The sequence below is a fragment of the Aphis gossypii genome, chromosome 2 (assembly GCF_020184175.1).
Source record: "Aphis gossypii isolate Hap1 chromosome 2, ASM2018417v2, whole genome shotgun sequence".
Lineage (NCBI taxonomy): Eukaryota > Metazoa > Arthropoda > Insecta > Hemiptera > Aphididae > Aphis > Aphis gossypii.
Genome location: NC_065531.1, coordinates 1,778,327 through 1,922,505, shown reverse-complemented (window position 1 = coordinate 1,922,505; position 144,179 = coordinate 1,778,327). Strand labels below are relative to the sequence as shown.

At 27.0% G+C, this 144,179-nt stretch overlaps 2 protein-coding genes and 2 long non-coding RNA genes across 6 annotated transcripts; 3 read left to right on the top strand and 1 right to left on the bottom strand.

The window, feature by feature from the left end:
* The first annotated feature begins 2,328 nt into the window (after positions 1–2,328).
* On the top strand, positions 2,329–7,934 carry LOC114123692 (uncharacterized). Its single transcript, XM_027986750.2, has 3 exons — positions 2,329–2,653; positions 3,475–3,668; positions 6,693–7,934. Exons 1-3 carry the CDS (start codon positions 2,417–2,419, stop codon positions 7,342–7,344), a joined length of 1,083 nt encoding a protein of 360 aa, XP_027842551.2. The 5' UTR covers positions 2,329–2,416; the 3' UTR covers positions 7,345–7,934.
* LOC126549941 (uncharacterized) lies at positions 7,237–16,080 on the bottom strand. Its single transcript, XR_007603914.1, has 3 exons — positions 15,998–16,080; positions 7,943–8,173; positions 7,237–7,312 (listed from the first exon to the last, which is right to left on the bottom strand). It is a non-coding gene; the product is annotated as an uncharacterized LOC126549941 (long non-coding RNA).
* A 10,469-nt stretch (positions 16,081–26,549) lies between these two features.
* On the top strand, positions 26,550–36,189 carry LOC114123721 (uncharacterized). Of its 2 annotated transcripts, XM_027986785.2 has the most exons (3): positions 26,550–26,847; positions 29,483–29,541; positions 34,011–36,187. In XM_027986785.2, exons 1-3 carry the CDS (start codon positions 26,749–26,751, stop codon positions 34,525–34,527), a joined length of 675 nt encoding a protein of 224 aa, XP_027842586.1. In that variant the 5' UTR covers positions 26,550–26,748; the 3' UTR covers positions 34,528–36,187. The 2 variants fall into 2 exon arrangements, with proteins under 2 accessions (XP_027842586.1, XP_027842587.1); XM_027986786.2 differs by lacking the exon at positions 29,483–29,541 and having other exon boundaries at positions 34,011–36,189.
* A 38,714-nt stretch (positions 36,190–74,903) lies between these two features.
* Positions 74,904–137,557, top strand: LOC114123710 (uncharacterized). Of its 2 annotated transcripts, none has more exons than XR_007604059.1 (5): positions 74,904–74,954; positions 94,050–94,090; positions 110,957–111,015; positions 132,352–132,422; positions 135,007–137,557. It is a non-coding gene; the product is annotated as an uncharacterized LOC114123710 (long non-coding RNA). The 2 variants fall into 2 exon arrangements; XR_007604060.1 differs by having other exon boundaries at positions 110,957–112,458.
* Positions 137,558–144,179: the final 6,622 nt, after the last annotated feature.

The window sequence follows — 144,179 nt, the reverse complement described above, 5'->3', positions numbered from 1 at the left end:
CAGTTAAAGTGAATGAAACGTTCAGAATATTGTTAAAACCAAAATTACTTATATTTGAGTAAAAATTATTTATTTTAATATGCAGCACATAGAATATTCCACATCGATTTTTCAACGAATGGCGCCAATTTTCGTCCGGTTTGTAATTAAAGAAACGCGCGTGGCTTTGACGTTTGGATTTCGGACAACAATATAATTTAATTATTAATATTTTCATTGATTTAAAATGTGCCGTATACTATACATCATTACTAATGATGAATTTATTAATTATTATTGTAGTTGCGTCGATTAACATTTGAAAAGAAAGTAATTAAATTTATTTTCGTGTATTTTGCAATTAATATAATAAGAATATGTAGTAACGGTGGCAGACAATTTGATCGTTGTAGTGTAATGACAGTACTGTAGTATTACCTATATTTAAACGCACATTTTACACAATTGCAAAGTATAATATAATTATTAATAAAATGTAATGTCATCGAGCTCGTAAATAAATATTACAGTCATATTTTAAATTTTATACATATTATGATACAACTATAGTATAATAATAATATAATATGACATTATGCCTAGTAGAATAATTTAAATTCTTTAAAATAAATATACATACGAGTATACGATATTAAGTTATAATAAAATACAGAATAGAATACACAAACAATTTAAATACGAAATTATAACGATTTTATATTAATTACGTTAGTCTTGGTGTGTACGATTGATAAATGTTTTTTTTTTATATTTGAAAAAATTAAAATAAAGTCTTCTACAATAATTGATAATAGATATAGTACTGATTTAGTTTAAATCAGTCTTAATGGAGTTGATAATTAAATTTTTTAGAAATCTTTTGAATTTCTCATACAAATGCTTTAAGTTCTTAATCATGAAGTGGCTTGGAACCCTATTGCAATTATTTATTAGTTTATTAAATATTATTATGGTCCCCCAGAGACTACTAGCCACTTTTTGTCACTATCGTGCAGATTAAATTACACACGTACGGTTCTGAATACATTTGGTTTTTAGAATATAGTTAAAATAATTGTATACTTTTACATGATTTTTCACGATCACATTATTAAATTATTATATAATATATCTATTATCTACATATGAACAGTATTATGTAATATTGATAAATATTTGTAAAATGTGCACTAAAGGGTAGTAGGTATGTTGGATCGGAGAAAGTTTGGAAACGTATTTTAGTATTTACATGCATAGTTTTCAATTTTAATGCGTAGTTTTCCAAACTTTTTTTGTGTATCTATGTGTAGGTTATATTTATACACTAATGATGAACAGAGCGCATTTAACATCAGTCTTTATAAAATATAATATAAAACCCTCTTGTATTTATTCTAAGAATTTATCGAATAAGATGTTATTATTATAAACACGTAGGTAGACAATAATTCAAACACTTTCGTATTAAAAGAAATTTGAAATTATAGTTCTTAAAAAATTCATAACATTTTTAAATCAGATTACGAAATAAAAATATATTACATAGTTAAACACCTATAATTATTCTAATTTGCATAATATATAATATTATACTTTAAAAATTATTTTAAATATTTTTCAGCAGTCTTGAATAACATTATAGCAGAAAATTGTTAGACATAATAAGAATACAATATCATAAATATAATTAATAGTTTATAGTTTTATGTTATTAAGATTCTCAACAAATAAATCAACCGTTATAAGATATCGAGCTTTTATAAAATGATTTGATTTTGTTTATACAAATAATATTATGGTGTGAACTATGCACATAAATTTATTTCAAATGGAAAAGATATTTTTACCTCAATTTGATTTTATAATATAATGTTAGACGAAAAAATTACCGACAAGTTGACAAACATTCTGTCAATTTATTAATAACTAAACTTGAAATTTTTTTTGAGAAAAACAATAAATAGGTAATTACAAGTAAAATTTAAGTTAAGTACTGTATAATTTTATTCGTATCTATGATAAAATCCACGTCGTAGTATAATATAGCCAACAGGTACCTACTTACATAATATAGTTTCAAAAGTGAGTTGTTGAAATGGAACGTACCGTTATATTATGGTTAATATCGATTTTAAAAGCGTATTTATTGCAACGAAATATGATATTACGTGATTTACTTTACGAGTGTTATCATATAGAAGAAATAGACATCTAATAATCACTTAGATAATGTAGGTATACTATATTGGAGACAATTAAGGAATTTTAAGACTACAAATTGTTTTCTATTAAAATGCACTTATTATTATATCATATAGGTTTTATACCTTGCTAATTATCGTCCTAACCTATACTCACTATTATCGGACATATCTATAGTATACTTCAGTCGAACTACGATTTAAATACTGTCAGGATACTGCTCTAAGTCAAATAAATGATAGTGAACATGTCACCGGCAATATTGCAATTCGTACTATCCTTGTTTGCAGCGCATGAGGTCATCTGCACAGCTATTGCCAGTCGGAGACATAACCGGGACGTGAGTTCCTTAGAATCGTTTCACTTGTACCCACGACCGGCGTACTTACCGATTATGCCTTACTACGAGGTCGATATTCCACAACAGGAAGGAAAATTTTTCGGTGTCATGGCAGCCACACGATACGAAACTGTGAGTATAATATTTTTAAAGACTACAAATGGTCCGGTTGATCAAAATTTGATTTATATATTATATCAAAGTACTCAAAAAATAACCTGTTACATAAAAATTATATTTTTTTAGAGATTTTAGATTTTTAGATTTTTTATGATGTGTATTATTTTTAATTTAGTTTTAAATAATAGATTTTTTTTTTAAATACTAATCGAGATAAAAATCGAATTTTGGACAGCTAGTTTGTGATTTATAAGTTTTTAAAGTTTAGATGAGCGGAATGAAATGAAAAGGTATACCGCCTAAAATATAAAACTTTATATAATCATAAGTCCATAACTAATAAACTACTTTATTTATTTATTATCGAAAAACCGATGGTAGTTCAGTGTACAAAAAGGTATAATACAATTTTCTTTAAAAATGTTATTTTTAACGATTTAAAATTATAAAAAAAAAGTTTTTTTCAAAAACGTTAGTGTTTTTAGAAAAAATGAGTATTACGTTAAAAAGATCACTCGATGTAGGTATGTACTATATAGTTTCAGTCGCGCTTTGATCACAAATTTGAAAACAACATGTCTTTACATTATTATGATTATAACCTGCAGTACTATATTATAATAACACTATACGGTTCCTGTCCGATTAGTCGCGGCAAGGGGCGCGGGATGATTTCACTTTCGTGTCCAAGGATCAAGGTCGATCCGGTGGTGACCCACAGAAAATCAATAATCAAAAACGTGATCCGATCCGGTCACGGATCTTTAAAGTGGCCGTTACATAACTACTTAATTCGTTTGTTGACACAATGATAATAATGATGGGCATTTCAGATTACCGTCAGAGAAACCGTGCGTCCGGTGTGTTTGTACGTGGACGGGAACGTGCCGTCTTGCGATCACGTGATTCACAGCAATCACAACAACCGCCCGCAGAAAGTTCCTGGACCAGCCAATTCTCGGCGTCCACCGGCCATCGATTACGAGGCATATTTCATTGAACCCAGCAAACCGGACACGAAGATTGAGTGAGTCCCAGGCAGAATTAATTTAATGCATGGTGTTCCTTAAAGAATATAATATGGTTTCAAAATTAATATTATTTTAATACTAAATATTGTATGTATTATAACACTTAAAAAATTGAAGTAGGTATACCAATCAAAACTGTAGATTATCAGTTATCGAAAAATACTAAATAATGTCATAATATAAAATGAAACAAGTCCTTGTTTATGAAATGATTATAACATGATTATACCATAGTTAGTGTAGGTATATTATTGATTTGAGTAACGAAGTAGTATAGTTATAAGAATGAACCGACAAAAAAGCGAAGACTATTTATGGAATTGCGGCTAGATGTATATGTGATTTCTAAGTAGAATTCAGGACATCCGATCTCGTAATTTACCGAAATAGTTACTCGTATGATACCAATAATGATGCTATAATCTAACTATATAATTTGTCATATAGGTACGCTTTCACTTATTATTTTACATTAAGAATACCGTACAAGGACATGTTTAAACGTGATTTCATCAGAATTATGAGGAAGTAAATTATCCTAAACTTATGAATAAAATAGGTGCACTTCATTCTTTGCAATGTGTCAGTTTTTTATTTATTTACCAAGACATAAGATTTCGATTAGGTTTTCATAAAATATTATAGTTTTACAAATTCTAAAATGACTATAGTGAAAAACTGAAAACTCATTATAATGAGCAATTAATAACTAGGAAGTGTTTTGTGTCTTGGAACTGGCCAAAGTAAATTAATAACGAGTATAGCCAATTAAATCGTTTTTGAAAAAAGTAGCTTATGACTTATTGTTTATTTTTTAAAATAATCAACCAACTTTAAATGTATATTGGACAAAAATGAAAAAAGTGTTAGATATTATACTAATATTATTATACGTTAGTAATAATTGCATTAGCAAAGATAATGGAATAAACAGTAATTACTAGTTCTCCACTGAAGGTCAACCCCCTAATCATATTTACTCTTTATCTGATATTGGTGAAAGTATGATATAACAATAATTATTACAATACTATATTATAATATGTATCCCGCATAATGCTATAATTTTTTCGGCAATAATAGACTTTCAAGCTTGAAATTCAATGCCTATACTGTGCTCACAACTGTATTAAAATCATTCAGTATGTAACATCTTCTATCCGACATCCAGTAACAAAATATGCACACAAAAATCCATACTAATTCATTATTGCGATCATTGAATTTGGTGAGTTCGCATGTTTATATTATATGGTATCATAATATGTATTATTTACCAAAACGTATCGTCCTGTACTACCAGTGTAGATCGTATACGTGACGTTAACTTTTAATCAAAAAGTTAAAAACGAATTAATGCGCGTAACGATAAAACTACATTATTACTACACACACGCACATATTATATAATATATGGACCGGGGGCACAGCTTGTGGGCGGACGTGATGTGCGCGAGTAAATTATTATCATTCGCCATTTGTAGAGTATATGCGGCAGACGAAGGGATGCCACCCTTATTTCCAATATTATACGAGCGCGAAAACCCGATAACGTCCAAAGCTATAACAGCGTTATCGTTATTTTAAAATAATATAACGTTCAGTGTAATCCAATACATCTGGCCGCCTTCGTCGATACGTCATTACTATTATTATAGATTATACTGTTATTCATCAATCGTGTGAATTACAGTCGACATTTTTCTTACTACCAGAGCTCAACAATTGTAAGAAAAAAAATAAATAGTACACACCAATGGAGTGTAAAAAATATACGTAATATAGTATTATAATTATTTATTTACGTTTTTGAATAACCGTTATACATTTTTGCGATTTACATTTACAAGGGTGAAACGAGGTCACCGTCGGGTTACCCACTCTTTGATATACCTACATCGTTTATGTTGTTTGATGTACATATCATTTTAATTTTAAGAATATGAAAAGCAAATAAAACAAGTTATAATGCGTATATGATTAGTGGATATACTAACATTTAATGTCTGTAGAAACAGTTTTGAATATCTTTCATTAATTGTATTTGGTTAGGTAACCTAACCTAACTTGAGAATTCAATTTATCGCATATTTACGAGTACAGTAGAGATTGATTGATGTAGATTATTTAAAACCAATAAAAAGGTTAATTAGGTAATTATGTGATCAGCCATTTTTAATTTGAAGCGAATGAAGAGAATCTAATATTAAAATTTATGATAGGTACTATATATTATAACTAAATGTTTGCATACATTTTTTTTGCTCCGTGTTTACTACTCTTCGCAAAGATATATGTCGTTTGAATTTTTTTTTTAAACTTTGAACAACAAAATTATACTCATCTGTATCTAATAATGGATCGAAGATATAATTTGGCAAATTATGTATACGACTCATTTACTTGTATGTGAGTTCTTTTGATTTCGAATTGATGGTGTATGGATACACATCATAATATATTATAGATAATGCGAGGTTTCATTAAATTTTATCGAGAAGTTATGCTATCTGATCAATGATTCGTTTTTTTAGCTTAAGTTTTTATTATTTCCATTCTTTTTTTTCTTTTTTTATCAGCACGCATAATATTTCATTACTTCGTCAACAATATTTAACATTAATCGTATACGTTTAATAGCATAAAAAATGTATGGGATATTATCTTCAAAAAAATCTGTTTCTGAATCGATACAATTTTAAAAATAAATATAATTCTCTGTAAGTATAGTTACAAAACCACTCATTTCACTATACTCAAGTGCTCAAGTATGGTTTTGTTGTAGTTTGTATATCATCATATTATGTACATAAACTACATGGTATATCGTACATATATATTATATTATATAAGACGTATATATATATATAATGCCGCTTTATAGTATAATGAAACCTACCATAACGGTAACCTCTAAATTGCGAACATAATTTCAGCGACCGAATAAGTGATCGGAAATATTTAGAGGTTTTCGCACAGTAATATAAATTTTATAAAACTGACGAACACAACGTTTACAGGATAACCGAAATACCGTACAGAGGCGCATTCCTGTTGACGGACGCGACAGTCGAGGCGGACGACCAACTTCAAGCGACCGAAGTAGACGCGTCTGCGGCGGTGGGCCACGAGACGCCGTCGTTGCAGCAAGCCGTCCGGCCAGTCGTAGAGGACGTGCAGGAACGGCGGGCCGCTACTTCAGGCGTGGGCCTGCAACGACAGCTTCTGCAGAACGCGATCGGGGCGGCCAGTGCGGCGGTCGCGGCGGGAGTGGCCAATGTCGGCGGTGTGGTCGGCATGGCCGGCGCGATGGCCAACTCGGCCGTTGGCCGGCAGCAGGTCACCGTGTACGTGACGCGAGTTGACCGCGTGGTCGACGATCGGTTGACGGCCACGCTAGTGCCCAAGAACTGCATGCCCAACCGAGTGGACGGGCTGAGGCGGTGCAACGGTGGAATCGATCCGTACTCGGCCGAGTTTCCGCAGCCTCCGTACGTTCTGCCTCAGCCGACGTACATGCAGAAGCAGCCCGCCGTGGCCGTGGACATCGTATCCAAGGTTGGCGGCCTTGTCCGGGACTTTGTCGACGCTCAATCAGCTGCCTCGGGCAACGGTCGTCTGCGACGTTACCGGCGTACTCCTGAAACAGACGTCGTAGCTGAACCCCTATGATAGTGGTACCTGCGACTACCGATTTATGTTAGTATTATTTGTAAATGAATAGTATTTTAAACGAGTCATCACGCGACTTAAAAACTTATTGTTCGTGTCAATTCATCCCGTAGATCGTAAGCTATTAAATGACACTGAATTCATATCTTTAGTGTCATTCAAGTATTGTAATGTTTATTATAATGTTAGTAAAAAATAACAAAAATACGATTACTACAAAACATTATGATTATTGTTGTTTTAGATAGTGCATATACTAGGTAAGTTTATTATCAAGTGTGCTCACAGACCATTTTTTCTTGAATAATTCATGTATGCTAAATCTGATTTTTGAATTTTTAAAATATAAGTAATTAAAATCATACTTTCTAATAACAGTAATTTATTTGGTTCAGTTAAAGAGTGTCCTGTGCGGATAAAAACTTCTATTTTTCAAATGGCCCTTTTTAACTTGAAATTACTTATTAGAAGATTTTAAAAAAATATTAATTATTTGTAAACATAATTTTTAGTATTAGTTTTAAGTATTGGTATATTTGAGAATTTCAATAATAATAATTGTATTAAAAAAAAAGGACGTGTATGTTTGATAAGTCACCTTGTTATTATATATCATATTAATAAATAAAATAGTATCCATAAGCGAATCATTTTGTACATCTGTATGGCCTCTTGCATCTCACGGCCCAACAATAATTTCACCTTCATCACAATTCGGTATCGGTATACACTGCACACCTTGCAGACAGACTCATGGTGTATGAAAGTATTGTATTATTATCCGTTTTAGTGTGGACGTCACTGCAACCGTCACCGTAGTGTTTCTCTGCTAGAAAAAAAAAAAATGAAAAAACGAAAATAAAATTCTAAACATAAACCAAAACCAAATTCTTGGAAAGGGTTAGTGGAAGTCCGTATTATGTACAACGATGATATAGGACAGGCTGCAGTATGTACAGCTCTATAGCAATAATATACGGTAGGTATTACATCTGTCGTATCCGATCGTTATATTATATATTATATAACTGTATACACACAGCCACTGCAGCTCATTACATATTCACTCGGGCAAATACGACCCCGGTAGCGAAAACTTTGTGAAATATACCCTCCGATGTATATGGTTTGGGTTGTCGGGGTGATAGGAGTGGTCGTGGTTGGGAACAAAAAACAAATAATAATAATACCCAAAATTTCGATATACCCGTATATGGATAACTGAATGTCGAATTCGAAAACTCTCACGCGGTTTCCGGGTACACCTATATATAATATAATATTCTTTCCTATACTCATGTTGAGCGTACGGACTTCTAAATTCTAATAAAAATATTTCGTTGTAATGAATTGGTATTGCAGGGGCTTCCAAATCAAACGATCAATTGCGATCTCCAGCGTTCGATATAACGGTATAATATTATGTTGAAAATTGAATTTTTTGAAAACCCAATGCAGATATTTGTATAAGCATTTTTTTTACATCAGTACCTAATTTTCTGACGAGGAATGTAATAAATACAGAGAGTAAATATTGTTCAACGAAGAAGATATATATTTTTTCCTGAAATGTTATTTATACTCTTCAAACAAAATATTTTTTTATTATAATAAAGATAATATGACTCTGATCTTGGCTCGTTTTTGACGGAAAATAAACAGAGGTTGAACAAAAAAATATGAAGGAGTCACTTATAAACAGAAAATAATGTTATTAATTTCTAAGAAAACAGATTGAAATTTTAATATTTGTTTAATATTTTCCGGATTTATTAGTCATACATAAAATAAATTTCCGCTGGCTGGGTTTACTATGGTTGCTGATCTCTAGTTATTATATTTTTTGTACACAATAATTGAAGGCTTCAAAAGTATTTACTGGTTATTTTGAAAGTCTGTGTTAATTTTTTACAATTAATATTAATTTTCTATATATTAATATCAACTTTTTTATTTATTTTAAACACTAACTTTTATGGGTAGAATACTATCATTATAATTTATTGCGAATAAAGCCTCAATATTGTTTATTGGTATACAAACTGTAGTCTTCACTACGATGTTAGAGAAATATTTTCAAAACGAATCTAACGTACATTATTTTTTTGTCTATTTTCACATCGTTTTATACTGTACTAGAGTATAGTGCAGTACTATTAGTACCTAATAAACATTGCCTCACTGTGACAATGGCATCTTCATCATCACACTTTTAAGAGTTACAGAGTACAATCGTATATGAATAAATGATATACGAGACGGATTTTCACTAGTTACTATATAATATATATAATAAACAATATTACTTACGAATACAATATAAATATACAGAAGCAATACCCTGTATAGTGTTGAAATAATAGACGACCGTGAAACAAATTTTACAGAGAATAGATTAGTTTTAACTTTTAACTGCGATCATTTTTCTGTGATAGTATTATCACAGCATAGGCTCAACTAGGGAGTGGGCTAAAGATTCTTTACCACTTCCAGATTCAAAATTATTACTCTAAATATTTTGTATTGATATTAAATGGTAAGTATTATGTTTTCTGATTTCCAATTTATTATTTTAGTATTTATATTTTGAAATATTTATTGTTTTAGAATAAATTTAGAATGGTTTGAACTACAACAGTTAGTATTATCAATGGTTAGAAAGAAATATACAAAAAGACGTTGTTTTGAATTTTACTTTTATAAATCATTAAAAACAAGGTCGTAAATGAAAATAAATTTCAGTCATCTAATTGACATGTATTATTAATTATATATTATATCGTAGATTTTATTTATCGCATTATACCTAGGTAATATTATTTGATTTTAAATAAGTATTTATTTTAGTTATTGATTTAGCTATATTATGGCGAATCATAAAAATTTAATAACCAATATCGATAGAAATGAAAACTATTTAAGTTGTAACTTTTATTTGAAATGATAAGAAAGAATTAAATAAATAAAATAAAACTTTTCTTAATGTTTTTAGAAAATTATTTCATTATAATAATTATTATATATTTATAAAAGCCATAAAATATATTTATAAACATGATGAACAGTTTTAGTGTACATTCATTATTATATTGACAAGCTACCAATACAGTTAAACTGTGTTTTTAAATGTGCTTTCAAATAAATAATAATGAAAGTAATTTATGACTTTATAAGAAAATAATAAACGTTATTTTATAATATTTGTTTTGAACATTTTACCGTATTATATTATATTTATGAATACTCGTTTTTCAAACGATCGTTTTTATCATATTGATGTTGGATGCTGTATTGCTGTCGCCTGTCACTACGCAATTAATAAACATTTTTTCAAAACAAATTCAATGTTTGCAATATTGTTATATTACTCATGCTGCTACAGTGACTTGATTAAAAAGAAAGTAAGAAAAAATATTTCGCAAATTAAAAATACAAAGGTAGAGTGAGAGAACCATCAATTATTAATTATTAATCATTATTATTTTTTATCTATATTTATATAGTTTGTATAAAATTTCCAGTCAAGTTATTATTACAATTCTCTTTCCATAGTTTTGTCCGAAAAAGGATTAATACGTCAAAGTTGATTCGTGGTCACATGCATTCTAAACAATTAAGTGACCCTTGCTATGATCTGGAAAAAAATTTCTTTGACTCAATTTTACTTTACTACTATATGCTTATAAAATTCATTTGACTTTAAATATAGCAGTTTTAAAGTTATTAATTTTTAAATCTTCTAGAATATATTATAGGTTTGAAAAAAATAAAATAAACTGTTATACAATTTAATAGGTATAAAATCTTGTAGGGTCTTGCCGTAAAGACACTATCGTTGTTACTCTAGTTACTATTTATATAATAGGCAGTGAATTACTAAATTCTAAGTAGATAATATATGAATAACACCTACATTCTACAAAGTACTAACTAAGATTTTTTTAAAAAAATTATGACACTCATAATATATGAATTTTTAACTTTCTATAACTCTAAAGAAGTATTTTTTCTATAAATCATTTTATAAATTTAAATTCAAATTAAGTTACACATAATTAATAATAATTATGCAAATAAAAATATTATTAATATTGTATAATATGATTTAACAATTATTCTATTGTATCATATTATGGAATATTAAATTGATGGTTAATTAATATTTTCTCCCGGAATTCGTCTAAGCCTTCCGAAGCAGGACCTACTTATGGTTAAGTAACTAACATTTCTCGGTGACCAGTATTTAATTATAATAGGTATGTAGGAATAAACAATATCACATTTGTATGTACGCACAAATGTTAACCTTAATCGAATGACGAACGATAGAAATAATTATCGTAATCAATCAAATTGACAGATATATTAGTGTACCACATTACACATATATAATATAAAATATATATCGTATATGGTATAGGAAGTGGTCACATTTGCGCAAATGTACTCACTATAAATTATTCTCGTACATAATGCACTGCAGTTGTGGTGGTAAACGGAACGATAGGGTTAGGAAATGATTAACAAGTTTCATACATCGTGATACTAACTTACAGGTCTGTCGTTACATAATAGTACATGTAATACCTAGAGCAGCGAATTTGTTGTATAATATGCAACTTGTTTTCTGTTTACTCAGATTTAATATGGCCCAAATTAATGATATGAAATAATATTTGTTTCAGTCCACTGGTAATTACAATAATATAAGTATTTTTTTTATCGTTAAAATTTTGTTGAACTCATAAATTAAATAAATAGAAAATAATTAAGCCATAAATGAATAAAATAGGTTTAGAATTTAAATACCACTATGCAGTAGCTAGTGCACGTTCGCTGTATTATCATCTGTATTCATATATTATACGTAAGCAAATAATATTTTAGTACGTGTGCACGGTACCAGTAAAATGGATTTTCACTAAATTACAGCGCATTATTATTATTATTATTATGAAATCGATATTGGAATAAAATTGTAATATTTGTTCTGTTTTTACTTCAGTTTAAAAAATTACCAACAAATATTGCACAGGATAGCGGTAAGTACACAGTATTCCAATTTCGTGTTAATTCGGCGCCTATAACAAAAATTATCTACAGTGATCGAAAAATAATATTTAGAATTTTTATATTATATTAAAAGTATTAATTTTTTATTGTTTTTTATTTTATTTTAGAAAATTTAAAATATATTTAAAAATGTCTTCTTATATAAACTATTATATATGAAATCATTTCAAACGTATATATTTATATTTTATAGTATATGTAATGAATAATAATTATTTTTATAAATTTCAATCTATCTCAGGGCATTTGTAATAACGATGAGTTATTATTATTCTACAAATAAATATCATAATATTATTAAAAACTTGGTGTTCAAGTATGTAAAATACACCAAAAGCGACCCTAGGGCATTATAATAATATTAATATAATCTACAATAATATTATAAAAAACTGTCAATTTCTGATAACGGACGTCGATCATTTTAATAAAATATTCCGTTCAGGCAGAAAAAAAATTACGGACATTCTTTATAGTCGACGATTTTGCGTGTTCAGAACGTTTGCGCAAGAATAACCGCGAGTCAAAGGTTTAGCCGGAAATCATTGTTCTCGCGCGATTGTATACACCACAGTATAGTAATCGTACAACACAGTAGTAACAGTACCTCTGACGATTATTTCCTTCCGGTCCATGTCTCTCTTCTTTAAAGGGAGGATAGAAGGTTGGAATAAAAAAAAAAAAAAACCACAAAAAAAAATTCTAAAAACTTTAGACCCGCTTCTCTGACAACAACGTTTTATGATCACGGAATACGTGTTTTTTGCGTTCGTGTATGAGTAGGCAGATGCGATGAGTAAGCGGAATGGAGGTGTGTGGAAGCGGCCAAAAGAAGCCTAAGCGCATTAATATTCCGTCGGTGGAAGCAGCGGTGGGTGGCAAAAACTTTCCACACACACACACACACACACACATCGAAGAACGCGCTCTCGAATGCTGTGAGGCAGTGTGGTGGTCCAGATGGCGATGATAATGCGAACCGATTTGCTCGACAAAATTGTTGTATGCAGTGCAGTTATATCGAGTAATGTATAGGGCAGATGAAGAGAAGTAGAGAAGTGAGAACGGGTCTACAAAAAAATATATATATATATGTATAATAACACTAATAAAACTAACCAAATTCTATAAATATAATATATATTAATAATGATAGTATCATAGTATTGTATTTTATTATTTTTTTTATGTTTGACGTTGGTGGATGTCAAGCAACCTAAATAAAATATTGTACTATTATTATTAATATCCGTTACCCGTTTTGCATTCATCAACGACAGAATAAAAAGCCTCGTCATTATTCCGATATAACATATTCGTGTTTTTGATATAAATATCAACGGGATCAATAATAATGTAATATTATCAGAATATCCAATATAATATTATATCACGTGTGTCGATTCCTGCCAAACTATGTCATATTCACGAACGGAAATTGTCCACATCCATCGATCTATATCGTATCACATTACCAGAAGTCCAAATAGACCAGTACAACACAAAATTGGTCATTTTCGAATTACACATGTTTTCCGATACCTAAAAATAATATATTTTAACATGTGTGTAACGCATATTATAATCAACATAATTATATAGTTTTTTAGTTTATGTTTAAGTATCCATGTAATAGTAATTTTTAAAGAAATACAGCCTTTAATTTGTCAAATATATAATATATAAATTGTCAATATAACTGGAGCCTCAATAGGAAATTGCCACATAACAGTAGTTAATGGCATTCTTCCAAAAATACATTTTTATATTGAACTTTTAACAGCAATTATATATTATGGTAAGGTTATAATATATTATTTATGAAGTTGTGGCATTTTTACATTCAATGTTTATATAAAAATGACATATTATAAGGAAATAATATGGCAGCATTATTGCATTTACATTTCATATAAAATATGATCGTTACCCGTTCAAACTAAAATATTTAGAAATTTAAGGATATAATACAATACATAATATGTATGAGTATACAACAAAATGAAGAGTCAAATCGGCGTTTAAATTGTTGAAGTAAACTTTTAAAGCTGTTAGTGTAAAACTGAATATAACACAAATGTAGTTACTACGATTAAATTTCATTTTTATCTAAACTATGAGTTATGGTCGTTAAAACCACTTTATTCTAAACGTGTCAAATCATATGTAGTAATAATTACCTATGTACCTACATAATATAATAGCTTTATTGTATTTACAAAATATAATATTAATAAAATATTGATGAAAATTTCGGTCAGTGTTTTCTTCGCACAAGCTCATTTTATTCTATGCACGAGCCAATGTTTTAAAAGGGTTATGCGAGAAATATGTGCAGTGGTAATGTGATTTCTCAATTGATAATTATGCGAGGACCTATGGCCTTTTCTGACCTTCCCAATCACTCTACTGTATAATATAAAGGCAGCTCGTGTTAATTTTCTGTGCAGAATGAAAACCACACATCATCTCCGTCGATTCTTGTTCTGAATAACTATAAATATAAACAGGATAGAAGTGTTCTTCTCGCCGGGTTGTTTTTTTTCACTTCGTTTTACCCTCATGATTTTTTACGATCGTATCGACGATTATCGCCTCCTCGTTTTACTATCGTTCCACTGTGGGTTTTCGCCGCAATAGACGGATATTCACCCAGAGAAAACGAAAAAGTTTTATTCTTGCGGACGACCTATATAATATAGATATATACATAGGACCTTATATACATATAAAGTACATAAAGCTGACCAAGTCTTCCGTCGTTATGTATATAGGTGTAATCGTACCCGGAGGAGCGAGATGTTATAATATAATATGCGCACGGCAGTGGCTCAAAACGTGTTTTATGAGAGGACGAGATTCGATCGTTTGGCTTACGATCGGAATGGCTACGTACCTATATAAAGTTGTAGTAAGACACGAGAAAGGTCGTCATAATATTAAACTGCTGCAACGACTTTGAATTATACCACATTCGGTCTATGGTCGACGCGTGAAGTGCATAGTTTGAAGCGAAATTTCTCGGGATGGAACACGAAAAATATGTCCATTGAAGTGTGAAATGTATCGTATTGAAAACATTTTTATAACAAATAAAAATTATTTCATCACCTTTTATCTAACTTCAGTACTGTACTATTTTGGAACGATCTTTGGTATAGTACCACAGATTATTGTTATAATATCTAAACGTTTACATGTCTCACATGATCTATTTTATGTGGTATTAAAATTTAAAAGTAATATTATATACAATTGCTGATATAAATAAAATTATTACTATAAATCTGAAAATATCTATTGCTTATCCACGACTGTTTTATTATAAAATCTCGATGATGAAAATACGACCGCTTCGAACTCCGATGCGCTAACTTAGATAAAATTTTTGAGTTATTGGTCTACTATTATGTAGTATTTTCTCACCATACCAAATACGAAAGTATATTATTTTCACATTTTAGGTTTGTATATTATTAATAATATAATATTTTAACACATTTTCTGTAATTATATTTTGCGGATTTTTTAAAAATACTGGTCCTGGTATTAAAAAAAAAAAAAATACAAATATACATACGTTTATTGTACTGCATATGTTGATATATCAACTCATTCGTTTGAGACTGCATTTTTGATTTTATTTCTTTTTTGCTGTCTGAAACATCGATAAACATTATTTAAATATTATAATATTTAGTTATAAGTTATAAGTGTTATAACTTATAACTGAGATAATATGTGCAGTATACGAACGCCGTTTAGTCGTCCGCGTCGGGGCGTTTAATATAATAATAATATATTATACAAGGAATGAAGTTATTGGTTTTAAGATTTCATACTTATCGTTACAAAAACGTGAAAAGAGTACTAGACTTCTATTCGAATTCATATAATATCATACATATAAAATATTTTGATTTATTATTATCGCTCATTAGTTGATCATCGCGATAGTTAAACACGATATTGATACCGTGAGTACTGAGTATAGTAGTAGTGTATATTTCATTTTTTGGGGTGGGGGTGGTTTTTTAACGTGGCCTGAGAAAAATGAAAATCCGTTTGCTTCGGGGGGTTAACGATAAAACAACGGTGCTTTGCGTTTACAGTATATAATAATAATATATACACACACATATAAACCGTCGTGGAAAAGAGGCAAAATAATAAATATTTCCGAGCACGTAAAACCGGATTTTCGGTTCCCGCGGCGACAATTCACCCCTTCCCCATACCTCCATCACAACAAAACCACCGTCACATCCGGGGCATTTTATTTTATTTTTTTAAATATCCCGCCGCACTCGTCCCGCATAAACGACCATACATAAACCGAATGGCCCTCTATATCCCGGGCAGGCGAGCCGCTGCGATCACGCGCCCCCCTCCCCACCAACTGCTGCAGGTTGTTTTTCTTCTTCAGCCCCTCGGACAAGAATATGCGGGGTATTTGAGACGAGCAAACATTTACGGGACTTGTACGCGCGTGTGTGCAGCGTGTATTTCTTTTTCGCGTTTTGCGCCCGGCGGCAATCGCGAGCGCGCTCGTGCCGGAAGCGACTATATATCCCAGAACACAGTGTGTACAAATAAAACGTTACATTTCCACCAGGAACCGTTTTATTATTGTTATTAGTTTTAGTGGCGGCGAAGGGGCGAGACATCATCCCCACTCCTCATTCATTCCTATCCACCCGCCATCGACGAGGACCTAATGTCTCGGAACGCGCGTCTCGCAAGGAGGTGACGCGTACGTGTATATACATTATATATAAATTATATATATATATATAATATAAAATATATACTTGCATACAAGCATACATACCTACTACCTATATATCTATGTACACGTCTGTGAAAAGTGAATCTTATGTGGTAAAAAAACTGCACCGGAGTAAAGTATGTTCATATGAAGAAATAAAAAAAATACTTTTCCGTTGATAAATTGAACGGGTAACATTTTGTTTATGTTTTTTCTCTTCTAACACACCTATATATAATAGATATACGTATGGGGTGCTTTCGCGTCAAAGGCTTACCCCGGAAGTATTTAGCGAATAAAGTCGGCGAATCCGGAAACGGGCCGGAGGTGGAAGCTAAATTGTGTTAGTGGCGTAAGAAGCGTATACGCTATGTAATGCGCACGATTCCGCGTTGACGTGAAAACTTTGTAAGCGCCCCAGGGTAACGCATTAAATGTGCGTACGGTACATACACACACACATATATATACACTTTGTTTTACATGGCTCGGATTCCTGCATGTCGCCACTGCTATTACGCACACGAATTATACATATAAAGATATTATTTTCTTTATTTATAAACTGTAAAGACTTTTGAAAGCGAATAAACAACGACGTGCGTGTGGATGTAAGCGATTTTCTGTATACGTTACATATTATATTATGTGTTGTGGACTTACTGTTATTAAATATTAAACTTTTATTATAAAAGAGGTGTACGTAGAAATGTATATATATATATGAATGAATTGATTTTGTCTACTTAAGACACCCATTTCAACTATGTTTTGAACTACATTATAATATTATACAATGTTATAACTAATAAAAATTAATAAATCATATTTTATGTTTTTAATTGTTTGAATAGCTGTGCAGTTTTTGTAAACTATTTTTACCTTTTATTTTCTCATACAGATAATTGATTAAGTTCTACGATTTAATTCTTTAATGCTTTACGTTGTATATAAAAAAAACAACTTAGCTTTGCTTTTAAATATCTCTATTATTACACATATGAGTTAATGAACTATAGAGTATCAATAAGTTTCTAAATAATATAAAATTATAAACACCACCGTCACATGCTCGTATTTATAGTAGCCTAAAACATTCGATGATATTATGACATTTAGATATTATGTATTCCAGAATATTTCTATTTTACGTAGACGAATAATGCTTCAGTATTACAATTTTTTACAATTTTCAATAGTATAATTTAAATACAACAAGCATTAGGTATTCAAGTATTCATTGTTTGACGATCTCATTCAAAATATTTATCTTGGTGTCGAAAATGTGTTGAGAGAAAATTACGAATGGCTATGTGAAAAGGCTATTATAACTTCTACGAATACTACTGCTGACAAAATTAATGAAATAGTTTTGCTAAAAATGTCAAGCAGATGATTGAGTTTTCAATTCTATTGACAGTGTCGTAAGTCCAGGCAAGGTTGTCAATTATCTTCAAGAAATTTTAAATAGTTTGAATTTATCAGAAACTCTCCCTCATCATTTTAATAATAAAAAGGAATTCCTTAATTATTTTTTTGAGAAATATGGATCCACTATGACTGTAATGGTACCTGGTTATAAGTGAAAGATTTTAAATATAGAATCATAGAAACGAAAATTTATGTATTTAAGTATTTAGTTCTATGGATGTTGAGGTTGCGTTAATACCACAAATTCAGCGGTGGAAGACATAAGCGCCAAAATGAGATAACAAAAAAAAGTCGCATTGTACAAAATCAACAAAATATTAGATACCTATGTACCACGGTTAATATATATATATATATAATATAATATATTAATCTTAAAAATCCTAGGATGGTAAGTCATTTGAATATGTGAAAAATTTGAATTAAAAATAAACCAATTTATTAAAATTATATTTATTTTTATGTTTATTGTACTTTATCAATTATTGACAATTTCAAGAGTTTTGATATTTATGTTCTACAGATGTTAGCACAAATGATTAATCACTACTTCTGATTTATTTGAATTTTTTTTTAATATGAAATTTTGTATAATATTGTAACATACAAATTTAACGAATTATTGTTATACCTACATATTGGTTAATAATATTATAACTTGACGTGTATTATTACTAGGGTTGGATATCACTATATAAAAATATTTTACCATCCATCTACTATAATTTTGAATACAATTTTTTTTTAATAACCTAACCTAACCTAGAATAATCATGCAAATAAAGTAAATTAAGCAATATTGAATATTAATTGAATTTATACTGAATATTTTTTTATACTATAAAGTGAAGCTAAATTTTAGCTTGATATTTTAAGAAATTTGAATATAATTCTTGTATAAAATATTATGAGAAAATTCAGATTATTTTTATTATATTTTCTAGAAAAATGTTTGGCGTACATCAGTTTTGACAACTATATACGATTTACATATATACGAAGATTTTCGTAAAGCATCTAATCAACATTATTCTGATTTGTCGATTTATATTAAAATATAATTTATTTGTCCACTTGTTTTTAGTAACATTAAGCCAATAAAACACTTTATTATTAAAAATAATTGAATCGAAAAATCAACAAAAATATTTATATTTAATTGAGATATCATATACAGTTGTTGCAAGTAAATTTAATTATTTTATAGGTTAAGCAAGTAGGATTCTTACAAACTCATATACATATAATAAGTCAAAAAGATATTTTAATATATGTTTAATGTTTTTATACCCTTTCAGACACTTTATATACTAATTTATTTTTATTTATCTTTTCATATTAATCTAACTTAATTTTGTATAACTGGATTTTATTGTTGAAATAATCTTGTTTAGATTAAAATATAACATAATAATGAATAAAGAATTAGCAAAAATATATTACTTTTAGATTACAGTTAAGTATTTATGTTATTTGATGCAAAAATATTTTGGAGAAAAATTTTTCTTCAAATTATTTAATATATACCTATATATATATAATATATATATACCTATATATGTATATAATAAATATAAATATATATATATGTTATATAAATATTTATATCAATATCACCAATCGAACATGAAAAACCATGATAAAATATTAAGCGAATGAAATAACTTAGTTGTATACTATATGATGAAAAATATGTAAAATACAATTATTTCATTGTACAGATTTGTATTGTTTAAAAATAGAACACATTTCTCTACACATTAAAAATAATTATTGTGACTAAAATACAATAGTTTTATAGAAACTATGGTTATGGTAGATAAGGTTAGATTAGGTTAACAGAAAATAGAATTTTTATTATTAAAAATGATTTTGTAAAAGTAAATAAAGTAAATCATTATTTTGGTTTACATAAAATATAATATATATTAAGTGTATTTAGTTGTCATAAAAATAAAATAATAAACTTCATATTGCCTTGAGTAAAATTCGATTGAATATTTTCTTTCACAATATTTCAATTTTTAAATTCCTAAAGGGGATAGAAAATATTTATTAAACAAAATAGTTGGGAAATTGTTCGTATAGGCACTCGTTAGCGATTCTGGTTTAGATACTTTTTACTGCAAATAAAAATACTGTACAGTTCAAGAATTTAATAAAAGTTTTAAATGAACTAAGATACTACCAAAATCGGGGTTTAAACTGAATAATTATTTTTCTTCTATTTGAAATTTCTATATATTAAATATTATTATTGAACTCCATTCTGTTAAATTCAAATTATTTTTAAGACATTATTACCGTGGCATGTAATAATTATGTGGCTATAATAGTTATTAATATTTTCTAAGGAAAAACAATTTTCTTGGGAACTGCTGCAATGTTATAAATATCCCCATAATACTCTATCGTATGTCCAGGACTCGAGTGTAACTATTGTTTAAACTATTCGAGGTGATTGTCGTACCGCCATTCTCAGTGCAAATGTCCAGTCATCTAAATTAATAACAGTACCTAGGTATCCATCGCCACCGCGCTAATTGGACAACGACGTCGTCCTGGGAGACCCAAAGGATCATTACTCACACTCATGTTTTATGCCCACCGGTAAGTCATGGTCAGAACAGTGTATTGTCAGAATTATATTATTATTAATAATGAGGATAAGAAACTTGGTGTGCAAGTATACGATGACGACGACGGTCGACTTAATACTTAGCCTGCGTGACGATTGTTGTGCGATGTCGGAAAAAGAATACTGGCCCTCTGGGAATTGTTTTTCGTTTCTTTTCTTACCCAATGGACAAAACAAAATGTTTTTCGGATTTTTTTTATTCTTGTAAATTGTGTAACCATTTTATACACTTGCGTGCTTTGTATAAATCGAAAAAAACCGAACAAAGTTCTTGTTATATAGTTCTCGATCGGTTATAGTGTGTAGCAGTTAGAAGTTGTGATCTATACAATAATATATACGTTATGCAGTTATTTATTGTTTAGCGCTTTAACAGGGTGATCGCAGTTATAATCCAATTAAAATTTAAAATCTTATTTGATTTTATTTTTTTTAAAGTTATGGACAAGATTTAAATTCAGAAAGTCAAATAAAGTTTCATCAAATACCATATTGGTGGCTGATAAACGTCAAATCTGTCGAGAAATTCAAAAATCTATAACACAAATAATTTCCAAATTGTATTAACAAAAGGATAAAAAAGATAAAACAAAATATTTGCATACAATATATTATAATCATGTGTCACTATTGGATAGCTCACACAAATGTGTTACGTTTTATCGTATCGATATAATCGGACATTACAATTGGAGCTGTGGTGATCTATACGTTTTTGAAGATTTGAAACTTTTATCTGATGTATACGTGTATACGATACATATTATATGTACATATAAATATGTAGATATTTATATTCTTTATATATAAATGATGGGTGGAATCAACGTACAGCCAAAACTACTGAACCGATTTATTTCAAATTTTCAGTAAATGTACTTATTACTATGTATCGGCGCACTAAGAAAATTTTTTTCGAAAATCGCATTTTAAAGGGTAAAAGATCGTACGATTGACAGACATTTTTAGATTTACGATGGATATTTTTATTTATAGATATGGTATTAGTTTCAATAATAATAATCTGTCTGTCTGTTCTTTGTTTGTTGCCATGGAAACAATCAACCATCTATAAACAAAAATTTCCATCGTAAGTTTCAAAATGTCTGTTTGAGCACCTCCTTAGATTGGGCCTATTACTTTTTAACTTGGCCTATCTTCTGCCAATAGGTCTAATATATCTATGTACCAAATTTCGTCGCAATTGGTCCAGCCGTTTAGAAATGCATAATAGGCAAACTAACAGACAGATACAAATCCATCGAATTCAACACTCAATTTGAGACATATAAGAGGTAGGATTTTTAACGGGCTATGATATGCACGGGTTCAGCTAGTATTATATATAAATACATAAGATCTTATACAGACTTATAAAACTATACGTTTACGAAGGGAAATACAAAAACATGGCACCTACCTACTACTATTATAGTATGAGTGATGTTAACTTGACACAAATTACGAGCCAAATACACAGTAGATATGTACTTACTGACTGCGTGGCATGTTATATGTATTTATGTGACTATAATATAATGTTTGATATTGTTGGCTGATGACAATAGAAGGAAACGAGAGAGTGAGAGCTGAAGGAATAATAGATGAAGACTACGTGAGTGAGTCTGTAAAACTTGTTAATCCCGAGATACGGCTAAGGAATAGAAGGCTTATACTTGTTCGTCAAGTACATCGAAGTCTGTTCTTTCCACTGTAGCAATATCCAGCCCTTTCTTCATGTCGGCGTGCATCTCGCAAATTGTATCGCGGGAATTCGTTATTGTCGGCATTATCTTCTGCTACTGTAAAACTAATGTCAATTCATTCTGACGTTTCCATCATGTATAGTTTTACACGGCGATGACACTTCCAAGAGATTCGTGTGCGATTTATTCCCCGTGGTTATCATTGTAAAAAAACCTACAAACAAATCGACTTCGAGATGTATAATAATGTCGATTTATTGTGGGGTGTTATACGTATTATATGTACCTATATATTATACAAAGGTAGGTACTTATAAATATAGCAATCGGATATAACATATTTTATAGTTGGCATACTGACGATAAGAATGGATTTGAAGTTTATATGTCTACAAGTTAAAACCATTGACTCGTTTACGTTGTATCTATACTTATCAATACCAACCTAATAAATAATAATACATTGTTATTCGATATTTTTTGTAAATGTTTAGTTAGAGCGTGACAATTATGATGCCGTGTGACAAATGACTACAGTGTTTTGAAAAATACTTGATTGGATTTTTTTCCTATTTGAAATTCTACAAATATATTATTTTTAATTCTGAGCGGAGCAATAAGTACAATAATTTTGTAATGATGCGGTTTTTTTTTTGGTCTGTCATCAATTTTTGGAGCAGTAGAAATGATTCAATTTTTACCTTATTCAGCATACTTTATGGTAAGTAAGTGAATTTAGCTTGTACTTTGAGGGGTTTAAAGTAAAAAATTCTCAGTAGTTTCAAAAGTTCCGAGAAAAACGAAAAAAAACGGGAATTTTCATAGAAAATTAGAATAAGAATATGTTATTATTTTCTTTATAAACGTTATTACAGTTTATGAAGAAAAGTGTGGTGTGTTACATAAAAATGTTATTATATTACGAGAAGCATATTTATGAAAATTGTTGGATTTTGTGTTTTATTATAGTACGTACATTTGTTTGTTTGCAATATTTTATTAATTATTAGTTTGAATATTTATAGAGTGATGAATTTTTTCTAAAGATAATTAAAATAAAAATTGTTGTGATGTACGAATTTTGAGCTAATTGAAAATGTTTATATTAAAACTATATAATAAACTGTGTATACTGTATATATTAAGGCGTAATTAGATTGTTCAAACAAATTATATGATACATAAAATACACTTTTAATAAATATTTTACAGTGTAATACAATGTACATATTTAATATTAGGGGCTTATAATAAATTACTATTGAAGTATACTTGAAAATTAGTAATGCAATGTATAATTGAATCTTTCCCCGTTTTGGAATTTAATATCAAATTTAATGTAGTGCCTTACTCATTCAAACAAAAAATTATTTTTACACATAGTTTTGAATTTTGTGTAGTTACAGCAAACAAAATTCATATTTTGCAATGATTTTATTAACATAAATAAATATAAATTATGAATATTACCATAATATTTTTAAAATAAAATAAATATGTAACTACTTGTCACTTTTAAATTTAAATAAAAAACTTTTTTTATGTTAAAATAATTAAATTTGTAATAAACTATATCTTTAGGATTCTTTAAAACTTAATTTTATATTGACTTTATATAAAAGCTGAAGTATTAAAATGTAATCATCTATCATCATATTTTATTATTTTTTCAAGAAAGTTTTTATAAACATGGTTGGTAGATATTAATTTTAGTAGTTTAGAATTTGGAAGTAAAATTACAAAAAATATCATATTTATAAAGGATATGCATATGTGTATTAGTATTTATACTATAAACAGTAGACATACCTCAAAATTTAGCTGTAAAAAATATTTTTAGCCCCAAGTACTCACAGGTTAATCAATGTTTTCTTAATGTAATTTTCGTATCCACGAATTCTTCCTTTTGAGTTCAAGCAGCTGTCGGATCGAAAAGGGCGCTTATATGATTTAATATGACAGTGAATCCCCTTTTTACCCGCTCTTTTATACCATGCTAGAGGCCAAAAAAAAGGTGTTCGTCAGAATGAGATGGTAGGAAGGGACGAGGAATAAAAAAAAAAAAGAAAAAGAAAAAGCTGGCATTTTGGCGTTTCCAATTTTGTTTGCTGCTTTGAATAATTTATAAGAAGTTTTATTTTTTATTTTTTTTTATCGTAATTAATTATTACTGATATGCATGTTAATTATATCCAAGTTATTCCTGCTTATTATTATTTTTTTTGTATATTTTTGGGGTTATTTTACAGAAATGTTTCAATGATTTCGAGTTGAGATTCTATGAAACCAAGATCAAAACAATCCAGAAGTCTGATTTTTTGTATAAGTTATTGCTCTGTCAAGAATTTAAGCTCCAAACTACTGGAATTTTAATTTTAGCGTACATAAAATTTTCATAATATTTGTACGGAAAATTAAAAATCATTATGTATGTGTTTTGGAATTATTTTATATGTATTTTATATTTCCAAGAATTGATTAAAGCTTAAAACTTAAAATTAACCATAAAATGTTTAGAAGTTAAAAAGTTTAGAACTAAAATAAATATATCATAACTCACATTCATAACCATAAGTGATTATCATTATTATTATTCATTGCAAAGAATCTATAACTATCGATTACTGTATTATGTTTTTAAAACAACCTGTTCATTTCAAAAACTACTAAAAGTTGATGTGTTCAAATTAAAAACTTAATCTCTCTGACAATCAATGGTATAATAATTTTTATCTTTACACATATATTATATAAGCTATATTATTTATGAATAATGATTAATGATGTTAAGTTACAGATATTTATCCTTTTGAGGAACATTAATATTATTAGCAACAAAAATATATGTATTGCTATTAATATATTATATAATAATATATACATATGTTGATCTATACATTTGTACATTTATTGAACGGAAAAATGCACAGTAATTTAATCTGTGATCGGAAAAAAGGATCACGGAGCGTAGAATTTTTCCTTTCAATTGACTCCTTTAAATTGATTTATTCGTGCTCAATTGTTGACGGAAACTCTTGAATTTAATAAAAAATATATATAAACATATATAGTCACAAATACATCGATTTTATACCCTAGCAAACATGTATACACACATTCCAATTTATAACGCGCAACGTGTACAGCCTGTGCTAGACTGCTTGGTTGGAGGTGTAGGGACATCGTAATTCGTTTAAATTCGGATGGACATTTGAGGAGAATACCACATTCAGCACCCACACAAACATATAATATATATATAATTAAGGGTAGTCCAAGAGGAGAGTAGGTGTTACCGAAATCACGTTCGCGTTAGTCGGTCATGTTTATTCATTACGACTGCAGCCTCAAATAAAGACATAATAATATGGTCAGTTTATACGCATTGGGTATATGTACGTATTACATAGGACTACGTGAGCGTAAAAAAAAGATATATATATACATATATTAATAAATAAATAAAACAGAATCCCATAGTCTGCTTGAGAGGCAGTTGTGGTGACGGTGGAGAACAAAAGGTGGGAGAACGGCGTAATATAATAATATGATATCAAATCAACGAACCACGGCATTATCCGTCCATTCGGTTGTCAGTAAATGTTGTGGTTGTTGTTTTTTTATATACACGTCGTCGGAAGTCCTCAATTTTTATTGATAAATATGTTTAGAAAAATATTATATTTATATTAAAGATTCCCAAGAAAACAATTACTATATTTTATCATTTGACGATCAGCGTGCGGTTATCGGTAGTAGTTAACTTATTAATTTTCCGTTTGTTTGAAATGGGCAGCGGTCTGTGCAGAAATACAGGCAAAAGACCGAGGGCTGTACAGGAGTTTGATGGATTATATCGAAAGATTGTTTTCAATTATGCCAAACAGGTACAAACTGATTTTTTTGTATAATTATCAATACCTTGAGTTTGCATGGATTTAAAATACATTTAATTGAAAAAACAGTAAATTCATTACCTATGTTATAAATAAGTTAAAACTGCATTTAATAAAATTACAAACAGGTCAATGTTAGGAATATGATTTAAAATTGATTTAATTATAACAAATTAATACTTTATACTGTGTAGTTGTTGATTTTAAAACATAACTACAAATTTCCATTATTCATTATATTATAATAACACAATATATGAATAATATAAATAATTATTTGGATTTTCAATAATCTAAATACAATAGTTTCTATTATGTATAGAATCTACTAATATTTTATGATGTATTTATTCTATGTGTACTTAATTTTAAAACTACCTAATTTAGACTTTACCCGATGATATATTATTTTATATAATAAATTTAAAATTATTTATTAGGTAATGTAGAAAATAAGTGGTAATTTAATTTTTAATTTATTTCAGTGACTTATATATTTTATGAAATAAAAATACGAATAATAATATCTACTTTGATTAACCTTAGATTTAAATTAATAAAGTTTAACCAATGTATAGATAACGAATGTTATTATTATTTATACTTTTATAAAAGCATAATGATAAATTTGTTGAATAACAGTTTTTATAATGATATTTTTAATCATTTTAAAGTTATTATCATAAATTCATAACAAATATGTTACTGCCATGATAATGGGTTTGAAATAGTACCAATTTGATAAATAAATATATTTATTTTAATAAGCTATTAATATCTGTATTTTTTCTAAAATAAATTAATAGAGTCAAGTGTAGCTACACATCATTCAGACTTTAATTTCAATTTTTTGCTAAAGCTGACAAATGTAGATTTGTATTAAGTAAATTGTATCTAAAGGTTTTTTAAACTAAACAATTAAATATAAAATTATTATATTACAAATGTTATTAGTAAGCTATGAACAATTTAAGCTATATCTAAGTTCTAAATTTTATACAGATTGTAAACTTTTTCTTTATTTTGAATAAAAAAAAAGTTCCGAATAGTGAAACTATTCAGCTTTAATATCTAGTATAGTATAATAAATTCTAATTAAAAATTCTAATAACAAAATATAAAAAATTGCATTTAATGAGATAGGGGTTCTTTAAAAATGTAGATAATTGCATTTCGAAAATGCAAAAAAGACCTATATGATAAATTATAATAAAAATTAGAATAAGTTAATTATATCATGTTTATAAATTTATTAGTTAACAAGTAGTATTTGTACATTAAAATAATACACCAATAGGGAATATAGTACATTTCACGCGTTCATTAGAATATATTTGTACATTTCCATTACTTATTATTTATTTTAATCTTATAATTTTATAAATATTATTTCATTTAAAAAAGTAGTATTAGAAGAATATTATACTTGAAAATGAATGTGTCCCTATATTAATGTTTTTATTATTATCTGTTCATAAATTCTTTACATCATGTTAAATTATTTAAATTGGTTACGCTTGTATGAAATTTTACAAGAATACAAAAATTAGTTTTACCGATTTTTGGTGATGAATAGTTACGAAAAAACCTTGAATCTTTACAGACGGTTTCTTACGTGTGAATTTCCATTAAAAGAAACTCTTTCGATTTTACTTATATAAAATATGCTTTATTCATAATATATTTTAATAAAATGTACGATTTTTTTGTAACCCCTCGGTGCGATTATTTAATATGGAACATCTGCCAAAAATAATTAATCTCCCGCTTAGATTCTTAATGACGCATAATCCAAGGTCAAGTGATATTAATGCATTCATGTAATAATACAATATATTATTATGATATTATAAATATTAGAATATAATAATAATAATAATAATATTTTGTACTAAACTACCTTTTATATTTTAATCCTACATAATTTTAAATATTATTTATGACTTATGATATTCGATGTGACGTATTCAAATATTTTTTTACATAACTTATTTATAAAATATCTGTTATTGTAATTAATATACAGTATACGAGTGTGAGCTAAATATAAAAGTCCGTGTAAATTATCTTTATTAAATAATAATAATAATAATAAGCATCAAACTTACTCACATTCATCTAATTAAACACGATGCAAATGCCCATATGTATCCAATGCAATGAACAACTAACAATTAAACATATTGTATTACAATATCTGAAATTCTCATATTCAATATCTAATCTAAACCATCCAACCACAATGGAAATAGCACTCGGTGAACAAAACACACATCAGATTTATCACTTCTTCAAAGCCATCGGATATATTACTAAAATTAAAATTTAAAATTATTATTATTATTTTTCATCAATTAGTTATTAATCTATTTAAGATAATGTAATACTGTAAACACAGGCTAATGACCAAGTAGTTGAAGCCTCTATTTCTGAATAAAAATAAAATAATAATAATAATAATAATATTTTAATTAATTAAAGAATATAATTTATAAACTATTATGTTCCAAATAAATGTTAGATAAATTATTATGTAATGAAAAATGGAACTCTGTATTTAACTCTTACAGTTTTAGTAATGTGTTTTAAATGTTATAATAGAATTAATTATTAAACATACTTTTAGTGGACGCAATATTCAGACAAACGTAAGAAGAATGAAAAAACTAATACAAAAAAAAATAAGTAAGTCAAATATTATTATATGCGTATTAACAATAATAAAGAGAATAATATAAGATTATTTATATTGGAAATTTGTACAGTTTTATAGAATTACTGACGGGATCTGTGCAGTGCAGGATAGGCAATGTATTGACCCACCGAGTTTCAGAATTTTAACCGGCCCTAAAAATGTCATCGGCCCATTTTTCAATAATATAAAGTCATTAATTCATATTTATATACATTTTTGTGCTGTTAAGAGTAACAGAGTTTGGGGTATTCAAATATTTTCAACCATAAGTCGGCCTACCGAGTTCAACTCGGTAACTCGTTGGGCTTATCCACGCCTGGATCTGTGTATGGAATTTTATATTGTTTTGAAGTTTACTGATGAATAGGTTTGGTTAGTAATATTTGTTATAGTTATGTTAACAAATATCATAGATTTATCTACATACATCATCAAGATACCTTATTTTGTTTACAAGGTGATCCATTAGAATTGAGACAAGTGTCTATCCTAATTATATAAAATAGTTAGTTTTTGTTTTTAAAATATTCTTGTTAAATAATTTTTTATAATTTAAAACTAACATTTTGAATGTTCAAAACTTAGGGTAAAAATTAATATTTTCATATTATAATTTTTAAGTTTTTCACTCTTTTGAATGACAACATAGGTAATTATCGTCGTGTACGAGTACATTTTTAATTTCATATCTCTATGCAGAGTATTTTCAAAGTATTTCAATACATATATGGCTGTATACAAATTAAATTTAAAATGAATGATTTAAGAAGTTGTAATATAATAAGTATTAAGTAGACGATAAGTTGAGTAGTATTATTGGCATAGGGTCTCTTAAAAAATGTTTATCCAATACTTTGCTCTTAAAACTCTAAATAGTACATACTTATAACTACTTGTCTAAATTCTATTAAATCATGAATCAATAATATTTTAAATAAATTTAAAGTTGAAATAATAAGCGAGACATTTATTTATATTACCTTTTATAATTGTGTAAGGTAGATATTCTGATATTAGCACTACTTTTGTCCTGATTATAGTTCATAGTATACGTAATGTTGAATTTTGTAATTTTCTTGCAACTATATGAACCCTAAAATATTTGGAAAACAAAGTATTATCAATAAAAAATAGTATAATAATAATATTAATTGAACAGTTATAAGTGTTTATATATATAAATGTTAGCATTAAGTTATTTTCCACTCATGCAGAATTTAAAACTGTTATAATGAATTATATGAATATTTTTTTTAGAAACATACTATTATGTAACTCAACACAACAGTTAAATTTGCATTGATTTTACTTTTTTTATAGCAAAATAATTATTGTTTTGTTATAACTTATAAGAACGAGTCAAAATTTGTACAGGAAATACAGGGTGTCAAGAAAGTTTTGGAACGTTCTAAAAAACTATTTTTAAGAGTAATTTAGTTCAGTAAAGTTTTAAGAGTACCTACTTCTTATATCCTAAAACGTGATAGTAAATATACTAAAAAAAAAACCGTACACATCATTGTAATCACCAAATAGATTCAAAGTGCTGCTCAGAATCTAAAATTGAACACGTACAAAGTAAAATGTAATAATAAAATCTATATTTCTAAAGAAACAAACTTCAACAAGAAATCACTATATATACAATTATATAAAACGTCAAAACTAAACATTTAAAAAGTACTTGTATATAAAATGTAAATAGAATTAATTATTTTCGTTAATATAGAAAAATAATATACGAACATAATATTATTTTGTTATTCTAAAAAATATGTTTAAAATAGTAAACTTTAAATAGATAAATATTAAATAGCTAATGATAACTGATGATAGTAATTTAGTTTAGATTAACTGACCATGTTTATGGTGTTATAACTCTTAATACTGAGGAAAAATAAAATAAAATAAAAATAAAATTTAAAATCAATATAGAAAACAGATAAAAAAAATTAGAACACTAAAGCTTTGTAAGTAAGTACCTAATGAATAAGTAAGGCATTATTTTGTGGAATAAGGCTAATTAGATAGCAAACAGTGTAATACAAGAGTAATATTTCGTTATTTTCAACATAGATTACTGTTGAGTGTATAGATCACTTCGAACAGACGAGACGGTAGTAAATATGTCCATAGAATACAATGGTATAGGTGTCGTGCAAAAACAACAAAATGAAATTCATAAAACAACCGTGACACCATTATATATATAACGTTACATATATATATATATATGAAAAGACACGCTGTAGTCAATAAACTCCAAATCTTTCCGTGAAACTTTCGTCTACGCGTTTTATTAGACGATCGTTTCGAAAACTTTACGCAGGTATCTTAGGCTGTTTATTGGGAAATTAAAAAAAAAAAAAACAGAATAAACGTAAAACCATGTACGGACCATGTATATATATATATATATATATATATATATATATATATATATATATATATTCAAAGCTGTTAAAATGTATTAAAATGTTACAAAGGTATAACCCCGGTACAGTATCACTGACGCGATAATAAACTTCATCACTATTATATGCTTTATGTTCTGTTGGTCATTCGCATTATGAAATAGAATACTCAGTGGGACACGGGTATATGTAGCTTAATGCAGACAGTTAAAATTGGAAAATATCATATTGTACTTTGTACTTGAATATTAAATTTCATGATAAAGCACAGGAATAATATATTAGAGATGAACTCATAATTTCAAATTAATACAAATAGGAATATTTTCAAACCCTATAATATTGTCTATGTTATTATAATATAAACCCATGTTTTGTTGGTTTAGTATAATACATTTTAATACTTAGGTACTACGATGTAGTGATGTACAATTATAATTGAATTTTAACTTAAAATTTCGTGTTTTAATAACGTGTAACAACATAACTTTTATATAATATTATTTTTCTATTAAGATAAATTCATATCATTATTTGTTAACAATAATATTATACTCTATAATATTAAAAAATAATTCAAGTAATCATACTTTCATAATATTAATATATTGTTTATTTATGTATGGTTTTACAACCATGTGTGTTTTATTTTAATTTATTTATATTTTTTTTGAATCCAAATATAATTTTTATAATAGAAATAGAAAACAATGTTTCAACTTTCAACTTTGAACGTTGTTTATGTTAGTAATATGAATATAATTAGTATATTGATGATTTCATTCGTTCATCATTTAGGTAATTTAATTTAAAAAAATTAAATTTCTTAAAACTAAAAAACAACAACGAAAAGCGAGAATATTAATATTATGCTATACATATTAATTTTTAACTAAAATCTATTTTGTTATTTTGTTGTAATTCAAAAATGTATTGCAATAAATACTTAAAATTGTCATCAAATATATTAAAATTTTCTAGATGTATTTTTAAAAATATTTCGGTACTCTTAGAGCTATAGATATTCAATATTTTCGTCATATATATTTTTAGTGTTTTTTTTTTTTAAATACTAGATTTCAATAATACTTTGCAAAAAAAACTTTTTTTACGATATTCATCATAAACTGTTCTTACTAAAAAAAAAAAAATGTAGTGTTAATAAGCATTATGAACATTTATTGTTTAAATTATAACATTAAATAATCAAACGAAAAATAATAATTTTATTAATTTTTTGTAATTAAAAAATATTTCTTTAAATGACTTAAAACTTAAATTGCAATTTTAATTTGATAATTATATGAATATTATTAATTATTCATATTATTAATATGAATTTTTAATTTGATTTTTAAAAAATAAAATACAATTTTTGAATTTAATGCAATTGATGAGGAACACTCGATACTTTAAACAAAAGTCTAACTATACAGCAGAAAAACTTCTCCGACGTTATATTTTAGTTTCTAAGCATTATTTCGTGTAATTTGAAAATAATATATCCATATACTTTGCAAAAATAAAATAGAACACTAGTAGATTTTTAATGACAACTTTAATAGTTGTATAATTCTATTTTCTGCATATTGAGCAGAATATTTTAAAGAAATAATATTTTTTATATATATATAATATAATATATAAACAATAGAAGCGCAGTGGCGGACGGCTGCTACAGTAAAAATACTATAATATGGGGATTCAGCATAACAAATGATTTGTTCCGGAATGTAAAAAAAAAATGATGTTCTTGATGGGAACTTTACTATAATAAACAGTTTAAATTATTTGTTCCTTTCTGGATCTTTACACTATAATAACTTATTTTAGTTAAAAATCCAGAATATACCGCGTTTAAATAATTTATATAATATAACAATTATTTAACATCATACTGATAGTTCTGTTCCAAATCCCTATGCTTTATAATGTAAAAATTGTAAACATTTAGCACAGACGGACATACTATTATTATATAATTAATATTGTATACATTTTTCATGTTTACTCAAACCACGTATGTTTGATTTCATCACACTTAGGAAAAGGAGGAAGAAACCGATTATCAGCGGACCGTTTCCAGCAGATCCGGACCGGCTGCAAGGCGACAAGTGGCAGTATGTGATACTGACGCGATTGGACACAGAACCACCGCCCAAACGACCACCGCGGACCAAACGGCGTCACCGGCAAGATAATATGGCGAGCAGTGGCGTCTGCAGTAGTATCGTCCGTTGGGGATCTGAGAGGCGGCAGTCATTCGGTCGCAAACGACAACAAAAGCAGCAGTTGTTCGCCGACGAGTCAACGGAATCGATGTCATCCCGACGAGAAGTTGTCGATGGCGGCGGAACGGGTGAAAGTACGGCGGCGCCGGTGACGGCTGCTGTGAACAAAAAACCATTGCCGGCTTTCGACGTGTCCCTCAGTAAGTCATCACTATGGGTCGTTTTGTGGTCGGGCGCCCTCATCGCCGGCCGAACGTACGTAGCCCGACGAAACGGTTTACTAAAGTCCGTCGCACGAGCTAGTGCGATGGCCGACAATTTGTCGTCGTAACGTTAATAGGTAATATCGTCGGAAATTATAGTACAACCAAGTGTTTTAAAATAATATTTTTAAACTAATAATAATAATAATAATACTATTAATGTTTCTTCACCAATTACATACGTCATGTATAATTACAATTATAATTACAATAATGTAATCTGCGGAGTATTTATTTAATTGATTTTTCAAAATTTCAATGCGGAAAATCTTATTTTATTTTATTTATTATCACAATATTGTCTTTATTGACAAATCGTGAAACCTAGTACCAAAATCAATAGTGATTGTCCAAAAGTCGTTAGTTATTCTATTCAGATTGCTAACTATAACATTTATGTTGCATATTAAATCAGCATTTGAAAATACGTCCTATGTTAATTTGATTGTTGGTAGATAATCAGATCTAACCACTGGAGATGCTGAGAGCGCTACATTACTGATAGTAGCTAGGTATACATGGTAAAAATAAATAAATGCATTGCGCCTATATACCTACTTATCTCATTATATTTTGTTTTCAAAACTCAAACTAGCTCTGACATTCGAAAAAAATATCTAATATAATATATTATGAATTACAACGATAATAAAAGGAAAACCGTATAACTCTCCTGTCACATTATAAAATCTCATCTTGCCTAACGTGCCGATTTTATATCATCCAAATATACGTCGAAGGAGACATCTTACTATCGAGTTCAATTTAAGTGCACACTCGACGCATTTGAACGCCATAAAAACTGAACGCAAAACAGTTCAACGATTTATCCGGTAATAACATAGCGAAAGAAAAATATATATAAATAAAGTGGTAATGTAATGCCGAAAATCCTTCTAGCGCAGTGTTTATGACTTCCGCGGCTCGACGAATGATACTTCCGGTGTGTTAAAGCCAAGTTGCCTTGTCATCATTTTAGAAACAGGTCGTTCGATTTGAGTGGAAAAGCAAGGGAAGAGGGTGAAAATAAATATATTTAAAGGTTTGACGCTATGTAATGGCTCTATTCGATATGCGTATATAGTATATACTATATATTATAAAGAAATAACTTATAATATATTATATAGATCGTATATTTTTGTTTCTCAATTTTATTCACCATTCTACATACCCCGTTATTATAACGACATCGATAAAAAATGGGTCCGCACAATAATAATTAATAAGTATACGTATATATAGTTTTGGAGAATTTCTATGAATATTTCTCACAAATAATTTTTTTAATAGGTACATTAAAAATGTTTTTTTATGGACAATTTCATAGAACCCTCTATAAGTCTTCATAATAATGTCCATATTATATAGTTAAAACTTTAGAATATTTATTTTATGGACATTTTAATTTCTTGTTTTTATTGTATTGAATAAAAATAAATTATTTTATTCACTCAATATATTTGCAATGAAATTGCATTTTTTATACGTGTTTTGTTTGTAATTTGTAAACTATACCTTTGGAAATTTTTATTAGGTATAAGATTTAATGGTTTTAACTGGCGAGTGTCTTATAAAGCACAAAGATATTTTAACAGAAATGATAAAAATCAAAAATTATTTTAAAATTCAATTTTGATTTAATTTTGTTTAATAAATAACTAACGATTTGTATTATATGTCTAAGTCTATGATAAAAAGTAATTTTTAAACTCAAATAGTATACTTTAATATATTATATTAAATTTTAAATGTATTTTTTTTTGAATATTGTATTGTACATAAATTTAGTCTTATTCTATTATTAATGTATATTTTAGTATATATTTGTGTTTAAATTTGTTTGTGCATAAGTGTACTAGTGTGTTAGCTAAATGTATATATATAATTATTAATAATTATGAAATATAATTTTATTTTATTAAAATTTAATAAATTGTATTAACTACTGAATTAATAACTATGGTGTTAAAATTACTAGTAGTTACATGAATATTTGTAGGGAATAAAATACTTGACTATTTCATAACAACGTGTCCAATGAGATTTATATAAGTATTCATTAGTGTATATAAATTAAAAAAATTAACTTTAAGAAAATAAAAAACGCTAAATAATTTACATCTCAAATTAAGGAGATAAAAAATTTCGTACAGACGTATGAAGTACTATTGTATAGCTCTTATGGTAATATAAATAAATATAAATAAATATAATATACAGTACCAACGTTATTTTATATACAGAAATTAACGACTTTAACTAATTGAGCAAGGTTGAGGTGGAGTGAATAACAGTTTTACAAAATGTGGAACTTACGTTTTTGAATTATATAGGTTTGTAAACAATAATCAATTACACCACAAACGATTTGCATAATATATTATTTAGTACCATTTGTTTCAATTTTAGATTCTGAGAGGAGTTATAAATATATTGATTTTATAATGATGTGTTTTTTTGTATATATGAGTAGAAAACAACAAAATAAGTTGTTCATAAAATGCTTTGATTTTCAAAAACTGTTGTAGTTTTAGATGTAAAATTGGATTTAATTTGTATTCTATAAACTCTAAACTTAAAATTTTCAATGCTTATTTTTATAATTTGGAAAAATAAACAGAAAATAAAGAAAACCGGGAATTTTAATACAAGTATAATTTTTGACAAAATCAATTTTGTTTTTTTTTCGTGAAACTTAAAAATGAAAATCTGTAGATAATTGAAATTTTTATCAAATGTGAAAAATTTATTATCGTTTTCTAATTATAATAAAATTTCAAAATATTTAGAATATTTTAAAATTATTTATAGGCATATAACATTTTTAAATTTTTTTTTAGTTGTATCGACATGTATAATGAATATTACTGTGGTCATTCTGATTTTTGTGCGATACAGAGAGCGTTATTATTTGTGCGCAACTCCGATAATATTACCATGATGTTATTTATGAAACCGTTGCTTATGTGGTAAGATTAGAAGATAAGAGATAAAATAAACTTAGATATTATGTGGTAGTACTCACAAGACATATTCATGTACATCGTATCTGTACGCAGAGTGGATACTCTTTCTTGCCTATTAGATTCTGAACGGAGTGATGAATGTATTGATTTTACAATGATGTATGTTTTTTTTTTTTGTTGTTTTTGTTTTTGTTTTTTTTTTTTGGTGTCTGTGTACACTGTACAGCATAACTAGTCGAAATAATGCTTCAATTTTAAACTTCGGGGGTGGTTTCCGATGGAAAAGTGAATATCCTTGATGCATTATAGAGGTAAAAAGTAAACATTTTCCAACAGTTTTCAAAAAAATCGAGAAAAACAAAAAAACGGGAATTTTTACGCAAAACCAGTTTTCGACCGAATCGATTTTTTATATGGTTGTAATTCAAAAACTAATCACTGTAAATACTTGACATTTTCACCAGATGTTTATGTTAGTGTTATCTATATACAGTTAAATTTTCAAAAAATTTTGACTTTTTTGAGGTTATTTATAGACCACTGAAATTTTCGATTTTTATGCGAATTTTTTTTTGAAGTGTCAGTAAAAACTTAATACAAGGTTCCTTATGAGTTGTTCTTATTGTAGCTAAAAAAAATTAAAAATCGTTAGTTACAATTTTTTTTTATAAGCGTTTATAGTTCAAATTTTTACGAAATCTGTCGAAAACGCGAAAATTTGCAAGTAATTTTGAAGTTGAAAAATCATAAAAATGTTTGTGTTAATAACTAAGAATTGAAAATACAACACTAAGTATTCCATAAGTTTTCCTTCAAGTATCTATAGAGAAAACTCGAAGCATCATTATAAGCAAAATTTTAAGTGCGTTTGAATTTTAAATTTTTACGAAATCGCGTAACGATAACGATTTATCCTCAAACGATATTAAATATTTGTTATTATTCAAAAAGTATAAGTCGTAGATACTTGAACATTTTACCAGTTATTTAGATTGAAATTTTCTTTACGTGATTTAATTTTCAAAATATTTTGAGTTTTTTTGAGCTATTTATAGACAACTGAAATTTTCAATTTTTTTGAAGTGTCGATAAATTTTTTTTGGCCCTATCAAAATACTTGAAAGTGTTATACAAAGTTTCTCATATGTTATAATTATAGTGATTAAAAAGTTATAAGAATACATAGGCACAATTTTTTTTTTATTAGCATTTGAAGTTCAAATTTTGACGAAAATTCGTCAAAATTATGAATATTTGCAAATTATTTTGTAGGTATAATTCATAAAGTGTTTGTAGAGGTAGCTAAGAGTTGAAAATTTAATACAAGATTTTTCATAAGTTTAGCTTACAATAATTATAAAAGAACTTAAATTTTGGTGTATTCAGGCCATTAAAACATAAACCACCTTTTTCACCAACCTCTGGAAATTATATCCTAGGCTGACAAATCATCTTCGTTCAGAATCGTTTTTCGTATACAATGATACCTATCATTGCATTGAAATTTAACCTACCCTAGTCCGAGGTCAACCCCATCCCCTAATGTACAGCAGAACGGTAGCCATTTGCCCGATTTTTTTTATTTTATATAAATATCGATTAAAAATTATTTTTTGGGAAGAAATGTTTGAAAATTGAATTCAAGATGTCATGAAATATACTCTTTATCTGTATGAAAATATTAAAAATATATAGGCATAATTTTTTTAAATGTATTATGAAGTTCACATTTTTTCAAAATCACAAAACATTGTTACCTATTTCATAGCTAGAAATGCATAAACATTTTCCTTTATACATCTAAGTTCTGAAAATGTAATACAAGATAACTCATAAGTAATTTATATTGGTACCATAAAATCTAAAAAGTTTATAAAGATGATTATTTTTTATAGCCATTTTAAGTTCCAATTTGGAAAAATAATTTATGTATACGATAAATAACAATAAATTAGTTATTTTTTTATAATTTAAAAGCATTATTTTGGGAACTTAAACTTTTATGTATTTTATATAATTACAAATTTTAGTATGCGCAATAAAATTTTTGATTTATTTAAAATAGTATCTATATTCTATAAAGAAATTCTACGAATCTATTTTTACAGTTTTATAGTATTTGCAGGTTTTTTTTTTTGTGAATACGAACAATATAATTAATATTATATTATTTGTTATAACATAATACAACAAAATCAACTTTTATAACAACTAATAAATAGATATTAATCTACAAAAATACTTCAACCTTATTGAGATAGGATAGATGAACAAAAAATGAGAGAAAAGAGCCTATGACGTTCGTGAGAATTAAATTATTATAGCTATACTGGTCATCTGTATTCACTTTACCATAGCTGGTACTGCCCAATCGAGTGCAGTGTTAGATAAGGGTTGTAGGCACACAATAACAGCGACTGACAGATAGTGACGACACGACCTAAACGGACTGCGAGAGAGATCCGTGTGATGTCATGCACCTGGGTGGTAGAGGCTGCGACGGGTGATGGTGCAAATTCAGGCACTTGAAATAAAGTGCAACGGCTGGAACGGATGGCGGCCGATCGCTCGTACTCAACCGACAGGATGCTATGGTGAAAATTCGATAAACCAGTACAGTGGGTTCTTATTCGATACGTCGTTTTCACCTTGGTGCTTCAACGATCGAGTTCAAATGATCGGTCACCAATGCCGTACACAGAAGCGCCCGGAAACGCTGAGACCGGTTGCAAGTATGTCTTGTAATAACCAACCGTAACGTCAACGGCGCTACATAGTGTCACGAGCATCCGTTCCGCTACCACTTACCAAAATCTGCCCCCATGATGTCGTGTTGTTTCTACCATCCACAGGTACCGATGAGCCGCGTCGATTTTCAACATTCGGTATCTGTGGCGTCCGTCCTCGCATCCATCGTGCTAGCAACAGAAGCCAACTAGTCAGCCTCGTGGTCCCAATATACATGTTATCCTGCATTAAAATCGATATATCCGTCACAAAATGTACGTCTGAAAAACACGACCACAGAAAACGTGATATAGATAGCCTAGCACACCGCCTTACAGAATTGTGCGCTTTCGGTCTTTCCCTTTTTTATGTCCACCAATCCGAACATCTGTCAAGCTCGACTTCTCTTCTGCTTTTTCTCAAACCCAGATCTTAGTAACACAGTGTCCCACAACATATGATCTTAAAGACCCTACGTACTAACTTATCTACTTTTTTGAGTTTCTGTTTATACTTTATAAATAAACTCCATGTAAAATAAATATCATTTTTTCATCATTCCAAAATGTATTAGTAAAATAAAATAAAAGAAAAGAAAACTTGCATCACTTAAAATGTTGAACTAATATATAGTCGTATTTATAATTACTATTATAATTACAAATATCATCATTAGTCATTACCTATTTATTAACTGGAAAAAAATAGCCATAATGTTATAATAATTTTCAGTTAAAAATTGTGTCTTAATGTATAAAGTTTAAAAAAAAATTAACTATGATTACAATTCTATCTTAAACGTTAAATACAGATTTTGAAGAGTTAAAGTAAAATACTTTTAAAATTAAAAATTATTATTACTATGATAGTTACAAAATCTTGCAATCGCTATTTGAAAAATAATATATTGAACACATTTGTTATGCTAATCTCCATAACGTATAAGTGCAAGTCCCTAAACGCTGATTCAGTTAAAAATTATATTTATTTTTAAAACAAGAAAAAGAGTATAAAATTTAATAATTGTAAATTAAAATATATTATAATTTATAATTTTTATATCCAAAAATATTAGTTATATTTTAATTTTTGGATCTTGATATTTTCCTATAATGATGTATAATATTAAAAAAAAACATAGGGAAACTATTTAATGTATACAGGAGAAAATTTACAAAAGCTACGTTAATTTTCCAACCAAATTCAGTTAGTGATAAATTATGAAAAAGTTCCAAATTTATACGACTGTGTAGTGTGTGATGGATTTAGTTTTACTAATTTGGGTACATATATTTTAGTGAAAATAAAAGGTTTTTTTTATACTGGTTGCAAAAAATTGCAAATTAGTTGTAAAATATTGATATATAAGTTGGATATAGACATATAGAGGATCCAAATATACCTACTTATAAATTGTATAATAATACGATTTAAATTAAAGTTTAAGCAGGATTTATTTTACAAATTTTACACACTATTTGTAACGTCATATTTCTACAAATTCTTGTAATCGATAAAACGATTGACTAATAATTAGGGAAATAATTCATTTGTTTCGTATTTAATCGTATTGTTGTTGTTTTAGGAACCCAAAAAAAAATTGGAGAGTCATATTACAAAATAGACATTAGTACTATTTATAATTTATATACATACAATAATTCTTATTACATCAGAAAAACTCTATTTGTGTAGAATGTAGATGTATGCAAATAATATAATATAGCAATTATTGGTGTGGTGAGAACGTGCTCGTTAGTATATAATTATATGCTGAAAAGTGTCGAGGATAGGGAGCGTTATAATAATAATGAAATAAAAAAAGAGATCAACCGACAAATAAGTTTGCAAACATAAACAAAAATAAGCGAATTCTACGTATTGGATAGCGATTAGCATGTGCCACCACTGCCGTTTTTAGATATGTGACGCGCAAGTGGAATTGTAAACATACGTGCCACGAATGTATTCGTGAATGTATAATACATGCATGTAAACTGTAAAGATAATAAAAACTAAAGAGAATGAAGGCATCTCGCCTTGTCTCGAAAGGGTTAGTGGTCTTTGAGCACAATGCCATGGCAAGGTGGGTGGTGACGAACGAGACGAGTTTTGTCGTCATATATAAAAACCAATATCATTTTTTTCGTATCTGTACAAAACCATGTATGACACAAAAGCGTTTTATGGTGGCCTTTGCAGCACCATTTTTATAGTCTGAAAACTTTGTCACCCGCGGGAATCATTGCGTGCCGTTTTTACACATCCAAAGAGCCGTTAAAATGTGTTTAACGTTTGCCGTACCAACAAAGTAATGTTTTCAGTTTTTCAGTGAGAAACTTGACGATGCATTTTTAAGTCTATTATCGGTCTTTAAAAAAAATGCTTTATATTTTACCTACATGATTGCGAAGTAAATATAACCCTAAATGTTCACAAAATCAGATGCCTTTGTTTCTTTCTTAGTAATTTTCAGTTAACAATAGAATGGTGTCATGGGAAAAAGATTTTGAACAAAAATTCATATTTTCTATTTCATGCGAATTACAAAAAGAGTTACTAAAATAAATAATTAATTAATAGTAAAAAATTCTAGTATAGTTATTTTAATAAAGTTTTGTAAATATTTCATATTATATTGCTTAAAATTAATTGATCAGCAGAAAGTTAAATATATATATATTATAAAATTAAGTAATTTGGTAAAAAAAAAATCACCCATTTATGTGATACTGAAGTCTTAAATGGTTACGAAGCGAGTCTGATGGCATTTTCTTTAGCCTACTCGACAATATAATAATATAGTGCCAGTTGCAGCAACACTATAGAGAAACGACAGAAACCGATATCCTAATAATAATAATATATATGAGGTAGAAAGACAATCAGCGGATCTCGCAGAACTATCGCCTGTCGCCGAGGGTAATTAGTACTGATGGCGGAATCCATTTGGTGACTTTATAATAATTGGCAGTGTAATGGCAAGGCTATGAGAGACGCAAATTTCAGGGGTTAAACGAGCCGGTAAATTGAATTTATATCCCTATCGTTCATCCATAATACTAGAAGATATAATTTAACGTGTATACCTAATATTATAGTGTATGCATTGTGGTTGTATACTTATAATATTACATCATATTTATATATATTATAATAAACATATTCTATGTATATTGTATACTGCATAGACATTAACTCGACTCAAATCTTCATACTAAATTATAGCATCTTAATAATATAAGATAACTAACTATTCTTACCAATAGTGATGGCCCCCTTCACGTGTGTACCGAAATGGTTTTCAGTGTTAACACTTAGGTACCAAAAATCAAATTCTCTAATAATAATCTATATTATTTTTTTTATAATATTATGACTAGGATTTAAACGTAACAGTATGTTTTTTTGTAACTTCTGATTATAGATTTTCTCAGTAATATTATCCACAAATCACCTCATGATGATTTAAATGACAGTGTTTTTATTTTGCATAATATGTTGGACAAAATGCATATTATTTTGAATATAAAAATGCGAAAAATGCATGTTTTATGGTATATTTTGTTACTAGACGATTTACGTCATGTGATGTCGAATGGAGTTTTATTAAGAACATAATATTAAGGTATAATTAAAGATCTTACAGTTTTGATAACATGAAATTATTTCGTGTAATACGTTTGAATAACGTTAATATGGTTAAGAAAAAAAAAATATATTTTTAATGTATATTTCATAGTTTTGGTGTATATTATATTATTAATTGCATATTTTTGCATATCTTTAATGAGTCCAATACACATTTTACAATTTTTTATTAAATATAAATCCTAGCCCAACTTATAATAAATGATAATACTTAGAGAAAATTACTAATATACGTACTTATTATTTAATTGTGTTTTATTTAATGTATAGATATTAAGTATCTATAATAACTATGTTTTTAATACTCTAGAATGTATTTTACTCATATTACATACTACTGATATTATATTGTTTAGATTATAATCATTTCATTTATACAAAGTGGAAAATTATATATAATGCATAATATAATAAAACTAAAGATACTTTATTGAATAGTTTTTTAAGTAAATTAAGTATTACGTATTTATGCACTTATGTTTATAATATTGGGTTATATTAATTTTCAAAAATAAAACATTAAGGTTGTCTATATTTATCATTAGTTATTTACTTATATATTTTTTTTCTATTACTTTTCATTTTTTTTTTTTAACCTAAAATATTTTAAAATGAATAATATAACATTTATTTGATATTTTTAGCACATTGTAAATTATAAATATACACGCTTATAGTTCATACTTGATTTAATATTACAAACAACAAAAGACTATTGTTTTATTACAAAAAACTGACTTTTATATAAGTTAATTTTGAAAAATAATAAAATTTGCTGTACCTTATAGAATTTATTATAAGTATTCTTGAAGATATTCTGATGTTTGTCCATATATTGAACAATAGAACATCAAAGAAATAACTGTAGTACTTTTTGAAGAGCTCCTATATGTGAGTGTTAAATTAGGTTTTCAAATTACCAGTCATCAAGTTTCAAAGCATTTTTTATTTTATATAAAAAGTATTTCCATCCATATAAATTCTTATAGCAAGCAATTATGGAGTCTACTAAAGATAACACTTTATTTCTATGATAAAAAATATTCTTGTAATTACCTATGTAATCTTAAAGTTAAAATAAGTTTATAGTTTATGTACTTTTATTTCCCTTTAAAATATGTCAATAAATAAAAAATTACTTATATAAAGCTTAAAATTATTTAAAGATTGCTCAATAAAAAATAATAAGACTTTTCTTTTGTTTTAACAATATTTAAAAACATAATTTACTAAAAAAATGTGTAAAACTTTGTGAAATTAAATGATATATTGATCTTTATCAATATAGTATTATGTCATGATTACTACTTCTTTATTTTATTATTAATATGGATATTATGTTAATTAAAAATATGATTTTTTTTGTATTTAATTTCGTATCTTTTACATGTATAATATGTAGTAAATGTATGATAAGTGATAACAAATAGCATTTTATTATTTCAACAACATATTAAAAGGGACATTATATAATGTCTTAAGGATTTTTTAACAACATTTTATCTTTACTTTAAAAAGTTGAAAATTTAAAATATAAAAGAAATATCGTAAAAAAACAAAAATAATATTTTGAAAATGATAAAATTTATGTTTAAAAAATGCTAATATCAATAGTTGATGAAAATTTTAAGTACAGTAGGTACAGCTATTCATTTTTGGATACAAATTGTAATTTATCCCTATTTTTTTTCTGAATTGTTTTGATAAGATTTTTACTTTTGACCATTTAACCCAAGTACCGATTTGCTATTACAAATCACCATCTAACTTGAAAATCTAAACATTTTTACTGCTTCTATATTGGACATCAGAAATAAAAAAATACACATCATTGTTAACCTGATTTAATGAAATATCCATAGCTCTAGTCAAATTATAAAATGATAAAATAAAGTAGGTTAGTAGGTACTATATATTTTAAGTACTTACACATGTCAAATAAATTGTAAATACCGGAGTTTATCAAAGGATTTATTGTGACAGTTGGTTCTACTAAAGGCTTTTAAAGATGAAAACTATGTTTTTTAGTGATAATGGCCAGTTAGAATCTAATATTAAACAATTTTAAATAATTTATTGTAAACATCAGAAACAATGACATTTAATTATTCAACAGATAAGAATTTTCATTATAATTTTATGATATTAATTATTCCTAAATAGTGTGTATATTATTAATTATCTAACTTCGAGATAATTATGGATTACTCTAATAATAATTAAGATTGTATTGACTCATAAATAAAATAAATACCAAAAATATAATGTGTATTTTTTTACTTTTATCATTTGATTAAAATAAAATTACTAATTAAAATAATTTGGTCGTATTTATTTTAATCGTTCTATTATTATTTATTATTTTATTAAATACGAAGTTAATTAAATCATTTGTTTATAAATGTTAAGAAAATGTGTATTACTGTCATCACATTAAAGTTTGGTAATATTCAAAATACAGAACATTGCATTTTGCATACTATATTATTTTTGGTTATAGTATTACTTTAAACGATGCACAGTATAACGGTTTTATTTAAAATTATTATTATCATTATTATTGATGTTTATTTTTTATTTTTCTGCTTCTTTTAAAAAGATTCCATAATCTCAGTAAATGTACCCGAATATTTAGACAAATCTAAATTCGACAAATGCAATTTCACTGCGATGTGACGTGTGTTGTTAGACCTCCCATTACATTACTTTTCATACACTACAACCACAGTAAGCTATTCCATTCCGAAAATACAAACGAAATCGTTTATCCGACCATTGTAAAAAAGTGTTTGTCTATATTGAGTTTTTTATTTTATTGTACACTTTATTCTTATCACTTAAATATATTCAAGATATTGTCATAACTCCTATGAGATCATCCGTTGATAATATTATTATGTTCAGTTTGTACTTTCCTGTGGTTTTAGCGGTTTGCTGTACGTTTATCCATTAGGAAGCTCTAAAGGGCTGATGATCTTAACGATATTAAAGTCTGGCAATATAAATGATACAGCGCTATGACTGGGAGTGAAGAAATAGACGAAGAGGGACTGCGTTGGCAGATACCGGATAATGATGATTGATACGGACAGATATTATTTGTCTCATGGTTCCAACGATACCATTTCGTCATAAAATCGCGGATTAGACGTCCGTAAGAGTTTTGAAAAGAAGGCGGTCTTTGAATGGAGAAAATGTTATTTATATAAAGATGTTTTGAAGCGGAATCTAACCTTAAAAATAATGGTAGAGGCGTTTTTTCTTTTAACCAAGTGTCTTGGAATTGTTTTATTAATTATTGTTTATTTATCATATTTTTTTTTTTACATTTCATTGGTTAAATTAAATTAAACTATTAAAGTGAACCCATATTTTTATTTTTAGGTCGTTCTTAAAAAAAAAATAATAGAATGTTTTATGTTGATTGAAATCTTTAAATGCCATACAAAAACATACATCTACCTACAAGAAAATTAATTTTATTATTTCTAAAATATTATAGTATGTAATATGTATAATATAATAATATATATTATGTGAAATTCGTAACAGTTATTTTATTATTGAACATTTCAAGATAAAATTATTTTTGAGATATTTTAGAGTAGTATAGATAAATATTTATTAACCAATTATAATTAAAATAATATGTATATCCAAGCAATTTTTTGGTATTTTATCGATTTTTATTTTTATGAAATTGTAACTACTATATTATGGTTTTAAACAAGTTTTAAATTAAAAGCTTAAAAAAAATAATTTATTAAAGAGAGGGAGAATATTAAAATTTGTAAATAACTTTTTATTTGTATTTTATAACGCTTACACTGAATTAAGACATTGTACTGTTAATTAACCAAAAATTGATAACATTTTAAAACGAACTTTTTTGTTACTCAGAAAAAAAATCATACTGATATATACACTCTGACCTTTATAAGTCTAAAACTTTTTGAATTTTACACAAACTATACTATCAAAATATTTTAAGAAATTACTATAGATAATATAATGTTATAAACTTATAACTTTTACAATATAAAAAAGTTTTTAAGACATGCCCATGTAATTATTACATAAAAATTGCAATTAACTACTTGAATTGATTCAATTTTATCACTGAATTTATTGTAGTCAAGATCATAATATATATGTTTAAAAAGTTTGTTGAATCGGATTTTATTTTATATGTACTTACATATACAAAGGTTCAATTTTAAATGATTAAATTTAAATTTAATTAGTAAAATACCATAATAAATAATTAAATTAGCTATGTAATTAAGAATTATGATTATTATTGATTTAAAAATAAATGAAAGATACAATTTTTCCTATTAGGTTCATTTTATTAATGTATCTACTATATTATGTACCTATTGGGCATTATAATATAATATTGTATGTAATATGAATAATATTTAAATAATGGTGATGTTTCTTAAAACATAAATATATTTACTGGAGTTCTAGGATAAATTAATAATTTAATTTAATATCTTTATAAATATTTGAAGGTTTGGACTTATTGTACTTTTATAAAATATATAGGTACTGTATACTATATGTTATATAATTGAATTTATTCATATTATTATATTATACGCTTCTTGTCGAATCAATAAATAAAAACTCAGATTATAATTTCTACAAGTATTTATGTCTTATTTATGTTATAAGCTTATGCTTATTTTTAGTGCAATGTTATTTTTGAAATTGTTTTTAAAAATATTATAGATAAAAAGTTAAAATTTTGAAACATAATATAAAATACAACTGATATCCAATTGGTTAATAAAATATATCAAACAATTTAAAATAATTTAGAAGTTTATTATTTAAAAAAATTAAAATATGTTTTTTGAACTATAAAAAATTAGCATATTAAGTTAACATACTAATTTACAGTTAAGGCTAAGTACTGCAATACATTTATGGGTAACTATTTAGGCGGTAGGTGCCCAATGAAATCATGTAAGGTACATTTGTCCTATGACATTTCATATAATTTTTATAGGAAAGTGAACATTATATATTATACAATATACATTTAAGGGAAAACGAATAATAATATTAATTTAGGTATTTTTATTTTGATAAAGTTATTAGTAAAGATATTATGAAAGCTACTATAATGTTATAATACATTATATATGTAATACAGGTACATTGTTAAACGACAAATATCGAGTTGGTCTAGGTTATTTTATTCACTGTACCAAGTCATTATGTATAAGATTTTTATAGTTGATTCTTAAAACTATTCAAAATTGGGAAATTTGTAAATCCAACATGCATATAAGCATAAGCATATTGGACTTCAAGACCCTGCCAGTAATGTTGATAATAATAATAAATTTTATAATAGTATACCTTCTATAACACCATTGAAGTTATGTTTAGTATTCGTGGTACATACTATCTGAACAATAAAAATATCTATACAAATAATATGATGTGAATAAAATCTTTCCATCATGTCGCATTAACGTGACAATTTTAACAAGGGGTTGCTTAGATTTTACATACTTACATTTAAGTGCAGAACTGGCATAATGGTAGTATGCTTTTAAAAACTCATAAAAGAAGTGTGTTTATATTTTATACGATTATATAGAACTACAGTCTTTACTGATTACTTAAAATTTTGAATATCATAACATTCATAACGAAATTAACGATTAACAAAATACCTATACTGAGTTAATAAATTTATTATTTTTTACACATTATAATAATTCATAATTAATAGCGGAGTATTTAAGATTTTCCGTCTATAGTCACTTACCAATTTGCCACCTTTCCCTCCTCATCCCTTAATTGTTTATAAATTAATATAAAAATATAATATACAGACAAGACTCGACAACTCGAACCTCGATAACTCATAAACCACCTCGATAGCTCGAATTAATTTTTACCCCCTTAAAATTAAAGTTATTGAGACTCGACTGTATAATACAAATAAATTATTTAAAAAACATTTTTGAATATATAATTTGTTTTATTATTATCTTATATATAAAAAAATATATATTGTTAAAGAAAATTATATTAAATAATATCTGTTTTTTGTAATTTACTGATTAATTATACTTAAAACTTTATATTTTTTCTTATACTTTTTTCCTCAACAAATTCATCAATTAAATTATCTCAATTTAAAGACAACAGTAAATCTGTTTGTTGGAATATTCAATATTATATTTATATATAATTACCGATATTTAATATTATAGTATTATATTTGTATACACGTATAAGAAATCGAACCCGTATTGGCCGTATTGAGTGCGCACATTTTTTGTAACTTAGGTGTGTGCTGGTTTGAACCGTATTAAGTATATGTATTATAATATATAGGTAGCTATTTAATTTTGAGCGAACAGAGGCGATTGTTAATGGTTTAACTTGTAATTCTATATTATATAATAAATAATTTGTATATATTTTTATTTTTACCTTAAAAATATCTGTCTAGGTTTTTCCCATTTTCCTGTTATTCAAAATACGCAACTACGCATAACGCCATAACTGCATCATAGGCACCTAAAAATAGTAATTAACATTAAAAATAGAACTGTTTTCATAAAAGATGTAAAAACTCGTTTTATTTTGAATCAAAAATGAGTTCTGAAAAAAAAAATGACATCTTACTATTACTTTATCTTTTATATGTATAATATAAATTACCTTAACAATAAGAGTTCTGACTTGCGAGATTATAACAAACGTAATATTTTACATCACAATTTCAAAGCCTTCGAACTTCGAGGCTACCACCAACCAAATATCAACGAATTTTGTTACATTATAATTATAAAACGTACAGAAAACGGCCGATAAAGTAATATTTTTGTTGCTAATTTCCAGTTAATATATTTTTTCAAACATAATTTCTCATAAATCTAAAATTAGTCGGTCACATAATTATCAGATTATTTCGAAATAATTAAACAGCAGTTTTCGGCGAAAACAGCCGTACCAAGAAATAATTTCGTTACTAACGACTAACCTCTTTGGGGATAACCGTTGTGGTATTAACCGTCTTTACGTTTCGGATTGAATGACCGACGGTCGGGTACCAATTGGAACAGCCCTTCATTGGTCAGTCGATTGTAGTCATTAAATTGCGGTTGTCTTCTGTTCAGTTTGATTTCGATTTTCGCCGTCGCCGTGTAAGTTCACAGATAGTAGTTAGATTCGAATTCTGCCGCCGTAGGCTGACTGTATGCGCACGCGTTTGCCCGCCACCGAGTTGGCATGACTGGGCCGGCGCGTCGCGCCGTCGCGAATCCGTAACGGTCCGCTAGGTCGTGATGCTGTCGCGTCCATCAGTCCGCCTGCAATCCACCGACCGGCAACTCGTGATGCACCGGCGGCCGCGGCGTCGTCCAACACACGCGCCGCGCGCCGTTCACGACCACGTCGACGAAAAGGCAAGTACTTATATTATTGTTGTAAAAATAGTTATTTTTGTAATTGAATAAGTAAATAATAATATTAATACCACTTATTAAGTAGGACGCTTTAAGTCAGATATTCTGAATCGAATTATATCCTGTTTTAAGGTGCCTACAGATATTTTTTTCCGTCGTTTCAATAATTATATTATAATCGTATTAGATATAAACCAGTCATTAAGTAATTATTATAATATTATCAGAGCTGGATTTGATGTAGAGCATTAAGTCCAAACTCAACGAGCCCAGATTTTTTAAAGGTCTTTACAAAGCAACTTAAAGTTTTTTTTACCGATAAATTTCAAAAATTATTATAAATAATTTCAAAAGAAAATCACTTTTTTTCATTTATTTGTGATTAATAATCAATGTTAAGATGTGTATGTGTTTTTAATGTTTTATTGTATCATGAATACAATTTTAGGATATAAAGTAGGGACAATTTATCAGACCCGTGGATCCACAATAATATGAACGCCCGAGCCCTATAAATTCTAAGACGTATCTTGGATATTATGATAATAATATAAGTTGGTAGTAGGCTGTGAGTATATTGTAGAATAATATACCTATTGTATTTTATAGCTTATACATTTTTTCCGATACAATTATACTTAGGTAGGAAGTTATGGATATTTAACTGAATGTAGTTATAAATTATGTGAATGGAGTAATAAAGAAAAAAAAATTGTACTTTTTAGTGACGATTTTTATAATTTATATAATTTTTGTTAGTTATTAATTTTCATAGAAAAGTAATTAAAAAACTTATAATTCTTTGTAGGAAACCTAAGTAGGTAATTAATAAATATATCTTGTAAAAACTCATTCGGTAATTAAATAAATATGATCATGATGTGCCTTGAATAATTGCACAATATTAATATGTTTTACTCAGGTCATAGGTAGTTAAATATTTTTATTACTCAGATGATGATCGTTAATTATTTTTCGCTGTGATGAATTTAATTGCATTAGGTATTATTGTTTTTTTTTCGATTCTACTTTTTAAAAGTATAGTGGATTAATGTTATACCTATTGTTTATTTTTCTGATTGTAATAAACTATTAGATGAATAACGATCTGCGTTTTACGGAACAGTGTAATTTTCATGTCGTTTTGCTTATTACAACAAACTGAGTGCTTAAGATTAAACACAGTTCAATTTCATGGAAAAAAAAAACTTGTTTGGCATAATTTACATGCATAATTAATTCGTTTAGAGCGTGCTAAAATTTTTTTCCCACGTATCAGATGTATGATAGTAATAGTGATGACATGCTTTTTAATTTGGACTTTAAGCTGATGGCGCGAAGAAAAAAACCAAACTGTTTTTAAGAGGGGAATTGAAATACAAATGCATTGACAAGGTGTCACATTATAGTATTACATTATAATACTGACGTTAGGGTTAGTCGTTTACCTAATGCATGTTTAATAATTACCAGTATTGTGGTCATTTCAGTTTTGGTTAAAATTTTACTAATTTTGGTAATATTCTTATGGTGATATTAGAGAAAATTATTCGTCATACATTCGTCTTATTCTTATAATTAATTAGTGTAACGTAGATTGTGTACTTTAGGCAGTATTTTTATGTAATATATTTTTATCATATGTAATTAGGGTCGAATAAAAAAATTTATCAAGTAAAATTAGTTACTTAAAAACAGATACTTATGTTTTTATGTATAATGTACTATATAATATCGATATTGCCACTAAGAATGTTGTTAGGTAATAATATTATTGAATTAATATAATACTAAATAGTAACCGAGTTTACAAAGTTTAAACAGGGATATTGACTAATATCATTGATGTTCATTATTAATTAAATCATAATCTATTATTCTAATCAATGTTTTAATAATTAACCAAATTTTTAGTTGAACTCTTCGCTTTTTATCATACATTGATATTATCAGCATTCATAATAACTTAACTATATTATAGAGAGTGTATTTTATGTAAATATTATAAATATCGTATTTATACCATAAATGACAGTATTTCAATTTAAAATACCACTAGATTTCAACATTACAGCTATATAGGTACTATAGCTGTAGAGAAAACATCAGCATCCGGAGTACGTTTTTCGCTTCGGAGAGTTGTTTGAAAATTTAACTGGGAAAAAAATGTAGTATCGTCTCTACGATAAGAGAACTCTGTCGCAGCCGTCACCCGAGTCCCGAGTACATATATATATATAATAAGTATTATGATATTAAATATACGTGCGACATATTATAAGCTATGCGTAATCCCGTCCGCTGGGTGGTTTCGGTGAAATCCTTCCTTTTTTGAGTTTTTATTTATCTTTTTATTTGCCTTTTTTTTTCGCACGCTGTTGAAATTTATCTCTGCGAAACGGTGGCGGCGGCGGAAGTAAAGTGCTGATACAGTAAAAAGAACAAACATGTATAGTGTATACAGCGCATTACTATAAATCCCTTCGTTTTATTTTCGGGACTCTTGCCCCCGTATGGCCGTATAAAATTACAACCGCTTGTTGTGTATAAAATAAATACGCGTGTCTGCGTTCTTATAATCATATCGAGCCAATATTATAATATATTATATACCTATATATGTATAAGATAATTAGGCGACAACTGGTATAGAGTTGGTATGATTCTTGGAATGAGATTTATAAGTATTATATACAGGCTATAGTAAAAATATATAGCCGAAGGGTTATGAACTTTTTCAACGGATTAAGATGTAGATGTGTGGTAGACGACCGCGAGCGGTAGATATTATATCTGAAAGTTAAGAAATATATTAGGTAAATAGTGCTTCGATATTCATCCGTTTGTAAAATTCTTTGGTTTACGTTCGAAATAGAATTGAGTATGCGAGGCATATATATATATTTATATATTTTTATATATGTTGGTATCATTTTATTCGATTTTAAAATGCGTTTACTTACAATTTTCCATAATATCGTGTCGTCATCCATTAGTGGATCTAAGTCATTGATTACGAACTGGATGACACTGAGTATTTTCGAGAAATTGATGAAAAGGAGGTAAACATTACTTGACGACACCCTGTTTATTATTAACAATAATAATATACCCGACCATTTAATTAATAAAAACTAGCCAATTCGAATCGAAGCATGTGGTTTGTACACATATATAATATAATACCATACTATTTTGCTGTTGGATATACGTACACCCACACATATACAAACATGATATATTATATTATAGTATGTGTTTATACGTTGTGGTCGGTTAAGGGTGGGTGAAAAGAGGGGCGCCACGGCAGAGGCGGCGTCTGGGCGATCTGCTGCGACGACCGGTGCGGTGGGCGAGCGGTATATTGATTAAGAGTCGGTGGCGGCGGCAGTGGCGACGTCTTTTAAACACGCCGCCGCCGGATTCGGCCGATCGTTGGCCTTTGCCTCAGCCACGCGGTTCTATAGTTCTATAAAAATGTATCTCGCGGGACTTTTGTCGCATACACCACACACACTGTTTGCGTCGATTACCGATGCTGCACTATGGCAGTAAGCGACGGCCGCAACTAGGAGGGTGTAGTAACAGACGCCCAAAGGTCCACCGTCTCTACACTCGACGCAAAGTCCGCAACGTTATTATTCAACGTGTATACCTCTAAACAATATTATATAAATATATATATGGAACGACGTGCTCGTGTGTCGCAGTCGGTGACGAGATCGATAAGGAAGAGGGTGTGCGCGAGTGTGTGTGTCAAATAAGAGTTCCGCATCGTAACGAAGGGGGTATTTAAGAGAGGGTTTACGGGGGTAAGGCGTGAACGATATGTTCACGGTCACTGGAGTTCCAACTTTAATATTATTATAGATACACTTTGTAGAATTCAGACAATTTTTCTGGGGGAGGGGGTCACTTTTATTTCTATTGGCCATGCCTACATTTAACACCTTTTATGAATTATATTATTACCTATTATTTATTACAATTAGTTTTGTATATTTGGCTTTTGATGCACTGCATAATATTTTTCAAATATATTACTTATTTATATCAATATATACGACGAAACATTTTTCTTAATACAAATCGATTGTTTTTTCAATGAACTCCCGAGGTGGGTTTTCGTTGCTTGTTTAAAAACTATGTCATTATATTATTGTGAATAATTGTGACAACACGTTTCATGTACAATTTGTTGGTAATACATGTAACCGTGCAGAACTACTATCATCAAGGAATAATCGATATAATTTATAATAGTTAATCATATTATCTTTAAAGCACAAGAATATATCGAAAAAAAAAAATAAAAAAATATCAAATATTAATCTTGATCTTGATGTTGAATCTGATGTTTGATTAATGTTTTTTTTTTTTTTTAATAATAATGTTATACTTAGTTTATAAATTTGGTTTTAAAAGAGATACGTAGAGTTTAAAAGTGAGAGCTGTTTTAATAGATTGCTATGTATAGTTTTAAAAATGTATTGTGGTTTTTAAAAATAATTGTAAAGAAAAATTAAAATAATTGATAGTTTTTTATGAATAATAATAAGTAATAACACATAAATTAGGTACTGATTATATTAAAAAAAAAAAAAACAATTATTAGAAAGTTGGCTTTTTAAATATTAAAATAAATTGTATTAGTAGGTCTGCGTAAAATGGTAGGTATATGTGTATAAGTATAAATATGATTTCTATAGTTGTTTTTATTGTTCTTAATATGAGTCGACAACTTTGAATATTGCGATCAGAATTAAATTAGGTGACTATAAAATTTTATGAGTAAGCATGGTTACGGTAACCATGGTTAAAAAACAATTATTTTTATAATAATATTGGTAAAAGTTCCAGTTTTTCTTTCAGTTTTAGCTTGTTTTTTCAATTATAAAAAAGTACTGGGAATTTCAAATTATGATCTCTCTTCGGTATAAACCATATCTAATTTTTATTCGAAATTCCCCTTAAACTTGAATATCGGAGTTATTTTTGACTACTTATCATGTTCATAGACACACATCGAAAAAAAGACGCATCTTTGTAAAATCAGTAAATTAACCGCTCCGTTCAGAACCTCAAAATTAAGAATTAAATATTTTGAAAATTACTTTAATTTAGAGCATATTATGTTTAGAATATATTTTAAGTGCTATATGTAGATCATATCAATATCTGAACGTATAGCTTTTTCAAAAGTTTTGGATAATGTTCTTTAAATATATATACTTCGTAATTCGTCGTTATTTGACTCAATTGCAATTATTATATTAATATTTTACACAAACATTATATGATTAAAACTGTAATACCGCAAAGAACTAAATAAATATTAAAAAAAGTTAATTATGTTTCTGGTAAAGGTTTTGGTTTAGGTACGTCACTGAAAATTTATAACAATATAAATGTGTGGAAAAAGTATCACATATTGTTATGTAATTTATGTAAATTTGTTTAACTATACTCAAATTGCATCCGTTTAATGCAAAACTCCTTTAAGGGAAGTTAATAATTTTAATCGTTTCCTAGCAGATAAATATTTTACTTAACCCCATTGGCTTGATGTTCGAAATCCGATGCATACGGAATATGGTGGAAGTGGTGAAGACAGTTTTTCATGCGGGTGGGGATATCCATGACTCCCCGCTGTAATGGCATCGTTTTAATAGTTTCCTATTTGCATAACGTCGCCAAAAGAGCTCTAGATATCGTTAACAACTTAAGCCGTAATATGTATATTGTATAGCCTAGTGCGTAAGAGCTGCTGAGCCACTTTTTAGAATGGATTTATTTTTTAGTTCGCTTCCTCTTTTTAGTATTTCTCTCTTCCAACTCTTTGGTAAGTATTAATACAAGATAATACTGTGAATATATATTATGCACGATCTATCCAAGATAAAATATACGACAGAAAAAACATGTAAATCATTTTCTCAACCATTAATAGTGCATTTAAATTTTATTGAAAAAACACATGTGTCCTCAACGAGTAAAATTTATGTATAATAAAAAAAATATATTTAATATTTTCGATTCATATTAGAACAATGTAGATAATTTGAATATAGTACGTACATGTTAAATTTTTTTGCATTAAAGATACTATAATATTTTTAAATTAAATATGCATATTGTAGATATAGGTAATGTAGTAAGTAATAATATAGGATGCTCCAAGTTGTATAAATATACTTCCAAAATATTTATGTAAATTGCTTTATTACATATTTTGTCATGTATTTAAATAGGTTCGGTCTAGTGATTATGACTGTATACATACCAATTAATTTAGTAGTTGTTTTCTGAAAACTTATTCTATATGTTCACAATTTTAAACATTTTGGGTTTTTAAGTGATGTTGATATAATGGTTTTGATAAAAATATCTCTTTTATTCTGGTTTTAAAATTATATGCCAGAAGTTATACAAAAAGTAAATAATAAATAAATATATTTGACGTAAAAGATGTAATTTTCTTATTTTTTCTATTTTTACGACTTCCGGAAATAGAAGCTAATATTAAACTATTAATCGATAATACTATTCTATGTTCATAATCTAATTTTGTATTGATGATATTTGAATTGCACCTTTGATGTATGAAATTTGTTTTAATAAAATAATATAGCATTATAGTTTAAACATGGATCGTGTATCATTTTTTTTTTATTTAATATTTCTCAGAATAAGACTTATTGTTATATTGGTGTTATAATATTATATTTCTTTAAATTTATTTACCTTAAGTAGATTTAAGATAAGCATGGTTTAGCAATAAAAGTTGTAGACTGTTAATTGAAAAAATCTGATTTGATTATTCCAGTACCATAAATCTAATATATATTAAAATTAACAATACAATTGTTCGCAAATTTTAACGGTAAAAAAAAACACCCTATTCGAGAGAATAACTTGTGAATGGGATGTAGGGGATATGCGAAAAATGGGTATGCTAGTAGAATGTTTTGGAAACCACCGAAACGTACGTAACCGTATTTGACAGAACTAAATTAAAGTTAATTTTGGTGGTGGTGGATCCTTTGGCTTGGAAAATTCTGTAGTCATTGTCACATACACTCACATATAACATATACAAGGGAGATTGAACATATACTTATTGGACAGCTCCAAAGTTACCATAGCTAGAGAAATCAATGGTATTTTGTATAGTTAATTGTAAATTGTGGTTGAAAATTATTTTTCCTCACACCCTTTCTTTATATTATTTCATGGACAAGAAAGGATGTTTAATTATGCAGTAGACCGATATAAATTGTCTCAGTTGGTGTGCAAATACCGATAGTTTTAACTGAATTGATAATACACCACCGTATAATCTAATTTGCTCAGTTAATTTAAAATCCAAATCCACAGGTTTGTCAGTTGTTGAGAATGTTTATACCAGATTTAACTGTGGGTATTTGCGTGTACATACAATAATAGGTTCCTAATTTATAGTCCAAAACATAATTTACATGTTCAATAATAAAATTACTATGGTTGATTTTAAAATTTATTCTGTAAAAAAAATGTAGACACATTAGAATAATAAAATTGTAGATATTATATATAAATTAGTTATATATTTTTCTTTTTAAAAATTAAAACTGACGTAGGTAACAATTAACAGTTGTATTTATTTGGCTTGAACGTATGAAGTAATATTAAAAAAATGTATAATGTTTGGTTGTTATAATATTATATCATACTAATTAATTTTTAAAACTAAGTGATATAATGGATAAACTATGAATGTTATAGAGTATAGACATTATTACAATATTAAGCACTGTTTGATAAACAAAAGAGGTAGTTATGTAATAATATAATAGTAAGGAAATTTATCACTCATTGTTAATTATTCAACTTAATCAACATTCAGATACAGTTGGTCAAGTCTAATAGTTACTAAATATCTTGAAATAAATATGACTTTTTAATTGGTTTTTAAAATGATGATAAAGCAAAAATAGGAAACGAGTTTTAGAAGATGACATGTTTATATGGACTCTAATATTTTATAAGATATGACCGTACTTTTCATGTATGCCAAGACTAGGAGAGTTAAGATGCGGAAGGCATTAGATGGTAACATCTGCGTTAGTGTAAAAAAGTTTATATAGCCAAAAGAGAGAACGCATTTACAACGAGTGAACTCAATAAAAACCAAGTCTTCAGCAGTTTTCTTTTTATAATGGTTTTTTTCTCAGAATTCCTATTTAGTCTTTTTATCGCTTGTAGAATATATTATTATGTTTAGATTTTTATTCTATATTCGATTATTTTATTATTTAATATACATTGAAATTTATATTTTAGTATACATAAGGAATAATATTTATTTTTTATTTAGTTAAATAAATTTATAAAAAAAATATCAGGTTTATAGTTCTATAATATAATATCAATAATGTTACACACTTTATATAATAATTTAATTTTAGAAAAAAATTTAAGACTAAACTAAAAAAAAAAATAAAATAAAAAAAAAATACATTTAAGTTAATATAAATTTCAAATTACTATCATTAAAATTTTAAAAACAATAAAAATATATTGCCAATGTTAAACGATTGTGTGAAAATATTATTTAAAATTAAAATTTTATTTATGCTAAAATATTGAAGAATTTTATATAACACAACATAGTCTATACATGTTCTATGAGTTATTATTCAAATAGCAGGAAAATATAAATTTTTGAAACTCACCAAAAAATTATTTATCTATTCACCAAAAGCAAAAATCCAAAAGAAACTTTAGATAAAACTTTATTGTCTCACAATTATTTGTTGGAATGATATCCGGGGTTGGAAATTAAATTAAAAAAGACGGTAGGGATAAACAATATTTTTACGACTCACATAAATTATACAAGCACGTTTTACGAGATAAGACCTTATAGTTTTTTTTCTAGAATGAATTTCTGTCTCCCCCAGCAAAGGTGTACGCGTAAAACTACAACGAAACTATGGATGGGAATGGAGATGCTTAAGGCTCACGTCACGAGCAACTTGCTCGTTGTATAAAATGGTATTTCAGTGATAGAAAGGGTAGATTGAACAAAAAAAAATTGTACCCGGGGGTTCGGATTGTCTGTTGAGCAATTAAGTCTTAGGTCGTATATAGCCTGGCTGGGGTGTGCAATGACTGCTGAATGTTTAAGTATAAAGAAAAAGGAATTAATTAAGACGATTCATACTAATTACTTCAACCAAAGTAAGAATGAAAGAAAGAATAAGGGAGAGACGATCATTGCACTTGAAACGACCGCTCCGAGAAAATTATCGTTGTCTGAGTTGAATGTTTTTCGTGGTAGTGATGTTAAAAAACAAGCAAAAATTAGAAAAAAATGTATGAATTTATGACATCAAACAACATAGCTTGTGAATGCTACCACAAACGACTTATGTAAAAGAGGTTCCTATGTTTAAGTGATGTTAAGTATCATTGCATATCTGTGAAAATGTTAATCCATTATCTAATGGGTATCTAATTGCAAATATTTAAGTACATCAATTAGAACTAACTGGGAAAAAATAATTGCTGGGGTATTTTTGTAGTTTGTACTTATTTTAAAGTTGATTTTTAGGTATTGTATTTAGGAAAAAATATGCAAATAATTCATTTTATAAGATATTTGATAATTAATTCTTATTAATTTAGTAAAATAAAATTGTATTAATAATGAAAAATTACCATTTCTTAACTCTTTGATTTAATTTTTGTGAATATACAAAAAAATAATAATAATGTAATAACATTCATGTTTAATATGACAAATTATACTTGTTTTTAAATTAAACTTTATATTACAGTTACGTAATAGGTATTATTAATCCATATTCTTATTTAACACTACTTGAATGGATTTCTTTTATTCTTGTTTTAAATATAACAATTATATTGTTTTCTGAACTAAATAAATAGATTTAATAATAATTATTAATTATTTTATACTTATAAAACTGTGAATTAATTTCATATTATATGTCCTAATATATCTTTATATATAAACCTCTGGGTCTAGAGACTAGACATTTTGTAGAGAGGTTCCTTAAGCAATGTAGAGGCGCACTAAGAAAGGATTTTTCAAAATTCTTATTTTAAAAAGTTGCTCAAACTGGGACTTTGAGATTTACGATGGAAATTTTTGTTTATAAATGGTTGCTATAATAACCTGATTTTTCGTTGACACATTTATCACTTTATTATTACAGCTAATTATTATTATTGTTATTGTTATTAAATAACGCGTTTTCGTATATGCACACGTCTTACAAAATGTATGTACGGTAACTACGGTTTTTTTTCTAAATATTGAAAGGTATTAAAATAACATGAAGTCGTAAAATATCCTACGCATTTACGCATACACAAGGACAAGGTGTTTTACTTATTATTTCCGAATATTAATTTGGAGCACCTATAATGCTACTAAGAAATCTTAACCCAACTAAATTTTTTAATGGAACTAGATTGCAAGTTAAAGCTCTGCGCAAAAATGTAATAGAAGCAATAGTTATCACTAGGTATGCTAGAGGAGATATAGTTTTAATCCCGAGAATAACGTTGATTCTAACTGATTATCCCTTGGAGTTTAAAAGAATAGAATTTCCTCTCAAAATTTGCTTTGCTATAACCATTAATAAGTCTCAAGGATAATCATTGAACATGGTAGGGATTGACTTGAGAGAAGAATGTTTTTCACGTGGACAGTTTTATGTCACATGTTCTAGAGTTAGTTCTGCCAGTAGTTTGGTTATTTTAGCCCCAAAAGGAAATACAAAAAATAACATTTATAAAGAGGTATTAAGATGAATAAAATATGTCAATACAAATATATTTTTTTGGTTTTTATATCACCATAATATATATTTTTTGCCGACTTATGATTGATACAATACATGGGCAACCTAGGATCAATATATCTAAAAGCAGCCTGTAATAAATATAAAAACTGATAAAATAAAAAATGTTGTAGGTAACACAAAATACTGTACACGGGCGAAGGTCAGCTAGTGTATTACATATAAAAATTACTATTATAATAATGTAATATAAAAATATTATATAATTTATTTTAAGACTTTAAGTTCAAAATATTGATATTTTAGACAATATACCATTAATGCGAATGTGATATAATCTATCCCGATGTGCTCATAACCGATTAGTTTAGGGTGTTAATTCAAGATTACCGATTAGAAACTATAAAGTCAGATTAGCCACCATAGTTACTCTGAATAAGATCGACATAGCTTGGGAAGGAAAACTCATGTTTAAACGGCTATACAATGTTTTAAAGTGTTAACGTAAACATTTGACTTCAGTGGTTATCCCCTGCTTCCTTAAAATACGTTTTGATTTATTCTGGAAACTAATGGAGAATGCAAGACGGTACAAATAAACCACTGCACAAGCCGCCCGAGTGTGTAGATAAATTATTAATGAAACCCCAACTACGAGTTCAAATACACCGAACTGTTAACTTGACAAACATTTAGAGCGGAGGTGGTTAGAAAATAGAGGGTGGAGATTATATATGATAGAACGACGACACTAGTATAAAGCCAAAAGAATAATGTAAAATCATCGAAGTATAAACGGTTTTCTCTACTTGTTTTTGTACAACAATTTATCTTATTGTTTTACAAAATATGTTCACTACTATTTTTTTCTGCACTATTTTTAATCAGTCTGACTCGACAAGGAAGTAAAAGAAGTTCTATAATATATGGTTTTGTATTATATTGTTCAAGGTATATTTTTATTTTAAACACAATTTTTTTTATCTATATTTGAAAAGAACAAATATGTAATCATAAAAATATATATAATATAATATATTAAACATATACAATTTAAATTGCTATTTATTAGTGATATGGTGGTTGTTATTATTTTTTATTTTAATGATTGGTTTGATTTGTTTATCGTTTTAATAAATTTATATTTACATAAACACAATAATTTAAGTTATATTTTATTTCTAATATTACATTATTAATTATAAATTGAAATAACTTATAATAAAATTGAGGTCTATTACTTATAAGTTATTTATCGTTCAACTTAGAATCTAAATAAATTTAATTAGGTACTTACTTATAGTAATATTAAATAATTAAAGATTAGCTTTAGCTAATAACGACATTTTTTGCATTATTATTATATTAAATACTAATAGTATCTTCAAATTAATAACATATGTATTAATATAATATATTAAAACTAATTATTTTTTTTACAAATTTACTTATTAGGTATATACTTTTGAGTTATAAATTAATAGTAAATTCAAGTAAATTATGTAAGAAATTCATAAATGTCGAGTATGTAAAAATCAATTGTGACAATAAACCACTTAGAACCCTGCAAAAATCTTGTCATTTGCTTAGGGCAATCAACTTGAATCATAGGGTTGTCTATATATTCTAACAATAGATTGTTATTGTTCTGTAACTATAAGCTGGTTATTTTTAAAATACTTTAAGACACAATTTCAAAAAATAGGGTACAAAAAAAGGTATTACAATTGTACAGAGATGGGCACAAGGGGCACATAAGAATGTGTATAGTAAGTGGTGCTGTGGGGCTTATAAATAAAACCCCCGGGAGTATATATGTCGGGTACTACAGCAATTGCTGCCACCTTCGGGCTGTATGACATAATCTCGTCTAATCTCGTTTACAGCGACGGTTTCCCTCGATTTCATCCTTTCCAAGGTTATACATACTCATCCAATGAATTTCGGTCGGTTCACCAGTTTAAACTGATTGCTAACAAGAATAAAAATATAAAGAAACACTCTTAGAAATTCAAACAATAAAAAAAAATCACATATTCTCTTTTTATTCCAAAAAAGCTCTCTTAGACTGTTTTTCTGACATTGCTGTAATATTTCCTACGAATCCGACAGCCACTATACTTATCGTAAATTGCAATGATATGTTTTCGGAAACGTTTCCACAAAATGAATTTTCATGATAAATAGAATATAATATACTTTTCACTAGTTGACCGTATACATATTATACTTAATAATATTGTGTTTGGCACGTAGATATTTTAATAATATTTAATATGTTCTTTAACCTAAATAATATCATAAAAATCATTTAAATACAAACATCTCTATCATCAATGCATACTATTATTAATTTGTTGAATTAATGTTTATAATAAATTTTGTATCGAGTTCGTAAATAAAAGGTATAAATAAACAATGTGTTTTAGATTCTAAACGAAGTGATGAATGTATTGACTTTACAATGATGTTTTTTTTTTTTTTGTTTTTGTGTCTATGTAACTTGTCAAAATAATACCTCAATTTCAAACTAACTTCGGAAGTGGTTTCTGATGACAAAGTGAATATCTTTGAAAACAGGTCAAAAGAAAACATTTTTAAACAGTTTTGAAAAAAGGGATAGAAAAACGGAAATTTTTACACAAAACCAGTTCTTGACTAAATTAATTTTTTTATCACTGTAAATACTGAATATTTTCGCCATATGTTTATATTAGCGTTATCTATACATGGTCAAATTTTCAAAATATTTTGACTTTTTGAGCTATTTATAAATAACTGAAATTTTCGATTTTTCTAAGAACTTTTTTTTTGAAATGTCAATAAAAAAATGTTTGGTTTCCCAAAAGTCATTCTTATTGTAGTTAAAAAAAAAATCAAAAATCGTGATTCACAATTTTTTTTATAAGCATTTATTGTTAAAACTTTAAATTTTTTTGTATTTATATCTTAGGTTAAAATATTCAATACCAAGTTATCCATAACCTACGTAAAAAAAAAAAAAAAAAAGTTATCCATAAGTTTTGCTTTAAATAGCTTTAGAGAAAACTCAACACGTTATTACAGGAAAAATTTGATGACTTATGAGCATTAGAATTTTAAATTTTTACGAAATTACGTAATGATAACGATTCATCCACAAACAATTTTAAATATTTGTTATTATTTAAAATGTATAAGTCAAAAATACTTGAAAATTTAACTAGCTATTGAGATTAGGATTTTATTTACATGATTTAATTTTAAATATTATATTTCGCTTATTTAAATACTCTTTATAATGATTTGAAATATTTGTTTTTGTTTAATTTTTTTTTTTTTTTATAAATATCGACAAATTTTTTTTGACTAAGTTAAAATGTTTGAAAAGTGAATACACAGTTCTTCATAAGTTAATATTATAGTGATTCAAAAATTATAAGAATACATAGGTACAGTTTTTTTTATTAACATTTGAAGTTCAAATATTGACAACAATTTGTTAAAATCATGAATATTTGCAAATTATATTGTAGGTATAATTCATAAAAACTTTTATATAAGTAGCTAAGAATTGAAAATCTAGGATATATTTTTTACTGGGTGAAGAAAAAGGGGGTTTATGATTTAATGACCTGAGTCATTAAAAATCAAATTTAGGTCAAAATTAAATCATGTATAGAAAGTGTCAATTTAAACAGCTGGTGTATGTTTCAAGTTTCTATGACTAGTAATTTTTAACTATAAAAAACATCTAAAATTAATTGATATTAGATCGTTATCTTAGGTGTGAATTTTTGGTTTTGTAAAAATTTAAACTTAAGATAAAAAAATTTAATTAACCAACGCTTAACTTCTTTTTTAATTCTTGTAAGCCAAATTTATAGCAAATCGTTTATTGAATTTTCAATTCTTAGCTACTTATACAACATTTTTTATACATTTTAACTACAAAATAATTTGCAAATATTCATGATTTTATCGAATTTTGTCAACATTTGAATTTTAGACGCTATTAAAAAAAATATTGTAAATGTGTTCTTTTAATTTTTGAATCACTATAAGACTAACTTATAAGGAACTGTGCATTTAATTTAAAGTATTTTGACTTAGCCAAAAAAAAAAATACACACACACACACATTGTAAAAATCAATACATTTATAATTTCGTTCAGAATCTATTAGTATAGAATTCAGCCTGCGTAAACAAATATATCATTAGTTTTAAATAATAATAAAAATAATATTGGTTATATTTTATAAGCTAAAATGCCGTAATGTGGTCGAAAAATTCGTGATTTCAGAGTCTAGATTAATTCATCGTAAAGACACTGGAATAAGTAAATATTTCTTAAATATTGTTAAAAAAATTAAATTTTATTTTAATTTGTATACTTCAAATTAAAATTTGTGGTATTTTGTCTTTGTAATCTTTCAATAATTTATTAATTAAGTTGGTATTTTCTGAAAGGATTTAAAAATTGCTTTTTTAATTAATTTTTGTAAATAAATGTAAATTTTAAAAATTATTAATTATATGCTTTTAAATGCATTATAATATATTAAATAATAATTATAATATAACTTATGACTTATAACTTATAAATAATTGTATTTTAATATCAAAAATTATTGTTATTTATGGTTTTCTTGATTATGAACCAAAAATCAATTGTTTATACCAATATTATGAATCAAATTAAAAAGTAAGATAATTTGTTGATAGTAAATTTAAAAATATTCATTATTAATTAACTTCAGGTAAAATTACATAGTTATACATAGTATAATACTATTCATACTAATTGAAATGTACATATTGTTATAACTTTAAGAAAATGTAAATTATAAAAACACGTATTTCTAAAAAAAATATACTCCGATGATGAATTTTAACTTATTGGTAAAATATTTAAGATTAGTGCTTTTACCATAATTATATGATATAAAATAAATCTCTTTATATTTTCTTAATTACAATCAAATATGCTTGTAGTAGTTAGTACGTACTTAAAGTATGCGTGTAGGATTTTGCCACAATTCACAAATATTTAAATTTACTAAAATTTATCCACTATCGGTGTGTAGTAACTGAGTAGGGAAGGTCCATAAAGGAATAGGAATAGGAATAGTATATATAATTCGTTTGGCAAACCTCCCACCATTGTTGTTTATAAAGGACTTGAAAACCTCTTTACCCCTCTACATAGCAATGTCCTGTTAGGATTGCGTGTGGCGAAAAAGTTTGCAACACAATTGCTACCACCACCGCTGAGAGAAGGGTCGAGACAATAATTAGCCGTGCAACGTCTAGATTTTATTGCGATGCCGGGCAAAACTTTGTCACCGATTGTGTAATTTTATACGTGCGACCACAGTGCATCTCGTGACATTAGAGACGGCGGTAGTGATACAGTATTGTAGTGGTAGTTGTAGCGGTATGGCAGTGCCATAGTGAAAGTTTGTCAGTACTCTTGTTTTTCGACGACGAAAAACTCTAGTTCCCTGGACTTTCTACACGAATGGTGTATATATATTCATGTATGTGGGTGTGTGTGTGCATATACGCATAACTTCCCCGTTCTGTTGTTAGGTCGGTTGGCAGTGTCGACGACCAGTTGTTGGAATTCGTTTGCGCTCTAGTGAATTCTTCGCTCCCTTTTGCACGGTATATATAATATACGCTATATAATGGCGCACTACAACACTTACATCGATGACGGCCTCGGAATTTCCTGAACTTTTTCAATTATTACTTTTATCCGTGCCTGTAATAAATGAAGAGTGCGAAAAAAACCAATTGATTACATATGTGCGCTTCGATACGAATACGAATTCACAACAGACGGCATTGTTCAGGGTATAGACACTGCAGGGTGATATTGCAAACAAGTGCAACGGCAGCTTCCTATTTCCTATATATAGTGTAAAGTGAGCGCACGAACGTGTGTGTCAAACGATAATACGAAAAGTTTAGCAATGCTCTCTGGCAGGAAATGTGATTGCCAAATTATATTTAACTTTAGAATCTTATCTAGCTGCTTAGAAAATAGCAAATAACAAAATCCAGACTTCTTTTATTTAAAATACAAATTCAAAATATTTAAAAAATAATAGCGTGGAACTCATAATAAACATAGTATTATACGATACTTGTGAAATTTAAACCATATTAAACACACATACTTAGGTGATAAGTAAATTTAATTTAAAAGTGGTAATCAGAATAATAAAATGTGATATAATATCTTCTATGTTTTAATTAATAAATTAGTGATAACAAAATGTTGGAAGACATTACGTTTTTAAAATTTTTAATAAATAAGAGATTGAACTTAGCTTTTTATATACCGCAAGACGCTTATTGCGTTTCTGATTGTTATATTTTGGATACTTAATTTTGTGTTCAACTTTTTCTCTAAAAGACAAACGAACTAACAACAATATTATTGCTAAAAAAAAAAAATTATATTTTGAAATTTTTCCATTCACCTTTATATGCTATTCATATTATTATTATTTTTTATGATAACTTTTCTTTTTAAAACAATATATAGGTACTTTTAAAGAGTCCCACAGAGAATAAAAATAAATCTCAAGTCTTACTTCCGGTTAAATATTTCTCTTGAGACCATTTTTAGCATAGTATACTCTGTGCATGATGGATAAATTAGTTCCAAGTCCCTTAAAAAAAAATAGTTAAGTAATATTGGAGTATAAGAATGTACGTTAAGTATTAGTTTTTAATAATAATATACTATAAATTATACTAAAAATTAAATGTATATATGTTGTACATTATAACAATGATAATTATAATAATTTATTGTATACAAATAAAAATAATTATTTCCCAACTCATATCTACTATAATCAAGTTTAAATTAAATCTTAAATTATGAAAAAAATAAAATAAAATTATTTTGAATGATAATGTTGCACTAAACGAATAAATAAGTTGAATATTTTATTAATAATTAGTAAAAAATAATTTTTAATTTTTTGATTAGTTTAAATGCACAGTATCAAGAATAATATAAAAATATATTATTTATTATTAAATAATAGTGTATATATTTATACCATAGTAAAATTCTGTGAACGACTATTAAGAATCTATATTCTGATGTAAATACTTGATATAAATTAATTCAAACAAAGTGGAATTTTCTACACAAGTATTTTGCTATTTTACATTCATATAGTCATTATAGCTACTACAATTCATAATCGTTTCTTTTGTTAGGTATAGTATATTTTAAACACAGTAAAATATATCATACATATTTGTTTAAATAATTTTTTACGTTAAAATTTAGTATATTTTTCAAATTCAGTAAAAATAATAGTATGTATACATTTAAACGAAAAATATTTATTTTATTTTATTAAGTACTTTTTTTATAATGATATTATAGGTAACCAGTATATTATACTGTTAAATTTAATCTGACATAAAATCTATTGAAATTTGTTTGGTGTTTTATCTGTAATATTTATTAACTTTAAGTAGAGTTTGTGTTTAACTATTTATTTTGAAAGAATTGACCAGTGTTGGTCAATAAATGATTAACGTATAATTATGATGAATTTCTACTTTATTCCATTATTCAACTTGAGCATATTGATAATTTATTATTTATTCGATTTTTCTCTCAATATATAATTTTATATATTTTTAGTTCAATTAAAATACAATTCAAGTCTAAAATAAATGTAATTATGGTTAGTCAAACAACTAGGTATTCAAATTACTACTATGGAAGTGAAAGACCGGTGCTATAGTATCTTAAACGTGTTCTGACAGATGTAATGCATTTTCAATGACAGTAGTGAGTTAAGATAATATCTCGTGCACATGGCTGTTAACCAACCACATACCTGGTCAGTTAAAATTCGTCATCTTACGGGTTGGCCAATTTTGGTGGCCGTAACTTTTGCTATAATAGTAGAAGTAATGAGTTGACTAGGCTCGGCTGACCACGATTGAGACCAGGCAACTACTTAATTGGACATAAGTTACTTGACTTCCAGATATTTAAAAGAACATATATGGAGAAATATATAGTGTTAAATCACATTAGATAAAGAGTAATCGGCTTATAAAAATGTGAGTTCCCTTAAGAATTTGCCACTTCATTTTGCAATACATGAACACTGTACTTTGTACTTATATATAATGCTATTTCTTATAAATTAATATTATGTTGTACGACCTTTAACAATTTTGAAACATAAGTTTGCAAGTAATTATTCATTTATTTAATTTTTCATATGCATTTTCGAAGTACAATATTGACAATGCAATATTTCTCGTTGAATATCAATTGTATAGTGTTAAAAATTTAAAATACATAAATTTATTAAACTGTTATAACCAGTACTTAATTGACATAGTTAATGGTTTTATTAAGTAAAAAACTTATTTGTGTATTGTTGGGATGAAAAATATTTATTTATTGTCGGACTACATTGTTACTAAAACAGTAGAAATATAATGCTAACTTATTAATACTAAATATTAATAAATATTTAGACTTATTATAACTTGTATATGAGTGTACCTATGACATATTTAACGTTTTCTAAGATAAGACATAGTTTGATTTAAACTACAATCCAGTTAATAATTTTAATTAGCCATAATAGTATTTTATTGTGTGCATTATGAAAAATTATAAAAACCAATATAATATATCAACGAATTACGTACTTCGATTTGAACTAGATATCTATTCAAAAGTGGGAAAATCGTAACATTTTTAATTTATTTAAATTATGGATTTTTCTAATTATTTCAAAACTCAATTGTTAATATGTAGAATATAAATTATAAGTTATTACAAAAAATATAAATGAATAGTGAATTTTTTCTTACATTTTTTATTGCATTTTAATTCTTCATAAACAATTTGAAGTAGTTTAATTAAATTGAAATAATGATAATAATACCGTGAAAATAAATAATAACGAAACTAATATCTACAAGCTACCTTGACTCAAACTCAAATACCGTTTGTGGTACATACTGTTGGTTTGTATATTCGAGTTTATATTGCAATTACGTTTTGCTGGTACATCGACAATCGGCATCCTCCAATAATAGTGTGTAATAATTTTAGGGATATCGGCACTCGTATATAATATATCTGTGTTGATGTAGTGCCACCGTTGCTGTGTTGAGGGACAAACGGGTCATTTGTTATGCGAACAATTAAATTGCACGCACGACTACGATCAAAAAGGATTAATGTGCTTTTGCTGACTGTCGGATTGATTGATGGCCCTTTTCGTCGCGAATTCCCCATCCTTAACCCTTTCGTCAAAACAGGGACACTTGTAAATCATCACTCTCTAGTGCTTGACACCCTCCACTCTCATCCACCAACCCTAAAATGCTACCTCTCCTCACAATCTCTCACTCTACCTCTATGTATATATGTATACTATCTCAATCGCTCTACCCTGCCTCAGATACGTTCTGCGGGGTTGAATTGTTAAAGTAATTCATATTCAAATCGGTTTTGCCACGTTCGGAAATGACCCGTGAAAAACCGTGACAAAATGACGACGTTATGTCCATACATACACTGTATATATCATTACTATCATTGTGAACTCATAATACAATATTATATACAACTTTATTATAATGGTATGTGTAATGCTATAAACATAAAATAGTTTAGCGTACATAATAAGTACGAGTATACTATATACTTTACATAATCCTCCTAAAGCTGAAAATAGATATATTAAGTTTATATTGTATATTGTATATGTACTATTATGTATGTTTATTATAATTTTAATGAATACAGTTGATTAAAAAAAAAAAATAATAATTTATATAGATGTGATGAAATATTTATTATTTTATTAAGTTGTATATAAACATTAAAACAAAAAGTACTAACTGTTTTATCCTACGGGCTTCATTTTAAATATAATTTAGACGTGTTATTTTAATCTTTGTACCGATTGTTTTCATTAAATATCTAAGAATTTTAGGTAAATAATATGTTATACGTGTATTACTTATTTTCGTAATTTTATTATTTTAGAAACGTATATATTTTTTTATTTAAGTACATTTAATCTATATTAAAAATATTATGGTAATAACTAATAAAAATATCTTTGGTTTTATGAATGAGATTATTTGAAATTATTTTGTCTCGTATATTATTAGTAGTATAAGTAGTATAAATAGTTAAGATCCGTCAAGCACTGTCAAACAATTAGAACTGTAATAATTTATCAAAATTATTAAATAAAAACGGAAACAAATGGTTAAGTAACAAGAAGAAGTGCGCTTATGCCTTCCTATTTTATTCCCCAGCTTTATAAAATGTACAGTGTTCATGAAAAATGGTTAAATTTTACCGTAAAAATTTTTTCCTGCAGTATTAAAAATAAAACTGCCGTGTTTTGAATATTTCAAAGTGAATAAAATTATACTTTGTATAAAATTAACAAGCACTACTATTTTTCTTAAAACTTCAGTTATCATAATTGTCAATTATAGTTATTTTTTTCGTTCTAGATGCAACATTAGTAAATTAAACAATATTATTTATATTATTTTTACTAGAAGCATGCTTTTAAATTTGTTATTTTTTAAATTTTAAAAAGTTTTAACTTCGTATCTAATTTAATGTCTGTATATATAAATGTAATGCGTTTATAATATTTAATCAATCAATATATTAGTATATAATTCATAACAGTTTTCTTGTATGATGATATTGCTAATTTGTTTGTCATTCATTATTGTAATGAATTTTGAAAGTTAAGTATCATTAAAAATTATGATAAATTTAAGAAATATATTTTTCAAATATTTCATATTTATCATAATTGTAAATATAATTCACTAAGTACTTTTTTTCCTCTCATATACTTATTATAACTATAGTTATTACAGATTGTATACTTATTTCAAATAAAAGTTATAAAAATAAAATAATAATAAGTATTTAAATTAAAATAAATATGTACAATCGCAATTTAATATTTATATTATAGAACCATTGTTAATATTATTGAGCATTTTTTTCATTATTAAAATACAAAAAATGTTTAAATAGCTGTTAACATTTATACTCTGATTTTTATAGTTATTAATAAGTAAAAGGACAATTAAAACGTACAGATAATATATGAAATTAGAGGTACTTAAAATTATAAGTGAATTTAAGTGTGTATAACTGTATATTACCATACTATATAAGCATACTACACATACTAGTGTTGAGTGTCATTAGAGTATGGGGGTCTAATAATTAGTTGTTATATTTCTGTTTAAAGAATATTTAGGTATTTTGATTACCTTGCACTGTGATTTTGATTTTAATCATGCATTAGTACTTGAAATTCGTTGTTTTAAAACTCATTAAGTATACTATTATTATGTTATATCATTATTAAATTTTGTTCAAATAAATAGTACCGAATAAAATTTTTTTAAAATCATTTAAATTTTTTAAGTTTTAAAATCTTCAGCTTAAAATTCCATACAAGATTCTATATAATTATTTCACTGTACCTATTATAAACAAAATATTAAATGTATGGCCACATACATATATTTTTAATGAGTCTTTGATGTAAAGATATTTTGACCAAATTTGATATTTAAATTTAAAATAAAGATACTTTTTAAAAGAATTTTGTTATTTTGTTGTAATTAAAGAAGTATTTAGCTATTTAGCGTGAAAACTTGTCAATTTTTACCATAATGAGTATTATTTAAACAAAACGTTTACGCTGAAATATTCTAAATGTTTAGATTAATTTTATCTTTTATTTATTAAGTTATTATTTATATACTTATTTAAATCGGTCTAAAGTACACTGTTACTAGTAAATAATTTAAAAACATTATCAGCTAATATAATATTATAAAAAATATTATATAGTATTAGTGTTGGTATATTTGGAAAAAATTAATTCAAACTACTGTAAACTAATAGTTATATAAAAAACATATAATAAAATACCATTAAAATTAGAGATTGCCATGCCTCTCCTTTTAGAATTTCTTTTTCGTATTCAATGACAAATATATTGAATTAAAATCCAACACATCTCTTATAGTGATTTATTCAATGACGAGATAAACTAGGAACCAAATTTATTTCATTTGTTTTGTTATTTATTTTATAATTTCTATGGATTTTTAAAAATTGTGCTATATGTTATTAAACATAGAATTATAATATGATCAATAAACTATTTAATATTTATATATGAAAAATTTAAGTTAAATGTACTACTAGCAATGTCAATATGATATATTAAGAATGAATTTATGAGATGTTGAAAAGCGACTAGATAGTATTTTTGTATAAAGAATGAAATATCATTGTCAAGAGCGACGTGACTTGGAATCGTTTTGTACCAGACACGTATTATTATAGTGAATAAGTGTTAACGGAATCTCTCCTTTATATCTAATTTATTACACTGAAACTATATGTACCTATACCGATATTATATACATATATATATATATATATAATAAATAGGTTAATAAATAATACTTTAAATATAAACAATAATAATATTATATACATCATTGAATTCTTCGAGTAATTTAATTCAAAATGTTGTACGTCGTACATAAATAAAATTTATTTAACAACTGGTAATAATTTATAAAAACAAATACTAAATGTTATTTCTAATTGTTATTTATATTTATGAGTATGTTATTTTAAAAATATACTTAAATTATGATTAGATAAATATAATTTAGGGCATCAGGTTTAAAACTATTTATTATAAAACTATTTGAGATACATAACTAATGAAATTAAAATTACTATAATATATAATAATGAGTATATTGCTTTTTGTTACAGTTGTAAAATTATCAAATTATGAAAATAAATAAAACAATCTGCTATTTGAGTAAGTACCTACTGCATAGTTATGTTATTGTATTATTATTATAGAAAATAATGTTTAAATAAAACGACTGTCAATAGGAAAAATATATCGATATCCATTCTATCATAATATCCTTGATTATTATTAACCCTTGTGTGCAACCTTCGCTTGGACGATAACGTAGTGTACTGTGTGTTTAACGAACTGGAAAACCGTGCCACCATAACCACCATTGGTGTACTGAGGTAATTCCAGTGGTATAGGTTTTAGATCTGTATGCGACGTATATTTATTATCATCCGATACCACACTGTACAATAACACGGACTCTATGGTTTTGATAAAATACACACACACCCACACACACACACACTGAACACCTTATACCTACTAATGTTATTATTGAAATTTCTATATTTGGGTCTCATATTACTATAGACGACTAGTCCTTTACCGTTTTGGTGGGATAAATAGAACCCATCAAGTTAGTAATGGGATTATTTAGCGGTAGTCTTACAATGTCACAGGAAATTAACCTTGTGGAAAGATATATGTTTAGTAGGATCGAGTTGTTCTGTAAAAATGAACCTCTTATAATAATAATTTATAAATTATAGAAAAGATTTCAATATTTCGTATTATTATTATTTTTTTTTATGTTGTTTTAGTATCATTTTATCACCTCATGTTATCAAATTAATTATACATTTTATTATAAATTATAAATAACTGCGGGATTTACAGAAATCGAAGAGAAAAAAATCTGAAATATAATATAATTTAATTCGATCTATATATTTTAAGTTCATAACTAATTCATATAATCAAAAATTATATCTTCATAGGTGTAACCAACTTAAAATTGTCTTTCTATTGTCAAATTTTTTATAAAAAAGTACACGCATTAGACTGTAATCGAATTGTGTTGTGTTAAATGTAATACTTTTAACAAAGCTTATGAGTTTATAAAAAGATTGGGTCGTAGGGTTTGTTAAGATTTATATATTATTCTAGAGTAAATCTTGAGGCCGTGGAACTCAAGAAACAATTAATTGATATTTTTTGATGGACTGAAACATTTTATGTGACATCCTCTTGAAATCCTATTTTTTAAGTATAATTGTTTTTATGAATGTATATTTTTTAATAATATTAGTAATACAAATTGAGTGGTGAAGTAATTCGACTCTATAATTATACACAATGCTTATGGTTATATTTTTTATATTGTTATATTCATAGAACGCTTATTAATAATAGTAATACAAAATGATACATTTATCATACTGTGGATAATAGTACTTGTCCAAAACAGAATCGCATTAAATCTATGTTGCTTTATCGTTTCGTATAAGCAAAATAGACCAAACATATTTAAATTTCTCGCTCTTCCTTTAAACTCAGTGTAAACTGGCTACGAGATGATTTTACAAATGTCCAGGTTAAATACATCATCTGATAATTCGGTATTTTTTTTTCATCATCTTGGTGCAATAGCCCGTCGAGTACAAAACTTTTTCAGAGAGGAAAATATAGGGGGAGAAAAATAAAGAGTCGGGAAGTAGTATGGGCAAAATAGAAAGACGGAGATATGAAAAAGTTTTTACCGGATAAAGTTTCACACTGGCCAATAACCAACAGTGGAAAACGTTTTAAAGAATTTACAAGTTGTACACGCGCTCGGGATTGATTTATAGCAGGCAAATACTGATCATTATTCCATCTTGTTTCTCTCGTCTCCCCCAAACATTCGGTGCACTGATAGATTCGTTTTTGGACTACTTAAGAAGCGAACACTTATTGAACTTCTTTCATACGCGTCACCACATATCCTACTTTATTTCAGACGATGGCCTGTTAACATATACACATTGAACAACTTTGTCCAGTAAACTTTTTGCTGCAATAACCGGAATGTTTAACAGCCGGTATATTGGACGCCATATGTTGAAAGCAATATTGAACGAATATAATAATATAATGAAAAATGGTAATGGCGGCAAGTTTAAAATCAAAATGAATATACGGCAATATTCTTATTCCCTATGTATCACATCCTGCACACTATTATATTATATTATTTTAATGTACAGATCGAAAGTTTTTTAAGGTAAAATCATACATTACATATTTATTAACTTACTTTAGCCATTATATGTATCCTGGACTGAATTGTTCACAATATCAATTTGTTCTTTCAAACGTCACTAACTGACGATGTTTGAAATTCATGATTTCTTTGTAAATATATTACATTTTGTATCCGTATTGTTATAATATTTTTTTTTACTTTACACCTTACGGTATTTCTATTTTGTTAAATAAAAATTACTTTACACTTCAATTTCTTACCAAAATGGAAGACACGATATATACAAATTCTTTAATTATATATTTCAAGAAACTGTTTCATTCAAATAATTGAAATAAACTGAAAAAAAAAAGACTCAACAAAAAAGTGTGTATGGCAGGTATAATTCTATCGTCTTTTGAATTTGAAGCCAATTAAAAATAACTGGAAAGGACGAGGTTGTTTAACATTATTGATATGGTGTTTGAAAGAGAGGGTGTATACCAGTGTTAAAATTAAACGTACCACGGAACAATTTAAATTTAACCGTTTTTCACAAAAGGTCTTGGGATTTTTTTCAGGAGTTTAAAATGGAATCATATAAAATATAATATAAACGAGAGGAAGAATGGAATAGAATGGAAATAAATTAGAATCTTTTGTCATATTTCTCTCTATAAATTGTTATTTTTAGAAATAAAAAATAATGCTTCCTTTGATGTATTTAAACTAATAAAAATTTAAGATTTTTTCGTATATATTTGTTAGCAGAAATATTTATTTTATATATATATATTACATAATATTATAATATAATGTTGTTATACACGACGTATACAATGGTGACTTGTATCTGCGTCTTTTAGTCGTTGCGTTTGCCGTTTATACATTTGTAGTAGTTAGTTTTATGTATTATCATCGTAAACAAATTTATTTTTCTCTTATTCTTTAGTTTTTTCGTTTCAATTTATTTTAAAGATAAGTTTTTTATTGTGTCATCTTAAGTTTTTAAAGATGTTTTAGATTTAATCTTAACCTATTTGTCATTATGTGTTTATTAGTTAGATTTAAATTTAATTTACTTTATAGTGTTTTCAAGTTTCCTCAATAAAATATATTTGTGAATTCATTTCATTTTTTTTTTTTAATTTCTATTAGATCTTATGTTGTTTTAAAAAATTGTTTTAATTGTATCTAAATTTGCTGTAGATACAATAATAAAGCTTTTCTAAATTGTATGGTCAAAATGTTTAGAACCAATATTTATACATATTTAATATAATTAATAATTTAAAAAATGTATTGATTGCTTTAAGATGCTGTGAATAATTGAGTCAATTATTTTAGTGGTAATAGAATACTGTCCGATGTTTACTTATGTGAAAATAATAATAACTTTAATTTAGATTGAAATAAAATACAATATGATTAAACGTATCTAATTCAATAAATATTTTATTCCCATTTATAAAACAAATAATTTATTCTAGGTCTAATTCATCTAAAGTCTACTTGCGACGCGTTCTTCTAATTTAGTATGTAAAGTGTTAACCTGAAATTTTCTCCCTTTTTATTAAATTACAACTGTTCGTTTTATTAGTACTATGTAATACTAAGTAGATTAATTATAAGAGACTACATGCTACATACTATAAACCATTAGAAATGCTAGTTACATTTGAATTACATTTATGAACTTGTTAATGGGACTTAATTCAAGTTGAATTTGTTATTGTACACAGCACATATGCACAATGCACATGTTCTCAACAAACGCATTCATTTTATAAAACTAAAAATATACTTGATATTATTTTTATTATAATTGTTATAACAGTATAACATTTTGAATAGGTTTATGATTTTTAGCTATAATTGTAGTGGGAGGTCTAATATATCTAAGTAATAGTACGTTTTAGATTGTCAACAATCGATAATCAACTAAAATATTTTTAATAAAAAAGTATTTTTAAACCAGTATTATTTGATCTTTTCGAGCAATGATATGAATATGTTTAAATTATAAAAATAATTTAATCCACTGAATAAATCTATTTGTAACTTCTTTGCCATATATATTATATAGCAGTTCAGTAACGATTTGTCAAAAATACAAAATTTATTACTATTGTTCAAGCACTTACGACTGAGTAGGATCTTTAAAGTTCATTGTAAAATAAATCGGAAAACGTCTCACATGAATCGAAGGGTTTGTCGGGTTGATAAATAATGGAGTTCCCCGCCAGTAGTGGGGAAGAAAAAACCTTCAGAAAATAAAATGAAGAAAGTGAAGAAAAGAAGGATGTAGGTATATAATACTTGGCTATACTGACGTTAATATATTCGGAAATGGTCAACTAATATAAATGTCTGGAATTTCTGTGCGTGCTCTAAACGATTGTTGAGTGAATATAGTGAATATACATATACAAATGATATACGTATATATATATTTATATATATATATATATATATAAGTCGTAGAAATAACACCTCTGCGATCCAATCATTATTAATATTCAGTAAATGATGATGCAGTTTGGTATATTTTTGCGTGCTAATATCTGGAATTTCAATATTAGAAAAAGGGATAAAAATTGAATAATAGAAAAATAATTTAATAAAATTTGATATTGTAGTCAGAATTTAAAATAAATAAATTGTATTAAGTTGAAATAGCTCGTTGGTTTTTGGCTGTCAATATAAAAGCTTAAAAATATATATTTTGATTTGCTTATGATTTTGATGTATAATAAATATTAATAATAACGTTTTTCTGAAAGAAATGGATTGAACGATTCATAATGGTAAAAATAAAACTCAACGTGAAAGTAAGAGCAATGCAAAAAAAAATCGTTACAGTTATTGCACAGAAGACCTATTCAAAAGTCCATTGGGATTTTTATTTTCTCTGAAATTGAAATCAGCAAGTTTCGTACTTTTATGTACATTTTTACCAACCACCAAAGTTACTTTCATGTATCGAGTTTAACTAACCAATAGTAGAACGACCCTTGAAGTTATTGGATAGATAAATCAATTCATCTCATAAAATTATCTGCAGAAAATATTTGTGAGTACATTATACTTGTGAAAGCAATAATAATGACATTCAGTATCATCAAAATTTAAATATAGTTCATAAATTGATGTTATGCTGTTTCTTATTATTTGTATAACAGTTATTAGTTTATTTATATAACAAATTATTAATACGTATCATAATTCGAGTTTTATTTTTTAGATCTCATTAAACTATAGTAGAAAACGTAGTTGATTAAAAAAATATATCCAAAGTCGTATTAGATTTAGTTAAAATTTAACTAATTTAGCTCTATAAAGAAATATTTATTTAAGACCATTGATTTTATCAAAATAATATTAACTGAGTACATATAACTAGTTGTGTGGTACGGTAAATTTTAATAAACTGAAGAATTTTATATAATTATAATATATTATTGAATATTGCTAATAGTGTTAAAAAAAATAAAAAAAAACCCAAAAATTAAATTAAATATCCAATATTTACCCTAACTTAATTTCCAGTATATGTGTATTGTGTATAGTAAAACGTCTATCTTACAGTGTAAAGCGAAATAATTATTTTATCATCTTAGTTAATTGTTTTGAAAAAATAGCGATCAACTTTACGTTTAATAAATTACCTGTGATAGGTATTCATACTCGTTAATAAAAATAATTTTTATTTTTTTTACATAATTTTGACGAAACATCATTCATCGATAATTATTTTTAAAAAATGTATTATTTATTTTTGAATCCTAATGGAAAATAAGTTTATTTCTTATTTTTCTTATGTATTATAAATTTATATTATGGAATATTAATAAAAATATTCGTTAGTTTTTGACACTTGGGTTAATTAAATAACAAAATAATCCAGATATAGATAAAAGAGATAGCATTTTACTTGTAATATAGATGTTTTTTTTGGTTATCGCGTTAAGTGGATGTTGTTTTTCATTCATCTCAACTGTCAGTGTAACATATTTAAAATTAATCATTATTCATATTAAAGTGGTCTGTATACGAATACATATTTTAAGAAAGTAATAGGATTTGTCTGATTATTCTAATGTATTAGTAAATTACAATACATAAAAATAACCATAATGCACTGTATAATTCGAGATACTCAATTGATATAATATATTACAAAATATTAAAATACATGGAGCAAGAATAGAATAAGAAGGTTGTAATCAGTTATGTAATGGTTTTAGTGAAAATAATTAATTTATATATATATATATATTATAATTATATTTATTAGATGGTTGTAGTGATATGATAGTTTTGTTCTTAAATAGATCAAGGAAAAGAGCAGGTTTCAAAAACTCAAAGAGTCTTTTTTTTTTTTTTTTAAGTACCTATATAATATTTTTAATTATATATAAGTACATAACATGGTGTAAATAATAATTGCGAATGCAATTTCAAGATTTTGTGATTACAAATATGTACCTACGTAAAATGTATAAACGTATTGAATTGTTCTCATATGAATATTTTATTTACAATTAGATATAGTATCATGAATTCATTACACTATAGAATATAATTAAAAGTCTAGTAGATAAATAGTAAATAAAAAAGCGTAAAACAATAACCTAGTCATACATTGACTAAATCAATAATAAGTGTAGTGTATAGATAACTGTAATAAAACTTTAATATCATAATATAGAATACATATTTAAAACCATGCTAATAATTATATTATTATTACCTACTTCCTAGTCACTATCTAGGTATACTCTATGTAATAACATTTTAAGCTATCATAATATTAAACAACACAATTTAATATATAGGTAGGTAGTTATGAGTCAATTTTAGTTTTATATAAAATAAAAATAAATATTTACATATTTAACATAGATATTTCAGAAAACTTTTGTATTTGAAAATATTTTTTTACATAATTTTAAGTTTAACAACATTATCTCGGGAAAAATGTATGTAGTATTTTTTATCATTATAATTTTTTAAGTTTTATACTCTTTTATGAAATACATTTTTAGTTTCATATTCCAAAACAAAATATTAGCACTATTTTAATTTATACAAAGTTATTATCGTTCTTTTGTAAAGTAGCTAGGTTTCGAGGGGGGTCACGATAACGGATGTATTAAATTTAAATTTAGAGAGATATCATTGAACACCAAAAACTATTCTGAGCGTAGGTCTGCGAGCTTATACCACTAACTACAGTTCATGACGTTATATGTTGAATTTATTTTAATACAAAACGTTGTATATTTTATATATTTTCAATATTTAATTAATAATATTATAGTTTATTATACTCATTTATAACTTTTGAGGCCATACTACATTACTGGATCATGATAATATGGTATAAATAATTAACAGCTTAGAATTAATTTACACATTTTGAAAATACCATTGTATATGGATACTAAATTTCACTATATTTGTAAACGTTTTAATTTCCTAAGAATAATATATTTTATATCAAACAAAATAACAAACATCATTATTTTTTATTTAAATAAATAATTTCGTCTAAATCTGAACTAAGATGTCTACGGAAGAAAAAAAGTATACTAATAACTGTTTTAGATTTTTTGGTTTTATATTAAACAGTAAAAAAAAAAAAAAAAAAGAGAGTTTGAATTAAAATTTAAAGTCTTAGTTAAAAAATTAAATGTTTTATATATTGTTGACTACTAAATAGTTGCGCATTTTCATAGTTTTGACGATTTTTGTAAAAATGTTAACTTCAACTTTTTGAATAAAGTGGAGTCCAACAACTCGAAAACTTTGAAACAACTCATATATACACCTAATGCAATGTTTCTAACTCGAAAAATACATGTCGAATTAATTTTTATCTCCCTTGAAGTTTGAGTTGTTAAGACGACCGTATTTTTAAATGATTATCAAATCACTTAAAATTACGTAAAAAAAAATATTTTCAATGATTATTATAGTTTTTGAAATGTGTTTTTTACTACACTAAATGAATCACCATACATGGTATGTATATTATTTAATTCAAAACTCAATTTTCGTTTTTTGGATTCCGATATAATTTTCAACAAAGCTTATCTTCAGTATGTACATGAAGTGATAATCAAACAAAGTACATTTTTTCTAATACTAATTGCAATTGCAGTTAAAGAAGACGAATTTCCTATTTATTGTATTAAGTGTTAATAGTAAAAGAACAAACGAATTGTACCAGTTTTATTAGATCACATACAAAAGACTGCAGCTGCGTTGGTCAATAATTCCCTTTGATATCTGAAACGAAATTTGATTATTAAATGGTATGATGTAAAGAATTATTGAGTTCAGTCAATTTCGTTGAACGTATACCACCTGTGTACAGGTAAATAATAAATAAAGCGATGCAGTGTACAGTATATATGTTTTCTGGGGAAGAAAAGACCATTGGCAAGGGAGACGTTATCCATTGGCAAGGGAGACGTTATAGAGACGTTATAAGTGTAACAAATTGGATTATGTCTAGTAGACGACGTGTGAGAGTTGAACGATATAGTAATCTTTGCAGTATTGCTAGGTACAATGTTTGCAGTATAAGGGAAATAAAAAGTTAACGCCATTTCATAATTGTCAAACATATAATACTGAATGCATGCGGTTTCGATAAGGCCGATCCGTAATGCGCGTGATTTTAAAAAAAAAAAATTTAAACGGCAATAAAACAATGATAAAACTGTATGTACCACGTGAGCCTTAAGATACGCTCGTTCAACAACGATTTTTACTGCTTATAAGATGGCACCGTTTTATAATGATATGACGAATAAAAAAAATATATTTCACATCCCTATTATGCATAGCTCATAGGTGTGTTGTATAATAATATATACTATTTATAGTATAGCTGCTATCATATTTTTTCAGTAAAGACGAATAAAAAAAACCACTAGATACTATACACCTATAAAGAATGAATAAAATACGTGCGTACGATAAAATATCCAGTATTTACGTTCCAGGCACGAATGCTATTAAAGATGTGTAATCGTATAAAATTGTGAAATCCTCTTTACCACACTTCAGAATACCTGCAACGACAGTGTTCGGACAAAAATGAAATCAATGGATTTTCCACTTATTTTAACGTCTTACGTCGGTATGTAATAATGACCATTTTCAGAAACTGATTTAAAGCAGTACACATTCAATTAAAAATTTAAATCACTGCAAAAAGGCCAGAACACTAATTGCCGGAAAAAAATGAGTGTGCATACAAATTATGATCAAAGTTAATACAAATTATTATTGCAGAACATTACTATTCTTTCTAAATAATTATGCTATTACGAATAACCTTGGTAATCTATGAGTTTATCAGTTTATGCGTTTTTAATCTATTTGATCTTTTTATTCTCATTGATTTTCAAATTTTTCTTTTTTAAAAGTCGACCGTTGATGTACACTTTTAACTTCATATATAACTATGGTGTTATACATTTCGTTTGTATACAAATATTATTGGTGCGATGTAATTTTAATGGATATTGTTTTACCACGGAATGCCATGTCGGTTTATTCATTACACTTGTATTAAATTTACTTATTGTATTTTATTATAATTTAGTTCTAGATAGCAAAAATATTTCTATTAAATATATGTATATAATCCGAAGCAGAATAATATTATGTTTGGATTTACAAAACTGATTCGATCTTCATTTTTTTTTATTTTTTAGAAAATTACTATATTAATAATATAATATTTATCGTCAAAAATAACGAGAAGTAGGTATAGTAACGACTTCAAAACATGTATAATAATATTATATGGAACAAAAAAAAAATTTATTAAAAATACATTCATCTTTCAAAAATAAAATAAAATCTTATCGTATTATATTATTAAAACAGAAAATGACTTAAAATTGTTCTTATAATTTAAAAGACGTGTTAAATATTTTTTTTCAACCGAGACTTTGGGAAAAATATGAGACTTGTGCACTTTTATATAATATAATAAAGTTCGTATATGGCCTTTACCACCTTCGTATACAAACTGTCTGATGCACATACGTGCTTACACCAACGTGACGTGCTTCGTAATATGCATAATATTAAGCTACGGGCAAGCATGAAAAGTGACGGTATGATATTTATTCGCGGTTATCATAAAATCTTGGAGCACGCTGCTAGTTATGTGCGCGTTTATATTTTATTGATGTATGCATATTTTCTATTGTTAAAGTATGAAATAATTGTATTATTTTATGAAATATATAGTTACTTAATACACTATCAATTTAATTAATAATTTAACTAGATATTTTATGAATTCACTGTGACTGTTCATTTAGTTATGTAACATAAATATAATATAAACACCTCGCCTCTATTCGTGACGTTTGCGTATACCATAATAATATAATATAAAACTATCATACGAGTACACGGATGCACATTTTTGAGAATAGTGTATTTTGTTATAAGAAATGTCGACGGAGTTACAATAATAAATAGTGAGTATGACTCTATTCCATGTTCAAAATGTAGGTAGTTAATAAATAAAATTAATTTTAAAAATATTATAAAAACATATCTTATAAAAATTGACGTATTTTCATACTATGAAGGAATTTCCCATGTACAGTCGGTTCGAAACTAGAAAAAAAGTATCTTTTATATTATTTATATTTGCATGTATTTAAACTGAAATTGTCAAATTATTTATGAATTTTCATTGCTTTTTTTAGTTTTCATTTTATCCTAAATTTATATGATTTCTATTTCAAATATTTAATATAATATTGTTCCAAAATATGATTAATATTTAACTGTTAATACTAAACTTTTTCTAATTTGTACACTTTTGCAGCTAGTCGTAATTTTGTTTATACTTTAACTAGATAGATCAATTATAATATTATTCCCTAGTATTCATTTAATCTTAGTCCAAATAAATAAAACTAATAAACTGTTTGTAGAATTATAAAACAAAGGTAACATATTTTTCTAAGACCAATAATATTCTATCAGTATGAGGTTTAAAATAATACTTTGGAGAACGACGCGACGGTGGATCAAGGGGAAAACCATTTGCTGTGGTGAACGGGTGGCGTCAATATAATAATACACTCAATACTAATACCTATGGTTATATATGTATTTTACGCACGTGTTTGAGTGGGGTCCCGCTTAGACGGGTTACGTTGTGACATACGTAGTTCGATGTACTTGTTATAGTTGTAGAGTATAATAATTATTTTTCAACTGCATGAAACACACTCAAACGTAGATTATAATAATAGTATTATGTACGAAATCGTGATATAAAGCATAAAATACATAATAATAAAATTGTTATAAATTCCTAGAAGTATTTTTATTATTATTATTTTTTTTTTTAATGAATTTTGATGACTAGAATAGATCAAAGTACTTTTTATGAGTATTATAAATTGTACATGTCCAATTAAAATTTGAGAAATATTTTTGTCAAATTATTATTGTATTATTTAAAATCATAACTACTCCATACGTTGATTATTTTTTACATTAATTTCAGATACATTTTTAATTTAAGTTTATTTGACCAAATTATTACTATTTTTTGTTTTTCTGGTTATTTCTGCAGATTAAAAACATGACCTTTGAATTGAAAAATGTATGCATATTTTGTTGTTATAAATTTCTTATTTAATTTAAACGTTAAAATATACCAGGTATATTAAACCTATTATTATTTATAATTATACCATTTAGTTGGTTAAATACCTATGAAATTATGAAATTTAATATAGTCGTGTAAGGATATAACGTACCATTGTTGCTTAATAAGTGCATGGATGTTTAATATTATAATTTATTTATTATACATAAACATTGAAAATGACCATTTTCAGTAATTATAACTTATGCATACAATAACAAAGTGACTTACATTATAATTCTCAACTTAATAGCTAATAATTTGTTTTGACACGCATTGGTATTTACTACGAGTCAATTTGTGTAATTGTATCATTAAGTTGATTAAACATTTAATCGTAGTTAAAAGTACCTACTCGTTTTTCATAATATCGAAAATCGATTCCTTTTTTCAATTAGTTTGAGCGATTTAGCATGTAACCCTAAGACTTATATTATGCGTCAACGCATAAAATAACGTATCTTGTTGTTTAGTCAGTTTTGATGTTCAAAATTGGTTATTTGATAGTAAACGCGTACTTACACGTACGCGTAAGCTTGTGCACTTGTTTAAGTACCAAAGAAGACAATTTATTGACCTAACACGTATATGAGTTAATTTCGAGGAACGGTATCGTATAAATAAATCACTGGTAAAGTAAATTAATAAATGATCCTACTAGTTTAATAAAAACACAAAATAAATATTTAAACACTTATTTTTACCGTTCCATAAATTACCAACATTTGTCCGATATTTTCTATGGAAATAGAAAAATTAATATATGCTAGTACTACGGCACATTTTATGACAAAATTATTAAAATAAATCACTATTTTATACAAATTTGTTGTTTTAGTTTTATAATATTTTTTATAGACATTATTAGAATAACATGAGTAATAAAATGATTAATACTTAAAAAAATAAAATCATTTTTTTTAGTGGTTTCATATTTTGTTTTGGTTTTGGAGCATTGGATTTGCTGACACCTTTAACTTTCACGTTGGGGGATAGATTTTTTTTCACAGAGTTATAATTTTCTTAAGTGGAAACAAGCAAAAGGGGAAAATATAAATTGTTAAGAAAGCATAAAAAGGAAAACGTAAAAGGACGTACAATACTGAACAATACTATATTTTGTGTTAAAATATTTTGATTATCTAAAACAATGTTTTGGTAAATAGAAATTGCTTTTTTTTTCAAAATTCTATAATAAAGAATTTATTTTTCAATCATTAGCGAATTAGCGATAATATAGTTGTTCACAATAACCAAATAGTAGATATATTAATATTTTAAAATGTTGTTATATACGTAAAGTAAAAAGATCACTAAACTCATAAGAAAATTAAACTCATCAAAATAAGAATTCAATAATAACTTTTTTTTAACTTGTTGATACTAAATATAGTAATACTGTATAATAGCGGTTCTTAACCTGTGTTCTGTGGCCCCCTGGAGGTCCGCGATACTCGTGTCCGGGGTCCGCGGCAGCTTTAAAACGTCGTGACAAGATATAATTATAAATGTTTAATTAATATGTTTTGTTATGTCTACTTATGTAATTATAATACAAAATATTTATTATAGTTTTGGTTATGTTAACATTAAATGTAATAAAAGATATTAAAAAAAAATTGATAAGAGGGTCCACGGAATCTAAAAATTTTTCATTGGAGGTCATTGATCTATAAAAGGTTAAGAACCACTGTTGTATAATATAAATTAAAAATGTTGGTTTATTAAAATATCAAATGATTTCGTGATTTGTTTATATTTTTATAGGATGTTTAAATAGGTTTGCTAATGATGATAAGTTATAAGTTATTTGATTAATTATATAGATAGTCATAAATAGCTGTGTTAATTAATGTAGATATAACTTTTGGAATTGTATTTATGAAGTCTTCAATAAGTTATTCATTCTTAATCACACCAAATTACAGTAAAATAAGTAAACAATTATAATTTTAAATATTAAAATCGAGTTACTACATAGTACTATAGTTGCGGATAAATTGTTTAAGTCATTTATTAAAGATATTAAAAAGTTGTTTTGTAGACGAAAATATTTCCCTTTACAACGGTTTCAAGATAGGGTTGAAAATATTTGTATTTTGAAAATAAATAAATTGTTATACTAAAAATTAAAAGGATTTAAGTTACGATAAAAAAATAGGTAAGTATAATAGGTTAAAATATCCAGTTAAACACTTTTATTTTTATTACTTATAGCCGTTAGCTTATTTTCATAACCTTAGTTATACTACCAAAAACAAATACATTTATTTGGGACTATGTAAATTTATCACTACAGTATAATATAATTATAATCCTTTATTTGCATTATCCTTTATGTATTGTCGGATTGTATTGTATATGTGTATACTGTATGTATATTGTGGCAACAATTTTTTCGAAATTGCCTTTATAAATGTTAATTTATTTAATCACTTGGATATTGAAACATTTGGTGATTGATAGATGTATTCTTTTCATAATTTCATATTTTTTTTTATTCACTTTAAATTTTTTATAGTTATTAGTATGTCTATAATTAAATGCTACAAGTAAATAATTGTAAGAATAACTTATGAGGAACTTTGTATTAAATTTCGAAGTATTTTGACTAGGCCAAAAAAAATTTATTGAAACTTCAAAAAAAATTCTCAGAAATATCGAAAATTTCAGTGGTTTATAAATAGTATAAATACCTCAAAATTAATAGCTTTCAAAATATTTTGAAAATTTAACAGTATATAGATAACACTAATATAAACATTCGGTGAAAATTTTAAGTATTTACAGTGAATCGTTTTTAAGCTATAACCATATAAAAAAATCGATTTATAGTCGAAAACTGCAGGTTTTGCGTAAAAATTCCCGTTTTTCCGTCATTTTTTTTTGTTTTTCTTGATTTTTTTTTTTAAACTGTTGGAAAATATTTACTTTTGACCTTTATAATACACTAAGGATATTCACTTTTCCGTCGTAAATCATCCCCGAAGTTTGAAATTGAAGCATTATCTCCACTAGTTTTGCTGTAGACAAACATAAAAAAACAATCATCATTGTAGAATCAATACATTCATCACTCTGTTTGGAATCTAAAAGTAATTTTTTTCATTAAATTAATTTAAAATTGATATTGTATTGTTACAATCTTAATGCTGATCGAAATAATTTTTATATTGTTTCAAATAAGTTTCAATTAACAGCAATCTTCTATATCAAACACAAATTATCTAACGTCTATAATTAAAAAAAATAAAAGCAGTACCCACTACCCGTGTTAGCAATTCTCGCATAAAAAATGATTAGGAATTGGTTTGCAATTTATTCATATGTCACCTATTTAAATTGTGTTCACAACTCGTATGGTTTTATACTACTATGCCAGAAGTTAGTAAGATTCAAATCAAATTTAGTTCATATTATATAACTAAAAAAAATAAAGATATATAAATAAGTTATATTATAACAATTACAGTGTTTTATTTTGCAAACGAGTTCTAATTCAATCAGTTGGATCAAAAACTTTTTTTATAGGTTTAACATGTTATAATATTTTATGTCTAATATTATTGGAATTTGTTAATTTCATTGTTCAGACAAAACGAGATAAACGGTGGAAGAAAAAGAGATAAAACATAATAAACAATAGCTTCTTTGATTCTATTTGTTTTAAGTTGCAGTACATCAGTATTCATCAAAATGTAATCCTTTTACTAAGAGTTGAAAATTTGGATTCGGCACCTTTATATAATGTTACTACTCTTCCATGCTTTCGTCATAAAATATCAAAGGAACACTAACGATTTCTATATTATTGTTAGAGTTATCGTATTGTGTCGAAATTGTATACACATAATATCATTTAGTTACACAGAATATGTTTTTGTTCGTTAAATTTTAAGAAGTTACAACAGGAGATCATTATTATTACCAGTGACTTAACGATGACTATCCAAAATTAAATCATTGATGGTTTCTATAGTAATAATCTGTAGAATGACTTTAATAAAATAATAATATATTTAAATTCTCGTGGAGCTTAGATTTGTGTCTATTTTTTACTTAGTCAACAGCTTAAATTTTATTGTGGTAAATAATTCGTTGCCATATTATATTATAAACCTATTAGTATATACCTAATATAGTTAAATTATATAATAGTCATAGATTAATAACACATTAATGTTTAATACTATTGGATTGAATACTGATTATATTATATTATTATGTAATCGGTCACTCATAAAATAAATTACTTAACTTAGTTTATTGTTATAATGTATATTTGTAGGTATATTTGTATTAACACTCGTACATTTAATAATATTTCGTCGATAAAAAATATGTATATATTATAATATATTCAAATTAAATTAACTAACAAAACTGTGTTATGGTAATTAAAAATAATTTTGTTTTATTTTTAATTCTAATTAAAATATTGATTATTTTCATTAATAATTCATTACAATTACTATATTTTCTTGTATACAATTTTATGACTGAAATATTTTATTACTTAATAATTAATTCTTGGTTTGTAGAGATATTTCTTTTGTAAACTCTTTTTTTTTAAGTCTACAAATTTGTATTACCACCACATACACACACAAGTATAATAATTACTGTAACTGGACTGATACTGGTTTGTATGATTAATTTCAAAAACCCACCTTTTTAGTGCATTCAATAGGGTCTGAAATTTTTAATGTAACCCAATGTGACGTAGAAGCGTAGTAGTTGTATAATAATAAATATTAATAATATACTGTTGGCGATGGCCGATGAAACAGTTGAGAGAAAATGTTGGTATATTATTTTGTATGCTTATAATCGCAATAACTAAACATTGGAAGTAATAATTATTGTTTATAAGTCCGGAAGGAAATATTAAATGCTCTCTCTGTTTTAAAGGAGATGGCTCTTCGAAAAAGGGTGCAGAGGCCTTGGTGCTGAAGCAAATATTTATTTAAGTACAAAACTTTACCAATAAACAAACTTTTTTTAGTCGGGGAGACTTTGTCGTAACTAGTTATTATTTTTCGTTTTAGCCTCTATTTCGATTGATATACGTATATATAATATTTGCTGTAATACACTTTTAATAAAAACAATTATTAAATATTGTTGTTTAAAATAATATACACAAATTCAATAAGTAAATTGAATTTCTAGTGCCCCAAACTAATATCATAATGCAATATAAATAATATTTCAAAAGTGGAATATTTTATTGATTTACTACAACGTGAAATTCATAAATGTGAGATTATAATACCTAATAATTTATTATTATCTATGAGAATATATTAATTTTATTGTGTATAGTTCGTAATTACGTAAACCTAATATATATATACCCATATATATTACTAACTAAAAAAATGAAAATATTAATCTACGATATTGGATTTTTTTTTCATTGTTAATAATCCGCTAAAAATATAGATGTGTATTTATTTTGGATTATTTTTTAAATGTTAAAAAAAATATATAAAAAATATTTAATACACTACACACTACACACAACACATACACATACTTTGTTATATAGAACATTATCAGAATTATTTTTTTTAAAAACTTATCCTGTTTAGGTTTTTATCATTATATTTTTAATGTAATTTCCGAAAACGTGACTTGTTATACTGATGTTTGGTGCAGTGTAGCGCGTAGTTCTGATTGTTTCGATTGCCCCTGTCTTCTTCTTTTTTATTGCTTTTTTCAAGGATATTAATCTAAGCGCCGCACATCGGTGACGTGTTAGTCTTATCGATTTCTATGGATTTTCAAAAAAACTAAAAAAAAACAACCAACTCATATACCTACGTATAACAATGTATAAAACGAAATAACATTTCCTTAATATACGTTCGCAATATCTTGGAAAACTTTTGACCCGTTTAAGCGTTGACGGGGACGTGTATAATATATTGGCCAAGTTTTTCAGGACTCGTTCTCTTGCGCGACGTCACCTGGTGCTCGGACATAACTCACGGTGTACAGACGGCTGCCTAGCCGTGTTAGGTTGTATTCGTCTATAAAAATTTTCCTCCCATCCGTTTTTGTAATGTTTTTCACGCACCCTTTATACGTACGTATGGCATTGATGGAACTCTGTCCGGGTCACCAATGTCATGTGCCATCGATCCCTGCAACGACGTGTGATAAAATAAAACTAATAAAACGGAAATCGAGACGTACGACCGGTCACTTTTCTGACTACGCGAATCCCCAAGCAATCGTCTCCCGATGCGGTCATGATAAATTGTTCAATCGAATTTGTCGGCCATAGATGAAGGATATATAATATTGTATATTATTATTCGATCGTCTACATCATATATCCAATATCCATTAATACTACGTACCAAATAGTATGGGAAATCTTTTATGCTCACAAAAACCAATTAGTCTTGCATCTAAAAAGTAATAAGGATTTTAAACTATTCATTTACAAATATACATTATTATTATTATTTGTTTAAAATGTACATTGAAATAATCATTTTTCTCGTTGCCTTATTATTATTACATTTTTCATAAATTATTTATTTATTTTTTTTGATTTCATTGCATTCTTTTTCTGTGTTCTGACTTTTTTTCACTATATACATTATATATATATTAATTTTTCAGCTTCAATATAATTATTACATCATAAGTCTTCTTTTTATTCTTTTCATTCTCTCTAAAAAGAAATAAGTTACATCGATACGTACATAATTATAGTAGATTTTAATGAACGTAACTGAAACTTTTTTTTTATAGATTTTTTTGTATGTATAACGAAACAATTGGTGAAAATAAGTTTTTCATGGCACTTTAAGACAAAGCATCACCAGATAATTTTGATGGTTTTTGCGTTGGAAACTATGTTATTAATCAAAATTATATGGCACTCCCTAGTACAGTCTTTCTTCGTTGAAGCTTACCTAGAATGATCCATCAATATTCTAATGACTGTGTCGTGTTACTTTAGAATAAAAAAATTAAAATATATCTACTTCAAACTATTCAATGGCATACGGAAATTTTGAGTTTAAAAGTTTTCCGAAGTATTTCTTTTATAAATTGGAAAAAAAAATAATGTCATGATCCTCAAAGTTTTTGATGTATTATAGGTACACTCGTCGTTTTTTATTTTTATTCAAGTATAATAATAGGTATCTATTGTTCACGTAACGCCATTAATCTAAGATAAAATCTATGTAAATTTGATAAAAAAATCAAAAAACATTTAGCACCTAATATACAACTATTATTATAATTACTTTTCTAAATAATGTATGTCATAATTTTATCTATTTATTATGATTATTAAATATATTTTTATTATTTTCAGATGTTTTTGACAGAATAATTTAACTTCAGAAATCTGTAACCGTAAGTACCCTTAAATTACAATAAATAAATATATATTGTAGTTATTACATAACCTCATTTCATCAGTTTTATACTTAAATATAATTGGTGATTTTCTTATATTTTTCTCAATTAGGTATTTATTTTTATTTTTATTATTATTATTATTATTATTATTATTATTTTTTTTTTATATACAATATTATACTTTTGCAATAAAACTTATAAAATTGAAACATCTTTGAAAAAATGATGTTTTATTTAGAAATTATAAAAATTTTATTCTTGGTTTTATGTAGGTAGGTATCATACACACCCATGTGTGTATTTTCATTTTGTGGTAAGACTTAACTTGATTAATTCTTATAACATTATATCATGATTTCATCTACTCAACGATCCGGGTGTTGACGTTTAGTGATTAATTGATCTCGTGCGTGTATTATATATAATATAATATATTATATTTTCCTGTTCCCGTCTTAGGATTTACTTACCAGTATATTTTCTCTGTGACTTCTACATAGGTACCTATATAGGCCGTTAATTTGCTGAACAGGAAACATAATCTTGATATTATACATATATTTTCACTTATTTTTCAACGGTAAATGCAGTGATAAGCCGTTCAGGCCAATTTAAAATGATAATAATAATAATACATTTTTTAAACAATTTTAGAGACTTAAACAAAATACAAAATACAAAATAATTATAATAACTACTTCATACGATCCAATTAGACCAGTAATTTTTTGAACTACCACCGATGAATATAGACACAGGAATTTTATTTTATTTTTTTTTTATATGTAACAGTTATATTATATATTATAGTTAAGTATGCTGTGATGGTTTTTTGTAGATCTGTGGTTTGTTGATGGTCCTTATGTTTGTAGATCTATTCATTTTTCCTACAGTGATTCGTACCTGAACGGTGTCAGTTTATTGTATTAACTCATTTCTCGTCTCGCCTGCACGTATACTATAATTATTATATAATGCTTGTGAATATGTGCCTCATATTTACTTCGTAATGAGAACAGTAGATTTATGTGGTTATTGTAGAATATAATATACAAATTCATTTTATTTATCACGTATGGAGTTAATATATTTAAATATTTATAGACAATATTTGATGTGAAAAATTATCCACTAATGACACTCACCAATTATCTTATTTTATTTACTATACTGGTAAAGAATGTACCCTCGTATTTCTGAGAAAAGAGGATGGTCAAGCAGGTCACGATAAAATTTTATTTTTAATTCGGAATCTAGAGTGCGGTTAATTTATAACTAATAAGTTGTTATATGATAATCAGATTCAGCAGATCATTATATAAATATTTGGTCCAATCCTAAATGGTTAAAAAATTTTGCACAATAGGATTTTTTTCGATTGATAGTAAGTCTAAACGTATAATTTGACTTCCTGTACATTTTATCTGATGGTCATGACTCATGATGTATCTATCGTAACGGCGCCATCGGTAACAAGGACGGTGGTTTTTATTTGTTTTAATTTTTTTAACGCGTCTTTATTCTTTTTTCCTCTTCTTTCTATCTCTATTTTCCTACCGTTACTCCCCAAATACCGAAAAGCGTTTAATCCTTAGAACGAGCAAAATAAACCCACTTGCTGACGCACGTTTCACGCTGCACTGCTACAAAGTCTCTGGTGCACGCACAATATATATACGACACGCATACACGTTATTATTATATTATACACATACAACACGAGTACGTAAACGACTCTTCTATTTACGTAAAACCTCCGGTAATATTGTGTCTGGGATCTGTGTAGGTAAACATTCATATTCACACGTGATTTTACAGCAGGGTTCGGGATTATATTGCCGGCGGGTACAGAGAGGTGCCCCGCATCCAGCGCGCCAAGATTAAGCACACTGTACACGCGTATTAGCATAAAACGACCATTAAAATACGCGAAAACGCTGCCAACAACGCGTAACCCGCTCGTGGTATACACATACGGATATATGCAGGCGAGAACTACTGAGCTTTCTCTCTCGTCTCCGTGTTTAAGCCTGACGAATAAAATTTAAAACGGGGAAAAAACTTTGCCCGCATATTTTAGTCCAAAGAGTAAATCGACGGTGGCTATATTATAATGTAGGTTCGTAAATTTAAAAAATATATTTATGTATTATACCTACATTGAAATATAAAATATCATAAGCCATAATGTTTTCGTTATAATATATTGTCATCAATTAAAAGTGGGTTAACGCAGTATATAATATATAATATATATTATGTATAGGCAATATCATGACTGTTGATTGGTTTTAAGTACAATCATTGGCGAAAATATGAATTTTTCCATCCAGAGAGAGTGCTTATTTTTAATAGTTTAATACCATAATTTATTATAATAATTATTTAATGATCATATTTTGAACTTAAAATTATAACGCTTGTTTAATATTGGTAAAATACTAAAATATTTATTTTGGTTTTCCTCGTATTTTTATCTGGAATTTTGTTAAAAAGACTTTCTATACAAACTTAGATTATTTTTCATTTTTAAATATTTATTATTATTTTTAACAAATTTAAATTAATTTAAATTTCAAAACAAAATTGTAAATTTAATATTATCATGATTCAGTTCTATAAAAAAGTACAACAATTCCAAACGGAACTTGATAAGAAAATAATTTTAAATTCATCTTACTTATATTATCATTTTCAATTTTAACTATTTTAACTGTGTAATATAATTTTTACTATACAATTACCTAATTTAAAGTAAAAAAAAAAAAAAAAATCAAAAACTAAAATTTATAAATGAAACAAATTGATATTAATGACTTTTAGAATATTTGAATGATAATCGTAATATTTTATTTAAGTCCTTTTAAACTTGGCTATACATTCGAATTTTCGATTAAAAAATAATTATTTAACAAGATTTTATGTGTTATATGTGTTATATACAGTGTTTTATATTATTTGATTATAATATTTGCATGATGTATAAATTTATAAATAAGATATTATGTGAAATATAAAATTTGTGATGTAGGTACTTAATGAACTTCTAATAGTATTAAAATTAAAGTTATTTAATTTGATAATTATTGTGGTTAGAATTATCAATTAATATAATATGTAAATAATATTTGAAATAAATCATCATTGTATTCATTGTTCGATGTTATAAAGAAAATTAATTTATTATGCCAATTTCGTAAATTTACGCTAGGTTTAATAAAATAAAATTTTTAATTTAATCAGATATTACGACATCCCGTAATAGATTAATAACAATCAAGAAAAAATAAAGTCGAAATATTCGTAGACTCTGATTATAATATTATTCCACGTGTCTTGCCATTTGTATTTATGTAAATGAGTAAATCCCTACCATTTGTTTTTATGCATGTGAATAGTATATATATATTATTTATTCATAGATACATTTGACACAAATTGGATTTGTTTTTTTATAAGATAGCATAAAAAACCAATTCTTTATCTTTATATATATGTACCACATGCGATTGGCATCAATGAACAGTATTTTATAAAACTCAGCCATGCTATATTTTATCCCGAATCGTGTCTAAAATTTTTTATTACACTACACACACACACACACACACACACACACACACACACACACACACACACACACACACACACACACACACACACACACACACACACACACACACACACACACACACATATATATATATATATATATATAGAGAGAGAGAGAGAAACCAAGTCTCCTCTGAAAAGTAAAGTTTTATCATCCATCCAAAAACATCCAATGATATGGTGGGGAATATGATACAATTAGAATAATATAAAAATACTAACGTAAATTATTTAATATTTTGAATTTTTTTTTATTTTTAATACAATAACTTGGCAACTAAAATCAAAAATCATATTAATAATTGTATTGTAAGAAAGAAATGAAAAATATATGAATTTCAATATTAAATGGCTTACCATGCGATAGTGTTTTCCCGATCACAAAAATTATAATAGGTAGGTACGTGTAAAGTATAATAAAGTTAGTTATACGAAAAATCCATTACAGAGCTCTTTTTTATGTTATAATATTCTTTTGTCAAAATTCATTTCAACTAAACCTAACCTTCAAGAAGTTTTTCAATACAAATAATTTACATCGTAATTTTTATTTTAAAAATCTATAGTTTAAAATATAAATTCAACACGTCTTTATCGGTTTATAACGTTTGGGAAATTCAAATAAAATGTACGTATTTATTTTTATATTAAAAAGCATAGAATATCTTTGTCCAAATAAGTAACAATTTATAAATGTATTAAATTATATTAGTCATACAAATGTTTGAAATCTAGATTGAGAAATGTTAAGGTTTTTCTTTATCTACCCACTATTATTTTTTTAATATTACAAAATCATTATATAGTCACGTATACTATTTACAAAAGTGAATCTCAAAGTTTGTCCTACGATTTCCGAAATAAGACGCTAGAACTTGTCTTGTACTCATTTTTCTATCTGTGTAGCAGTGGTGTGTAGTCATATAATATTTTATATCGGGTAAGCTCTAAAATAAAATGTCAAGTTAAAACTTTAAAAAAGGTATTTTATAGGTAAAAAGTACAGTCTACGGTTTACGACAAAATGATTTTGTCATTTGCCAATGTATTTGTGTAATATAACAAAAATGTATTAATGATGAAAATAATCCAATATACCTACAACAGCAAAATATTGGAATAATGTTTTTAGAAGTATCAATAAAATGTCGGTAAAGCGTTTTTAACCACCACGTGAAAACGTAAATATCCCCGAAATGAATATGCGAACAAAAATTTATAGATAGCTGTAATTGTAATGTATGATTTACTATAATTTTACATAATAAATATTAAAATTTTTATTTTTTTCATTTTTGATCGGGCCTACACCATTTACTTAGACTGCCCAGATCGCACGTGACTGCTGTATAGTATTCATGCTATCAGTGTATAATATTAATAATAATATAGTACACGATCGATAAATATTTTTCGTGAAAATAACGTCGCCACGGCCGATCGCGTCTCGATGAAACGTGTGCAAAAATGGGCACAATAATCTTTCGGACGTCAAGCAAAATATGTGATTGATTACGCGAAAAACCCGACCAAAGGAATTAACCGTAATCCATAGTGTTTGGCGTGAAACGATGGGATAGGGGTATGGTGAAACATTCTTGTTTGGGGTGCGATTCATTGTGTTCTGGGAGGCTGTTACCGTAGTATTACTGCCACCGTCGTGACTCAATAACGCTGATGAAACTGTGTCGAAAACTTTTTCTAAAAGTAGTATATTTCAGCTTTAGACAAAGCGACTGTAAATCCGCAGTAAAGGATATTATACTGAGGTTTCCAATAGCACGAACTAATATTAAAATAGTGATGCACTATTATATTGCCAAAAAATGTTTTTCTTACTAATAATTCGTTCAATATTAAAGGCGAATACAATTAATCCTATTGTAATTGTATAATCTTATACCTGTATAAGTTACAACAAGCGAAGGTTCTTAAAATAATATTATTTATTTTTAACTGCTTGTGATTAAAGGCAAATAAAGTTTCTTGATAAAATGAAGTACTCTAAAATAAAACTAAAAGTAATTTTAATAATATATATTATTGTTAATATATTACGCATTATAAAAAATGTTGAAATATTTTGTTCGGTTAGTTAATGGTGTAATATTAAAAATCTTGACCAAAATTAGATTCGTAATATATTGCTTTATAGTATATTATACTATAACACATAATTTAAAATTAAAAAAAAAAAAACAAAAAACCAAAAAAACAAAAAAAAAATGTTTAATTATATACAGAATAATGTTATTTAATAAATAATAAATATATTATAGAGTAATTTACTCATGTATTTATTTTTGATAGGTATCACTTAATATTTGTGAAAATTAGTTATTATGTGGTTATCAGAAAAATTTTAAATATTTTTTTCCGTATAATCAGAATTATACTTAAATATTATTTTTTTGTTTTGTAATAATGTTAAGTGTACCGAAATTGCCTATTTAATACGCCGTGTGTAGTTTTATTACTGAAATGTATTTATTTAAAAAAAGAAAAAGTCTGTCTGGGGATAGACGGAAGATAAATCTTTATCTATTTTTGACATGTATATGTTTTATGGCTGGGGTCATTCTGTTAATTTGTGTAACACCAATAATGTTACCAGTCCAGACGGTGATTGTTTATAGCAACTGGTTGTTATAGCAACCGGTCGCTATATAAAAATTTATAAAAAAAAATATATTATATTCGTTTCGCGCCTTTGTGACGGTAGAAAATTTCATGTCAGTCGGATTCTTGCAATTTTACACCTCTGGTTTACGTATTAGTACTATATCTCTACAGTACTAAAACTAATTTTCTACCGTCACAAAGGCGCGACACGATTTTCACATAGTAACCGGTTGCTATAACAACCAGTTGCTATAAACAATCTCCATCTCGACTGGTAGCATTCTCGATGTCGTAAAAATTAACAGAATGATCCCCAGCCATAATACATATACATGTCAGAAAAAGATAAAGATTTATCCTCTATCTGTTCCCAGATAGACTTTTGCTTTTTTATGAAGTCATATTGTCATACGAAATATATTATGAAGTTATGAACAATATGAACCAATTTATTTAAATGCCAACAAAAGGCAAAAGTTGCGTCTGAAACTCTGAAGTGTGCATCAAATATCAACCTAAGTTGCTGTAGGTCATGAATTATTTTATTATATTAGATTTATAGTATTTTATTGATTTTTTAATATACTTATTTAAAAATTAGGTTACACGAGGATTTAGTATACATTATTTACGAAATTAAATTTATACACGCTTATTCTATGGCTTCAAAATAAATCGGTGCAGCTAAGATGATTAAATTATTATTTTCGTTAATATACGTAATGTAAAACTGTTACGCTGTATAACAATTTTTGAAATTTTTACTGTTCAAAACCAAAACGCAAATGCTTTAAAGTCGAAATACATTTTTTCAACGATTTTTATAATAAATTATTATCACGCGAATGATATCTGCTCGGAACCAAATATTATTGTAATACTATACAAACGTTTACTACAAACGCGATGACGATTATTAATGTTACGAAATTCGATTTAGTTTGTGACCCACCAAAAACGTTATAAGTCATACTCAGAGAGTATCATGTTGTATTGTCCACCATATAAGCTCTAAATCTTGTTCCTTTCCGATTTCATCCTGTAATATTCTGAGAATGCATTACATGAAATATAAAAATATATAATAGTTCGTACAATTCAATTGTATATTTTATATAATATTGGATTGCAGATGTTCTATTGACAGGAAGCACTAAGTAACTCTAAAAAGAAAAAAATGTACGGTAGAGCTAATACAAAATTAAATTTCATTCGCTCTACATACGGTGTTTTTGGCAAGTATAAATATTGTTGTTTGATTTCGATTCGTACGAACGCTTGTAAATTATAACCAATAATATGTTTTATTGTGTAAAACTTATATTTTTTTTGAAAATGATTTCATACGGTGCTATTTTTGACTAAACGTCGGTTGTTGCCGTATACGAGATACGGAATTGAGGTATATGTCAATATTATTCACATCTAACTTCACTACCAACCAACTTCCATATAATAATAATTTTGTATGCACGACTCACTTTATTTAGGTATATATTATAATACCTGGAATGTGTGTCGGAAGTGATTTTTATCGCCGAATCTTCTCGGTAGATTAGACACATACGAATCAATGGCCTATGTTGCGTGTAACCTTCTTTCAACCATAATATAAATAAAATATTATTATAATATTATAATAATATATACAATATATATTGAAAATTTACTCGGGCGTTTGACGCTTTCCGAGTATGTCATCCGGAGTGATAATAAAAATAAAAATATCAAAGTCCTACCTGAATAAAATATTTCCGCATACAAATTTACTTACATATAGAGTGTTCACCAATCATGTCACCACAGTTATATTATTAAATTAAACTTGGAATTTGTAAGTTTATTTAAAGACTATACAATATTAATACTCAAAGATTTTTTCATGACATTATTAATATGTGCTTTGTAAAAACTGGCAATATAAACTTTAATTTTGAATAGATTAACAAACATTTAACTTAATAAATGATTGATAATATTATCATTGATCAGAGGGGAAAGTCACTCGAAACAAGTAGCGGATGTGGTATAAATTTCGATTAATATCAACAAATTACTTGTTAAGTATAATATTTGTATAATATGTGTCAATTTGTTCGTTTTATGAAACTTGAAAAATATTTATAACAGTTAAGTATATTATAATATCGTATGAACAATTTAAGTTAAAAATCAAGTTACATGTAAACAAATATGTATAGTATAAAAAAAGAATTAGGTAATTCTTTGATCTTTCACATTTGTTTTTTTTTTTGTAAAATTAACAGAAAAAAATATTCAATAAATATTAAATAATAGATAAAGGTTGTTTCATTAAAAAATTGTTACATATTATATATTATTAAGTATAATAAAAATGTATTTTTAAACTCTTAGTATAATGTTATGATACTTTTGATAGTCAAAAGAAAATATTTTACTAATTTTAGAATTAAAATTAATGTTTTCAAAAAAAAAAAAAAAATATTAAATTTACAAAATATTAAATTATTAATAACTGGTTAAGTCCTTCATAAAATACTACAAATATATTATAATTAGAAAAAATAAATAAACTTTGGATATAGTATGAACTAGATCCAATTTGATTTCCAATTCCACATGAAAATTTAATCATATTTTTATAGTATACTCATCTACAAGTTACAACATATGATAAAATCAATAAACTCATCATAGCGCTTAGAATCTAAAGAGAGCACTGTTCGAAAGTTCAACTAAATTATAAGATTAATTTATCAAAAACGACTACAATTTGCTTACGTTTTAATCATAATTTTTAGTATTTTGGGGTTATTTTGAATTAAATAACTGTAGTAAGATGAAAAATTTAATTTTTTAAAGTGGAGTGGAAGGATACCATCTTTGATCACTAGCCATGAGTAAGATCTTTAAAAGATATTATTAGAGCCAATAACTGTAAATTAAACTTAGGTAATTAAATTTAGTTTATTATTATTAGGTATACATAACCTAATTTGGACATTTTTACAAATCATACAATTGTCATTAGAGTGTTTACTTTGGTTCTTAGTGAAAATAATTAAAACCAATGATCACTTTTAATTTAAAATTCAATGAATTAACATAAAAAACCCTAATTGCTTTACAATTAACATTAAACAGGAAAGTTTTCTTTTTCTTGAAAAAAAACTGTTTTGTTTGTATTAATTTCATCATATTTAAAAGTGTAAAATAAAAATCAGAAATTTAATAATTTTATTATATTAAAAAAAATAACGCTTAGATGAATATTTGGTTGATCACTATGTAGTTTGCACACTGACTCTATGTTTAAAAATGACATATTTATCAAAATATTATAATAATACTTCGGCGGTGATATATACGGCAGTTTGTGAGACCTCCGTTAGGTTATAGGAAACGTCGTGGCACGTACTTTTCCCATGCACATAACGAATATAATATATTATGACACGTTCCGAATACGGTGGTAACTGTATACTAGTAATTAATAAAACAACATATAATACCATTGGTGTCACACAACTGGCGGGAAGTAAATTAATCTTTCGACGTGCGCCTCTTGTGTGTATATGAGCGGGTATACTATATTATGTCAGGGTGTGCGAGCGCGTGCCGCCGCCGCAGCCGATCGAAACGAGTGAATGCAATACATGCTTGATTTAGACGATACGATTTTATATCATTTTTTTTTTTTTTTAATATTTTCCACTTATTATTATCGTTAATTAAAAATGGAAAATATACGTAAAAATACGTAATTTGTGGTGATATACTTGAAAATTAGATAAATGTAATTAAAAACTGAAATAAAATTAAAAAAAAAAAAATCTTTGTGAAGTAAAAAATGTTTGTGTATTTTAATATTTTAAGTAATTATAAATAAAATATAATAATAATAATATATTAATAAATATAAATGTAATAATATTAATAACTATATACTAATGTATTTTTTTTATAGTCTAATCGAAAAAATAAAATAACTAAACAATATCCTAATTTTTATATTTTTTTTATGTTATTTTTAAGAATACCAGTATTTTTATTTAAATATAAATTTATATTTATATGATAAGAACAAATATTTTGTACTTACCCTTTGTTATCAATATTTTTTTATTCATGTATTTTTTTATTGATGTAATAAATTAAAATTAAATAAATTATCGACTATATATTTCTGAAAATACCGCTGGGTCATCACGCAGACTGGCAACTAATATAATATTATAATATACAATTTCGTTTTATTTTCTATTTGACTTTTCACTTTGATATTTTTTATTTCACAAACGTTTCTTATTTTCAATTCAATTCCAATCATTACTGGTTTGATTTCTATTGATGTTTTTGAATAAATGCATATCAAGTATATGCATTATCAGTTTTTAAGAAAAGAACATTTTTTATTTAAATGTTATTATAAATAACGAAAATTTAGTATGATAAATTAATAATATGATGATAAATACAATCTTTTATAAAATTTTAAAATTTTTCATTATAAATCACAATTTTATAAAATGTCATCGCAATTAAAATTCCATACATAATATTAAATGTTTTCTACAAACGATTCTAAGAAATAATAAGTACCTTTAATTCAAATTAAAATTCACAAATGTTAACATTATTATAGATTTAATTTAACTACTAGCTTGGTTTTAAGACATTTTCTGGTGTTATCTATAAATAATTAGTTAAAAAAAAAATTCACGATATTATGCATTAATTAATATCCTAAATATTTTTAGTGTTACTCTTATTATTTTCTAATATAGTTAATATTCTATAATACAGAATCTATATCATAGAATAAATATTAAATTTCTATAATATTGTATAATAATTACAAAATATGAAATTTTTCAAAATTATTAAAGTTGTTGTGCTAGCATTTGATATTTCACTTTAAATATTATTATAACGGCAAAATTAAGTGTTTGACACACTTGGCGTTTTTGTTTGTATACTCTCTGCTATATAAATAAAACCCAACATGTCTTTTGGACTCAGACGAGCTTCACTTTGATCGCGTGTGCAATTTCTTTTGAAGTGTCTCGCCGAGTTCTTTCGACGTCCATTACTGAAATAGTGTCCATTTCCCCTGGCCAAATATCCTCACCCCACGACCATTATTAATGTCATAATCTTTTGTCCTCTGATGCCATTTTCACATCATGTTTGGCATAGGCAGACCACTACGACAGTACCCCATTGTTTAGAGCACTACATCGGGTACTTTTTCCCTTTAACGACCTTCAACAGCACTAATGGGTCGAGAAAAAAGGCCCACGAGGCTATATCTAGTTTCTCGAAGCAAAATACATCGGCGGAACATTATACTAAAAGCACGCGCTCTCCCAATCGGTTTAGATTACACATAGACCTTTCGGATCCGGTAGCAATATAAGAGAAGGCGCACTGAGACAACAATTTTGGTGATTTTTCTAAAGAAACAAAGATCGATAAAAGGAGAGAAAGAGTTAAAGAGGTAGTGGAAAAGAACGTATCTATACAACCCACTCGTTTGGCCTATTGCCTATATATACAAAAAAGTGAAACTCGGACACGCATATGCACCGGATGTTAAGGTTGCTTAGATATTGTATGAAAGAAACAAAAACGAACTGCTACAATACTATAATAAACGCAAAGAGATAAATAATTATTTTCTGGAAGAGTTGTTTGTAGAACAATGTGAAAAATAAAAAAAATTACCTTCCTACAATATCAAAATAACTAGAAACTGTAAATGTTATATAATTACATATTATATTATACTTTGGTATTAATTTAGGTATAAGGTTATAATACAAATATAATTATATATTTTATAATTGGGATTGAATATCTGATAATGAAGATAGTGACGAGTAAGTTGTAAATTATACATTTCAATTTCTAATTAAATCTACTAAAGAGAAAAATTAATTTAATTTATTATGTAATGTAAATATGTACAATGTACGTGTTTTCATATAATAATATTATATCTTAAATTAAACAGGATTGGTAATTAATTTACATTTAATATTGATACCTGAAAGTATACATCTTTTGTTTTTTTTTTCTATGAGATTGGTGGACGGTGATACATAAACGTATACCTAACTGATTTTAAAAATACAAATTTTTAAACTTAAATGTTTTGATGTCCGCATAAAATAAACTATTTAAACTTAATTTAAAAATATAATGGTTACTTTAACACGACATTTCATTAAATAAAGAAAAATAATGAAACACTTACACAATGTACCTACTTGTATACAATATGTAGATGCATATTTTGCTTATTATTCGTATAAAATATGTAGATATCATATATTAATATTATATATATTTATTTTTAAGAAATAATTATTAAAAAATAATAATGAATTTTCCAAATTCAATTATTAATGAACATTCAAAAATATACAATGCTTATCATACAATATTAAATCGAGAATAATTACTAATTTTTATTACAATTTGAATTTATAAATTGTTTTTAGTTCATTCAAATAAGAAATTATTTTCAATTTTTTTTTTTATTATTTAAATTATTATATAGTTTCAATACCATAACTGTAACTAATCAACTCAAAAATATCACCCGATGTGATTTACAGTTTCCCACATTGTACTATATGTATACTTAAGCATAAAACCACTTATACATTATCATGAAGACTCTTCTTCATTTTTTATTTTATGCGCATAATAGATAAAAGATACACAATGGGGTACATTTTTTTTTTGTTTCATGAAATGTGTTAGATAATATTCTATCAGATAGGAAAATTATTATTAATAATTATTGTTCATCTTTGAATCGTATACATTAAGTAAATTATTTATTTTCAATTGTATTGTATTAAAATAATATTTAAAAACCTATTAAAAAACATTTGTCTTTGCAAAATATAATAATATTTATTTTTTTATTATATTTTAAATTTTATTTTAGATATAAAAAATTATTTATTAAAACTAATGTACCTATTTAATTTTACGAGTATTCTTATAAATTTTTGTAAAATCTCACATTCTTACGGTTAGCCATTTAATGAATTGTAACAAACAAATGTACAATCCATCTAAGAATAACCATGTAATCAGAAATTAATATAATGTAATTTATTCCATCGCAGTGGATATTATTTAAAATATATTTTATTTCAGCACATGTTAGTATTGAAAAAAATAGAATGTGAGTTGGATGAGTTAATCAATAAATGTGTGTGTATTAAATCTAAGTTAAGAGAATGGTTTTATAATACGGGCATGTTAAATTTTCTGACCAATTACTAGTACTAGTGACGATGAAGTTTTGCAATTTGTTGAGCTCTAAATGCGAATAAGTAAATAGTTCCCGACAGGAACCTTTGGCGAGAAAGTTTCATAATATTCACGAAGGCTTCATTAAAAGTCGGTAGTTAAAACTGTTGTTGGCGTCAAGAAAATGTCTTTGCGGTCAAAACCCGGAATTAGATTAACTTAGCACAACCATGCCGTCACTGTAACACCGATCACGAAGTATATGTATATAGGTTCTGCTGCATGTAACAGACCTTTTTAGTAAGTCTCTTCACCACTCGTTGTTCCTTGCTTTTACCCTATCTTTACTACTCAGTCTGGTTGGCTTTAATTTCTGTACGGTTCTACTGCTTTCAAATTTCGTTATTTTAAACATCATCTAACTTTTGTGTACATCGGCTTGACGCAACACCGTCTGTATCTACTAGTTCTATATAAACATAACTACACCAATTCTCTAGAGTATCACGTGAGTGCGTTCACCGACTAGATTAAATACGCCAAATATAATTTGACTACGCTCTACGAGGCAACGAGTAGTGATGTGGTATAATGCCTATATGAATGAATCGAAATGAGACACTTTTAGAAAATGTGATATTACTCCAATGTAAAAAAACTGTTCAGCAAAATATGAAAGGTTTTTTGCTATCAAAAAAAAAAATTTTAACATTTTTAACAGTCATAATAATAAAATCCTCAAGAAATCAGTGTCTCAAAAATATATAATGCAATTTACTTAAATTTTTTGAATCATTTAAGAGAGATTATTTTTATTTTTTTTTTAACAAAAAACGTAAACGTACTGATAAAATTACGAGTACTCTTATTTTAAATTAAATTTATATCCCACACAAATTAATAATTATTTAAATGATGAAACTGAAGAATTAATACATCAATTAGTAATAAGAGATTCCTTATACTAGTAGCTATTTCATATTCTATGTGTTTCATTAGTACGTTGTAATATTATTATTAAAATAAAATTATAATGTGCATATATTTTAAGTTTTAATTTAAAATTTGACTTCGGTCGTATATTGAAAATATTGCCAGTAAATTGTTAAATACAATTGTTCCTGTTAGTAAAGTGTAATTGTATAAGTGTTATTAAAAGGAAATCGTTACTAAGAGCTTACACACATATACATCTTTAGACAGGCTTATAATAATAAACTCACTGAACCAATATCATTTGACCCTCAAATGAAGCAATCACCATGGTTTTGACATTTATGCCTGTGGCTAAAGTTCAATTTTTGACATCATGACGTCTTTCTCATATCACATAGGCCACGTCAGAAACTCGTAAACAATCAAGAAAATCTTTTTTCATAAGACTAACATAAAGGTTAGTCGCATGCGCAGAAACACGACAGGAAAATCTAAAACAAACCTACTTCATTAATAGTTGATTGGTTCTTCTATTTTACTTTATTTCTTTCTATACACGTTATGGCAAAAACTTGAGAGACACTAAATTAGACGCACATTTATGATCGATTTATCGAAAAAGAGGCCCTTAAAAAGGATTTTTTTGTCATAAATGATATCATATATCGTGAATTACGAGTATCATTTTTTATACATATTATTCTGGTTATTATAATTTTAAAAAATAAACCAAGAATACCTAATCATGACTTAAAACAGTTTTATATAAGAATTTATAGTTCTCAATTTTTATTGTGGTGTTAAAATGTTCTCATAAAATTAAGAACTGTTTTATGATCAGATAATGTTGGTATTTTATTAGGTATGTTTTTCAAAATTTAAATTTTAAATATTTCAAATTAATGTTCTGAAGCTTTCAGCAGTTGCAAGCATATTAATAAACTACAAAGCTACTTGTATAATATGTATTAATAGTTGATAAGTAGGTAATAACTATACGCGTATATTGTATAAATATATTATATATATATGGTGAATATGTTAATTCCTTTGGAAACTTACCAAAACTATATATTTGTAGAATGTATATAATTATAATATGTAATGAACTACATATTATTATAGTGAAATTCAAAAATTGATTTTAAACCCTCTTGTATAACTATATCATAAAATCACAATTCAAGTATTTTGCTGTTTACATCATCTGTATGTACGTGGAACTTTAGAACTACATAGCAAAGCAACTGTTCAATTAAAAACAGAAGCTGCTGTTCAATATTGTAATACGTCTACAGTATATGTATATATATATAAAATATTATATAGTGTACTATATGCTAATTTTAAGTGTGGATTGGATTTTAGTTTCAATCGAACACTTTCGTTAGATACAATGTGATATGCAGGATTCGAGTAAAACTTCGTATTGGCTGTATTCCAGCCAGCTAAAAACCGATATTCGTGCTGTGGTATACATATTCAGTTGTATAGAATTTATAAAAATGATTGTTTTTACTTCTAAATGATAATGCGGCATATTAATTAGTTAATTTATAACTACTGAACAAAATATAATGTATCTAGTATAAACACAATATTGAGATTGTTGTATACATAAAAACATACTGATGTAATGTATATAAGTACTGTTTAAAATTAATTCTTGATTTTAATATTATATCAGTTTTCAATATAAACCATTTCAAAATTGCCTCTTCTCGATATACAAATATTTTAAATGCTTTAAGACAAGTTCTAAATAAAACTTACCTATATAAAATTATTATTATTAATCGTATATATTTCCATTGAGTCATTGATTGTTTGCCAAAATACATAAAAAATGATTTTCCAATATTGTATAATATGATACGTATAATGTATGTATAATGATTTACTTGTACTATATATTTAAATAAACAAAATTCCAAATTCCAATTGTAGACGGTTAAATTCGATAATTAACACAACGATTAAATTTGAAACGATTTAGTTTATCTAAAAATAAATTCAGGATTATTTACATTTCCCTTTTCATTTCTATTGAGTTTTATAAACATAAAACATAACCTCACGTATATGGTCTTCCACTGTTTCTATTCTATAAAGATATTTTAAGTTTTCTAAATGCTGTGTGTCATGCAAGATCACATTTATTCTAATTAAAATTTCATTCGGCTGTCATTAAGTTGAAATTTCTAGAGTTTTGCATACACAAACCATGCAAAAAGTATATATATATAAAAAATTCAATGGTAATAAAAATTATATACATTTATGCGTTCATTTTGAAAATAATAGAAATCAACTTGTATATTATAATAATATATCATTTATCATTTTTATTTATCTGTATTATTCTAAAACCTACACTATTATATGTTAAAGACGTAATCAACAATTTTTTTAATAATTAAAAATAATGTATTACAGGTTAGAAAAATGAACGGTATAACAAACGAATTAATTGAATAAAAAATCCATCTAATAAGGTAAGAGTCTTTATCATACTTATTTACATATATTTTACGTTAATACTAAAGAACAAATATTTTAGTATGGCAGATTCATATAATTTAGAATATTCTGTAAAATTGTATTAAGTTAATCTATATAAGCGGAGTTCAAAGCATAACAAATTTAAAATATTCCCCTCAAAGTCTAAAAATACTTTAATAAATATCGCTTCATCGTCGTGTCTAAAAAAAAAAATCCACCCTTATAAGATTTTCCTTGTCAAAACGTCTGTTATCCAAAATAATACTCGACTAGGACGCATTGCTACAATAGCTGTTGGACCTAATATAAATGGTAATTTTGTACCCACCATGTTTCGTATGTCATAGACTTAATAAAATACCTTAAGCGACATCATGATGACGCATATATACCGTAAAAGTACATTGTGAATTTTTATAATTTTATATAAATATTATTGTGTGTGTATAAATCCAGAAAGAAGATTTAACTTTTTTAATTCTTCGTCAAAACTGCCTACTCTTGTTGATCTTACTTTATCCACGTCCACTTTGCTTCAGTCTCCAGATTAACATTAATAAAATACATCTCACCCTGACAACGGCTTTATAAGATATAATATTATTAAGTTTATTGCTGTATTCAGAAAGTCTCTAGAGACTACTCAGCTACAGTATTGGTAATGTGATTTATATACTAGATCTGGTCATGTCTATATAATTTACGTCGAGATATCTATGTTTTCGTTATTTCGAGTACATTGTATTATATTTTTATTAAATAAGGAATTAAACATTTGGAGCCAAAAAAAAAAGTTGTCAAATAAGTTTACACTATAATCCTATTATTTAAAAAAAAATGTTATATTGTGATAAGAAATTTAATAAAAACGTGTAAAAATCGATTTTTCTGTGCATCATCTTACGATACGCTGCTGCCATAGTGAAACCAGTCAGGGTTGAGTGGAGATGTATGGAACAGTGTATTTTCCCTTACTAAACAGAGTATTATCAAGTTACTCAAATAAAAAGATATTTAAAACTAAATTGAATATTTGTTATTTTATATTAGCTCATCATCATTAATGAGATACAAATAATAATTAAAGTATATATATGAGCTAAAAAAACTAATTTTTCATTGGGTTGTGGTTTTTAGAGTAATTTTTTTTCACTTTATTTTCAAAGTGTTATTGTCCCGTTGTTTTTTTTTTTTTATTCGTTGATTGTGTTTAACTGCAAACATAATTGAATTTCACAATTTTTCTAGTTGCACCGATATACGCTTTTCGTTTCGACAACGTCCTCTCCGAGCATGTGTGTGCACTCTGACTATTACATGGAGCTTAATTGATAATCAAAAAGTTTACAGAAAAGAAAAAATTCGATCTGTCGAACAGCTGACAATCGTATAAGTTCATCGCGAAAGTTTCCGAAGCACACCGCGAGACCCGAGAGGTAAGATTAACTGGCGCATTTCACGTTCGGACCTTTGTCGTTGTGCATATATATATATATTATATATATTATGTAATATAACGCGTGAGGGGTTACTGCGGTTATCGGATTTCATTAGGGTTCGCTTACCCCTTTAATAAAATAATATATACAATCTCACCGCACTTGTAACCCCGTCACGTCTTTATTTTTCTATATCTCAATTTTCACGCACGAGACACGGTACAGTATTTTTTATACATTTAATTTCGTGATGACATGACTTCCAAAAAAAAATGAAAACAGATTAAACAAATAGAATTATTTCAAACAGTTTACGCGCGAATGAAATGCATAGAGTTGTATACCTTCTGGTCCTAACTTAATTTTTTTTTTTTTTTTGTGGTTTAATTATAACCTTGTTTTTACTAAACTATATTCTAAATAAAAATACTTATAAAATAATAACTATAATAATAAAATTACGTCAAAACTCAAACGTCGACCCACTACGATAGAATAAAATGTTTAAACGTTATGGTGGCAAAAAAAAAAGAAAGAGAAAGAAACGCATATTTATAGTATTTATACCGTATCAGCTTGTCGAGTGTGTTGGTGACACTTCAATTTTTATGGTGTAAATTGGACAACGAGTTTGCGTTCTGTAGGGTTTTCGTTCGAGAAAAAGTTAACGTGGGTGTGTGCAATCAGAAAACGGAAGGACGAGATGTCAGGACACACGCAGACCAGCAAATATACAATATGTCGTGTATGTGTATAATACGGTATTGTGTGCGAACGACATTTTTTTTTAAACCAGTAGAAGTTGGTTCGGTATAGTAATATGTAATAAATAAATTGTCATGGTATACCGACAAGTACATACAATACATATTCATATAGTATAAAAATATAACATAATTAAACTGTATGGGCATTTTCAAAACAAAATAGGATTTTAAAGAATTATTCGATTAAATACCATGGTCTTTTAAATACGTAGTATTTTGATATCGGCATTATTTTGCTGTGGCTTTAAGCTAATGATTATACTTGGAATGTTATTATTTTTTTTCTATTCATCTGAATTCTTAATTTATATATATAAATTTAATTGTTATATTTGTATTATATCATATAACCTTAAAAATCAAAGTGAATAGTATTTCATTATTCGATGGTATTCCCAGGGTTATAAAATTTTTAATACAACTCATGACAAATTCAATCACTTTAGTTGCGAAATAATTTAATTACAATAATAATAAACTTGAAATATCAGGTTTTTAAAATGTGAATATATTTATCATGCAAAATTTAATTTTAATTTAAATAAAATCTACTCCATAACTTAGTTAAAAAAACCTATTTACGTAATATAGCTATGCAAAGGAATCCATTTACAATCAATTTTTAAATGTACGCTATTCAGCTGTTTATGGAGAGCTGACGAGAACAATGTTCAATTCACATAATCACACATAATCATTCGAAACATATAATCACTTTGTCTGGCGAGCAATAATGATAGTAACTAATGGTCTCGCACGCCACAACTTTACAATGAAAATATCCTTCTATATAGAAATGGAGGCAGCTAAATATAGTAGACATTAATGTCAGCAGTTCAATATTTTCTGTTCAAAGTACTTAAGTTGTGAAGTCGTGTGAAAGCTTTGAAATTACAATTATTTATTTCCGAATCAATTAATTACATACTTTTACAAAAAATATTTGTTAAATTTACTTCATGATGTTATTAAACAATATTATGTAAGCAAAATTTATTTCAGATATTACACAATCTAGATAATATTATAATTAATAAAATATTTAATGTATCATAATGTGCAATATTTAGATTGTATTTTAGTATTAAAGATGCTTTTGAGCATACATTTTGTAAATTTCAAAATAATTGGTTTTACAATTTTGATAGTGATTAATGGTAATTGATTTTATAATCATTAGATAATACTATATTTTAATACAGTATAGTTTACTAATCTAATAATAATTAATTCAACTATACGATTATATTATAGTTTCATGAATTTAAGTTCATATTAGTGACTATATTAAAATATGTAATGATTGTGAGGCATGTACCAAAACATAATTTATAGTAATTAGAACCACCAGAAATTGATTATTTCAGGCTTATTATTTTTTGTACTATACTTTGATACTGGAATTAATTACCAATTCAAATGTTAGTCTTTAAAAAGTACTATAATCAAGGATACTAAGGATATCTTTTATTTTTTGGTTTTTTAGGTTGATTTATTTTACATTAAAATATTATACACATTATTATTTATAGGTATTATGTTATTATGATATTAGTAGCTGTATGGCTCATATTATGTTCTACTCTGATTTTTTTATTATTTTTTTAATTTGAAAAATAATAATTTACATCACCTACTCTGTGTATTCGTGCATACTGTATGTAGGCATTATTATAAAAATATAACGATGGTAAAATTTCAATAAACTATTAGAAGTTCATTCGCAGTGTATTATTATTATTTTGACGTTGTCGTACAACCAACAACCTCAAATCGATTATAGAGCATGGTATATATTATATTATATTGACTCTGATGTAGATAGTGCAAACAATAGGACAGTGTTTCAGGAGTTGTAAGGCACCGAGCGATATATACAAATGTGCATGTGTGTTAATGTAGGAACCAGGGGAGACATTATAGTACCAGTGAAGCGTTAGTTTCACGAGTGATCTGTGTCTTTTGTGCGTCAAAAGGATGACGGAATTTTATTCTACCCTACATTCTATCAGGTCGCGCTCAAAACACGTGAATGCACACGTAATACTAGGAGTTTTGAAATATTCAACAATAGTGACAAAATACAAATATGTAATATGTAATGTATAATATACTAAGTATACCTTTAAGATTTGGTTTTTTTTTTTTTAATCAAATTAATATTAATTTAAATCGAATTTTTAAAAATGGTCGGTAAACTTATTTTAGGAAGTTATATATTTTTTTTATTATTAGTATCACAAAAGAAGTTAGTCAAATCATAATTTCCTATTAGAAGAGTGCAAAAAAAAAATAGAAATTTAAAAAAGTATTATGTCTGCTATAGATAGCAGATGTTAAATTATAGTTACATTAATGAAATTTTTTAACATTTTTGGGGAATTACAACGTAATATAATTGAATAATTAGCTCAATAATATGCCAGTTAGTAAATCATGTGTTTGGTTATTTCTTCTTATTAAGAAGGTATTTATTTCAGAAATTAAATAATTTTCAGATAATTTTATTACTGCACTACTATGATTTGTCATATTATAAGTTTAAATAATACTACTCTAAAATAATATCTTTTTTCAAACCTCATTTGATTGGTATCTATAATATAAGTAAGTTTTATCTAATACTTAAAAGTAAACCCCAATTATACATTTTACCATACCAATCGTACCATATAGATGCAGAAAAAATGTTTGTTTGATTGATTATTTTTTTTTAAGTATATTTTGTTTTTATAATTTGAGTTGTAAAGTTTTATTTTGAAATTACATTTGTTGATTTTATGGACACGAAGACAATATAATACTTATAATAAGTTTTATTTATTACCATTTTATTGGCTTTGATAATGCTTAGTTTGTTTGTATAGGTATACATACACATTATATCGATGAAAGAACACTAAACATTTTACAACTGTTCCTCGTTGGTCTCGTTTTTCAATATGATGATCTGTTTTTATGATCGTCTCACGGGAATGATAGCTGCAGTAGGTGTATGCAGTGGCGCAGTGGTAGTAATAGAATTAATACATACTGATTTTTAAACCGTTTATATACACTCCATCGTTTTGACATTCAACGTAAAGTTTACGGTCGATCTGTGAAATAGGAGGAGGTTCTGTTTTGATGTTTCTTTTATGTAAAATCTATTAGCGAACGACTTTTTTGTGTAGATTATATTTACTAGCGGAGTTATTGAAATTATATAATATTATATAATATATGATTTAGTAACTTAGTGCTTCTGTCACTACCGATTTATGTAGCAGGCTTTAGATGATCATAATGTTACAGTATTCGAATGACATGATCATCGTCACCCTATTAGTTTTATTATCATACGAACGTCGTCTAACGAATATTGATATTCATATATATAGAATATAGATATATGCAGCCAATAAATTATGGTTATGTTAATTTGATTTATAACATGTGAATACTGTAGGCGTATGTATAATGCAAATTATTGTATAATAGTCAGATATTTTAACCAAAATCATATAATTTGTGATAATTATTACCATCTATTGAAGATTTACCTATATGGCTTTATGTACTTGTGATGTACATTATTAGATGTGTATAAGTTAGTGTACAAGTGTTAGTATACATGTGTAAAAATAATAATGTGTAGTATATTTGATAAATATTATAAATGTATAAAAAATGTCGACAAAAATTGAATGAACAAATAAAAACAATAAATTAAATAAGTATGATATGCAACTCGCGTTAAATTATAGATACATATTATATTAGCCTTATTTTTTTTATGGTGAACATCATAGTAATAAAAAGTGCCTGTCTTTTAACCCACCTCCCCCCATACATGTGTAACGTATTTCATGTTTCAATTTTAAAATGTCTTTTTCCTCTCGCATACTTTTGAAAATCTTCACACATAATATTATTAATTAATATATTTTTAATGCATTTAAGATAATAAAAAAAAATTAAGATTAAGTGTAGACAAATAATTCACAATCAAACTCTTCAACACCGCTGTTGAATAATAATATGTTTAAACCTGTAGAATATATATATTATAATATAATATATATGTGTGTGTGTGTGTTTTATATAATTTTATAGATATGAAAAAATGTTGCGTTCATAGTTACGACTTAATCGATGTTTAAACATTTTATTAAGTGTGATTATATAATTTTGTATGGAATCCTATAGGATTTTATTTTTATTTTAAAGGATTTAAATGCTGTTTTAAGGCTTAATCCAAGCGACAAGTTATTCTATTTTTCATCACATTAAAGTGAGTGAGATCGTTGAAGTATTTTGGTATTGAGATAGAATATGTTTAACGATAAATTATTTTTTCACAATAGTTACTCAAAATTTTGGACTAAATTTATTAGGAGACTGTGTCCGGTGGTGTGTTAATGCTGTTTGTAGACCCTAACTTTTGTACCACTGTGTTATCTCTGCTATGTTCTCTAAAATAGCTTTTTAAGATTTTATTGAAAATAATCTATATCAGAGATTTTGTCTTAGTCTGACCATAGTATTAGTCTATATTATTACGTTTCATGTATAATATTAAACTACTCGAATTTGAGCGCGAAGGTAAATATAAATTTAATAGTACAATAAATTATCATGGATAGGTGCAATGGAGTGTAAGTGCTTTTTACATTTTTCACAGGGAAAAATTGGGGTTAAGTTGTGTTAGATAGTTCACATGGAAAACTATTCAGTCGATCGATCAAATTTCTACAAACACGAAAACGTATGTGCTCGTTAAAAATGATGGATTTTTCATTAAAAAAAAAAAAAAAAAAAACGTGTATCTATAAATAATACATTTGCAATACAATAATTTATCGAGGTCTTTCAGGTCGGAATCGTAATTCCTGTCCGGAAACTCGGCAAAAACAATAAATCACATTTTAACGACAAAAGTATATATTATAAAAGCGTGAATGTGTGTGTTTGTGTTTAGGTCCGTATAATGGCCAATAGTGGTGTTGGGTGGAGGTAGAGTTCGACCCGTTGCGCATAAAAGGACTGGTCAGATTATATGTTACAATATTACGATGTGGATAATATGACTAGTGTGTGAGTATGAGTATGTATTAGCGTTCGTTTCGGTGTAGTCAGGTATATATGCATGATAAGCTAAAAACCGAACCCAAACTACCCTCCTCACTAGCACTGGGTCCAAAATTGTCGAAGGGAGCTATAAATGTCGATATAGATCGTCGTCGTTTTGTCGTATCACACGTATCATACGTAGATAACTTGCTTACGGAATTTTTCGACTATCGAAATGTTACTATATAGATACTTATTCGTTTACGGTATTTAAGTATTCTGTAATGTTATACATAGTGACATATTATATATATACATAAATATATTGTGAACTAGTTGGAAATATATTATCAAAGGAAGCATTAATAATTTTGAATTATCGTTTTTAAAACAAATATTAATAATTTAAGTATTTGTAAATTATTATATTTATATTATACTTAATAATAATTAGGTAATATATAAAATAATTGTATGCATTTACAACAAATTTAAAATGCGACTTATATAATATTATGTTAGCATGATTTTTTTTTTAATGGAATTAAATAGAATAAAGTCTAAGAAGTGTTTAAATTATGTTTGAAGAAATAATATATAATTGCACATTTTTTATGCAGTTTGAAATTTAAAATTAATAAAAAACTTAATATATTTATATAAAATGAATTATTAATTTAATGTAGTGACCGATTACGATTAATTAACTACGATAATGTAAACATATAACTATGAAAAAATAATCGATTGTGATAATCAAATAACTATATCGTTCTTCGGAATGCTTGCGTATTGCAGCGTAAAGATATACTTCGTTAAACAATTTTAGCGAGTTCTTACGTTATTGTTAATTGTCGTTGTATAAATTCTCACAGCCTTAAAGTTTGTTATACACCTTAAAAATTATATATAGTTAATTTAACTCAAATATGATAGCCTAATTAAACAGAACCGAATCTGCTGAACGCAAATTTGTCAAGTTGAACTTTGTAAGATGAAGACAACACATTTGGTTGTGAGTTTTTCTTTTAAAGATCTTATACCTACTTTTGGAAAATTGTACCTAAAGCAACCTTGGAAATGAGGACTAAACCGATAATAATCGCGCCGGTACCGTGGTAATAACTTATTTATGGCTAGACACTCTGTGCAGACGGTTGGTAGGTATAATATACAATATATACATGAGCTAGGTACTTAAGGTCATATATTTTTTTACAGTGTATCATCCAAAACGTGATAACATTTGTAATGCAAACGCTATGAGCCCTGACAGTGATGGTGGGGGTGTGTTATTCGTCGTAATCGGGTTGTTTTAACATGCAAGAATCGTTCGCATTTTCCCTTACGGCGGTGGTGAGGGTGCAGCCGATGGGATATCATGATAGTCACGTCGCCACTGCAGGGTTATAAATGTTATAATTCCTTTCATCCGGCTGCGACCGATCACTCTCTCACGCGTATAAATAAAACACGCTTTCTTCCGATTATGATTTTATGAAAATTTTTATTATTTTTTTTTTTTCAATAACCGGTCGTTTCGAACCGTTTCACGCTGTCTGGTCACAACGATTCCCAATAAACTACGACCGATTTAAACCACAAACAAAAATGTATTATAATTCAATATTTTAATAATGCTTAAAATTTAATATCGGTCATGGAATTTTGTTTTTTATTTTCAGTCATTTACCAGCTTGTTGTAAAATAATACATTTTTCTGTCCTTTATTGTATGTGCTATAAATTTAGAATATATTTATTGTATTCAACAATAAACCTATATAAAAAACTTTATAAACAATTAGATAATTAAGTACTAATGAGATATTATTTGTATTATATATAAGTAATATTATATCATATAGATAAATAGATTTAAATTATCTTATATATTATTACACATTTAGGGCTTATTTCATTCATATCGTGTATAATACAATTATTATATTCTGTCGTTTAGTAAACGCTTCTTATAGTTTATAGTAGGGGCGGCCAAACAGTCGATCGCGATCGACCGGTCGATCTTGGACAATTTCAAAGTCGATTGTGTTAGAATTTATTTTTAGAGCCACTCGCCCTATATGTTTCTTAATAATTATAGTTATTCAATAATAAAAAAAAAAATTATATGGAAGTCGATCCTCAAAGGTGAAGTACATTTTTAGTAGATCGTGACCAAAAAAAGTTTGGCCACCCCTGGTTTATAGTGACTGACATTTAATTCAATGACGTGCTTTTAATAAATATTTCTTTTTCAAAAATGTTATGAAAAGATTTTTTTATTTTTAGCAATATCGTGCATTTTTTTATATCTATAAGCTTTTATTGAGGGAATATTGTTGGACAAACGTAGGTAGACCGCGAATGAAAGTAATATTTAATTATATGGTCTTATTAAGTCTTTTGCAGAAATCACAACTGTATTCTATACATAAATAATGCTACCGTTCCGCCCGCACGCGAGTTCGCAAAACAATGTTATCCGGTTTCCTTTTCATATTATAGTATGTACAACGACCGACTCTATAAAACGTGTATAATTAAAGGACAAATATGTGGCAATGGGTAAGTGGGGAGACGGAAAATAACGCGATGGCGACGAATATCATTAGTAAAATTGATCTTTCTCGCGACGCGATTACGGTGTCGTGTTTTACTGAACGTTTGTTATTTTTTTCTAGGGAAGAAAAGTAAATAAATAATGCGCGAATGAAACAGAACACCCTTCAACGGTAATCTCCTGCCGGTGTACGTCATGTTATACCGAACCACCGCCACCGGTGTGGCGGCGGCAATGACGACGGATCAAGTTAAATCGACCGTTTTGCCGACCTAAAGAATATTCGCATTTATACTTTTTTTCGTATTCAGTTTTAGTTTTGTTTTTAGTCTCGATAAAGACGCGTGGATACCGAATCGTCGTCGTGGTCCTCGTATAATCTCTATATATAAATGAGTCCAACCGGGAGGATCGAGGGGCGCGAGCGATTCGGTGTGGATTATAATATTATTGCGCGCTCGTTCGATCCTCTACAGCAGCACCAGAGATGTGCCCGTTGTCGTCTTCGTCCCAGGCAATCCTACCCAACGCTGGCGGTGGCAGCGGACAAATGGCTAGATTATCAGAAAAGAAAAGGAAGTCCTATATATGAGGGGGGAAAGCCGCCCGGATCGCAGCACGACAGCCCAGGCAATAATTTACCAGCGACGCGGTATCGAGGCGAGGTCAGGAAAGCCGGGATTTTGCAGCGGAGAAGGTATATATATATATATATATAAGTCGTAATGAGACGAACACTAAACGCCTGCTAATGTATATAACACCATGGTAGGGTGGTAGTGGTGGTGTGAAGGGTTTGTCGTCGGACCAGGCCGGCGCACGTGGGTGTAGCGGGCGAGTGGGTTGGAAATGCGAACACGCTCACGGCCGCGGGAGGAGTCGAGTGCGCTCGGATATAAATCATCTGGATTTTTTTCATCGAATTCCGTCACCCACCTCTTCCTTTCCTTTCGGTTCCTTATACACATATATTAGCAACACTATATTATACATATATATAATCATAACGATGTCACATTAATCAGTCCGTTTGCGTTCGACTTTTGATGCGCCAAAGCATAATAAAATAAAAAAATATATTTATTATACAGAGCGTTAACTATTATAGTATATTCAAAACTGGCACCGTCGACACTCGAAAAACCATGGCTAGCATCACTTTGCTATTTACGCTACTTTATTTTTATTTTTGCACTCTGTGGACTGTGGAAAGCCGACCGCTTATAATGAATAGGTACTTAATATGGATTAAATATGATAGATCCTACTAGATAAAACACGTTGTATAATGTAATTTAATAATAATTGGTGGATAAAAATATCTTTTGATTTTCAGAATTCGTTTTTTTTTTGTTTTTATCAATTTACTGCAAGTGTATTAACAGTTACTATTTAATCATAGTAAAACTTGGGTTTATTTATAAGTTGACTTATGGGAACCGATCAATGTTGAAGATAAATCAAATGTTTCACACAATTAGTTAATTTATATGCCTTAACAAATAAATATCATAAGATATATATAGGTTATATTTGATTTAAAAAATATCCGTCACAGCGTTGAAATATTTTTATAATATATTCAAGTTTTAAATCCAATGGTAAAAAAATAAATAAAAAGAAAAAAAAAGTTTATAGTATAGCTCATTACGAAATGTTATACTCGTATTATAATCTAATGTATTTAATGTATATAATATTATAACATAAAATACATCAAATATAATTTTGAGAAATATCAGCTGTCCTAAGCTAACCTCAGTCTTAAAGTGACCAAATTTAAAATTTCACCCCTATATGTTAAGTGGTATGTGTATCAAAAATATAATTTTGATCAATAAATTAGTCCAGTCTTCAGTTTGTGTGCGATATCCATACCTAATTGTTTTCAACTCATTGCATATACTAGATAATTTATGGGGATAGGAAACTGGAACCTGTACATTCGTGGACAATATATCGATGACAATAACAACGAAAATCATTGATGCAAGTTAAAATCCTAAAAAAAAAAAAATAATAATAACAGACAATAATGTCATTATAATCGGGTGTTATATTTTTATAAAGTTTTCTTTCTAAAAGAATAAAATGTATTTAATTCAATGTACGAAAAAAACTAATAAAAAAAAAAACTTGTGTAAAGTTATTGTTTGAATACATATTTTGTCAAATGGATTATATCGTTAACTTTAAAGTGAAAATTTTTTCCTCTTCCGCTATTTTACTGGTTAACTTTAAGTTAACCTATGGGAACTGTATCTTAACTCGAAAAAGTTTAACTTTGCAAAAAATTAAAATTCAAAAAGTTAAATACTGCAATAAGTCTACGTCACAATATCTGTTGTACACACTACACATATTATTATTTATGATCTGAAAAACTTTAAAATTCAATTTTTACCGCATCCATTTTGATTCTAGGAGATACCGTGTTTAAAATACTGTCAATTTGTAAGTTTTATATCAATTTTACAAAACAAGTCAACATTAGCAATGTTTAACATGGTTACATTTTTGACGGGTCGTAAATTAAGTCATTTTAGCTTATTAAGTTATACGGATATGTGGGATACAATTTATATGAATAATATAATATGGTGCAGTAGTTTCAAAAATAAATAATAATAACAAAAATGTTTTCTCTTATGTTGTCAAAAAAAAAAAAAATAATAAAATAAAATACGTAACAATAAACCATTTACATACAATATAACTAATTATACATATAACTGATGATTTAACGAATTTATCTATTGAAACTGCTATTGAGAACTCGTTTTTAGTCATGCGTAACACTTGTTATTAACAATCTGATGCGTTAAAACTGAACAATAGCATAAACTATTCAAATTAATACGAAGTTATCGTTAATAAACAATTATCCACAAAGCGAATTGAATTTAATTCCTCTATTCTGCCTTTTGTAATTAAACAGCTCGAGACATTTTTTGATTCATAAAATATATTTTGTATTCTCGTTAACGTCACCCGTTAAAAAAAAAAAACTACACGTCGTGTATATTAAACTGACGTATTTATTTTATGAACTTAGATATTAGTTTTTAATTTATTTAACTTGATCCTATAAATGTCTGTTTTGACGAGACGTACATAATAAATCAACATTTTCCTTTTGTCTATACGAGTCGATGAATTATTTCTAATATTTAATAATTGTCACACAACAATATAATATTCAGCATGGTGGATTTAATGGCGATTAAACTACTTTATAATTTGCAATTTTTATTGATCTCAATTGAAATTGTGTAATGCTTTTTTATTTTATAATAATTAATAGAATACGTAAAATTATTATTGTACATGTTTCAATTCGTACCTAATATTCAATACCTGAAAATTGTACTAAAAAAAAAAATAATAATAACTTAACAGCAAAACCATATACGTATTATCATTATGAAATGACATTTTTGAAAAAAAAATATGGGTAATACAATTTCTAGTTTATTATATGTGTATCATATAAATACAAATTGAATTAATTTTTGAAATATATATTGCATTACTAAGCTAAACTTACGAGAATTCATAAACGAATTTTTAATATCTTATACTCGATTACTGTCATATGTATATTGTTATCGTCCGTATACGGTTGGTAGTATATGTATAATATATTCGTGCTCCGGTCAAACGCATGTAGTGTAATATTTTATCGGCCAAAGGCATAAATATATAGTGACGGCGCTTAAACGGATTAAACTGCGTCTCTCGCTGGGGCTTTATAAACATTAATCATTAGGGCCGTTTCATCATTTTACAGAAATTCCACTAATCCTGTCTAAACATCGAAATACGAGTATATGTTATGCTATGTACATATTGTATGTATATAATATGGTGTCGCTAGTTGTGAACTTCTTTGTTTTTATCGCTTGTCACCTATCGAACTCTCAAAACACATGTTATATCATACATTTATTTTATACCGTGTCAAAACTTATTAACATTGTAATAGTACCATCTGTCTGAAATGTTATGATGAAAATCACGTTAAATTATAAAGTGTTATGCACTGATTGCCTTTGAGTTTATAAAACTATTTTAAAAATTAAAAACCAAATTATTGGTCCATTTACTATTGAAATATACAATAACATAGATTTAGTTCCCTTTCGCCACCTTTCCACCCTTATTTGAATGCAGCCTGTCAGAATAATATTGACTAAACTTATTTTATAAATTTATGAATTTTGTTCCTATATGTTTTTGTATTACATAAAGATGGAATTTAAGAATTAATAAATTCAAAAATTATTTATTACATGCCCGTATTTTATTGTTATTAAATTGTTGAGTTCGGAAATACAATTTAGTGAAATATATTAAATAAAATCTACTTATATAGATTAAAAATTATTAATTTTTATATTAGGTATATATTGGATTAAGTAAAGAAAAAGGTGACTGAATTCTTCTAAGTAAACAAACTGCTATACCATATAGCATCAACGTTAATTTGTATATTTGTATATTTAGTTTTTTAGATAGATATATGGATTAAGTTTAACCCAAGTGGAATTTGGTAGAAACAACTAGTAAGATATATAATTTAAACAACGTTTCTAATTTTTTTTCTAAATGTCGCCGCCCTTCAATCTCACATGGTATGTTCGTCTGACGAATAATGACTCCCGTTTTCTTAATGTAATTTTTATGGGCCCGTAAACTCCATTTTACTATATTCTCGCGCTTTTTTTTTTTTTTGGTCATTTTAAAAAAACATTAAGCCTCCAAAAGGAAAACGATGGCCGCTGCGGTGAGAGTAATACGGATAAAATGGACCAGTGTGCAACGATTCGAGAATTGAGCCTCGCAGAGAGAGAGAGAGCTGTGCATGAGTCGGTGGGGAAAAACCCGTCTCATTTTAATGGAGAAGAAAATGTTCATCAAAGTTTTCCGTCCGTTTAAGGCGACCATAAATCAACCGGGGGATTTTTCGCTCTGACATTTCGTTTCGTGTAGTCCCCCCGTTCCGACGATTTTTGGCGGAACCTTTGCGAGAAATTGATTTGAATTTGAATACAATGTACAATATACAACAATGTACCAACCATACATATATGTGCTCTTCGCGTAATTTCACTGCCACATCACAATTTCGATAGGGTGTATTCGTATATATGGACCAGACCCACGTTATGTGCATATTATATATTATATTGGTAATCGTGGGGTATATCTACCTGCCGCGAACGAATGGACCGGAAATATTAGGGTTTTGGGCAAAATTGTTATCGGGAAAAATATACTCATACGGACGGTTTATAACGGTGAGTCTTTTCAGAAAAAAAATATATATAAATACACCTATAGACACAGCGGCAGATAAAAACGGAAATAAGAAACTCAACGTTATATTTTAGCTCAAAAAAAATATACATTTATATGTTTATGTATATCTACGGATAATGCGGTAGTGGTGGTGGCGGCTGTCGTATCGACAGACGGATAAATTTTAACCATAATAACGCTCTCTGCATTCCGAAAAGTATTGATATAATAATAAAGAGGCGCTGCGATCATTTTATACATCGTCTGCACATATAACAACGTGCAGCCAAAATGGCCTCTAATTTCGTCACGTATCCCAGTCACGTAACTGTATTCATATTTTATAGGTGTAAGGGGATTTTGAAGTTCGCGCGTTCGAAACCTTTGCACTTCGCGGGTTGTGAACGCATACGCGCGTATGATCTAAATATTTCTGAGAATGTTGGTACCTACGCCTTTAAGCCGTTCGGCTTCGTTACATCTATGACGTATCGCTCAGAGAGTACCTACTATACATCGTTTGAAACGGTTCACCAACTCAAACGCGTCTCCAGGAAACTTACAAGTATATATAATATACAACCGACGTCAACGAGGCCGAAACTAAGCTTTGAACTTTAAAGTTTTTTTTTCTACATTTACAGTGTGCGATTACGGATTAACTCTTATAATTTAATAATATATAGCTACCTACATACCTACAGTATGTAATATATTATTATATTACGATCTACTATTGAAATGCGTTTAAAAAAAAAAAAAAAAATGTTTTAGAGAATATACACATAATTAAATGGACGGAGAAAATATGAAAATACTGTAGATCATATAATTTATACCGTATAATTTTTACTTTTTTCTGAAATTTTTTTTTATAACGTCCAGATAGATGTATTTAAGCTAATTTTATACGTGTTAATGTATTTCTTTTAAAATAATTTAAATTTCACAAATATATTTATATTTTTACAACAACCATATTACAATTCACATAATATTAATATAAATAATACGTTGAATATGACAGAAATATACTCAATTAATTATATCACAACTTGAATCAACAGAAATATCAAAAGCTAATGTTTAATTTTAACGTTTAAAGTAACATAGTACAACAAAATAATTTATTTAAAATATATACAAATTAATGAGTCTATATGGAATATATTATAATATAGTAATTAGTAAGTTAATAAATTTGTGGGAAATGAATGTAAATAGATACTGATCCCAAAACATAAACTGTTTATTCATTTTAGATTATTTTTTTAATCAAATATTAGATATTTTATAAAATCTAGTATTTCATAATAAAATTACAAGTATAAATTTTGCATGATTTATTAAGTAGTATTGTAAATTACTGTAATAAAAACATCGAAATAATTTAAACCATTTAACGTACAATGAATACATATAATATTGTATCATATTTTAGTAGGGATTTTTAATTTAATCACTTAAGTTACACTAAATTTCTATTATTAAGCCTTGGGTAGTACAGCTTAATTAGCATTTGAAGTAGGTATCACCAAATTTGCTGAAAAATCAATAAATAGAACAGGTTACAAGTATCAGAATTTATTGCTTAGCATTTTAATTTTGTATACAGATAATATAGATTTTTAGTTTTTTTTTGTCCGTTAAATTTAAAAATTTATTTTTTTTTTTATTGGACTACGTAAAAAATAAACTTCTTCCGTGTCGTAGCTGCAGGTCAATATAATAATCCAAAATATTTCGAAGTATATCGGACTCATATAATATTATAGGAATACGTATTTATATAATTAGTTAAAATCATAATTATAATTAATTATCACTGTAGATAAATTTATGATCATAAAACAAAATATGTTGCGCGTGTATTTCTGACTATTAAACTACCTATAGGAATATTTGAATTAATAAATGAAAAAACAGTACAAAAAATATTATAATATTATGATCAAATAATGCATGTGTAATGTATATGTATAAATACCAGTAAATGGTTTGTGCGCAAAGTATTATGTTAACGTTGAACTATAATAAACAATAATACGTTATTAAAACACACGTATATTATTTTCACAAAGTTGCAAAATCAAAAAAAAAAAACAATAAGAATAAAAAACTCACATTCACATGACGGTGGTATGTAATATTTGTGCATTTAATGCCTTTATACTGTGGTATTTAATTGTATTTAAAACGTTGGTTGTTGTTATCGAAATAACAATAAGCTGCGTGTAGAATTTGTTGCCTTTTATTTTTCCAAAGAATAGGACGTTTCATAATAATAATATATACGTACACACGTTCGTATATAATATTATGTTTGTACGTGCATCGCGTAAATCTTCAAGTGTGTAAAGGTCGAAAAACGAATACAATTCTTTTGAATGCGCCTCAATGTGTACGCATTGTACTACTATATACCATGAATTGTGAGGTAATAAATTCTAAGTATATTATATACACGCGTGTGAAAAATGGGAGTATTGTAGTCGAGTAGTCGTTACTTTTTAATAATTAAAAATATAAACAAAAATTAGAAAAAGCTTTAAAGTAAAGTATGTTAAGTGCGAGTACATATTTTTAATAATATTAAAGAATAATATTATATGAGATTGGCGGTAATAGATACTATAGAAGCGAAGAAAAATAAAAATCTACAACGGACCTGTACGTATATAATGATAATAATAATAACGTCCTGCCAACCAATTGTCGTCGTCGTCATCGTGCTGGGATCTTTTAAATTTACGACTTTTCCACGTCACGACAACCATCGTCCGCGCCTCCGTCGACTTTTCCACTGAGAGGCTGCTGTAGGGGAAGGTTGAGCGCAGGAAGCACATTCAGTGGCTGTTGGTAGGGGGTACTGGCAGAGTCGGGCGGTTAGTCGGTGGGTTGCGTGTCAGCTGCAGATAGCCGTCCGACAATATAACACTTGCTCTACCCATTATACCCTCCCCGCTCTCCGCCAAAACCTCCCCAAGTTCGGAAGACTTCTATATATATTATATAATATATATTGTGGTACGTAAACCGTATCCAGCCAAGAGGACAATTTAATGCAGCCATGGATCGAAAATTATCATCTGCCCCTTTATCTGCAGTAGGACCGAGTCCGCGGTGAAGAAAAAAAAACATAGGAACGGTAAGGAGAGGACGAGTGGGCTGTATAACGCTGGCTGTGTTTGAGGAAGAGAAACAGAGTGACAGAGAAAGAAATGAAATGCACACAATGGGACCTTTTATGTAATAATATATATATAAAACACGAAAACGCCAGTGTGCTTAGTCGATGACCAGACGACGACGACAATGACGGGGAGAGAGGGAAAGGGAGAGAAATAAAAACCGTTCGATCGCAATCAAAAAACGCATCCGGACATCCGCGGCGGTAATTCCAATGCGCCCCACTATATATTATTTATACAGAATAATGTATTTTTTGTACGGGTTTTTCACTATTTTTCATCCGGCAATCAAAGTTTTCATCGTATCGCCCGGAAATGCTAAGGCGCCAATATTGTCTAGCTGCGTGTGTTGTTCGTTGTACGAGTAATACGATTCTGTCAGTCATATTATATTATCACAAAAAATATAATCATAAATATATCGAAAATTCTGTCACATAATTATTGATCAGTGATGTTAAATAAAACGAAAGTTAAGGCAACGATATTACATAAAAAAAATTAATTAAATATAAATCGAAAATCACGACATAACAATTTATCAAGCTGTTATTAGATGGAAATAATTATAAATGTATAATTAAAAATAACTATATGAATGAAAATATTATACTCTTTACGCCCCATTGTGGTATTAATAATTAACATTATTAAAGCGATGTTTTTAATATGAACCAAGGAAACAAAATAACCTTAGGAATCTAAGTATTTACCTATACGTCACACGAAGATGAACGGATCGAAATGATGAAAAACTGTGCAACTAATATTAAATAATAATGATACAATAACAGTATGTCTTTTTACTAGAGGTCAAGTCTTTCGGTATTTCATAACTCTATGGGACTCTTTTTTGTTGCTCTTGTTTTTGTATTTTATATATTTATATGTTATTATATTTTATTTTTATATTTCTACGTATCAATGTATTTATCGACGAATTTTTAACTTTGATGACATTTATAATCAAATTTGAAATTTTTGAATGATCTAATTGGTTGTTTAATATATAATATTTGATAGTTTAATTATAATTATATCGTTATTTCATTCATGTAACTTAAATAAATAAAAAACTATGTTAGAATCAATTAAGAAATTAGTATTGGTCCCATTTTACTTGACTCAAAAATATTTAATTAATAATAACATGGTTTTACATGATTTACTCTGTAGAACTCTGTAAATTTTTGCTATAACTTATTTATTTTTGAAAAATATGAAGCCGGTTTGGGAAAATTAATGGTATTTATAATGCAAAAAATATGGCTGCAACTAGACGCGTTCTAAAAAAATGTAGGAGAACTGCGTATGCGCAAGAATTAAGTACATAAAATGAAAATAAAAATCAATGGCACACAGTTTTAGAAAAATGTTCAAGAAATATTATTACCACGACGTATGGCAATATTATAATGAATAAAATAGAACAACTCTACGCTGAGATATCGAGAGTGTCCGGTTATAGCAAATACTCCGCATATAATAATATATAAGTGTATATTTAGTATATACATAATATTCAAAAGTTCGTGGAGTTCAAACGAATTATATATATATATATTGTTAGGCCGCGTTCGTTTCGGTCCGGTAATTTATAATTGATGCTGTAAACAACGGTCTGCAGTCCATGGACCACCGCCGACTTCCTACCATCCTTCTACCCCATGCTCGAATACGAATAATAAACGATTCCACGCACGTACCGCAGTCAGTACGCCTGGGCCACGATCGCTAGGCTGGGAATGAAGAGATGATGGGTGGCGGAAGAAGTCACCCGACGCGTGTATATGTGTCTGTGTGTCCCCAAACAAAGTCTATCGACCCCTTTGCGCTACACATTATATTATGTGCGTATAATACTATATATTATTATATATATAGTTGGACGCCTACGCCGTGTAATGACGTCTGATGAAAAATATGTGTGTTCCAAAATGATGGGATGAAATACATCATATACTATAATCTCTTTGGACGAAAAAAATTATAAAATATACGCGTATGTCGTGTAGTTTAGGTCTACTTGGATAAGGCGATTCAAAAAAAAAAAAAACACGTACCTATACAAGCCGCTTAGGCACACCTTTCGCTTAATCCCGCGGAGTCGTTTATAAACACTCGAAATATTACTGGCAGAGAGAAATGAACGCGTGCAACGTCTTAAAAGTACACTGTTACGTCTAACACCTGTATCTAAACTAATATCGTTAATAAGGAATTTGACAAAATAGATGTGATTAAACTAAAAAAAAATCAATTGAACTGTAACTATTCCCACTGGTAAAGTTCGCAACAAAATATTTTCAAAAACATCTGTAATATTTTATCTACACCATTTGTAATAATAATTATTTATTATCATCATGTGTAGAATAATATATTTTGTAAATTTTTCGGTATTTCTCATGTATGCGATAAAATCATGAGTGTGTAACTAACCCAACTATCTCATGATGTTGATCCTACAATTCCAGCACGGTTATTATTATTATACCTCTTAAACTCTTTTTATGCTGTTAGGTTAGTCTGTGTTGCTGAACATAAATAAATAATATTGGAAAATAATAAGAGGTACGGTTTTTGATAATATGAAGTGTGTTTGTATAGTGTATATATTAATGATTGTCGTCGTTATTACAAATATTTTTGTCGAACCGTTGGTACATAAATAAATTATTTTTATTTTTACTATTTGAAACATTACTTTATCTTGAAAAAATATAAAAGTTAAATTAATTAAAAACTGGTTTTCCTCAATTTCACTTAATATATTATTATAATTAACTTTGATTCAAATATTATTATTACCTACCAAGAGTAAAAAAAAAATTAAATTTTGAAAAAGTTTTTAGATATATACGTACCAATGCGTATATTTTTATACAAATAAATTATTTTTTTATTTTAATGATTACTAATTATTTATATTGTATTTTATTTGATTCTAGTTATTAGAAATAACAATAATTTCATTAGTTTTAATTATTATTATTTTTTTTTTATAATGTTTATAGAAATGGTGCGTCATTTCGATGTAATAAAGTATAACGCCTGTCAATATTAAGGCAAGATTTGGAAGTTCATGGTAAGAATATATTTACAATATATTTTATTATGTTAAGAGTTAATGCAATATGAATAACGCAACTACAATTATTGCGATAAAAATAAAACATGGTAAAAATAACGGAATTAGTTTTAAATAATCGGTAGAAAAAACATAAAAGGAAATTGCTAATATTATTGAAAAATTATTAAAACATTTCTCATATAACGCGAGGTAATGGACATTTTTAAATCTAAACCCTTCTTCTGAATTTTAGTTAAGCCAACAGTATATTGGTGAACAAAATAATTAATCATAATATTACCATAATTGTATTACTCTAGACAAAAATGATTGCCTCAAGGGCGCAAAATCTAGATAATTACAACATATTTATAGTCTCAATTAAATTACGAATAGTCTTAATGAATTTTAATATGATAGGTTAATTTATTTTCACGTGAAATTTCATCTACAAATTAGTTTTAAGTTATTATTATTATGCAGTACTTTAAAATATTATACTCGTATACTACGCATTAAGGTGGATCTGAAGTTGTATCAAGATAAAGTAATTATGATAAAAGGCAAGTCTAATGAAACTCTATTTCACGTAGAGCAATTGGTAAAATTAGAAATGTATATTTTCACGTAAAATGTACATTTTACAGTTTCACTGTCATAATATGTTATATTGACTAAATTTTTTTCAAACCTATCAAGCATTTTATTCTAAAACAAAAAATTACTAATTAGAAGTAACTTATACTGTAGATAACCAAATGAATTTTTTTTTCAAAATTCATAATATATCAGTATTATTATGTTACATAATTAGTTTACCTCTCTTCGCATCTTTAAAAATTGCAACCGTTGAAATGATAATAGCCTAAAACCCGCTAGGATTACAAATAACTTCGAAAATGAAATTTAATATGGAAAATTGCAAAATTTGTATTACACTTTGTAAAACGATTTAATTTCAAAAGCAGAAACATGAAGTACTTATGCAATTATTATTGTAACTATAAAATAATTAAAATGGATCATTTCACTGAGAAAACATTTTATAATCAGACATATTTTTAGTAATTTAAAAGAAAGTTAGAAAGTTTTAATAATTTAAACATCCAGTGATAAAATAATGTAATATGATAATAAAATGTAAAATAATCATAATGATATTATCACAGTGAAGATAAACGTCTTCGTGCGACTTACAACTTTCAAGTGAGGACATTTTATAACATTATAGGTAGGGTACTAAAATGTTACTGAATAATAATATGTAATTTGAGTATATATTTGTACACGTCATTTTTTGCAACTGATTTAAACGCTGTATTGTCAGATGAAATCTAAGTGAAAGTACATGCAAACTAGGAAAGGCAACCAGGTTGATAGACGATGAACAACGTGTGACGATGATGTGTTCATACCTCATAAATATATCTTCTTTAAAGTTTTGCAGTCATCGACTTAGGGAGGATTGCACATATACTTAATATGTACACTGAAAATAATTTTGACCTCAATTAATACATAATATATATATGTGTGTGTGTGTGTGTGTGTGTATGTATGTGTTTGCATGATATAATATTACAGTATAACTTAAATACACTTTATAAACCGTATCATCGTAAGATACACACGAGCGAGATAAAATTGGTATCAGGATTTGGGATAATTTGTGTAGACTAACGGTCCAACTTTCCAGACATTTGAATATAATTTTCTAGATCTGATCAAACGCTAATGGGTTGTAAACGTAAATTTTACTATCATATTATAAATGTTTAATATCCACGTAATATTAAGCGATGATTTATCGTTATCGTGAGTTAAATGTATACATAATCGTTGTATGTACTTAAGTGATACAAAATATAATTAGCGATATATATTTTATATATTTTTTTTTTCAAACAATAAATAACATAAAATATTACACTGGGTTAAAATCGATAATATTTTTAGTTATTATTATATTATACTTTTTATTTTAGGATTTTAAATCCAGAAAATAATTCGGTTCTATACCAGTCTGCTGCTTATTAATGATAAGTTTATTGACTTAAAATTATATTGAATCTTCAGACATGCAAAATCAAATACCTATTTACGTATGTATCTTATACTCTTGTGTATATATTTATATATAATATAGGCTACTTATCGTACCCGAATAGTGTACATGTTGACCGGCTATTTAGAATACGATTTCTTCCGGGCAAATGATCGTATTCAGCCTCCAGGTATTGCAAGTGCGGGAGTCGTTCTTTTAAAGGATCGTCTATCTCTTTCACACTTTCTATCTGTCTGTCTCTTCATACTGTCGTTCCACGTGGTGAATCATTTTTCTTCTTTACGTTTTCCTTCGTATTACAGACATAAAAAGGCGTTAGCACACACCTCTAACTCACACTCACACATACACACTATCGTGTAATTTTAGAAAGAGATGGTTGTAGTGTGTGGATCGGTTAGGAGGGGGGATTTAGAGACCGGCTAAAACCGTCGGAATCAGACATTTTTCAAACGTGCCGTGAGAATATCCTCCACCTACTACTATCCGGTTGTTAAATCTTTGTGAGCTCTGACATCCATTTGTTATTCGCAGGTAGACCCCGAATAGCGTTAACGACTTGCCCTTCCACATCCAGTGTCGTAGCTGTGAGGTGTCGGGGTCATTGATGGTGATGGAACCAGAAACATGGTCGGGAGTGGGTAACGGAATTTTGCAAACGAGAAAATAGAAATATTTTCTGTCCGTTTTAGGAATTTAACTCGCCGGTGAACCCGTCGGAGAGCTTCTGTTTGACCGACATGAAATTGTTGCCAGCCAACGAACCGCCAAATACCTTTGGCGTGAACGCCACGTATGTGCTTGCACTACGTGTATATAGTCAATTTTACGGCTTCACGAGCAAGACTTTTATCTCGAACGGTTTTCTAAAAATTGAAAAAATCGTTTTCACAGTAGCTGGTATTTTATAACTCGTTGTCACATAGTTGCGACAATGCTTATCGAGGAAATATTAGTTTCCTCAAGGTACAAATTTTGCGTGATTGGTGCGTAAATAACTATTATATTATGTATGGACTTAAAAATTATTCATGTTACTTTTACCTTTTTATGTAGGTATATACGTTTATTTTCACATAATAATTATACAACTTTCAATGGTAGCTGTTCTTCAACAAACAGAATTTCAATAACTATACGAAATATAAATCATCGTTATTGTATACTTATACGTATTTAGTCATTTCATATACATAATAATATATATGATTTGATACGTGATATACCTTTCCTTAGCTTTACCGTCTCATTAAATGTAAATTTTATTTTCATGAATAAAAACTAAATTCAACGTTATGTTCACTCGTTTCTGACGAGTAAGAATTAATTTGTATCTGTATATTAAACATAGACGAGTATTGCGAATTAAGACATTATCGGATCCTTTTTATGGGTAACGAATTCAGATTTTACCCTTTTATCAGACTCCTAAGGCGTACAACGGCAGTGGTAGTGTATATACAGACGTGATCGTTGTATTTCAGTTGCGAGTGTACGTGGCAACGACTCCGTAGGCGATTTAATAACAATCGTGTTAAGTAGTCAACGTTCGTTTAAATCGAAATTTACGCGTATTTTAATAACGTTCACGCGCGGTTTATATTGTTTGCCTGTAAACTTTCTCCCGGCTATTTACGAAGAGCGCCGGTAGTATCTCCGGTGACGTTTACATCATTACCACTGAAATTTAATTAATTGCATAGCCACAGATACTGATTTTATATCACCTTCTTACTCATTCCCAATGTCTTGCTCCGCGCTTTAACCTAACCTAACTTAAATACTTATTTCATGTACATTCTATTTTTCTATGCCAAAGATGTGTCATTTTTAAAAAAATTTATTGAATAGATACATAAAATACAACCAAATTTTCGTCAGTATTTAGTAAAAAATTGTTAGCACAATCAATTTATAAAAATGCATGATATTTTGTCTTTTTTATAATTTGTTACCTGAATATTTACATTCATGGTATTTTCAATTTTAAAATATTTCTTAAATAATATAATATATAATGAGATAAATAAAGGATAGACGTAATACTGCACAATGCGTATTACTTCTTCTTGCTTATTATAAAGTGGAACAAAAACCTTAAGGGGTATTATGGAAACTTTTAAATACAAACTGTTGTTCAACAAATAAAAAAACTTTAGATTCCGATTATTTAGATAAATAAAAATAATACAATAATAAGGAAACACTAAGAAATGTTGGCTTCTTTGAATTATTTAAATGGCTGCAGACTTTAAAAGCCTAATAATCTATAAATTTTAAATTGAAAAATAAAAATCTACGTTAAAAAAAAATAACCAATTACTCGGAAATTGAAACTTAAAACTTGCTTTTATTTAAGTTTTTTGAGTTTAACTAAGGAACACGTCAGTTATATAAACTAACAAGCACAAATGTTTAAATATAAATAAAAATAATAAAGTTGGTATGCGTTATTTTATAAATATGAAGAAATTATTAATTTTTGTAATGATACCATTTATCCGTTAGCTGGCGCACTGTATAGGCAATTTCGGTACATTGGCGTTAAAGTGACTTTCCAACATACTTCATGGATTATGAAAATATTTTGATTTGATGATAAAATAATATTATTATTAAACATAGCACATTTGATATAATTATTATAGTAACCAGTCGATAAAATAACCCAATGTAAAATCAGAAATACGGCAATTGTTTGTCGAAAATATTTCACGCGAAAAATAGTTGTTTTATATTATTATTAGTTTATGCATGTTAACTATAAAAAGGTACATTAATTTTTATACTTATTTTGCATTTGAAAATTGTATGTAATTTTTTTATTGTATGTAAAATTTAAATAATTAATTTTTATACAGTTATTATAATTTTTACATATTTTTTTTTACATTTAAGTGACAGATATGTTTTATTATTCTTAATACTATTGTATAACTGATTAGTTGTGGAATTGTTGCGCCCCCATTAAAATATAACTCATATAAAGTTAGGTTATGATAAGTTATCAATGAGTTTTTAAAACGTATTTGTAATAAGCCATAATTCATATTGAATGAAATAGTTGTTAAAGATACCTAATGCAATATCGTCACTGATATACAGATTAAAAAATATATTACATAATAATTATAAGTCATATTATTTTAATGTTTTCGAATCATTATTTGTTTTTTGGACAGTTTATGCGTAAAAAATAATTGTCGTATTCGAATAATGTTCCTTCGAATCGTTGTCACTCAAACAACTTTTGTGTGAACTATTTTTGATGAATAATTATTTAAGTGATACAAAATAATCGTGTCAACCACTACAATACGTTTTTATATGTGTACTTACATATAGTGATATTTATTTACACATTTGAAATTAATCGATGAGTTTATCATTTTAATGATACAGCAATAGCAATCGAGTTTTTAATTTATGTATAGTCTTTTAAAGATTTAAGTATATTATCTGTCCTCGGATCCTTGGATTACGAATAGACGCTAGGTTTATTTTAGACGTATTATAAAGTTTGGAATGAACCCAAGAGACTTCAAAAATATCCGTAGGAATTTTTTTTTTCGTAAGAAAAGCAGTGACCCATGTACAGTTACCACTAGTACAATGGTACATAAATATTAAAACAGCAGGCGGTCGGTTGCGGTCGTGGTTTATTAAGGTAGGTGTTCTAGATCGTGAAAATCATTTATTTTGATTTACATAATAATATTATAGTTTAATAAAAATAAATAGGATTGTAATGTGTATTGTTATCATTCCGGTAAAATTTTTCATGTAAATTTTTTATTTTTAATATACACATGGTCCACGATAATCATTCGTCTATAATATCGCATACAAATCCAATACCTATATTTATTTACAGATTTATAATACATTTAATACATTGAACAAAGCCATAACGGTTTAAGTAAAGATAACAAACTCGCTCTGGCTATACAAACATTATAAGTATATAGACAATAATAATATTAACAGTAGTTCCTTCCTCCGGAAGTCACTTTCCCCCACCCCCGGTTGAATCAATTAAACCTACTATTGATTTTTACCATAACTATGTTTGCCATTAACAATAGAACTTATGTTTGCCCATTGTGAGCATGTGTGTAAGTGTGTGTATTGAAAATGTTTTCTCTGCTTGTTCTTTATTTCTTTTTTTTTTTTATTATTACTTCTCCCCCTCAACACACTTACGCGTATATATCGTATACGTTTTGGCCAGATCCATGCGTGTGTGGGTGTATGCCAAACGATCGATTACGCCAATGTCGTTTTATACGGTGTCCACCGCCGCCGCCGCTGAATAGAATGCAAATACATTCCGGCGAAGTTTGTTTAAACAGCGTGCAAAGACTGCAAAGGGTGCGAGCCTTTGCTTGTCTACATATATATATGTGTATGTATATATATATAATATATATATAACGTATATAGGTACATATTATAATATATATATATTTGGAAAGTCGACAAGTAAAAGAAAATGCGTCACGCGCAAACAAATGGACTAAATCACAAAAACAGGTCAGAAATTTACTTTACTCATGGATCATTTTCTTCCGAACTTCGTTTCACACATAATTGTACTCACACACATACGTGTACGATAAATAAGTGTTCCATCAAAAAGTTTTCAAAGCGTGTTTTATAGTATGTTCTACTTATAATTAAAATATTTACGTAGAAAACCCCTATACGTTTTAAATAATAATAATAAAAAAACTTGATGGTCCTTATTTTTGAAAACCAACCAATCCTTCTATAATGGTTTACGTATGACAAAGATTACAAGTAATGCAGTGATAGCTAGATAAAATTCATTTTTATAACTAAAGTCATATTAAATTAAGATAGTATTTAATATTTCATAGCTATGATTTTATTTTTTTTTAAAGATACCTCAATACAGTTTAATATTTTAATTTTTTTTTTTATGTTTTTACGTAATATACCATGTAGGTAGTTAATTTAAATATCTTGAAACATTACTAAAGCCTTGTGTTTTTTGTTTACAAATGTAGTCATCTCATTCATTATACATATAATGTATTAGTTAAAACAATGAAAGTTTTCGGTAATATTATCATTGCCAAACGCTTTTGAACAAATGTATATAAAGTATGTTATTTATAAACGTGTTTTAACAATTTTGGAACTGTTTAAGATATTCCATAATAATATTATGTAAATATGGTAACAATCGAAGAACGTGCGAAGAAATAATTTGATTACGTTCGCTTCTCTTAAAAACTGCAAGAAATTTTAAATTCACAACCTAACTATAAAATACGGTACTCAAAATAAAGCAGCTACAGAACAGTAATCAATAATAGAACGTATATTTTGTATAATATAATAAAGTTAAATAGATTAATTAATAAGAATATTTCGTGACTAGATTATTTTTAATTTTAACGGTATAATATCAATATACTCATATTATATAATATATTAAATAACATACATTTTATTTATTATCGTACTACTAATTTGTATGTACCACGATCAGGTATATTTTCAAATATTTTACGACACAACTTAACACATTTTATTTAGTCAGTAAACTATAAATTGTTACTTGACAAATATTAATATGATATTTTTATCGTAACTAACATATTTTATAAAGAATATTTATGTGAAAAATAATATTGGCATCAAATAATAAATAATAAAATGAAATCACACTTTTGGGTTCTTAGAAAAATTACTTGCCGAGTGGTGGTCAATTTTTTAATTTATTTTATAAAAATAAATATTCACTTGATGTTCATTTTGATGAAGTAGAATAATTTAGGTTCATTATCGAAAACATTTTCCGAGGGAGTTCGTTATATGTTCTTATATCTAAAGCAAAGCAGATGGAGAAATAGTAGATGTAGTGAGGGTAGACGGATGGGATTGTTTCGAAAAGTTTTTTTCTTCATCCGATTGGTCTAACTAGCCATGTACGCTTTGTCCATAACTAGAGGGCATTCTTAACAGTAAAGGTGGTTGCAACGGTATAAGGAATAAGTTTATAAACTTTCAGAAGATTGCCTCTTCAACCACCTCCCATTTCACTTCGAGTTCAGAGCCCTAGCGCCTCTTCTTATCTTTAAATATAATATCGTAGTATCGTACTTGGAATAAGTAATCAGCGTAATATTTTTTTTATTTTTCATTTGAATAATATTGTGTAGCAGTATAGTTATAATACTAAAGTAAATCATAATTTTGTTACTATTATTATTTTGAGTGTATTTTGCGTTTTTATAAATATAAATATATATGTATTATTGGAATAATATAATGTACATAGTACATATTATAGTGGTTAGCTATAATAATTTTAAATAAATAATAATTATAAAATGTGTATAACTATTAAGATATTTTTTTATAAAGTTGAATTTTAGAAAAGTAATTTTGCAGTATATTAATTTTCAAAAAAATAATGTGTAATATTCCTAATAATTCTAATTAATTAATTGTATCATACAAAAAGATTTCCAACTCAATAATTTATACATTTTCACTCAGTTTATACTTTGGTTTTGCCACAATTTAATATTTATGATGAAATTATAACTCTAGTTTTATATTGCTTTGAATATTGCTGATATTTAATTATTTAAATTAATTTACATATGAAATGATGTGTTTATTAATAACAACTAATTTATATCGTAACTATGTTGTATTTTAGTAGATATATTATATATTTTTTATAATTTCAATATACAATTGTCGATTTAAGATCTTAACATAAATCAAGTGAACGTATTAAAATAAATTACTACATAGTATTGTTTGAAATAACATGAGGTTTCACTATATTTAATATGTATATGAGTTTTTAAATTTTAATATGTAGCAGTCGACTTTTTCATCAAATTATAAAAGTTATTAAAAAATCCAGCGTTTTTTTTCCTTTTTAATATATTATATAAACTTGATTACAACATTTAGTTATGTATATTATGTTTTTTTAATAACACCACATTTAATGTATACTTATTAACCGTGTCGAATTAGTTTTATGACGAAAAAAATACATAATAATATATTTTACATCATTAGCTGAAGGGATGAACGTTTAATGTACCATTACGACGCGTTCAACTTTTAATTTAGTTTGGTGCATAATATGTTACTAATATTTTTATTATACTATTATACAAAGTAGGTACGTTTATTTTTTTCTGCTTTATAAAATTACATGATTGCGTTATGATATCATATGAAACTCTCGCTTGACGTAATTTCAAACAATATTAAAAATATATTTAAATTTTTTCTATGTATAGAAATATAACATAAACTATCATTGCCTATTTAAAAATAATTTCCAATAATTATATAATATAATAATGATAATTTATTCTGGAATAATATTGCATGCTGTTATTAAAATATGAATATTATAATATGTTATAATATTTAATATTGTGGATTAATCGAAAATGAATCGTGAATGAAATGGATATTAGTAATAATGATTACTACATTAGGTATTTTGTTCACGACATGTATTTTATGTACGCTCTATGTTTCGTTAAAAAACAAAATTAATTTTGTTTACCTATTTTATAACTTAATCACCATTAGTCAAAAAAACGAGATACACCAAACAGAGTTCACCATCGGGAAGAGTTTACAAGTCATTGGAATCAGAAGAGTTTACATTGTTTAAAATATTATTATTATTCATATAAAATACTAGTTTTATAAAATATGTATAATTAACAGTTGTACTTGCTTAAAAATATGACCCCCCCCTTTATAACTCTTAAAAAGGGAAGTAATTTTATAAGTTTTACAGTGCATCAAATACTAAAATACGACACGAAAAAAGTTGGTCATGGGTCAAGATTTGAAGCTAACATTTCATCGAACCGTTCTTAGTGTATATATATACAATTAAGCTACATACAACTATTATTATAGTGTATATTTGTGGAATAGAATAAAGAAAAAATAAACCATAAGAACGACGTGTGATCAAACAGGTGAACTTGGTAAAAACAAGTGTAATAACTGTTTCATAAGATGAGCCAAAGAGAAATATCGTGATTATTGCTCCTTGTGAGTAGATATACCGTGGAAAATAATGTAGCTAATATCTGTGCTCAACATACTTACCGGGGTGAGTTTACGTAGCTTTCTGAATACGACAACGTGAATTGTACCATTAATAATAGTCTATAAATACTATTAGTATGCTAGTAATTACAATTAAACGATCGCCGTTAGTATCATTTTTGTCACGTAGTGAACATAAGGTGGTAATGGTATTAGTTTTAGTTGTGTACTTAATAAAATATTACAGTACTCGTCAGTCCTACTAGTTTTTAGCTTTGATTTTCGATCCTTGTTGTTGTAGCGGCACATTACATAATATTATCAGCATAATATTATTTTATAATACACACGCTCTTCCGTGTACGAATAATATTTAACGAAATTTTTGTACGTTTCTATACGAAGTTTCTTAAGAATCATATATTTCATTGTCACTGAAACGTTGTCTACTATTTGAAGATATTCGCTATTTAGAGAATTTAGTTTGTTGAAAATATTTAGTTTTTTTCCCATAATATGGTCATATATTTGCAGTAATTTTTAGCTACATTTTACTCTACTTTATTTTGCATATATTTGGAATATAAATTTGTGTTTTATAATAGGTTTTACATACACATAGTACATTTTAAAATAGTTACTTGATATACAGATATTATCAAATATTCTTGTACATGAAATCTACTTTCTTTTATTCAAGTATATTATAATAGATTGTCTTTAGTTCTTATATTATATTGAAGATCACATATGTATATTGGATCTCTATTATTTTATATTCTACAACTAGGTATATAATTGGTAATCAACAAATGCTGTGGAACACAGGACAAAAGCTCCTCAAAATCGGAATACATAGAACGTTTTCAAAATATTCTCGAAACTTGCCAATAAAACTTATGAAGTACACATGTTATAACACTATAAACTTTAAAAACAATAATAATAGTTTTCTCAATATATTTCAAATAATAAGATTTATTAATCATTCGACTATACTTGTAATAACGAACTAACTATTTATTTTACATTTTCACAAATGATAGTGTCTCTCATATATCAAATATGGTTCATTTTTGTCAGTCGTTTAATTAAATGTACGTAGCTTTATTGTAAGCCTATCATAGTTACAGTCAATGGCAATTTCTAGTTAGGTTAAATATTGTTTTAAGCTTTAAATCATCAATATTATAATATGATATCATACTATAGCAAATGTCAATTTTTGCCAAAGTATGATTTTGAGGGAGTGGGAGAATAAACTATTTTTGTATCGTCACCACATCAGCTGAAACAAAAGACAATCATGTAGGGCTACAGCATATTATATACGTAATACGTATTCGTACTTCGTCGTCATTACATCATAAACAATTTATAATTTATATATATATATATTTAATATGTAGATATATGATATGTATAAACCTATGTATTATACATGGTATATGTATTATTAATACCCCATATAAACATTATATTATGTATATTACTTCTGTATAAACTCTCGTGGCGTTCAAGTGTAGGTATATGGGGAAATAGTCGTTATTGCTGTAGGGGTTTACTGTGAGATTATTTTATTATATTATACAGTTATTATCGAAATACTGGGCGTATGATGAGGATGATTACCA

Excerpts from the sequence above, each read along its gene's own strand:
- LOC114123692 (XM_027986750.2), top strand. The coding sequence starts at position 2,417 with ATGATAGTGAACATGTCACCGGCAATATTGCAATTCGTACTATCCTTG. Across the intron at positions 2,654-3,474 it reads CAGCCACACGATACGAAACT|ATTACCGTCAGAGAAACCGT; the intron begins GTGAGTATAATA and ends TGGGCATTTCAG. Across the intron at positions 3,669-6,692 it reads AAACCGGACACGAAGATTGA|GATAACCGAAATACCGTACA; the intron begins GTGAGTCCCAGG and ends CAACGTTTACAG.
- LOC114123721 (XM_027986785.2), top strand. The coding sequence starts at position 26,749 with ATGGGCAGCGGTCTGTGCAGAAATACAGGCAAAAGACCGAGGGCTGTA. Across the intron at positions 26,848-29,482 it reads TTTTCAATTATGCCAAACAG|TGGACGCAATATTCAGACAA; the intron begins GTACAAACTGAT and ends ACATACTTTTAG. Across the intron at positions 29,542-34,010 it reads ACTAATACAAAAAAAAATAA|GAAAAGGAGGAAGAAACCGA; the intron begins GTAAGTCAAATA and ends CATCACACTTAG.